The sequence below is a fragment of the Anomaloglossus baeobatrachus genome, chromosome 8 (genome assembly GCF_048569485.1).
Source record: "Anomaloglossus baeobatrachus isolate aAnoBae1 chromosome 8, aAnoBae1.hap1, whole genome shotgun sequence".
Taxonomy (NCBI): Eukaryota; Metazoa; Chordata; class Amphibia; order Anura; family Aromobatidae; genus Anomaloglossus; species Anomaloglossus baeobatrachus.
In genome coordinates, this window is record NC_134360.1 from 128,327,165 (window position 1) to 128,471,343 (window position 144,179).

The 144,179-nt window shown below is 49.1% G+C and overlaps 1 protein-coding gene across 1 annotated transcript in view; it reads right to left on the reverse strand.

Moving 5' to 3' along the window:
- Window positions 1–141,557: 141,557 nt before the first annotated feature.
- TMCO1 (transmembrane and coiled-coil domains 1) overlaps window positions 141,558–144,179 on the reverse strand; it is a 38,641-nt gene continuing 36,019 nt past the window's right edge. The window contains exon 5 of the mRNA XM_075322106.1: window positions 141,558–142,293. Within this exon, the coding sequence (XP_075178221.1) occupies window positions 142,195–142,293 (99 nt within the window). The 3' untranslated portion in view covers window positions 141,558–142,194. The remainder of the gene's footprint in view (window positions 142,294–144,179) is intronic.

Sequence of the window (144,179 nt, forward strand, 5' to 3'; positions counted from 1 at the left end):
AAATGAAGCGAGCAGGGAGCAAGAGCCAGCGTCTGGCAGCTGCGGTAAGCTGTAACCAGGGTAAACATCGGGTAACCAAGGGAAGACCTTTCCCTGGTTACCCGATATTTACCTTCGTTACCAGCATCCGCCGCTCTCGCTGCCAGTGCCGGCTCCCTGCTCTCTGCATATGTAGCTGCAGTACACATCGGGTAATTAACCCGATGTGTACTGTAGCTAGGAGTGCAGGGAGCCAGCGCTAAGCAGTGTGCGCGGCTCCCTGCTCTCATCGTCATTCATGAGATCTAGCTTCCTGTACCACTTTTTAGGGGGGGTGCATGGAATACCACTCTTGAACGCAAAACAGTGCGAACAAGTGGTCGGTTGGATGACAGATAGTGCTTCTATAAGGTATTCGAGCATCAACCTGTCTAAAGGTTCAGTCTCGCTAGACAACAGTCTGGACGACATAATCCTCACCCTAATCCTCTTTTCTCCCGCCATGGCGAGCCCAGAAGACAAGTGATCACATAGTCGTAGACGCCAAGAAGTTCTTTCATTTCCATTTGTTGATTCTGCCCTCTCACCCTTCACGTTTAAAGAGGGACTAGAAAGCCATGGAACCCATAGGGTGTAGGGGCGACATGACAGCCCGGAGGGTAGGGAGTTGATGGGGTTAAACAGTGTTGGTTCGTTTAGGAATGAGGAAAAGAAGGTGATTGGTTAGGGGGTGGAGTGTGGTGGAAGGAAAGGAGGGAGCTTTATGGTGTATATAATAGGAGGTGGGAGTCAATTACCTCCTTTTGTACTTCCTGGATGACAGCTTGGACGGGCTGGGGAACCTCCATCATGACATCCAGCCTGATGGATCCGAACATCGCAGATCTGCAGCTTGGACGGGCTGGGGAACCTCCATCATGATGTCCTGAGGAATCCTCGGATCTGGTCAGCATGGCGGTGCAGGGCGCCCAGGCAGTGCAGTCCCACACCCAGGCTGCCTGGGTGTCTCCTCGGCACCTTCCCCCCCCCCCCCCCCCTCTTTGCTGCAGTGCTGGCAGTTTCAGGACTCGCCGGGGTCTTTTGGGGAAGGTGGGGGTGAGGAGGACAACGTGAGAGCTTGCTGCGCCCGCTCTGGCTGTCGGGAGGAATCTCCTGCAGGGCCGCGACGGCCGAAAAGGGGGCGTGTCCAGCCCGGGGGCCTACTTCCGGTGTGAGGCCTCAGCCTGGATTTTTGAGCGATGCGGCCGATGGACAACACCCCCCCCTCCCTCCACGGGGGGGCCGGAGGACGGCTGCCTGCAGGGTCACCTCACCTGTGTGGCTGGATTATCGGGACCGGAGGACTGGGCGCAGCAGGCGGCGGCGAGGAGGAGACAGGAGTCGCCTGCAGGGTCACCTCACCTGTGTGGCTGGATTATTGGGACCAGAGGACTGGGCGCAGCAGGCGGCGGCGAGGAGGAGACAGGAGGCGCCTGCAGGGTCACCTCACCTGTGTGGCTGGATCATCTGGACCAGAGGACTGGGCGCAGCAGGTGGCGACGAGGAGGAGACAGGAGGCCTGCTGTCTATCCTGGAGCAGGCATTGGGACAAGGGTGCAGCTCTCATCAGAAGCGGCTTCCCCCAGGAGGGGAGCGCCCAGCATTGTGGAGGTGACAATCGGCCCAAACAGGGCATGTGGACACGGTGCTCCTGGCTTCAGGGGGTGAACCCGGCATTAGGTGCCTGCAGCTTGAGGGACTGTCCCGGGATCAGCGACAGACGACTGGCGAAAAAGACGGTGACGGCTGATCTGAGGGCATCCTCTGGAGGCAACCTGGCGCGGTAATCAATTTAAGTTTCAGCCTTTTTGTAGTGGTGGAGTGACAGTCGCTGTAGTGGAGTAGTGTCTGGAGATATGGGTAGCAGCTGGGGGGGTTTGGAGCATGTGGTTAGTTCGTAGGTCGGTTGGTGCCGTGGTCTGGGGTGTGGGTTCATGTTCTGGAGGCCAGGGGCAGAGTTACGGACGGGGTGGTCTCATGGCAGCGGGGCCGTGAGGGTGCAGGTGGTGTCAGGTCCGGTGGTTACAGTTGCAGGTTGGGGATGGCGAGGTTCGGCGTTTACCGCAGTTTAGGTGTTGTGAGACTTGGTTAAGGGGGCTGATGATTGCGGCACATGTGAGCGGGTGAGACGGCGCAGTTATTGAAGGTTTGCTGGGGTGTTTCATTATTAATCTTCTGATGCATGGTGGTTCTTATTGGATGAATTATGGTGGGTAAGGTAAAGGGGCGAGGGGTCCCGCGGTACGGTGTGCGAGGAGTTTTCAGGGGTTTTTTGTGAGTGATGTGTAGGTGCGGGGCCCCGGTATGGCGCGAGGGTTGCTGTGGATAAGTGAATAAAGGAGAGCGGAAATGTAGGAGAAGGTGAAGTGTTGGTTGCTGTAATGGGTTTATAGGTTTGCAACCGCATCAATGGTAACATGGGGTTAATTTGTGGCTAGTCAGCATGTTATCCCATTGTAGAAGTTGGTGCTGGGAGGAATGTTGAGTACAGCGTGACTGAATTGGTGTTAATGTAGGTGCTGGGCAGCTTTGGGCTGCTGTGGGTGAACTCGGTTAATCAGCAATGGTGGGCTGCGGACGGAATAATGGAGTTCTTCGGACAGCCGTGATTAAGGGTGGGGACTATGCGAGTTATGGTTTGGACTAGAGGATTGGGTACTTGTGGTGCATAGAGTGTAAGTCGGATAGCTTGGGGCCATCTGGTATTATTGGGTGTTTTGCATGGGTGGACTCCTGGCATCTGTGGGCTGGTGGAGTCTATTTTATATTCATATACAATTTAAAAAAAAAAAAGGAATTCTTGGCCCGGTGGTAGGTATGGGCATCTGGTTAAGGGTTTGCTTAGGGAGTCGTGGTGCTCCGGTCTCACGGCACGAAGGTATTTGGTTTGAAGGTGCAGTTGTGCGTTACGGGAAAATAGTGGTACGCCCCTCGGTGGTCGGCTTTGAGCGGATACTATGGTGTGGCCAAGGTTTTAATTTATCTTGTGGTGTAATATGAGAGCTCAAAGGGGGTTGCGTGTCACAAGGTTTTTCCTTGAGATCGAAAGGCCCGGACATGGTGTTTGGTAAAGTTGTGTCTCCTGATGCCCATAGTTGCATATGGAGTCAATCGGGCCAGTGGTGTGGCTGCAATTTTCCGGTGGGCATTGTAGTACAGGGAGCTTGTCGTGGTCCAGTTTGCGGAGGCAAGCGGACTATGCATTATGGTTGGAGGTGTTGTTGGGGACCTTGGGATCGAAGGTAATGCTTCAATATCTTCGCCTCAGTAAGGGGTACAGGGCGATGATTGCGGTTGTTTTGTTTTTTGAGGCCGTATTAATTTTGGGGTAGAGCGTAGTTCCGTTAGGCCGTGTGGGCCTCGTTGAAATTAAGTGGGCCTGATTTCAGATGAAGAAGGTCCATTAGTGTGGTAGTTGAGTATGTGGGAAGATTTTGGGATTTTCTGGGGAAGACAGCTCGAGCCTCTGTTGTTGTCAGAGGGTGTGATGGCGGAATAAATTGGTCAGGGGAGACCGGTAGTGATATTTGGCTCTGGGAAAGCTGCAAGGTCAGCTGTAGGGGAAATTTCAAGGCTATGGATTGCAGTCGTTTTACAGCGGGGTTTCACTTTAGCGGTTTCCTGGGAGAACTAGGTTTGGGGTGCGAAGTGACCCAGTAGCATAAGCAGTGTGAGTGTTATCCTGTTGTTGTATTTCAACCCCAGTGGTGGTTTAATTCAGCTGGAGACAGGAGGAGGACTGACTGTACAGGGTGACTGTACAGTGGTTCTTTGGTCGGTACTGGGGAGGACGATGGTACAGTCGGTACTGCATTTAATTGGTTATAATAAGGCCAGCGCGGCATGGTGTGGATTCCGGTATAGTTTGGGAGCTTGTGGCATGGTGGGCCTGAGTGGCCGTCAGAGGGACCCGGTGGCTCCTGCCACTAAGGATCAGGGGAGTGCGGTGCAGTAAGGTGGACTGGGTACGCTGGCTGGTGCATATATTGGATGCTCAGAGTTTAAGTGATGGATGGAAAGGTTTTAAAGGTTGATTTGGCTTGTTGTTGGGGGAGCAAGCGTTGGGTGTGTGGGGGTCCAGGCCACGCAAGGTGTCACGTGGCCTGTTCTGTGGCGGGGGTAGGTCTGGTCCAAAGGCGGTTTAACGGATAATGTTGTTTGATTGGAGAGTCACTTGTAGGATATAGTGGCTCCGGTTACAAGGATCTTGCAGGCATGGGTCCTGCAAGGTGGGGGGGTATTGATCCGTAGGTGATTCATACCTCATCTCCGGCCCGGTGTGTGTTGCGGCCAGGGATCATGTTTTGGTGGTGGAAGGTGGTTTCTGGACCGGGCCTACCCAGGGTTACGTATTGTATTACGTACTGTATTATTATTATTATGGTATTACCTATTGTTAAATGTTGGGGACGCCCGTTGGACGGCGCCCCCTTGTGTTAGTGTGTAAACAATAGGCAATAAAGGGCTGCTGTGGCCATATTTTACCAAGTCGCAAGCAGTGTCCGTGTATTATTGATACTGGGTAAGGGTAATTTGGGAATAATATAGGAATCAACGACCGGAAAATCCCTCCTGGAAATGTCAAGAAAGCCATGGAACCCATAGGGTGTAGGGGCGACATGACAGCCCGGAGGGTAGGGAGTTGATGGGGTTAAACAGTGTTGGTTCGTTTAGGAATGAGGAAAAGAAGGTGATTGGTTAGGGGGTGGAGTGTGGTGGAAGGAAAGGAGGGAGCTTTATGGTGTATATAATAGGAGGTGGGAGTCAATTACCTCCTTTTGCACTTCCTGGATGACAGCTTCCCACCCACCCTCCCTTCTATTGTGTATTGTTATTATTGGTGTGTTTATATGCATGGATAATTATTCAATTTTAAGAGCCATTACAACAAAAAAAAAAAAAATGAGAAAAGAAAGGATTGCAGAAAGTGTCGTTTATAAAATAAAAAAAAAAACAAAAAAAAAACGAAAGAAAAGAGATTTCTTTGTGGATTGTGATGTATATTGTCATTTGGGATTCTTGTAAGTGGGTGAATAAGATGGGGGTAATGTGGGAATATATGTATATGTATATGATGTGTATGATGTATATGTGTATGATCAGCATAAATAATGGGGATTATGTCCTTTGTCACAGCAGCGGGGGTAGGTCTGGTCCAGAGGAGCTCTAATTGTTACTGGTGTTTGGATGCAGAGCCACTGGGGAAGGTACAGTGGCTCCGGTTACTGGTGACCTGCAGGTACAAGGTTGTCTGCAGGGAGGAGGTATTGCTCCGTTGGTGATTAATGCCTTATATGCCTTATATATGGGTCAGGGTTGTTGCCAAGGATTATATATTAAGGAGTTGATGGTTGCCAGGGAGTCACAGGTGGCTATAGTGCCCCAGGTGATAGGTAATTGAAAGTACGGGTGTTTTTCGTTTGGGTAAGGGTAATACTCCTTTGGTGACTTTTACCTCATTTAAATATGAGACCATTGTTATGGTCAGTGATCCATTTTGGTGAAATGGTAATCGCAGGAGGAGTCACTGGTTGGGGTCATGGTTCTGGATCCAAGTGCAGTGCAAGCACGTGGTTCTGCAAGGCATAGGGGTTTTGATCCGTAGGTGATTAATACCTCTTATCTCTGGGCTAGTTGCAGCCGGGGATGTTGTTGGATTAAAGTCGCTAACGGGCTTTAAGGTTTTTGAGGTCACAGTTACTGTCATGCACATGGGGGATTGATCCGTAGGTGATTGATGCCTCATATCTCTGGGCTGGAGGTTGCAGCCGGGGATAATATTGAGTTGGAGGTAAAGAGGAATGTAAGGTTTTGAGACACGGTTGATACTTGATGCTTCTTGGGGGGGGTTTTAATCCGTAGGTGATTAATGCCCCCATCTCTGGGTCGGTGTGTTGCGGCCAGGGATCGTGTTTCTGACGGTTGTGTGATTGAAGGGTCACTTGTAGGATATAGTGGCTTTGGTTACAGGGATCTTGCAGGCATGGGGTCCTGCAAGGTTGGGGTATTGATCCGTAGGTGATTAATGCCTCGTATTTCTGGGTCGGTGTGTTGCGGCCAGGGATCGTGTTTCCTGACGGTTTGTGTGATTGAAGAGTCACTTGCGGAATACAGTGGCTTTGGTTACAGGGATCTTGCAGGCATGGGGTCCTGCAAGGTTGGGGTATTGATCCGTAGGTGATTAATGCCTCGTATCTCTGGGTCGGTGTGTTGCGGCCAGAGATTGTGTTCTGGTGGTGGAGTATGGCTTCTGGACCGGACTTATGGCGGGGGTAGGTCTGGTCCAGAGGCGGTTTAACGGATAATGTTGTTTGATTGGAGAGTCACTTGTAGGATATAGTGGCTCTGGTTACAAGGATCTTGCAGGCATGGGTCCTGCAAGGTGGGGGGTATTGATCCGTAGGTGATTCATACCTCATCTCCGGCCCGGTGTGTGTTGCGGCCAGGGATCATGTTTTGGTGGTGGAAGGTGGTTTCTGGACCGGGCCTACCCAGGGTTACGTATTGTATTACGTACTGTATTATTATTATTATGGTATTACCTATTGTTAAATGTTGGGGACGCCCGTTGGACGGCGCCCCCTTGTGTTAGTGTGTAAACAATAGGCAATAAAGGGCTGCTGTGGCCATATTTTACCAAGTCGCAAGCAGTGTCCGTGTATTATTGATACCGGGTAAGGGTAATTTGGGAATAATATAGGAATCAACGACCGGAAAATCCCTCCTGGAAATGTCATGAGGAAATCATGTGTAGTGATGCCCAAATATTTGAACAGCTACAGTCAGAAGAAGACGATGGTGGGGAACGGCAACAAGTAATGTTAAGTCAATAAGTCAGGAGGACCAGAGTGCGGAAGTGGAAGACTAGGTTGTGCACGTTAAAGTCACTGACCCAACATGGGAAGGTACCATGCAGAGCAACGACAGCAGTGCAGAAGGGGAGGGATCCGCAGCACTGCAATAGGCAGGAAGAGGCAGTGGAGTGGCCAGAGGGTGAAGTCATGCAAATGTTTTCTACAGCACCCACACAAAGCAAATTCCAGGCCCAGGGTTAGAGCTTCCCTAGTCTGGCGCTTATATAAAGAAAGTGCAGATGATAAAAAACCAATCATTTGCAACCTGTGCCATACCAAGATTAGCAGGGACTTGACCACTAGTGATGAGCGAGTATGCTTGTTACTACTCGGTACTCGCACGAGTATCAATGTACTCGGGCTACTCGGCGGGGACCGAGTAATCTCGCGATACTCGTGCTGTACTCGTGGTCTTCATGTTGGCGCTCTTTTTACAGCCATCCCTTATGCAGGGATTGGCTGGCAGACCACTGCAATGCCACAGCCCTGTTGTGGAATTGCAGTGATTGGCCAGCCCGCACAGCGTGACCGTGCCTTTAGCCCGACACTTCCCCGCTCGGCTACGGCCCCTCCCGCACTCCACTCCGCGTGTATATATATATGCACGCTTACACACACACGCACGTTTTTTTTTTTAATTTACAGTTTTATGGTTTCTACATGCTGCCGGGGGTCATTTCAGAATAATACTCGGGTCTCCCATAGGATAACATTGGGCTCGGTGCTCGGGCCGAGTACACGAGTATTTTGAGATGCTCGGCCCGAGCCTCGAGCTCCCGAGCATGTTAGTACTCGCTCATCACTATTGACCACATACCTCCCAACCGTCCCGGATTCTGCGGGACTTGCACGATTTATCAGGGCTGTCACGCACTCCCGCGGCTCACAGCTGATGTCCCGGCTCCTCCCCTCAGTGGAGTGAATAAATTAAATTAAATTATCATCGGCTCTGGATTTTCGGGGCGGCCGGGACTCGAACTCGTGGAGCTGTGAATCATTGTTTCAAAGGCAGCAGCTCTAACCACTGAGCTACTGCCTCTATTGAAAGCAATAGGGGAGACACCAGAAGTATGTTATTCAGCTGCAAAGATGGAGGGATGAATGGAGGGATAGAGGGATGAAAGGTGGAATAGAGGGAGGGATGGATGAATGGAGGGATAGAGGGATGAAAGGAGGGATAGAGGGAGGGATGGATGGATGATAGAGGGATGAATGGAGGGATAGAGGGATGAAAGGAGGGATAGAGGGAGGGATGGATGAATGATAGAGGGATGAATAGAGGGATGAATGGAGGGATAGAAGGAGGGATGAATGGAGGGATAGAGGGATGAAAAGAGGGATAGAGGGAGGGATGGATGGATGATAGAGGGATGAATGGAGGGATAGAGGGATGAAAGGAGAGATAGAGGGAGGGATGGATGAATGATAGAGGGATGAATAGAGGGATGAATGGAGGGATAGAAGGAGGGATGAATGGAGGGATAGAGGGATGGATGGATGGATGATAGAGGGATGAATGGAGGGATAGAGGGAGGGATGGATGATAGAGGGATGAAAGGAGGGATAGAGGGATGGATGGATGATAGAGGGATGAATGGAGGGATGAATGGAGGGATAGAGGGAGGGATGGATGCATGGATGATAGAGGGATGAATGGAGGGATAGAGGGAGGGATGGATGATAGAGGGATGAATGGAGGGATAGAGGGAGGGATGAATGGAGGGATAGAGGCAGGGATGGATGGATGATAGAGGGATGAATGGAGGGATGAATGGAGGGATAGAGGGAGGGATGGATGGATGATAGAGGGATGAATGGAGGGATAGAGGGAGGGATGGATGGATGATAGAGGGATGAATGGAGGGATGAATGGAGGGATAGAGGGAGGGATGGATGCATGGATGATAGAGGGATGAATGGAGGGATAGAGGGATGAATGGAGGGATAGAGGGAGGGATGGATGGATGATAGAGGGATGAATGGAGGGATAGAGGGAGGGATGAATGGAGGGATAGAGGGAGGGATGGATGGATGATAGAGGGATGAATGGAGGGATGAATGGAGGGATAGAGGGAGGGATGGGTGGATGATAGAGGGATGAATGGAGGGATGAATGGAGGGATAGAGGGAGGGATGGATGCATGGATGATAGAGGGATGAATGGAGGGATAGAGGGATGAATGGAGGGATAGAGGGAGGGATGGAGGGAGGGATGGATGGATGATAGAGGGATGAATGGAGGGATAGAGGGAGGGATGAATGGAGGGATAGAGGGAGGGATGGATGGATGATAGAGGGATGAATGGAGGGATGAATGGAGGGATAGAGGGAGGGATGGGTGGATGAATGGAGGGATAGGGGGAGGGTTAGAGGGATGAATGGAGGGATGAATGGAGAGATGAATGGAGAGATAGAGGGAGGGATGGATGATAGTGGGATGGATGGATGATAGAGGGATGGATGATAGAGGGATATATAGATACACGACAGATAATAGATAGAGATAGAATCATAGATAGATAGAATCATAGATAGATAGAATCATAGATAGATAGAGAGATAGAATCATAGATAGATAGATAGATAGATAGAGGGATAGAGATAGATAGATAGATAGATAGATAGATAAATACTGTATCTCAATGTTGGTGAAAGAGTCAGATTCATTTGTTCCCATAAAACTACTATAAAGAAATGAGGAAAAAAATACAAATACAATTTTTATTTTTTTTTTTTTTTTTTTTATCTTCACCACCTTGGATTCAAACCAGCAACGTTCAAAACTTGTGTCCAGCAACCTCCTGGCTTTCCTAGCTGCTCTAGCTGTTGAGCCACTAGGGTTGATGATGTCAGAGGGAGGATTTCACATAAATGAATCTACAATGCAGCCATCTCTATGTCCTGTATTCTAGAGGGAGAGGAAAAGAGGATTTTTTTTCTTCTAATAAAGTTACTAAAAATAATAAAAAAAAAATAGAATAATGTAATTTTATTGCACTTTTTTATAAAATAATAAACATCACAAATCAGCAAATAACATGGACATATTTGGTGTCCCTGTAATCGTAATGACCTGAACAACACAGCGATCAGGATTATTTATGGGGATCGGTAAATGGCGGGAAAAAAAAGGCGCAATTTATTATTTTTCTTTATTAAAACCCATAAAAAATGTAATAAAAATGGATCACTGAGGCCGTGTTCACACATAGCGTAAATGCTGCATTTTTTTCTGCAGGTGTCCGCGCCACGAGTGCAATAACAATGTTCTCTGATTATTGCGTGTTTGCGGTATTTTTTATACATTGTCCCCCTTATTTGATACATATTTGTTGCTGATGTGAATCCTGAAGCTTATAAAGAAAGAAACACCAAATCCGCACCGTTCAGCAGCGTCTTTCCACGCACCAGATTTCAGGACGTCTCATCCACTTTGCTTGGACAATTAGTCCATATTCACATGTAGTGTAAATGCTGCATTTTTTTCTGCTGTTTCTTTGCACATTTATTCTGCTGTGTTTAATTGTCCAAGTAAGGTGTATGTGGTTCCATGAAAAGACACCGCTGAATTCTGCGGTTTTCGGGGGGGGGGGGTTCTCTGGAGGTTTCTATGTGGAGCTTAAAAAATGCAGGAAAAAGCTTCTCTGTACGGATAAGGCTGCACATCAAACTTAGATAATAGTATAATGCCTCAAGCATATGGACAAATATTGGAATATACAATGAAAAATGCTACTTGCTAATTTGAACATGTGAATAATGAATTGCATACCTGCCATGAATATTAGGAAAAAGGAGATATTTAGCAATCGCATTGATCAATGTAACTGAGCCCCAAGGCCTCGTCAAGGCATATCTCTATATTTGTCCATATGCTTGAGGCATTATACTATTATCTAAGTTTGATGTGCAGCCTTATCCGTATATAGTATGTAATTTTTGGCTTGCACTCATAATATATATATTAGTGCTCACTTCAGTTATCCTATTCAGTTATATGTAGTTTTTTTCTGAATGTGAACACAGCTCCGCCCCTTTCGGCCATGTTTTTTCCATCTCCTATATAAGAAAGTCCTTAGTTACCCCTCTCCACCCATAGCAGTTTTTAATTGCAATGAGATGACACACAGTTAGGGTCACAGAGCTAGGGACCCCAATATAGAGATATGCCTTGACGATGTGCAGCCTTATCCGTATATAGTATGTAATTTTTGGCTTGCACTCATAATATATATATTAGTGCTCACTTCAGTTATCCTATTCAGTGTTATCCAGGTGTGACGCCCTCGACTAGCCAGGTAGTCACAGTTAGAGCCCCGCACAACACCTGTCCCTTAAAAAGGTGTCATCAGCCAACCATTAAACTCTAGTCACCCCTCTTTTAGCTTGATGGACACACCAGGGGGAGGAGCCAGGTGGTTGGCCATGCCCACTGAGGAGTTCAGAGGGCGAGAGGCGGGAGTACAGTCAGATCAGAAGAGAGCAGTTGAGGAGTGGAGTAGAGTGAAAGCAGGCCTGTGTAGCAGTTCTCCAGCAATCTGACAGGTGCCAGGGTAGGAGCCCTGGTACCTCTGGCAAGGAGGCAAGCAGTTGCCTCAGCCTGCAGGAGCCGGGAAGATGGCTCGGTGGAACCGTGGTGGAACCGGGACAGGGTAGTGGCCCGCCGGTACCGACCCGGGGAACCGAATCGGAAACCGGAGCACAAAGAGGGGTACTCAGACCCTGAAACGAGGTCCAGAAGCCACTGGACCGAGTTAATTAACTGATTGCGGTCTGGACTATAGGTCCTTTCCCACCCAAAGTCCTGACTGAAGAGAACAGCCCAATGAGGGGGATAGCAACCACCGCACAGGCAGAGAGATCCCACGGGCCAGCGTCTGCGAGTAAAAGGGCTCTCCCGACATACACAAAGCCGGGGAGCGGACTCCCATCGCTGAAGCGCAGGCAGTCCACAGCTACACCACACGGTGCAGGAGAAAGGCAGAGACCACCAACCGGGTGGGGGACCAGACGCAGCCGGCTGAGGGCACCGACCACCATCGACTTGGTTAACCAGAGACTTCTGTGTGTTTCTAATCGTGAGTACAACAGTGCCCTCCGGCAGCGTACCTCCCTGCACCGCCCAACCAAACTACAACTCCCAACGGGTCCCTGGGCCACCATCCTTGCCCACGGAGGGGTTAACAACTTGCTGCATAACATCTCCCCCGGGTGTCCCGCAATAGCAGCGGTGGTGTCCACCTTCACCACAACCCGTGGGTGGTGTCACGAACTCAAATACGGCTCCAGCCGTACACCTACATCCCCTAAACCGCCAGCCCCCCTTTCAGATCGAAGTGGACCACGGGGCCCCCAGGTCAGGAGATGCTCGAGCCACCCACCAGCGAGCCCGGATCCGAGCGGCTCGGTCGCAGCCGAGCCTGGGGCGGTACACCGGACATACACCGGGAAAGACCACCTCCGGAACGCCACCTTCCGGGTGCGGGGCCCAACATACCAAGGCCAGTTGGGGCTTCATATGCGAGCCAGGCCTGGAGGCCGAAATCTTTGGCTCCCGGAGAGATGTGGCCCCTCACCTGCCTGTTGGCCACCCGGATCGAGACCTGAAGCCTGGAGAAATGGTCTCGTACACCCGGCACTGCGGAGAGAGGGGGTGGTTCGCCCTCGACGTGAGGAAGTGGGTGAAGATGGGTGCCCAGCTGCACATCCATCCCGCTCCGCCATCTCCAGAAGGAGTTTAAGGTAGCAGAAGCCTGGCTGCCCCAGTTGTCCGAGTCCCCGTTGGGACCGCTAATTGTTTGAAAAATGTCTGATGTTTGAAAAGTTTTAAAAATGGACCACGGCCGTGAACTGGCAGGCCAACCCAAAAGCTATTGGGCCTTGTAAATAATCCCTGACCACCCCTCTCATCCCGCCGCAGTCTCTGGAGAGGCTGATTGGAGGAAGGGCCTGCGGTAGAGTAGGCCGAGGCCCAGTCACCATAGAGACCAGTGACTACCCTCCAGGTCAGGGGTCCACGGACTTGGTGCCCGTGACAAAAGACTACCGGGTAAGGAACTTTTTAACCGGCCCGTGTGGGCAACACCCGGACCTGTTCCTGGACATAGACAAGGGATGCGCACCAGTGCTTAGCGGTGGCACCAGGGTGCAGGTTGTTTTGGTTGGTGGTGCGGTGAGAAGTGGCCCGGTCCGTCCCGTCCTGGTTTAGTTGTTTAACAATTAAGAAAAGTGCCTCCCGTAAGGGAAGAAAAGAAGAATTGTACAAATGTTATTATCCTTGTTATCCATGTTTTTTATCTTTTCAGTTGCTGTTAAATAAATGTTGGTGGTCGGACAGCCCGCGAACAGTCTGTATTAAACCAAGGGGGAATGTGACGCCCTGGCAAAACCAGGTAGTCACACATAGGCCCCCGCTTAACACCTTCTCTCACCTAGGTTACATACAGCTGACCTGAAACCCTAGCCACCCCCCTCAGGGCAAGACAGGCACACCAGTGGGCGGAACCAGGCAGTTAGGAAACACCCACCTAGGGGTCTAGACAGCTCGGGGCGGGAAAACCAATAGATGAGTTAACGTTCAAGGGCAAGTTGGAGGTGCCAAGTTGACAGGTGCCAGGGTCGTAGCCCTTACACCTTTGCTAGGTGGCAGATGGTGGTCTCCGTCAGCAGTAGACAGGAAGACGACTCGGCAGATCCGAAGTGGACCGGGACAGGGTTGGAGCCCGCCGATACCGACACCGGAGACCCGACCGGAAACCGTGCACAGAGGGGGTACGCAGACCCTGAAGCCAGGACCGGAACCAACGGCCTAGCTAATCAACCGATTGAGGGCAGGATTATAGGTCCTGTCCCAACCAAAGTCCCAAAAGCAGACAACCACTCACAGAGAGGGATAGGGCAACCGCCAGGGCCCGATAGCGTCAGCGGGCACGGCTCCTCAGGTACACAACAAGCCGGGAGTGGACTCCCGTGTTCCATACCGGGAAGTCCAACACAAGCAAAAACAGTGCAGAGGGAAAAGACGGCGACCACCAGCCCGGGTGGGGAACCAGAGTACAACCGGCCGCGGCGGCTGGTTACCAGCACCTTGGTTTACCAAAAGACTTGTGTGATTTATTGAACTGTGAGTAACCAAGCATCCCCTGGTACGTCCAGACACGCAGGTCCCTGCCATCGCCATCCCATGCACAGAGCCACTGGGCCCAGGGGCAACCATCCCTACCCATGGAGGGGTTAACATCCAGCTGCCATTACATCTCCCCCGGGGTGTCCCACAACAGCAGCAGTTGTGCCACTTTTCACCACACACCGTGGATGGCGTCACAAACTGAGTACGGCCCAGCCCGTACAACTATGTCCCCCCGGGTCCGGAGGATCCCTCGAGCCACACAGCGGGTCCGGATCCGAGCAGCCCGGCTGCTACAGGCATGGGCGCGGCACACCCCCAGTGTGCATTCTGGAGAAGGCAGTAGGAGAACTTGGTGACAAAGGCCAGAGGCCATAGACTCCAACAGGGGCATCTATTGTGCAGGGGTCAGTGGTACACTCCAGTAGAGACGGTGGTAACTCTTCCTCAGGCGGGATGGAATGCACAAAATGCACCGGATGAGATAGAGGTGCATGTGGGTCCCGCCGAATCCTTGCGGAACAACTGGATTGCAGGTGCCCAGATTGTCCACACCCATAACATCTCCTCTCTGTGATCCCCCCAAAGCGTGGTCAGAACTGTTGGGGCCCAGGATTGGGAGCCGTGGTTGTCATCGGCCTACAGCTGGTTGGAGGGGCAGATATAACTGGAGAAGGACGGGGAGCAGGAGCAGGCTGTGTCTTATTGTCCAGAAGCCCCCTCCATTGCCGTCGGATAGTAAGGGCCTCATCAGCCAGGGCTGCAGCTCCATCCAATTTGCACGGCGTGCACTCTCTGACTCATTCCCGTATTTCTGAGGGACACTTGTAAAGAAATTGTTCTATAAAAAATACCTGTATAACGTCTTCCACAGTGAAGGCGTCTTCCGCTTCCAGCCATCTCCGTCATGCCTGGCACATCTTATGAGCATACATTCTAAACGATCCCCCCGTGGTGCATGGGAAGTCTCGGAACTGTGCCCTATGTGAGTCTGGGGTGATGGCATGGTAATCCAAGATAGTCCGCTTTACAATGTTGTAATCCCGGTTCTGCTGTGAGTAAATGGTGCGATAAGCCTCTGGCAGGCTTCCATTCAGGAGTCCCACTAACAAACGCACCCAGCCAAAGTGGGAATCTCCATCATGACACACTGCTGCTCAAAGTCCTTGAAGAACCCTTCCACATCTCCGGAAGCCTCATCAAATAATTTGAAGTTTGCCCGGGTAATCCGTACAGGCTCCCAGATCGCTGGGTTTACACTACAACTCACAATACTCCCTCTGTCGGACTCCATTGCTTCTTGTCTCCTCTGTGCTCAGCGAGCAGCCTGATCATTATATATTCCTAAGATACACCGGGGCCAAGAGCTGCCATCTCTTCTTCGAACCACACCACCCACTGGCTGTTTGGGGCAGGGATGCCCGGCCCCAGTGTTTGTCCATCAGACATCTGGGAGGAGGTGGACTGGCTCTCACCCACAAGTAGATCAATTAAGGCTTCTTTACTCAGTCCCTGGTAGGTCATGCCAAGATCTTTGGCTTTCTCCTTTAGACTGTATGCGGTCCAGTTTCTGTACTCACTCTGTTGGTGGATCTCCATTAGGCTGCGCTCTGTTGATGCCACTGCTGCCACCAGTTGTGACGGGGTTCTTCTCCCATATCACACAATCAACAGAGCGAGAGATGGCGGTACAATCCAAAGAGCATTCATTCCAAGCAAATCAAATAGTCCATAACATAATCCATAAAACAGAGGGTAAAATTGTCCAGTAGTGGCAGAAATGTCCCTGTCTCTCTGAGAAGTCCCAGCTTCTCTCAGAGGATCAATCCTTCTTCCTTCAAGTCTCAAACAGACTGACTGCCCCAGGTAAGCAAAAAGGTCTCTAGGCCCACCTCCCCCCACACCCAGGGACAGAAGCGCCTCAAGAGGCTATAACCTTGCACTATAGGGGGTGATTACTTACAAACAATACAATGTACACAGAAGCAGTACAAATAAGACAATGAACAAAGCTTGAAATAGGAATCTGTACAGCAAGATATACCTCCCCTCATATCCCACCATCACAACCATCATGTGTGATAATGGCCGTGACCTGGTGTTGGCGCTGAAGCTTGGAAAACTTGCACATGCACCTTGCCTGGCCCACATGCACCTTGCCTGGCCCACATGCTCAACGTAGTGATTCAGCGGTTTCTGAAAACCCACCCAGGTTTGTCTGAGCTACTTCTGAAGGTACACTGAATCTGTGCCCATTTACATAAGTCAATTCCAGCTACCACTGGTCTGGCAATGCTGCAACAGTGCTTGCAAGAGCCAGCTCACCAACTGCTGTGCGACATGCCCACCATCTGGCGCTCCATATTACGCATGTTGGCAAGGCTTGGTGAGCAGCAGGCGCAGTAGTTGAATACTTGCTACAACATGCATGTCAGTATTCTGGTCAGCCTCCAAACATAAGAACCGACGAGTAGGCATGGATGTCTGACATCTATGAGATTCTATAAAACTTTCAAGAATGGACCAAGATAGTAAGTTGCGATGAGGCCATAATCATCATAACAATCCCGCTTCTGTGTCTACTCAAATAATTGGTTCTCACAATTAAATAGGAAGATTTGCATGTGGACCGGGTAGAGATGGAAGAAGAAAATATACACGGTGATACTATCCTACCCAGCTTCATCTCACCTTGTCCTTGCAGATTGGGTGATAATGAGGAGGAGGAGACTGAGGAGGAGAAGTAACAGGAGATGGTTGCCTGCGCGACAGAGGGTACTACCCTCACCAGCTTCATTCAGTCTGTTCAGAGTGGAAGGGCAGAAGAAGAGGATGAGGAGAACAGGGAGGAAGAGGAGATAGAGAGTCTTCTTCCTGGTGAGGAGTCTGGAACACATGACTGACATTATGTCCCCCTTCCTTCCCTGTGACCCTCACATTATAAGCATTTTCCCAAACACTGGTTGATTACTGATTGTTCACACTCCTTTGCTACAAGAAAAAGTTTAATTTCTCCTTTCTGCTGAGGAGAGGGCTAGTAGAAAGATGGAATACCAGAAGGTCCCAGTCAAACAATTACAAAAAATTTCCATCTGACAACGCTGACAGCAGAGGTCATAGTTCTTTGGGCAGCCAATGAGGGGAAATGAGGGGGAAACACACCAGGTCCAACAGAAGTAGGGGAACACTATCAAAGGTCTGGAACAGTTTCACTAGATCTTCCCAGTGCCCTGGCCTTGATGCGCAGGGAAGTCTGATGAGGAGGGAAAACTTTTTAAGACGGTGAAGGAGTACCTAGCTGACCATACTACTGTTCTATATGATTCTTCTTACAACTATTGAGTATCCAAGCTGGAGACGTGGCATTAACTGTCCCTCCATGCCTTAGAGGTGCTGGCCTGCCCTGCCGCTAGCATTTTGTCAGGGCAGGTTTTTAGTGCTGACGGGGACATAACAACTGATAGGTGCATCTGACTATCAATTGAAAATGGTGACAGGCTGACTCTTATCAAAATGAATGAGGCCTGGATTTTCCATGACTTCTCAACTCCACTGCATGACAGTGTGGCGCCCTGGACAAGCCAGGACGTCATGGAGGCTACACCAACACACCCCACACCCCGGTTAGGCACACCAGTCACACAAAAATCCTTGTTGCCTCCCTCCAGGGGCTGATGTTCATACCAGGTGGGGCGGAGCCAGGCGGTTGGCTCCGCCCATCGAGGAGTTCACAGTCCTGGAGGCGGGAAAAGGGTTCAGTTGAGTTTTGGAGTTCAAGTTTGACAGTTGAGAAAGTGGTAGTGGAGCTGCAGACTGACCGTGTCCGGGTACGTGGCCCGGGCACATACAGCAAAGTTGGCAGACGGTGGTGACAGTCTGCAGGCGAGGCCGATTGACGCACAACCATGAGGACAGGGGTCGGGTGATGGCCCACCGGTACCGGAGCGGGGAGCGAAGAAACGCCAGCACCACGCGGCAGGGCCTATGGACCCCGACCAGGCTTGGAGTCGCCGTAAACCGGTCAAATCCATTAGCGATGGGAACCTCCGGGGTTCCTCAGCAACCAAAGACCCGACTGAAGGCAACCGCTCAACCGTGAAGGGAAATACAGCTACCGCCAAGGCTAGAGTTCCCAGGGCCAGAGCCTGCGGGCAAATGGAGCTCCTCTAGCAACTATACCGCTGGGGAGCGGGCTACCGGTGGGAAGCCATCGGGGCCACAACACACCGAAGGTGCAGGGAGAGACAGTCACCACCAACCTACCGGGAGTGACCGCCGCAGCCGTCTGTGGGACCCGTCCATCCAGCCGTTTGTTTGACCAGAGACTCCATGTAAATTACTGGCTGAGTGAGTACCACCATGTCGCCTGGCACTGCGCTGCCCATGCGACCCTGCACCTCCCCAGCTCCCACCATCCACCTTCCAACCCACAACACCGGGCCCCGGGACCACCAAACCCCCCTACCCACGGAGGGGAGAGAACCATCTCAGCTGCTCCCTGTCATCGCTCCCGGGATCCCCATCCAGAGCAACGGTGGTGTCCCAACCTCACCACAAACCGTGGGTGGCGTCACGGAAAATATCCCTAAAACAAACCACCCTTTTTCACTCACGGGCGAGGAGCGCCGCTCGAGTCCCCGGATCCGGCCCACCGCTCGAGCCACTGAGCAGCAGCAGCAGCAGCCAGACCCGAGCCGCGAGCGAATGGTCGAGCAGCGCACCCCCCGCCCACGACAACTTGGCGTCACGAACAGGATCTTACCGTTCTACCGCCTGGTAGAGGTGCGCCTTGTGTCCCGCCGGAGGTGTCCGGCCGAAAATTTGCAGAGTCCGCCATATTGGGCGCGAAAGGTCCCCCGAGCGTCTTCCCGAGCAGTGGAGGCGCGAAAGCCGAAGCTCCGCCTCTGAAGAGGAGGTGCCAGACAAAAACCAAGGGGGCACGGAACCAAGATGTCTGCACCCGACGGAGCCGCTGGAGGAGCAGTGGACGCCGCCGTGGTAGTGCCTGTGGACGAAAACGGGCCTAGCAGCGCTCCGGTCGCAGGAGCGGCGGGGGCCGCGGCTCCCTCCCTTGCCCAGGTGATACCGTTCTCCTTGCCCTATGTGCCCAGTGCTGCCTGGCTGCCGCAGTACGATGGGAAACCTGACACTCTGCAGGTTTTCCGAAAGAGACTTAGCCCACTCTTAGAACTGTACTCCTTGACTGATAAGCAGCATGCAGTGGTAGTGCTGGGGCAACTAACCGGCGTGGCTGAGCAGGAGACATAGACTTGGGCCGAGGGAGACCGGTCCTCCATGGCCGCTATCTTCGAGAAGCTACAGATTGCCTTTGAGACTCGCACCGGAGCTGACCTGCGAATGCAGTTTTACCAATGCCGACAGCGGCCTACTGACAGTATTAGAGATTACGCCCTGCGTCTGCAAGCTTCTCTGCGGACGCTGAAGCGGGTGGATACCATCAGTGATGCCGACAGTAACAAAATGTTGGTAGAGCAATTCGTGCAAGGGATGAAGTCCCCGGAAGACCGCAAACAACTTAGGCTGTGGGCCTTGGAGCACCCTGATGTGGACTTTGCCGTGTTGAAAGAACGAGCCATTAAAGCTCTGCAGCCCCTGGCATCCGATGTCTCTGCAGCAGTCCCATGGCCGGCTGAAACAACCCCCATCATGGTAGCCCCTTCTCCCCCAGCTTCTGCAGTACCTATAAGTCCTGGTGGAGTGGTAGAGGAGCTGGCTGCTCAAGTCCGTCGTATGGATGGGGACCTCGCCAAGATCCTCGCCGCACTTCACCCTCCACCGAGACCCAGGCCCCTGGGGGGAGTACAACTCGCCGATCGGCTAGAGGATGTCCCCTGGATGCAACGGAGGAGGGCTACTGATCCACGGTATGGACCTCCAATTTGCTACAAGTGCAGCAAGCCCGGCCACTACTCCCGGCAGTGTCCGTTAAACGAGCAACCCCTGGGGCCAAGGTCCAATCCTCAGGAGTAGAACCCAGCGGCCCCCCCAATTGGCGAGACCGGTTCATTGGGGCCCGCCCCATCATCCCTCTGGCCGTGGACGGCGTTCCACTGATGGCGCTCCTGGACACTGGATCTCAGGTAACCACAATCCCATATACACTGTATCAACGCTACTGGGGGGATGATGAACTTGCCCCTCCAGATGGCAGCATGACATTGATTGCCGCTGATGGCCTCCCCTTGACCCAAGTGGGGTACAAATGTGTGGCTATGACTGTGGGGCGGACCGAGCTGCAACATCAAGGGATGATTGTGATTATGAATGCTCCCAGTGACCATGATCCAAAGGTAGTGCTAGGAACGAATGTAATGGAACACTGTATGAGTGAGGTGCTGACCCTACTACAACAACTAGCCGCCACTGCAGCAGGAGGCCGACAGAGGGCTGTGCAACGGGAAATTCGGGCCTTGATGTATCGACAACAAGTGAACTCTACAGGGGGAGAGATTGGTGGAGTGAGAGTGATGGATGTGGCCCCTTTAGTTGTGCCTCCCAGGAGTGAAATGATGATCTGGTGTAGGGCAGCAGTAGGCCCTCAGGGGCGTGATTACCCAGCCATGGTTGAGCCCATGCCCTCCGAACACTGGCCTACTGTAATGGCTGCCTAGGGGGTGGTAGATGTTAAGAAAGGGAGAGTGCCCGTGAGGGTGTTAAATTGTGGGGAGGAAGAAGTTAGACTCCACCGGTACGCTACCCTTGCCAAGCTGCTCACCCTAGACCCCCACGCCATCCAAGAGGCAGTTGCCCCCTGTGAGACTGTGACCGGGGTTATCTATGACGGCCGGTATGTCTCGCCCCGGTTGTGCTCACTCCATGATAGAAAGTAAATCCACTATAGGGTTAATGCTGTTTCCCTACAGGCTGAAGGAAGGGTTAAATAGAATCAGGAACAAGGGCAGGTGTGCCGGGTGTGAGGGAGTGAACAGAACTCCCTGAGTTTTCTGCTGGAGAGGCACATGTATTGTGTTATGGACTTTTGTTTGGACATTAAAACCGTGTGCTGTGAACCTTAATGCCTGGATCCCGTGTCTTCTGCTGCGCAGCCGACCGTGCTACCTCACACATGGTGGAGAATCGGCGGGCATGACAGCCGGTGAGGTGTAGCATCCATCCCTGGTGACCCAGCTGCGCATGTCCTGGATTCGAGCGGCTATACTACAGCCCAAACCCGGCAACGCCATGGAGGACATACTAAAGCATTTGGCTCAGGCTAATGCACAGCAGCAACAGGCTAATGCACAGCAACAACAGGCTAATGCACAGCAACAACAGACCAATGCACACCTGCTCCAATCCTTGCAAGTGCAGGAAAAAAAATTCCAAGAACAGATGGATCAGGCCAATGCACGTCAGCAGCAAGCCTTGCAATTACAGGAAAAAAGGCACCAAGAACAGATGGTTCTCCTGGCCAAGTCGATCCGTGCCGGACCGGCAGCAACAACCCCGGGACCGGGTGACGACGGCAGCGTCCGGAAAGCGGTGAGACAAGCGTTGCAAAAGATGACCCCGGGTGATGATGTGGAAGCGTTCCTGGCGGTGTTTGAGCGGGTGGCCGAGCGGGAAAAACTGCCGACCCCGCAGTGGGCTGAGGTATTGTCACCCTATCTGACGGGGGAACCCCAAAAAGCGTACCTGGACCTCTGTACCGAGGACGCCATTGACTATGTGACCCTGAAAGCCGAAATACTGGCTCGGTTGGGGGTGAATACCTATGTACGGGCTCAGCGGGTAAATCAGTGGTTCTTTGAGGAAGCTAAACCCGTACGCTCCCAGGCCTATGACTTGTTGCATCTTGTAAAAAAGTGGTTGCAGCCTGACACTCTGAGCCCGGCGCAAATGGTGGAAAGGGTAGTAGTGGATCGTTTTGTGCGCACTTTACCCGTCACAGTTCAACGGTGGGTCGGACAGGGTGACCCGAGTACCCTGGACCAATTAGTGTCCCTGGTAGAGCGGCATGTGGCTACGCAGGACTTGATACGGGACACTGAGACTTTGCGTACCGCCCGTCGGTCCGGCCCCTCCAAGCCTAGGGCCAAGGACCCACCGCTGACAACGGTGCAGGAGTCCCCTACCGTCCCGTCTGAGGCCACGGCCGCCATTCCTGAGGTCCGGAAGGTTCTGTACCCTAAACGACAACCCGTCAAGGGGGTTTCCGTCCCCATTAGATGTTGGCGGTGCCAGCGGGTGGGACATATGGAAGCCCAGTGTCCACTCACCACGGAGCCCATGGATTGTGGGGTTACCCGGCGGGGTTCAATGTATGCTCAGGTGGTGTGTACCGCTGACCTGGTCTCCCCAGAGACGGAGCCCCACTTGTGCCAAATACAGGTGAATGGATGTCCGGTTACAGGATTGTTGGATCCCGGAAGCTTAGTGACCCTTGTGCGATCCACCTTGAGGGCTAAAGTAAAGGCCACAGGACGTACTGTGGGGGTGGTTTGCATACATGGGGACCGCCGCGACTATCCCACGGGGATTGTCACCATCACAGCACCTTGCGGTCAGGTGCAACATGAGGTGGGACTTCTTAACACTCTTCCTTATGACGTGATCCTAGGAAGGGATCTGCCCTATTTTTGGACTTTATGGAGGGGACCCCCTAAGTCCCCTCAGATATTGGTTGGTCCGGGACCTGAGCCCTACAATCCTGAATCCGGGACACCTGCCGTAGGGGTCACCATGATAGGGACAGAGTGTGAACCCGGTAGGTCGCCCCTAGAGGTATTGGCAGGAGAGGCTGAGACGGTCGAGCCCATCCCGGAGTTGGAGGCGTCCCCGGATACGTTTGGGACAGCCCAACTCCAGGACCCTACGTTGATACATGCTCGGAGTCGGGTGACAGTAGTTGACGGGGTGGCACAGCTGCCCGGTGCCCAGGTAAGGTACCCCCATTTCGCTCTTAAGCAGGATTTACTCTACCGGGTAGATGAAATACGGGGCGTGGGGGTAGAACAGTTGGTGGTGCCCCAGCCGCATCGCCGGTGGGTCCTCGACTTGGCTCATAAACACCTGATGAGTGGCCACCTAGGGGTCAAGAAAACGCAGGAGCGAATATTGCAAAGGTTCTATTGGCCCGGGGTCTTTGGGGAGGTAAAACGGTTCTGCGAAACCTGCCCGGAGTGTCAGCTTACTGCACCCCTGACCCATTTTCACAGTCCGTTGGTACCGTTACCCATTATAGAAGTCCCTTTTGAACGGATAGGGATGGATCTGGTGGGGCCCCTCATAAAGTCCGCTCGAGGGCACCAACACATTCTAGTGATCGTTGACTATGCCACCCGGTATCCCGAGGCGATACCTCTCAGACATACTGCAGCAAAGCTTATAGCTCGGGAGTTGTTTGCTGTGTTCTGCCGGGTGGGGTTGCCCAAGGAGATCCTTACGGATCAGGGGACCCCGTTCATGTCTAAAGTGACCAAAGAGCTATGCCGGCTACTCCAGATCAAGCAGTTGCGTACGTCTGTGTATCATCCTCAAACGGACGGTTTAGTCGAGCGTTTCAATAAAACCCTGAAAACCATGCTAAGAAGGGTGATCTCAAAAGACGGGAAAGATTGGGATATGATGCTTCCCTATTTGATGTTTGCCATACGAGAGGTGCCACAGGCATCCACGGGGTTTTCGCCTTTTGAATTGTTATACGGGCGACATCCCCGGGGATTGTTGGACCTGGCAAAGGAAACATGGGAGCAAGAGCCCACCCCCCATAAAAGTGTGATCGAACACATTTTAGGTATGCAGAACCGCATAAGCGCGGTCATGCCAATTGTGAAGGAGCATTTACAGGAGGCTCAGGCCGCGCAAAGCGGCCGCTACAATAGACAAGCCACCGTGCGGACCTTTAAACCCGGGGATCGGGTGTTGGTATTAATCCCCACGGCGGAGAGTAAATTCCTGGCTCAGTGGCAAGGCCCCTACGAGATAAAGGAAAGAGTAGGGGTGGTTAACTATAAAGTATTGCAGCCCGGTAGGCGGAAACCTAAACAAATATACCATGTCAACCTATTAAAACCTTGGCAGGAACGGGAAAGCCTGATGGCTGTTTTTTCCCCACCTCCCTCCTCTTCGGGTCGTTCACATCTGGCTCCAGCGACCTCCGGAGAGGACGAACTGGAAGTAAGGATTGGAGAAGCCCTCACCAAGCAACAGAGGCGAGAGGCCAGACGGTTGGTTCAGCAGAACCCCGATGTCTTCTCCGAGCTGCCCGGTAGGACCAGTCTGATACGACACGATATTGTCACCGAGCCCCACCTGAAGGTACGCCTGAAGTCATACCGGGTACCGGAGGCTCGACGACAAGCCATATCGGAGGAAGTAAAGACAATGTTACGCCTGGGGGTCATCGAAAAATCCCGGAGTGAATGGGCTAGTCCGATTGTCCTAATACCAAAACCCGATGGCTCCTTAAGGTTCTGCAATGACTTTAGGAGATTGAACGAAATATCCAAGTTCGATCTCTACCCCATGCCCCGGGTGGATGAGCTGATTGATAGGCTGGGACAGGCGCGATATTTTACCACGCTCGACCTGACCAAGGGGTACTGGCAGGTGCCACTAACGGAGTCCGCCAAGGAGAAAACCGCTTTTGTTACGCCGGAGGGTCTCTTCCACTATGTTGTCTTGCCTTTTGGGTTACATGGCGCTCCGGCCACATTCCAGAGGTTGATGGACTTAGTGCTGGAACCCCACCAGGCGTATGCATCAGCGTACCTGGATGACATCATTATTTACAGCTCCGATTGGCAGACCCACTTGGAACAGGTACAAGCGGTGGTGGACGCGCTTCGAACAGCCGGATTAACCGCCAATCCCAAGAAATGTGCATTGGGACTCACGGAAGCCCGCTACTTGGGCTACGTGATAGGCCAAAGAGTGATCAAGCCCCAAATTAACAAGGTTGAGGCGATCCAGAAGTGGCCTAGACCCCTGACCACGAAGCAGGTTAGGGCCTTCCTGGGTATCGTGGGGTACTACAGGAGGTTTGTAAAGGATTTTGCGGGACTATCAGCCCCCTTGACGGACCTTCTCAAAGGCAAGAAGTCCGTCATGGTGCGCTGGACTCCGCAGGCCGAGGACTCCTTCCGGGCCCTGAAGGAGGTCCTGTGCGGACAGCCCGTTCTGGTCAACCCTGATTTCCGGAAGGAGTTCATAGTACAGACTGACGCCTCAGAGGTCGGCCTGGGGGCAGTGCTGTCTCAGGTGGTTCAGGGGGAGGAACACCCCGTCACCTTCTTGAGTAGGAAGCTCACCCCTCCCGAGCGGAATTATAGCGTAGTGGAGAAGGAGTGCCTGGCGATCAAGTGGGCCTTGGAGTCCCTACGCTATTACCTGCTGGGACGGCAGTTTCGCTTGGTGACGGATCACTCTCCACTGGTCTGCATGAGGTCCGCCAAGGAACGGAATGCCCGGGTTACCCGGTGGTTCCTTTCTCTGCAGAACTTCCGGTTTACGGTTGAACACCGGGCCGGTAGGTTGCAGGGCAACGCCGATGCCTTGTCCCGCGGCCCGTGTTTGATGGCTGGAGTTCAACCCCGCACGCTTGAACTGAGGGGGGGGGTATGTGAGACTGTGACCGGGGTTATCTATGACGGCCGGTATGTCTCGCCCCGGTTGTGCTCACTCCATGATAGAAAGTAAATCCACTATAGGGTTAATGCTGTTTCCCTACAGGCTGAAGGAAGGGTTAAATAGAATCAGGAACAAGGGCAGGTGTGCCGGGTGTGAGGGAGTGAACAGAACTCCCTGAGTTTTCTGCTGGAGAGGCACATGTATTGTGTTATGGACTTTTGTTTGAACATTAAAACCGTGTGCTGTGAACCTTAATGCCTGGATCCCGTGTCTTCTGCTGCGCAGCCGACCGTGCTACCTCACACCCCCCTTTCGCCAGTCACCACACGTCCCCTGAGCGGTTAGAAGAATGGTGCCAGGAGTTACACGTAGGCACTGATGACACTCCTACACACCACAGGGATGGGGTATACCGGGTAGTACAGGAGTACGAGCAAGTTTTTAGTAAACACCCGCTAGACTTTGGGCGGATTAGAGGGGTCCAACACTACATCCCCACCGGCAAGCACCCCCCTATTAAGGAGAGGTATAGGCCTATGCCCCCCGCACACTATCAACGCGCCAAAGACATGTTGAAGAACATGAAAGAGGCAGGGGTCATTTGGGATAGCTGCAGTCCCTGGGCGGCTCCGTTGGTGCTGGTCAAGAAAAAGGATGGCACCATGATAATGTGTGTGGATTACCAGAAGATCAACCAGATAACGCATAAAGATGCCTATCCCCTGCCCCGTATTGAAGAATCGCTAGCCGCGTTGAGAACTGCTAACTATTTCTCTACCCTTGACCTCACCAGCGGGTACTGGCAAGTGGCTGTGGCACCCGAAGACCGTGAGAAGACCACCTTCGCTACTCCCATGGGACTCTGTGAGTTCAACAGCATGCCGTTCGGGCTGTGTAACGCCCCTGGAACCTTCCAGCGACTAATGGAGTGCTGTCTGGGGCATCTGAATTTCGAGACTGTCTTGCTGTATCTGGACGACGTAATCGTGTACTCGCAGATGAAGCCCACCTGGAACACCTGGCTGAGGTGTTCGCGTCCCTTGCCAAGTATGGGATGAAACTGAAGCCCTCCAAATGTCACTTGTTGAAGCCCAAGGTGCAGTACCTCGGACATGTGGTGGGCGCGGAAGGCGTCGCCCCGGACCCAGAGAAGATCTCTGCCATACAAGACTGGCCGAGACCGACCACGGTGAGGGAGGTGAGACAGTTCCTGGGTCTGGTGGGTTACTACCGCCGCTTCATTAAGGGGTACACGAAAATGGCAGCCCCCATGCAAGACCTCCTTGTGGGACAGACCAAGGGTGGTAGATCCCCTGGGACCCCGTTGGTGTGGGAAGAAAAACATGAAGAGTCCTTCCGCCAGCTGAAGATGGCTGTGAGCGGGGAGGAGATCCTAGCGTACCCCGACTATAGCCTTCCATTCATCCTTTACACCGATGCCAGCAATGTGGGCTTGGGGGCGGTATTGTCCCAGGTCCAAGAAGGTAAAGAGAAGGTGGTTGCTTATGCCAGTCGCAAACTCCGGCCTATGGAAAGGAACCCTGAGAACTACAGCTCCTTCAAGCTTGAACTCTTAGCATTGGTGTGGGCTATCACCGAGCGGTTCCGCCACTACCTGGCAGCAGCCAAGTTCACCGCTTACACGGACAATAACCCCTTGACCCATCTGGATACCGCTAAGCTGGGTGCCTTGGAGCAGCGGTGGGTGGCCAGGCTGGCTAATTACGACTTCACTATCAAGTACCGGGCCGGCCGCGCGAATGCTAATGCTGATGCCCTCTCCTGGATGCCCCACCTTTCGGAAGATGGGCCGAGTGACGACGACCTTGAAGAGATCGAGTTGCCTGCGTTTCACCGGCCGCCGGTCGAGAAGGTGCGTGTCCATCAACAACAGGTGAACCTAGACCCGCTGCCTGGTCAGAGTTGGCAAGAAGCCCAAGACCAGGCACCCGCTGTCCGTCTGGTCAAGACCCTGATGGAACAGGGCTCTGCTGGAATAGATCCTGCAGCCCCTACCGAGGCTCAACGCCTATGGCGGGAACGAACCCGGCTGTATCTGCATCAAGGGAAATTGTATCGGGAGCTGATCAACCCGAAGACCCATGAGAAGGTTCGCCAGCTGGTGGTTTCCCAGGCTAGTGTGCCCACTGTTCTACAGGCATACCATGACGGTGCCGGGCACTTCGGGTGGAAGAAGCTAGAGATGCTGTTGAGGGAGCGATTCTATTGGAGTGGGATGCGGGAATCTGTGGAGGCCTGGTGCCGAGAATGTGGTCCCTGCACGCTGAGAAGAAGGGACGAAGCCAGCCAGAAGGCCCCGTTACGCCCGATAATTACACATCAGCCGTTGAAGCTGGTCGCCCTCGACCATGTGAAGCTTACCCCTAGCCGGAGTGGGTACACCTACGCTCTCACCATAGTGGACCACTATTCGAGATTCCTGGTGGTGATCCCCGTCAAGGACCTGACCGGCCGTACCGCTGCTAGAGCCTTTCAAGCGTATTTCAGCCGCCGGCATGGGTATCCTGAGAGGGTGCTCACCGACCAGGGCCCGGCTTTCGAAGCAGAGGTGTTTCAGGAATTCTGCCAACTGTACGGCTGCAAGAAAATCTGGACCACCCCTTACCATGTCCAGACCAATGGCATGTGTGAAAAGATGAACCATTTGGTCCTGGGTCTCCTCAAAACACTACCGCTGGAGGAGCGAAACTTGTGGCCAGAGAAGCTACCCGACCTTGTCGACATGTACAACAACATCCATTCCAGTTCTACGAAGTGCACGCCGGCATACCTGATGAGAGCTCGGCCAGGCCGACTGCCAGTGGACCTAGAGATGGGTCTGGAGGCCCCAGAAGCACTCCCTTTGACTGCAGGATGGGATGCTCGGCGAAGGGCACAATACCAACAAGTCCAGGACTATGTGGAGAAGAACTTGTGTCAGAGTCGGAGGCAGCAGGAGCAGTGCTTCAACAAGAAGGCGCCTGCCGGTTCCTTTCAGCCCGGGGATGTGGTCCTGAAGCGAAAGCGATGGGCCCATAAGCTGGACGATCAATGGGAAAAGACCCCGTATGTGATACAACCCACCGAATGGGAGAATGGGAAGGCCTACCAGATCAGCCGTGACCAGGGGAAGACTGTGGCCACGGTTTCCCGAGACCATTTGAAGAAGTGTCCTCCACCATTAATGACAACCACTGAAGCCCCAGCTACCGAACCGACTGAGGAAAAAGAGGAAGTGGTAATCCACACCGTGATGGGCGACTTTCCGGCCAATTGGCCTACACAGAACGGCGCAGTGATTCTTCCAGTGATACTGTTCCCACAACCCGTGGAGGAAAAAGAGATGGAAGTAGCCGTTACTGACCCAGCGCCCAGGGATGTGCCTGTACCCAGCTCCCCTATGCCTCTGCCTGCCCCACACGATAGCCGGGGGGAAGAACTGACTGTGTCCTCCACCTCATTGCCTACCACCACAGACATTGGGCCACGTAGGTCCACACGTCCCAACCTAGGTCGACCCCCGCTTAGGTATAGGGAAACTGCCATTTAGGGGTGTGTTTTGTGCATGTTTGAAAGTTGTTGTTAGAAAAGAATGATAAGGAAATGAAAGTAACCAACCGAACAGTAACCTGATTGACTTTCGTGATTGAACCGGCAGTTTCCGGCAACTGGTCCCCGTAGGGACTTTCTGCAACCGTTGCGTGGGGAACTTCTTACGGACAAGCCCGTGAACTTGCAGGGCAACCACAAACTCAGTGGCTTGTAAATATGTTGGCAATACCGTTACCGCCTCCGGAGAGGCTGATTTGGAGGATGGGCCTGGAGGAATGGATGGCCCAGGCCCGCCACTACCGTAACCGGTGGAGATCCTCCGGGGGGTTCAGGGGGTCCCCATGGATGTGGGTCCCCTGAAAGAGACCGTACCCACTCGGGCAATCTGGTTCTGGACTGGGGCAAGGGGTGCTGCCCATTTTCTTAGGGGCAGCATCAGGGCCAGGTTGTTTGGGCGGGGGGAGAGCGGAAGCCGTACCGTTTTAATAAAAAATGTTTTATAACGTTTAAGTACTGTACTTCCCGTTATGGGAGGTTTGAAGAAATGCTTATGATTGTGATTGCACATGTTTAACCATTTTCTATTTTTCCTAGTTGTGAAAATAAAACCGGTGATGGACGGGCAGCCCGTGGACGGTCTGCGTTTAACCAAGGGGGAATGTGGCACCCTGGACAAGCCAGGACGTCACGGAGGCAACACCAACACACCCCACACCCCGGATAGGCACACCAGTCACACAAAAATCCTTGTTGCCTCCCTCCAGGGGCTGATGTCCACACCAGGTGGGGCGGAGCCAGGCGGTTGGCTCCGCCCATCGAGGAGTTCACAGTCCTGGAGGCGGGAAAAGGGTTCAGTTGAGTTTTGGAGTTCAAGTTTGACAGTTGAGAAAGTGGTATTGGAGCTGCAGACTGACCGTGTCCGGGTACGTGGCCCGGGCACAGACAGCAAGGTTGGCAGACGGTGGTGACCGTCTGCAGACGAGGCAGATTGACGCACAACCGTGAGGACCGGGGTCGGGCGGTGGCCCGCCGGTACCGGAGTGGGGAGCGAAGAAACGCCAGCACCACGCGGCAGGGCCTACGGACCCCGACCAGGCTTGGAGTCGCCGTTAAACCGGTCAAATCCGTTAGCGACAGGAACCTCCGGGGTTCCTCAGCAACCTAAGACTCGACTAAAGGCAACCGCTCAACCATGAAGGGAAATACAGCTACCACCAAGGCTAGAGTTCCCAGGGCCAGAGCCTGCGGGCAAAAGGAGCTCCTCTAGCAACCATACCGCTGGGGAGCGGGCTACCGGTGGGAAGCCATCGGGGCCACAACACACCGAAGGTGCAGGGAGAGACAGTCACCGCCAACCTACCAGGAGTGACCGCCGCAGCCGTCTGTGGGACCCGTCCATCCAACCGTTTGTTTGACCAGAGACTCCATGTAAATTACTGGCTGAGTGAGTACCACTGTGTCGCCTGGCACTGCGCTGCCCCTGCGACCCTGCACCTCCCTAGCTCCCACCATCCACCTTCCAACCCACAACATCGGGCCCCGGGACCACCAAACCCCCCTACCCACGGAGGGGAGAGAACCATCTCAGCTGCTCCCTATCATCGCTCCCGGGATCCCCGTCCAGAGCAGCGGTGGTGTCCCAACCTCACCACAAACTGTGGGTGGCGTCACGGACAATATCCCTAAAACAAACCACCCTTTTTCACTCACGGGTGAGGAGCGCCGCTCGAGTCCCCGGATCCGGCCCACCGCTCGAGCCACCGAGCAGCAGCAGCAGCCAGACCCGAGCCGCGAGTGAGCGGTCGAGCAGCGCACCCCCCGCCCGCGACAACAGCAACAGAACCTAAAGCTTTTAAATGTTCATTTATTTTTGTTTTACTCCCATGCACCCCTTCCCACCCAAAAATGGGTTTACAATTCATGTTTTCCTCTTTTTCTTGTCCTCCTCATTCACCATATCCACAGGATCATCTTGCGGCCCTTGCTCAAAAATTTTAGAGGGTCATAAAGCAGCCCCTGCTCCAAATTTTTAGAGAGTCATCAGTTGGTCCTCATTGCAGATTTTAAGAGGGTAAACAGGCAGGGGTCTCTTAAAATGTTTAGAGAATGATCATGGGCCCTTCCTCGAAATTTTAAGAGGGTAATCTGTGGCCCTCACGCATAATTTTAAGAGGGTCATCATGCAACCATCACTCTTAATTTTTCTAGGGTGTTTATGATGCTCTCCTTCATATTATTTTTACTCTGTGTGTGAGGCCTACCTGTACATTTCTCTTATGTATATAGATATTTACCCCCCAGGGGTAAATATTTTTTAACCCTTTGCAGTTAGTGCATCAATTTTACAAATATAGGTGTCTTACACCCTAAAAATGGGAAAAAATGTTTTCTGAGGCCCTCCTCTACATGTCTTCCAGGGTGTATTGCAGTCCCTGCTTCTCATTTTTGGCAGCCCTTGCACTTGTATAGGTGCACAGTGCATAGGCTATGAGTCTAGGAATTCCACTACCTAACAATTTAACAGAATGTATTTGAGGCCCTCCTTTATGTCTAATAGAGGGTGTATTGAGATAACTCTCTCTTCTAATTTGTGTCAGTTCTTGCATTGTCCGCATAAGCTTTGTGAGTTTCAGAGTCCTTCCTTTATAAATGAAACTGGTTGTGTCTGACAAACTCACACACCACATGCCCAGATAAAGTAGCAAAATGTCAAAAATCTACTGGTGACTACTGTGACGCCCTGGACTAGCCAGGTAGTCACATGCATACCAACACACACACCCCCACCCTAGGCAGATACACCAGCCAAACCAAAAACCCTTGTTGGCTCCCTCCAGGGTCTGATGTCCACACCAGGTGGGGCGGAGTCAGGCGGTTGGCCCCACCCACCGAGGAGTTCACAGGCCTGGAGGCAGGAAAAGTGTCAGATTAGTCTTGGAGGTGAAAGTGAGAGGAGTAAACACTTGGGTGTCTGGGTAGGAGCCCAGACACTGACAGCAAGGTTGGCAGACGGTGGTGGCCGTCTGCAGGAGTTAGTGGAAGTCCGCAGAGCCGTAAGGACCGGGGTCGGGCGTCAGCCCGCCGGTACCGGACTGGGGAACGGAGTGAAGCTAAGCACATAGGCAGGGCCATCGGACCCCGACCAGGCTTGGAGCCGCCGTCAATAGTCAAATCCGAATGTGACAGGAACCCCAGGGGTTTCCCAACTACCAAGTCCTGATTAAAGGCAACCGTCTACCCAGAGAGGATATACAGCCACCGCCACAGGCTAGAGATCCAAGGGCCAGTGCCTGCGGGCAAAACGGGCTCCTACGGCACCTATACGCCGGGGAGCGGACTACCGGTGGGCAACCACAGGAGTCAAGAACATTTTCAAAGGTGCAGGGAAAGACAGCCACCATCAGCCGTCCGGGGAGAGCACAACAACAACACTGCAGCCGGCTGCGGGACCCATCCATCCGGCCGTTTTGGTTTACCAGAGACTTTGTCAGTGATTGTCTGAGTGAGTACACCAGTGTCGTCCGGCACCGCGCCGCGCAGTCCCTGCACCCCAGCCATCCAGCCTCCCCGTTACACCATCGGGCCCCGGGATCACCAACCCCTGCCCACGGAGGGGACAACATCTCAGCTGCTTCCTACCATTTATCCCGGGATCCCCGTCACCAGCAGCTGTGGTGCCATCATCACCACGTCCCGTGGGTGGCGTCACGAACAATCTCCCTAAACATACCATCCCCTTTTCACTCACGGGTGAGGAGTGCTGCTCGAGTCCCCGGGTCCCGGTCCACCGTTTGAGCCACCGAGCAGCAGCAGCAGCCCCGGACCCGAGCGTGGCGAGCGCGTCCCCTCCGCCCGCAACACTACCAGTAGGTGTAGTTTTATTTCCCCCTCTACTATGTCATCTACTTTAGTCATAGGCGATGGGGAAATATGATGCAAGATGGCCCAAATATTAACGGGTGGAGGAGGCAATTTTTTCGCAATATTTTGTCTTATATAAAAGTCGTTATACAGGAAAGAATGTTTTCTAACATTTTTTACTGTAACATCCATTTTATCTTCGACTTTGTATGTTTTATTGTCAGTGCATAAAATTGAAGCAGCACTCTCACAACCTTGTTCCCAGCTGAGACCTTGGAGTCAAAGATGCATCCATCCATCTTCCCCTTGCTGCTCCCATTCCTTTTGAGCACTGCTTCCATCAATTTCACTGAAACTCATGCCTCCCCAGCCCTCCTGGGTGGTCTTCTTGGAAAAATGCTTTAGTTTCTCATAGTTCCATTATACTTGGTACTCGAGTCGAGCCTGTCCAAGCGTCTGACCTGCTCGATTTGAATACCGAGCACTAACGCATTTTAGTGCTAGCTCATCACTAGAGATAAGTGGAAGTTTGGTTTGGCGCGTGCAGCTGAACTTTAGATAAACTTTGGTTTGGAGCCAGCCATAAACAGATCATTTCCGGGGAGGGTGGGCTTTGTTTTTCCATTTTTTCTTTTTTTGTGCGTTCTATATCCGATCACAATGTTTTTAACCCCAGTGCGAGTTGTTCGAACATTGCTGGGCTGAGCAAAGCGATGTTCGCATGAGTGGTTTTCATACATAATGCACCCAAAATCCGGCCCAAAACCCTGTTTTTTTGTAAAATCTGTGTTTGGTACAAACACCGAACCTTGGGTTCACTCAACTCTGCTCATCACTAATAGAGATGAACAAACCCGAACTGCAAAGTTCGGGCTTCGTACCACACAGCCATGTCCAGGTCTCGGACTTGAACACGGACTTAAAAAAAAGTCGGTGTCCGAGTTCAGAGTTCAGATACTGTTTGTATGCTAATGTCGCGGGCGGGGGGTGCGCTGCTCGACCGCGCTTGCGGCTCGGGTCCGGCTGCTGCTGCTGCTGCTCGGTGGCTCGAGCGGTGGGCCGGATCCGGGGACTCGAGCGGCGCTCCTCGCCCGTGAGTGAAAGGGGTTGGTTTGGTTTGGGGATTGAGTTCATGACGCCACCCATGGGTCGTGGTGAGGTTGGGGCACCACCGCTGCTGGTGACGGGGATCCCGGGAGCGTTGTTAGGGAGCAGCTGGAATGTTTTCCCCCTCCATGGGTAGTCGTTGGTGGTCCCGGGGCCCGGTAAGGGGTGAAGGGAGGGATGCAGGGCAGGTGAGGTGCAGGATCGCGGGGGCAGTGCAGTGCCGGATGGCACGGTGGTACTCACTCAGTCAAGGATGAACACAGAGTCTCTGGTAAAACAAACGGCTGGATGGACGGGTCCCGCAGCCGGTTGCTGTGGTTACTCCCGGACGGTTGGTGATGGCTGCCTTTCCCTGCACCGTTGTGTGTCTTCGGTCCCGATGGCTTCCCATCGGTAACCCTCTCCCCAGCGTATAGATGCCGGAGGAGCCCTTTTGCCCGCAGGCTCTGGCCCTGGGAGCTCTAGCTCTGGCGGTAGCTTTATCTCCCTGTACAGTTTGGACGGTTGCCTTCAATCGGGTCTTTGATGCTTGGAAACCCCGGAGATTCCCTTCACTAACGGATTTAACCAGTTTCACGGCGACTTGCAGCCTGGTCGGGGTCCGCAGGCCCTGCCGGTTTGGTGCTGGCTTCTCTTCGCTCCCCGGTTCGGTACCGGTGGGCCACCGCCCAACCCCGGCCCTACGGTTCCGCGTCGATAGGCCTCTCCTGCAGACGGCCACTACCGTCTGCCAACCTTGCTGTATGTGCCCGGGCCACGTACCCGGACACGGTCAGTCTGCTCCTCAACTACCACTTCCCTCAAACTGAACTGTTCCTTTTTCCCGGAGGGAGGCAACAAGGATTTGTGTGCGGCTGTGTGCCTAACCGGGGTGTGGTGTGTGTTGTTGCAGTACCTGTGACGTCCTGGCTTGTCCAGGGCGCCACACTAATAGAGTTTGTTAAAAGACTGCAGTTCAGTGCAGTCAATAAACAAACTTGATTGCATGCTGAATTTGCCTGTACCCTGCTGTGAACAATAAAGATGAAGAAACAAATACATTGGTTTCCTCCTATTTTTGATAACCAGAGCAGGTAAAACAGACAGTTACAGGTTGCAACCCTTAGTTGTCTGCTTTTTTTTGGCCCTGACAAATATGGCTTTTATGGGCAGCGTCTTTCCACTTAGTGTCAGTGGCCCAGCTGTGAATCTGAACAAAATTCTTTTGCTGACCGACCAACCTGCAGAAGTCTACGTAGCTTGGACTCAGCAAGGGACACTTGGTCCAGGTCATCATAAATGAGACCCAGGGACACAAAAACTTGTCTACCAACTGAAGGGACAGAAAATTGGTTGGAAGAGAAAAGGCCCAGGACAGGGGATCCCCTTGCAGGAATGAGACAACAATCCCTACCCGCGGTTCCTCACTCTCAGTCTTTCAAAAAACCACTAATTTGTCGCTCTCCCAAGAAAACCTGTCTAGGAGGGTAATCTTAGGTACTGGTTCAGTCTGGCTGCGAGCCGGAACCAGCAGACCCCCAATCTGCTGAAGCTGCTGCACAGATCCATCACTTCCAGAGATAAACTCTGCAGCTGTTGTGCAAGAGCCACAACTAGATCCATATTTAAATCCTGAAACAAATTAGGCTGGCTATGATGCAATGCCGGGAATAAGAGGACTCCCGGCAAGTGACGAAACACAAAGAGAACACCAGGAAAACAATATAACGGCGGGCCCTGGTACTGGGGTGAGGGGAGTGGGGTCACTTCCTAACACTCACCTGAGGCTGATCCCTGCACTCTCTAAATGCCTAAGATGGGTCCTTCCCTCTGTGCTCCTTCACATACCGAGACACTTGTTGGTCCTGATCTCAGTCTGACTAGTGTGAAGGCCAGTCTCGCCATTACGATAAAACATGAGGAAGGTTAGACAAACAGGGGAAAGACACAACAGAACACAACTACTCCAGCAGGAAGCTTCTCAGCTGCAACAGAAATGACACCTCACCTCCTCCAGAGCCAGGCTCCTTCAAAGTGGACAGTATGGTATAAACTATAGTCGGTATAGGAGAGAGTGAAGAGTAAGGGGTACTTTGCACACTACGACATCGCAGGTGCGATGTCGGTGGGGTCAGATTGAAAATGACGCACATCTGGCATCGCAGGCGACATCGCAGTGTGTAAAGCCCAGATGATACGATTAACGAGCACAAAAGCGTCGTAATCGTACCATCGGTGTAGCGTCGGCGTAATCCATAATTACGCTGACGCGACGGTCCAATGTTGTTCCTCGTTCCTGCGGCAGCACACATCGCTGTGTGTGGAGCCACAGGAGCGAGGAACATCTCCTACCTGCGTCACTGCGTCTAACGCCGGCTCTGCGGAAGAAAGGAGGGGGGCAGGATGTTTACATCCCGCTCATCTCCACCCCTTCGCTCCTATTAGCCGCCTGCCGTGTGACGTCGCAGTGACGCCATACGACCCGCCCCCCTTAATAAGGAGGCGGGTTGCCGGCCAGAGCGACGTTCCACGACAGGTGAGTCCATGTGAAGTTGCCGTAGCGATAATATTCGCTACAGCAGATATCACAAGGATATCGCTGCTGCGACAGGGGCGGGGACTATCCACTGCGACATCGCAGCATCGGCTTGCAATGTCGCAATGTGCAAAGCCTGCCTAAGTTTAAATAGTGGATGGGCGTGGTTGCAGCTGAGATTAACAGCTACAAGTTTATTTCAACAGGGTAAGAAGATAAAACTTTAACTCCTTGAGCAACAAATGGAATTAAATACATTTCTACTCAGGAAAAGTGATGAGCGGATTTTAAAATGGATCTGAAATCAACTAAATGCTGTGAATTCCTAATCCCAGATGGCCCCAGATGTCTCAGCAGGGCATGACACACTTGTGACAGGTACGTACGCAATTTCTTTCTCGTGGTGACGTCATTGAGCTACCGCTCATGAGAAATCCTGGGCTTCCACTGGCTAGCAGTGACCTATGGAGCAATGTTCTGAGAATGTTTTCAGAATGCAGCTCCGTAGGAATCGATGGGCGTTGTGGGACATTACACCATTGGATTACAGCAGAACTTCCAGGATTTCTTTTGAATTAATAAATTGGTGAATGAGGAACTGTGGATGAGTCTTTCTTCACCAATTGGTTTTCATTGGAACAATGAGGAATTTGTTTATTCAATAATTGGTGAGCTAGGGAGTCTGGGGAAGTATTTATTTAATTAAACTATTTTTTCCTTGAATGTGTGTTTTTTAACTCTATACATACCAAGTTAGTAAAGGGGGTGCCTGATAGGCGCCTATTCATTACTAACCCCTGGGCTTGGTGCCAGTTGTCAACTCACAGCTGATATCAACCCCAAAAGTATTACCTCGATTGCCATTGCACCAGGGCAATTGGGAAGAGCAGGGTAAAGTATCAGAATTGGCGCATCTAATGGATGCTCCACTTCTGGAACAGCTTTGGGCTACTACTTTTAAGTTGGGGGGGCCAAATAACAATTGTCGCTCCCAGCCTGATAATACCAGCCCCAGCTGTCTGCTTTATCGTTGCTAATTATCAAATAAAAAGGGGGACCCTACACGATTTTTTTAAAATTGTTTAACCCCTTCATGACCTTGGACATATGCATACATCCTGGCTGGGAAGGAATTCCTGACCAAGGACATATAGGTACGTCCTGGTGATAATGAAGGCACAAGAAGTGTGCCCGGCGCCATCGCTGCCAGTGATTTGGATTTCCTGACAGCCGAGCCTTGGCTTTCACAGCCAAGGATGATCCCTGCACTGTCCCTGGCTGTTTAACCCCTAAATGCCGTGATCAATATTGATCGCAGCATTTAGGGTATTGGGAGAGAGATATCGCTCCCTCTCCCCTCCTATCGGTACCCCAGTGATGTAATGATGAGAGCCCAATTGTTATCATAGTGACTCAAAGTTATCATGATCACCTCCAGGTCACCAAGCTACGAGCAGCCTCAGGGATCATGCCTGCAGCATGATCCCTAAAGATTCTGACAGCTGCATTATATTGCAATAATCGAGAATTGCAATGCTATACAGCTGCAATCAGAGCAGTGAAAGGTAATGTCACATATAGAGACTAAGTAAAAATAAAAAAAGTAAAAAGAAATGTAAACACTTTTTTTTTTAAAGAAAAAGCATAAAATACAGAACAGAAATAAAAATCCAGTAAATAGTTATATTTATGTAAAAAAAAAATCTACACATATTTGGTATTGTCACATCCATAACAAACCAATCTATAAAATTGTCACACTAGTTAACCCCTTCAGTGAACACCGTAAGAAATATAATAAAAATCATAGCAAAAATTATGTTTTTTCATCATACAGCTAACAAAAAAGTGGAATACAACGCGATCAAAAAGTCATAAATAAAAATGGTACCGCTGCAAACGTCATCTTGTCCCACAGCTTTCAGAATGCAGCAATTCAAAAAATGTTTTTTTTCTTTACCATATTTTTTATGGTGTAAAAGCTGCAAAACATAAACAAATTTTATAATTGTGGTATCACTGTAATCATACTAACCTGAAGGATAGATCTGTCTTATCAATTTTACCACAACATCAACCTCATAAAAAAAAATCCTGAATTGCTTCTTCTTCTTGACTCATAATAAAAATTCCAACGTATCCTCCAAAAAAGACTTCAATGACTCTGTAGGCAGAAAAATATAAAAAGCTATAGCTCAAAATTCTAGCAATCCCAAAAAAGCTTTATTTTGTTAAAAAGCATTTTTAGTGTGATAATAACCAAAACTAAAAAAACTATATAAACTTGGTATTGCTTTAATTCTACTGACTTGAGGAATTGAGGTACCTTATCACTTATACCGCAAGATAAATAAATAAAGCTAATTCGTATATTACGCAGTTATCCTGCACTCTACGCTGAGTGTTTACTTTAGTGAATTTGAAAAATTTGGAGTTAAAGCAACATTTTTGTGGTTAAAAATGTATTTTTCATCTTCCTGGTTCAACGTTTTAAAATTCTGTGAAGTATTTGGGGGTTCAAAGTGCTCACCAAATATCTAGATAAGTTCATTGAGAGGTCTAGTTTCCAATATGGGGTCACGTGTGGGAGAGCTTCACTGTGTAGGCACCTCAGAATCTTTGCCAAACCATGCCAACTGAATATGAACTCAACTATAGTGCTTCTTCACTTTGTACTGTGCCTCAAAAGTAGTTTTATACCACATATGGGAAATTGACGTACTCGGGATAAATTGTACAATGAATTGTACAGTGCATTATCTCATTTTATCTTAGTAAAAATGAAATATTTGGGGTTAAAGCAACATTTTTGTGGTAAAATATATTTTTGTATTTTCAAGGCTCTTCAAGGCATTATAATATTCTGTGAGGCACCTGGGGGTTCAAGGTGCTCACCAATCATCTAGATACATTTCTTGAAGGGTTTAGTTTCCAAAATGAGGTCACTGGTGGGGGAGCTACACTATTTCACCAGTTCAGGGGCACTACAAACGCGACATGGCATCCACTAATGATTCCAGCCAATTTGGAGTTCAAAAGGTCTTCTCTTCTGAGCCCAAACAGTTGCTTTCCACCACATATGAGGTATCAGCATACTCAGGAGAAATTGCACAACAAACTGTATGGTGCATTTTCTCGCTGGAGAAAATAAAAGTTTTGGGGTTAAACCAATATTTCTAAGATAAAAAAAAATATTTTCATGGCTCAACATTATAAAATTCTGTGAAGCACCTAGGAGTTTAAGGTGCTCTTTAAATATTTAAATAAATTCCTTGAGGGGTCTAGATTCCAAAATGGGGTCACTTGTAGAGCTCCACTGTTTAGGCACCTCAGGGATTCTCTAAATGCAACATGGCATCCACTATATATTTCAGACAATTGTGCCCTTTAACATTTAAATGGCACTCCTTCCCTTCCAAGCTCTGCTGTACACCCAACCAGTAAATTTCCACAACATGTGGGGTATCGGCATACTAAAAAGAAATTTCACAACAAATTGTATGATGGATTTTCTCTTGTTACTCTTGTGAAAATGCAAACTTTAGTGCTAAAGTAACATATTTGTGGGAAAAAGTAACATTTCCATTTTTTTCCATTCTCATGGTTCTGGGTCTTGGGTTAAATCTGGGTACTGAACCAATCTTTTAAATAAAGTCTAGCTGAACCCGAATATCCACAGGTTTTCTCATCTCTAATCACTAATATACAGCAGTAATTACAGACACTCAATAATATTTTAAAAGATAACTTTTGACAATATCTAATTAGGTTTAAGAAAATAAGCCTCTAGTAAGTGAGGTGCAACATAGTTGTTTGTGCTTGTTATGGAAACATCTTGTTGTGCCATCGAGTGTCCCATAATTTACGTATAACTTGATAAGATGGACCAGCATCAGCTCCTGATCACATCTAGGACGTTCTAAACTTTTTCTGTTCCGCATATTATCTTTCAGTTTCCAGAGGCTGCTCAGGATGAGACTTGTGCATCAGGCTTCAACCTCAGCTATCAGTTATTGTATGACCAGAAGGAAAAGCGGTTTTAATGTGGTACATTTTCCTAAATATAACTTTATAGAGAACAAATTTGATGTCAGCAAACACATTGTCTAAAATAAGCCTTCATTAGCAGCAATGAACTCAAAAGCGGAGGGAATATTCCCCCAGATTATGTGGTCACTATGAGGCTAGAAGCTATCATCCTACATTACTTAAGAAGTTGTTAAAAAAAAAAAAAGAATAGGGCCCACACACTTTTAGTATTAAATGAGTGTACAGGTGCACAAGTCCATTACGTGGCCAATATACAGACACTATCTGTAGTACCCGGCGTTACCCGAGATAGTAACTGTCTCTCTCCCAGTCTCTGTCTGTCTCCCTCTCTGTTTGGCTCCCTCTCTGTCTGTCTCCTTCTTTGTCTCTCTATCGTTTTCTCTGTCTGTCTCTTTCCCTGTCTGCAGTGCTTTTTTTGTAAAAAAATATTTGCTTGCACGCATCTCTGAGGCGAGGAGCGGGGAGGAAGGGGGTGGGATCTGGGGGTGCTGCCAGGCGCGCTGCCGGCCGACATTGCGTAGCGGGGCTGCGGCAGGGTGTGCCGGTGCCAGTGGAGAGAGTGGACGATCATGTGAGCACAAGTATGAGATTTGTACACTTCTGGCCACATTCTGATTTGATGCATCCAGCCTCAGTCAATTCATTTTCATTGAGCATGTCTGTTCAGCACGTGACCACATCTATGTAAATCGCATACTTGCAGCTTCATAACCTCCCACTGTCACCGCCGGCACCAGAGAATCCTGACAGCGGGTGTCGCAGGCGGCGGGGCGCTGCGCTCACCACTCTTGGGTCCGGCGCTGCTGCTGCTGCTGCTCGGTGGCTCGAGCGGTGGGCCGGATCCGGGGACTCGAGCGGCGCTCCTCGCCCGTGAGTGAAAGGGGTAGTTTGGTTTGGGGATTTGGTCCGTGACGCCACCCACGGGTTGTGGTGAGGTTGGGCACCACCGCTGCTATTGACGGGGATCCCGGGAGTGATGGCAGGGAGCAGCTGGGATGTTTCTCTCCCCTCCGTGGGTAAGGGGGTTGGTGGTCCCGGGGCCCGGTGAGGTGACGGGGAGGCAGGGTTGGCAAGGTGCAGAGTCACTCGGACTGCGCAGCGCGGTGCCGGATGGCACGGTAGTACTCACTCAGCCACAAATGGATGCAAAGTCTCTGGTAAACCAAACGGCTGGATGGACGGGTCCCGCAACCGGCTGCTGTGGTTTCTCCCAGACGGTTGGTGGTGGCTGCCTTTCCCTGCACCTCTTGTGTATATTCGGTCCCGATGGCTTCCCACCGGTAACCCGCTCCCTAGCGTGTATATGTGCCGGAGGAGCCCTTTTGCCTGCATGCTCTGGCCCTTAGAACTCTAGCTGTGGCGGTAGCTGTATTTCCTTTTGCTGGTTGGACGGTTGCCTTCAATCGGGTCTTGGCTGTTAGAAAACCCCTGGGGTTCTGGTCAGTGACGGATTTGACCTATTTAACGGCGACTCCAAGCCTGGTCGGGGTCCGCAGGCCCTGCCGGTTTGTGCTGGCTTCACTTCGCTCCCCGGTTCGGTACCGGCGGGCCACCGCCCGACCCCGGTCCTACGGTTCCGCGTCGATCTGCCTCTCCTGCAGACGGCCACCACCGTCTGCCAACCTTGCTCTTGTGACCGGGCCACACACCCGGACACGGTCAGTTTGCTCCTCGCCTACCACTTCACTCCTTTCACTTCCACCTTCCTAACTGCACTCTCTTCCTTTTCCCGCCTTCAGGATTGTGAACTCCTCAGTGGGTGGGGCCAACCGCCTGGCTCCACCCCACCTGGTGTGGACATCAGCCCCTGGAGGGAGGCAACAAGGATTTTGTGTGTGGCTGATGTGCCTGTCTCGGGGTGGGGGTGCATGTTGTAGTACCTGTGACGACCTGGCTAGTCCAGGGCGCCACACGTGCAGTGTGCACACTGTGAGAATTCAGAAGGCTGAAGTCACAATGACACACAGAGTGACTGCAGACTCATCACAAATTTGGACAACCCCTTTAATGCTCCTAACAATATAAATAAAAACATAGTAACCCTTAACGTGTCAGACGGCACAAGACTTTATTAAAGAGATTGTCCACTACTTTAACATGAATGACCTTTCCTTAGGATAGGTCACCAATGTCTGACTGGTCAGGGTCCGGCACCTAGCAACCCCACCAATTCCCTACTCTAGGGGCCGGTGGTGGCAGGTGGCCGGAAGTGCTCAGTTCTGGATCTGCTCCATCTTCAGATAGTAGCAGCAGTCTCCTATTAAAATCAATGAGGCGGATGTGCAGTACCCGGCCGCAGACACCATCAGAGAACGGAGCAGATCCAGAAATAAGCATTTCCGGACACCTGCACCATAATCAGCTGATCAGTGGGGGTCATATTGCGCTCACATCAGAAGCAATGCGCAAGTGGGACCAAGGCCTAATGATAAGACATAGTCAGTATCACAAATAAACATTTACATTCAGGTACCTTATAGATGATGTTGTCTCTAGTCATTTCTTTCTATTCTTCATCTTGTCCTGACGCCATGATGATTTTTCACATTCACATCTCGTCTCTGCAGATATCCATCTTCTCCGGTCTTCTGTAACACATCCCAACACGATGCACCTAAAATAGCAGAATGATTATAATACTTCTACTTAAAAATATCTGCCCTACGCAGTGCCCCAGAATAATGGCCTCTCACAGTATTCTCTGCACAAAATATGACCCACACACTGTCCCTCTTATGGTACATGCCCTCCATATTCCCTCTTTCCAAACTGAGCCTACTGTTTACAGTGTCCTTTACACTGTGTCCCCTTATACTGCACCATCTTTATACTGTGCCCTCATCACACTCCCCCTCCTTGTTATAACCTCACACTGTCCTCCCTTTCTGCCCCCTCTCCATACCACCCCCTCCACTACCCAGTCTTTATTCTGTGCCCCTCACATTCTTCTCATCCCTTCCTGTCTCCTCACTACCTCCTGAGTGTCCATCTACTTTTCCACCTCACTCCCCATCCAGCCCACTTGCTCCTCATACCATGTCACTCTTTACTCTGTGTCCTCAAAATTTCTTTCCAGTTCGCTCCACATCTTCTCTGTCCCCATGCATGAAACCTCATCCTCTCTGTCTCCATGCATCACCCCTTATCCTCTCTGTCCCCATGCATGAAACCTCAACCTCTCTCTCCCCATACATCACCCCTCATCCTCTCTCTCCCCATACATGAAACCTCATCCTCTCTCTCCCCATACATGAAACCTCATCCTCTCTCTCCCCATACATGAAACCTCATCCTCTCTCTCCCCATACATCACCCCTCATCATTTCTCTCCTCATGTATGAAACCTCATCCTCTCTCTCACCATACATCACCCCTTATCCTCTGTCCCCATGCATGAAACCTCATCCTCTCTCTCCCCATGCACCAACCCTCATCCTCTGTCCTCATGCATGAAACCTCATCATCTCTCTCCCCATACATCACCCCTAATCCTCTCTCCCCATGCATGAAACCTCATCCTCTCTCTCCCCATGAATGAAACCTCATCCTCTCTCCCCATACATCACCCCTCATCATTTCTCTCCCCATGCATGAAACCTCATCCTCACTCTCCCCATACTCTGTCCACAGATAGTTCCCTCCCCCATCCATACTGTGTATATATATATTGCCCCCTCCCCCAACCTCTGTCCCCCCCATAGTGTGTCCACAAATAGTTCCCTCCCCATCTCTCTCCCCCATACTGTTTCATAAATACTCCCCTCTTACCCCATAATGTTCCTCCGTCCGTGTCTTCTTCAGCTCCACAGTGGAGCACTTCTCAGCGTTTCTCTGCCGCCTCTGCACTGCGGCCCTGACTTCTGGGTCAGCAGTCTGATCAGCTGACCTGATCACATGACAGCCGTCGCGCTGACCTGGAAGTCAGCGCCGGCGTCACCGCTTTAATTGTCCTCGCGTCTGACAGATACCAGGACAATTGAGCAGTGGGAGCCATGCGCTGCAGCTTCTATGAGTGCGACTGTCAGCGTGACAGCTGCGCTCAGAGAATAGCGGCTCCCACCCGACAGACTTCCACACCGCCACATCAGGCAGCCCGACAGCGCCCCCTGGAGAAGCCTCTGGCTTGTGCCTTCGCTCCACATGGCTAATTTGTATAGTTTACAAATTAGCCATGTGGATAGAGCCAGAGGTACTCTTCAGATTTTCCGGTACGCCGTACCGTCGCGTACCACCGCAAAAAAAGCACTGCCTGTCTGTCTTTGTATCTGTGCCGCCCCCGTCTTGGCAGCCTGCCGCTGCTCGGGTCCGGGCCTTCCGGTGGGTGGCTCGAGGGTATCCGGACCCGGGGGATCCTGCGGACACTCCGAATTAATAGGGTTTGGGGGTGATGGATGTAGAACGTATATTACGGGCAGGGCCGTACTGGGTTTGTGACGCCACCCACAGTATGTGGTGAGTTTGGACACCACCGCTGCAGTTACGGGGCACCCAGGGGAGATGTTGTGCAGCAAGTTGTTAACCCCTCCGTGGGCAGGGATGGTGGCCCCGGGACCCGTTGGGGTTGGTGGTGCAGAGAGATGGGTTTCCACAGGATACTGGTGTACTCACTATTAAGAAAACACACGAGTCTCTGGTAAACCAAGGTGATGGTGGCCGGTGCCCGCAGCCGGCTTCGTTCTGGTTCCCCCACCCGGCTGGTGGTCTCTGTCTTTCTCCTGCACCTTTTATGTAATGGTGTACTACCTGTGCTTGCAACTTCAGGAGTCGGCTCCCGGCTGGATGTGGCCTAAGGAGCCCTTGCCCGCAGATGCTGGCCCGTGGGATCTCTGAGCCCTGGCGGTGGCCTGTTATCCCCCTCGGTGGGCTGTTGCCTTCAATCGGTACTTTGGGTGGGACAGGACCTCTAGTCCTGGCCGCAATCAGTTAATTAACCAGTTCCAGTCGCTTCTGGATCTAGCTTCAGGGTCTGAGTACCCCCCTGTGTGCTCCGGTTTCCGGGTCGGTTCCCAGGGTCGGTACCGGCGGGCCACTACCCTGTCCCGGTCCACCTCGGTTCCACCGAGCTGTCTTCCCGGCTCCTGCAGACAGAGACCACCATCTGCCTCCTAGCCAAAGGCACCAGGGCTCCTACCCTGGTACCTGTCAGTTTTCCTTCAGGCCTGAGACACAGGCCTGACCTCCACTCTCCTTGAACTCTACAACTGATCTAACTTTTCCCTGCCCCGGGCTGTCTAAAACTCCTAGGTGAGCGTCTTCCAACCGCCTGGTTCCGCCCCCTGGTGTGTCTATCAAGCCCTTAGGGAGTGACTAGGCTTTAAGGTTGGCTGATGTCACCTGTGAGGGAACGGGTGTTGTGTGGGGCCCTATTTGCGACTACCTGGCCCGGCCAGGGCGTCACATATCTCTTTCCTTTTCTGTCTCTATGTCTTTTCCTGTTTGTCTATCTCTTTTCCTGTCTGTCTTGCTACCTCTTTCCCTGCCTGTCTCTGTCTGTCTCTTTCCCTGCTTGTCTCTTTCCCTCTCTTTCCCTGTTTGTCTCTTTCCCTGTGTTCTTTGTCTGTGTGTCTGTTTCTTTGTCTATCTGTCTGTTTCTTTGTCTGTCTGTCTGTCTCTGCCTATCTCTCTCTGTCTGAATCTTTTCCAGTCTGTCTCTTTCCCAGTCTGTCTCTTTCCCTGTCTGTGTCTCTTTCCCTGTCTGTCTGTCTCTATTCCTGTCTGTCTGTCTCTATTCCTGTCTGTCGCTGTCTGCCTGTCTGCCTCTTTCCCTGGCTGCATTGTGACACTCCTATATTCCATTCAAGGGCGTGGCTGCGCATTCTTCTGAAGTTCTGACTGCATTGTGGCCCCCAGCTCCATTGCCTTTAATGGAGGTGTAGCACCCAGGGATATGGGATACTTGGTTCCGGGCAGTGAACATCTTGGGGATGTCACGATGGTGGCCGTTACCCGGTTCCGTGCCCTGGGCCCTTTTTGTAATTGGGATATTTACAGGGGATTTGTGAATAGAGTTAATTTGTGATGCCACTTGCGGTATTGCGGCTAAGTATAGGGAGCTGCCCCTGCAGAATGTCTCTACTGGGGCTGATGGTATTAGCAGATAGTATGGTAGTCCCTCCGCAAGTAGGGTATTGCCCCAGTGGGTGTATGGTGCGGTGGGCATCAGAAGAAGGAGTCCAGACAGTTATTCAGTGCAACTGGTTTACTCTCTGTAGATGTTAACTGGTTGCCCAAGGCTGGCTGGTTTCGCCTCCAGGTCCCCTTCGTCCCAGTGCCAGCCTGGTTCTCTGGTACCTTCTTCCCCTGTACCTGTCTCTGGTAAGTGGGTCCCCGTGATATAGAACACTGGGGGTCCCCGGTCTGTGGATTGTCCACTTCTGTCCGCCTGACGGTAGCGTGAACCCTGTGGGGTTGGAGTCTCTGTTCCTGTCCCTGGTTTTCCCTTTGCTACTGAGTCTTCGGATTCTTTAGAGTCAGCAAGGTCCTTGATGGTCCCCTTTAATGTGCAGGTGTTAACAGGTCAGCCTGAAGCTCTTTCCTGTCCTAGGGTCCTGTACACCGTCGGTGCATAGTTCTCCACCGTACTCCACCGGCAGCCACCTCTCCTGGGTACCAGGTCACCGTTAACCCGAGTCAGGACGTTGCTCAGTCAAACCTTTACACTTCTGCTGTCAACTTTCAACTGACTATCATCCACAGTCTGCCCCTCCCACCTGGTCAAATAGTGGACTGGAGTGGCTCCACCTCTAGGTGACCATCCATTGGTTCCACCCTAGCCAAGTACCATTGTATGGTGGAATGTTGGGGAAAACTGGGATTACCTGGGTTTGTGTTGTTACCGGCACTGGGGTTCTGGGTCCCTAAGGGCGTAGGCCCTGCATCCTGGTGGGGATGCAGAACCTTGTAACAGCCTGATGGTTTCAGGGGCGCTACAGAGGCAGGTTTTTTGGCGAATAACTGTAAAGCGGGGGTTAACCTTTCCCCTCAAAACATAGTCTATGACGTTCCCTGAGTCAAATGGAACATCTGTGCAAAATTTCATGATTGTACATGCGACGGTGCCAATTCCTTTAGCGGATTTACACACATACATATGTGATGCCCCTGGACTACTCAGGTCGTCACAGGGTACTGCACGTTCTTTCTCTTTAGTGCAGTATTCAAATCCCTCATGGTTCTGGCTCCCCATCTTACAGTGCTGCTTCCAACAGCAAATCAAATCCTAGATACACCCTGCACCACACCCACAAGACACACCAGTGGGCGGCTTGAGCGGAATAGGGTCGCCCACCTAGGGGTCAGGGAGGGGAGGTGAGGAGTGAAGTAGTGTAGTGAAGAAGTGTAGTAAGGTGGAGTAGCGAAGAGGAGGCTGGGAGTAGTGGCTCCCAGGAGAATCTGACTAGGTGGCAGACGGTGGTCTGGGCCTAGAGGAGTCGGACCCCCGGTCACAGGGGATTGAGGCTAGGTGCGGCCGAAGGCACGGCGGGGTACACGGACCCTAGGTCGGGGAGACGCTTCAATTAACTTGCGGAGAACGGAGCCTTTATGGACTGTTCCCACTAGCTGCAGAATTGGGGCACTAGTGCAATGAGGGGGATAGGGCCTTCCATACAAGCAACCCACTAAAATCCCAAGCGTGAGCCCTGAGAGCAGGCCCCCACACTTAGCCACAGTGGATAGCGGGGCCCGGCAAGTTCCAGACTACTGGGCCACTACTGTGAATTTAAACTTTGTGCCAGGAGGCAGGTCACGGATCACCAGGCAGCACTGCAGGGGCCGGGACCTGGACGAGCTCCCCTTTGAGAGGCAGCGGCACACAGAGACTTGGTTTACCCGGTTGTCAGTGTCTACTTATTGGCTGAGTGAGTACCTGAGTAATTTCCTCTTCACGGCACCCAGTTGCTTCATCCAGAGTCCCGGGGCCTACCCCTACCCGTGGAGGGCAACGAAACCTTGCTACCCCACTCCATCACCATTCTCCCAACAGCAGCGGCGGTACTCCCAGTTACCGCACACCACGGGTGGCGTCATGAACTACAACTCCCCTGTAAATATCCCCCTTTTACTTTAGAGTGTGGCCCCTAAGCCCTTGGGTCCGGAGACCCTCGAGCCACGAACAGACACTACTCCCGGATCCGAGCGGTTCAATCCGCTGCTGGGGCGGCACACATACACTCAGCTTTAAATATTAGATATACATACAGAATGCGGCAGCACACTGCGATTAATGAATACATGAATTAAAATACTTCACAAATGCCAAAAAGTAAGGTCCTCAATAAGAATTTTTTGATCTAAGTGTGCAAAAGCATTCCAAGCACGTGAAGGTGTGCCTAGATATGGATGGAACCTATCACTAGTGTTCTACCTCTCTATGAGCCAAACCAGGGCTCACCTGAATGGGAAAGTGAAAGAAAAGAAAGCATAACTTACAATTAAAACCTTGTCTGGGACAAATTTGCAAATAAGTGTGCTAGGGCTGGAATGGGCCACACTCCCCCTCCTCTACCACCCCCCACCCTTTCCCGATATGAACTATGAAAATATTTAGGCCAGCACACCTTTAACATTAAATTAATGTGCAAGTGTACAAATACGCTATGTGGCAGATATTCCAGCATATACAGATTATCATATAAGTAAGTACACCCCTCAAATGTTTGTACATTTCTTATTTATTTATTTTCATCTCACAACATTGAAGATAGGACACTATGATACAATGTAAAGTACTCAATGTACAACTTGTATTACGGTAAAAAAAAAAAAAAACAAAGAGAAAATTGCATGAAAAATACCCTGACTATAAATAAATAAATTGCAAGTGCTTAATAAACAGGGTACTTAGAATATACATTTTTGCAAAAAGGTAAGAAGCTGTCTCACCTCGTCACGGTGTACCCATCTGAGACAGTCCCTAGCCTACTGAAGTTAAAAACATTATCAATACCTGACTTGTGTCATGTCAAACTCCAATATGAATGGTGGCAAGTGGTCAGCTGTGTCCCAGATTAAATACACAGTGAAGTGAGACGCAATTAGTTGTTCAGTCTCAGTATTAGGAGGGCTGCACCCCCAACTTGCAAAAAAGCAAGATAACATACAAAAAACACAAAAAACCTGAGCTGAAACAATGTTCAGTAAACATGCAACATTAAGCATGTGAATTGCAGCCTTAAGCCTTAAGTTTACTGAACATTCATATTGGAGTTTGACATGACACAAGTCAGGTATGGATAATGTTTTTAACTTCAGTAGGTTAGGGACTGTCTCAGATGGGTACACCGTGACGAGGTGAGACAGCTTTTTACCTTTTTGCAAAAATGTATACACTAAGTACCCTGTTATTAAGCACTTGCAATTTATTTATTTATAGTCAGGGTATTTTTCATGCAATTTTCTCTTTGGTTTTTTTCTAGTCTTAAGGCTGCAATTCACATGCTTAATGTTGCATGTTTACTGAACATTGTTTCAGCTCAGGTTTTTTGTGTAACTTGTATTACGGTGTAAATTTGGTGCCTTCTAAATAACTCAACACACAGACGTTAATATCTAAATTGCGGCAAAAAAGTGAGTACACCCCATAAATGTAAAATGGTCAATTGGTGCTCATTTATCCATTCTCCTCCCTGGTGTTGTGACTCATTAGTATTACAAGGAATGGAGAGCAGGTGTGATGTGAATGGGGAGCAGAGGAGTTAAATTTGGTGCTAACACTCACAAACTCATATTTTTCATTGGAATTTGAAGAGGGCAGGTCATGGCAAAGAGGATCTGAAAAAATAATTGTTGTTCTACATAAAGATGGCCGAGGCTATAACCAGATTGCCAGCAACCTCAAACTAAACTATAGCATGGTGGTCAAGACCATACATCGGTTTAACAAGACAGGTTCCATAGTCGACCAAAGTTGAGTACACGAGCTCAGCATCATATACAGAGATTGTATTTTCAAAATAGATGTATGAGTGCTACTAACATTGCTGCATAGGTTAAATGGGTGGAGGGATTAGCCTGTCAGTGCTCAGACCAAACACAGCACACTCGTCCCAGAAGGAAGCCTCTTCTAAAGATGATGCACAAGAAAGGCTGCAAACAGTTTGCTGAAGACAAGTGTGACGCCCTGGCCAGGCCAGGTAGTCAAAGATAGGCCCCTGCACAACACCCGTTCCCTCACAGGTGACATCAGCCAACCTTAAAACCCTAGTCACCCCCTAAGGGCTTCATAAACACACCAGGGGGCGGAACCAGTCGGTTGGAAGACGTCCACCTAGGAGTTTTAGACAGCCCGGGGCGGGGAAAACAAGAGTTCAGTGTCAGCTCAGTTCAAGGAGAGAGGAAATCAGGCCTGTGTCTCAGGCCTGAAGGAAAACTGACAGGTACCAGGGTAGGAGCCCTGGTACCTTTGGCTAGGAGGCAGACGGCGGTCTCCATCTGCAGGAGCCAGGAAGACGGCTAGGTGGAACCGAGGTGGACCGGGACAGGGTAGTGGCCCGCCGATACTGACCCAGGGAACCGACTCGGAAAACGGAGCACACAGGGGGGTACTCAGACCCTGAAGCTAGGTCCAGAAGCGACTGGAACTGGTTAATTAACTGATTGCGGCCAGGACTAGAGGGTCTGTCCCACCCAAAGTCGCAATTGAAGGCAACAGCCCACCGAGTGGGATAACAGGCCACCGCTAGGGCTCAGAGATCCCATGGGCCAGGGTCTGCAGGCAAGGGCTCCTTAGGCCACATCCAGCCGGGAGCGGACTCCTGAAGTTGCAAGCACAGGCAGTCCACCATTACACAAAAGGTGCAGGAGAAAGACAGAGACCACCAGCCGGGTGGGGGAACCAGAACGCAGCCGGCTGCGGGCACCGACCACCATCACCTTGGTTTACCAGAGACTCGTGTGTTTTCTTAATAGTGAGTACAACAGTCCCCTGCGGTCGCCCATCTCCCTGAACCACCAACCCCAACGGGTCCCGGGGCCACCATCCCTGCCCACGGAGGGGTTAAAAACTTGCTGCACAACATCTCCCCCGGGTGCCCCATAACTGCAGCGGTGGTGTTCAAACTCACCACATTCCGTGGGTGGCATCACGAATCTAGTACAGCCCTGCCTGTACATATACATCCTACATCCACTATCCCCAAACCCTATTAATTCGGAGTGTCTGTGGGATCCCCCGAGTCCCGAGACCCTCGAGCCACCCACCGGAAGGCCCAGACCCGAGCAGCAGCAGGCTGCTGGCACTGGGGCAGCACACCCCGAAACTTTGCGTTACGAACAGGATACTTACCCATCCACTTACCTTGTAGAAGTGCACCTTGTATTGAAGTCAGCGGTGATACGTTGAAAAATTTTCAGAAAACGCCATCTTGCCGCCATCTTTTGGCATGAAGATTCCTGCCCAGGGTCTTCTTCCCCGCGAAAAGGGTGCGTAAGCTGAAGCCCCGCCCCCTGGGAACACGGCAGAAAAAAGCAAAGCCGGAAGTCGCAAAACGAAACTTGCCAGCCAGAAAGAGGAGTGCCAGAAAAAGAACAAGGGGGAGAAGCGGGAACATGTCCGCGTCAAACCCCGATGGCGAAGTGGCGCCGGCTGCTGGAGCGGTGGCGCCCACAAGTGAAGCAGTCAGTGAGGAAGATGCAGCTCTCGCTCCGGTCGCAGGAGCGGTGGACCCTTGGGCTCCGGTAATGACTCCCCGCGCAGCAGCTGGTGGTGACCCACCTGCCACAGGAGGGATGTCGGCTCCGGCAGTCCGCCTGGCCGCAACGGGAACGGAGCCTAGCTGGGAGACGGATGACAGCGGCTCCGAGGGTGATACGGAGTCCATCTCGGAGGACGAAGCCCCAACTGCCGCTGGGGGCATGATAACACCAATCTGTGGATACTGCAGACAGCTAGGGCACTTTGCCAGTGCGTGCCCTGAGAATGGCCGGTTTTAAATGAGCCTACCCATAAGTTTAAAAGTTTACAGTTGAAAAGTTTTAAGTTAAGGACTTGCTCCTTTAATACTGACTCCTGACCTTTGTTGAACGTCTCCACGTTCCCCAGGAGATGCCATCCTGCATACAGGGTGGAAGGAAAGGAGGATCTTGTCTGACTTGTTGAACGCCACTGCGGTCGGAGCCTCAGAGGGCGCCATCAGGGGTCGGAGACCCTGGTGGAGGGCAACAAGAAGTTGAGTTGGAATGAGGACAGTTCCGTTTACAGAGCCCGGTTTGGAGGAGCAATTTTAACCGCACTTCAGGCAGTGGAAGATGGGGTCTTTATGGACAGTGTCGCCCGTGGAAGATGGTGGCATTGAGAACCCGTGCTGACCTGTGGTGGACCGTGGGACAGTTGCCAGAGAAAGCTGTACCGACAGTGCCCAGGGTCTTCTTCCCCGCGAAGTGTGTAAATAGCCCTGGACCACCCTTTTCATCATGTCGCAGTCTCCGGAGAGGTTGGTTGGAGGAAGAGCCTACGGCAGAGAAGGCCGAGGTCCCATCATCATGACAACCGGTGACTACCCTCCGGGTCAGAGGTCCCCTGGATGTGGGGCCTCTGAGAGAGACTGCCAGGTAAGGAAGTTATTACCCGGCCGTATGGGCAACACCCGGACTCAAACCCGTTTCTTGAACTGCGGAAAAGGGGTGCGCACCAGTGCTTATCGGTTGCACCAGGGCTAAGTTTGCTTGGGTGGGTTAAGGTGAAAAGGACCCGGTCCCGTCTAGTCCCGGGTAATAAAAATGTTATGTAACATTTAAGTAACCCGCCTCCCGTAAGGGAAGAAAGCAAAAATATTCATGTTATGTAAATATGTTATTATAATTGTATATGTTTTAAAAATCCTTTCATCTTTTTGCAGTTACACAAAATAAACCGGTGGTGGTCGGACAGCCCGCGGACGGTCTGTTTTTAACCAAGGGGGAGTGTGACGCCCTGGCCGGGCAAGGTTGTCACAGATAGGCCCCTGCACAACACCTGTTCCCTCACAGGTGACATCAGCCAACCTTAAAACCCTAGTCACCCCCTAAGGGCTTCATAAACACACCAGGGGGCGGAACCAGTCGGTTGGAAGACGCCCACCTAGGAGTTTTAGACAGCCCAGGGCGGGGAAAACAAGAGTTCAGTGTCAGATCAGTTGTAAAGTTCATGGAGAGAGGAAATCAGGCCTGTGTCTCAGGCCTGAAGGAAAACTGACAGGTACCAGGGTAGGAGCCCTGGTGCCTTTGGCTAGGAGGCAGATGGTGGTCTCTGTCTGCAGGAGCCGGGAAGACAGCTCGGTGGAACCGAGGTGGTCCGGGACAGGGTAGTGGCCCGCCGGTACCGACCCTGGGAACCGACCCGGAAACCGGAGCACACAGGGGGGTACTCAGACCCTGAAGCTAGATCCAGAAGCGACTGGAACTGGTTAATTAACTGATTGCGGCCAGGACTAGAGGTCCTGTCCCACCCAAAGTCACGATTGAAGGCAACAGCCCACCGAGGGGGATAACAGGCCACCGCTAGGGCTCAGAGATCCCATGGGCCAGCGTCTGCAGGCAAGGGCTCCTTAGGCCACATCCAGCCGGGAGCGGACTCCTGAAGTTGCAAGCACTGGCAGTCCACCATTACATAAAAGGTGCAGGAGAAAGACAGAGACCACCAGCCGGGTGGGGGAACCAGAACGCAGCCGGCTGCGGGCACCGACCACCATCACCTTGGTTTACCAGAGACTCGTGTGTTTTCTTAATAGTGAGTACACCAGTACCCTGCGGTTGCCCATCTCCCTGCACCACCAACCCCAACGGGTCCCGGGGCCACCATCTTTGCCCACGGAGGGGTTAACAACTTGCTGCACAACATCTCCCCCGGGTACCCCATAACTGCAGCGGTGGTGTTCAAACTCACCACATACCGTGGGTGGCGTCACGAACCTAGTACGGCCCTGCCCGTACATATACGTCCTACATCCACTACCCCCAAACCCTATTAATTCGGAGAGTCCGTGGGATCCCCCGAGTCCCGAGACCCTCGAGACACCCACCGGAAGGCCCAGACCCGAGCAGCAGCAGGCTGCTGGCACTGGGGCAGCACACCCCAAAACTTTGCGTTACAAACAGGATACTTACCCATCCACTTACCTTGTGGAAGTGCACCTTGTATTGAAGTCAGCGGTGATACGTTGAAAAATTTTCAGAAAACGCCATCTTGCCGCCATCTTTTGGCGTGAAGATTCCTGCCCAGGGTCTACTTCCCCGCGAAAAGGGAGCAAAAGCTGAAGCCCCGCCCCCTGGGAACACGGCCGAAAAGCAAAGCCGGAAGTCGCAAAACGAAACTTGCCGGCCAGATAGAGGAGTGCCAGAAAAAGACCAAGGGGGAGAAGAGGGAAGATGTCCCCATCAAACCCCGACGGGGAAGTGGCGCCGGCCGCTGGAGCGGTGGCGCCCACAAGTGAAGCAGTCAGTGAGGAAGATGCAGCTCCCGCTCCGGTCGCAGGAGCGGTGGACCCTTGGGCTCCTGTAATGATTCCCCGCGCAGCAACTGGTGATGACCCACCTGCGACAGGAGGGATGTCGGCTCCGGCAGTCCGCCTGGCCGCAACGGGAATGGCGCCTAGCTGGGAGACGGATGACAGCGGCTCCGAGGGTGATATGAAGTCCATCTCGGAGGACGAAGCCCCGACTGCCGCTGGGGTTATGATAATACCAATCTGTGGATACTGCAGACAGCTAGGGCACTTTGCCAGTGCGTGCCCTGAGAATAGCCGGTTTTAAATCAGCCTACCCACAAGTTTAAAACTTTACAGTTGAAAAGTTTTAAGTTAAGGACTTGCTCCTTTAATACTGACTCCTGACCTTTGTTGAACATCTCCAAGTTCCCCGGGAGATGCCATCCTGCATACAGGGTGGAAGGAAAGGAGGATATTGTCTGACTTGTTGAACGCCACTGCGGTCGGAGCCTCAGAGGGCGCCATCAGGGGTCGGAGCCCCTGGTGGAGGACAACAAGAAGTTGAGTTGGAGTGAGGACAGTTCCGTTTAGGGAGCCCGGTTTGGAGGAGCAATCGTATCCGCACTGCAGGCAGTGGAAGATGGGGTCTTTATGGACAGTGTCGCCCGTGGAAGATGGTGGCATTGGGGACCCGTGCTGCCCTGTGGTGGACCATGGGACAGTTGCCAGAGAAAGATGTACCGACAGTGAGTTAAGTGTGTAAATTGCCCCGGACCACCCTTTTCATCATGCCGCAGTCTCCGGAGAGGCTGGTTGGAGGAAGAGCCTGCGGCAGAGTAGGCCGAGGTCCCATCACCATGACAACCGGTGACTACAATCCGGGTCAGAGGTCCCCTGGACGTGGGGCCTCTGAGAGAGACTGCCGGGTAAGGAACTTATTACCCGGCCCGTATGGGCAACACCCGGACTCAAACCTGTTTCTTGGACTGCGGAAAAGAGGTGCGCACCAGTGCTTAGCGGTGGCACCAGGGCTAAGTTTGCTTGGGTGGGTTAAGGTGAAAAGAACCCGGTCCCGTCCAGTCCCGGTTAATAAAAATGTTATGCAACGTTTAAGTAACCCGCCTTCCGTAAGGGAAGAAAGCAAATATATTCATGTTATGTAAATATGTTATTATAATTGTATATGTTTTAAAAATCCTTTTATCTTTTTGCAGTTACACAAAATAAACCGGTGGTGGTCGGACAGCCCGCGGATGGTCTGTTTTTAACCAAGGGGGAGTGTGACGCCCTGGCCGGGCAAGATTGTCACAGATAGGCCCCTGCACAACACCTGTTCCCTCACAGGTGACATCAGCCAACCTTAAAACCCTAGTCACCCCCTACGGGCTTGATAGACACACCAGGGGGCGGAACCAGTCGGTTGGAAGACGCCCACCTAGGAGGTTTAGACAGCCCGGGGCGGGGAAAACAAGAGTTCAGTGTCAGATCAGTTGTAGAGTTCAAGGATAGAGGAGGTCAGGCCTGTGTCTCAGGCCTGAAGGAAAACTGACAGGTACCAGGGTAGGAGCCCTGGTGCCTTTGGCTAGTGGGCAGACGGCGGTCTCCATCTGCAGGAGCCGGGAAGATGGCTAGGTGGAACCGAGGTGGACCGGGACAGGGTAGTGGCCCGCCGGTACCGACCCGGGGAACCGTCTCAGAAAACGGAGCACACAGGGGGGTACTCAGACCCTGAAGCTAGGTCCAGAAGCAACTGGAACTGGTTAATTAACTGATTGCGGCCAGGACTAGAGGTCCTGTCCCACCCAAAGTCCCAATTGAAGACAACAGCCCACAGAGGGGGATAACAGGCCACCGCCAGGGCTCAGAGATACCACGGGCCAGCGTCTGTGGGCAAGGGCTCCTTAGGTCACATCCAGCCGGTAGCGGACTCCTGAAGCTGCAAGCACAGGCAGGCCACCATTACACAAAAGGTGCAGGAGAAAGACAGAGACTACCAGCCGGGTGGGGGAACCAGAATGCAGCCGGCTGCGGGCACCAACCACCATCACCTTGGTTTACCAAAGACTCGGGTGTTTTCTTAATAGTGAGTACACCAGTACCCTGCGGTCGCCCATCTCCCTGCACCACCATCCCCAAGGGGTCCCGGGGCCACCATCCATGCCCACGGAGGGGTTAACAACTTGCTGCACAACATCTCCCCGATTGCCCCATAACTGCAGCGGTGGTGTTCAAACTCACCACATACCGTGGGTGGCGTCACTTACCTAGCATGGCCCTGCCCGTACATATACGTCCTACATCCACCACCCCCAAACCCTATTCATTCGCAGTGTCCGTGGGATCCCCCGAGTCCCGAGACCCTCGAGCCACCCACCGGAAGGCCCAGACCCGAGCAGCAGCAGGCTACCAGCACTCGGGCAGCACACCCCGAAACTTGGCGTTACGAACAGGATACTTACCCATCCACTTACCTTGTGGAAGTGCACCTTGTATTGAAGTCAGCGGTGATACGTTGAAAAATTTTCAGAAAACGCCATCTTGCCACCATCTTTTGGCGTGAAGATTCCTGCCCAGGGTCTTCTTCCCCGCGAAAAGGGAGCAAAAGCTGAAGCCCCGCCCCCTGGGAACACGGCCGAAAAGCAAAGCCGGAAGTCACAAAACGAAACTTGCCAGCCAGAAAGAGGAGTGCCAGAAAAAGACCAAGGGGGAGAAGAGGGAAGATGTCCGCGTCAAACCCCGACGACGAAGTGGCGCCGGCCGCTGGAGCGGTGGCGCCCACAAGTGAAGCAGTCGGTGAGGAAGATGCAGCTCCCGCTCCGGTTGCAGGAGCGGTGGACCCTTGGGCTCCTGTAATGACTCCCCGCACAGCAGGTGGCGGTGACCCACCTGCCACAGGAGGGATGTCGGCTCCGGCAGTCCGCTCGGCCACAACGGGAATGGCACCTAGCTGGGAGACGGATGATAGCGGCTCCGAGGGTGATACGGAGTCCATCTCGGAGGACGAAGCCCCGACTGCCGCTGGGGTTATGATAATACCAATCTGTGGATACTGCAGACAGCTAGGGCACTTTGCCAGTGCGTGCCCTGAGAATGGCCGGTTTTAAATGAGCCTACCCACAAGTTTAAAACTTTACAGTTTTACAGAAAAGTTTTAAGTTAAGGACTTGCTCCTTTAATACTGACTCCTGACCTTTGTTGAACATCTCCAAGTTCCCCGGGAGATGCCATCCTGCATACAGGGTGGAAGGAAAGGAGGATATTGTCTGACTTGTTGAACGCCACTGCGGTCGGAGCCTCAGAGGGCGCCATCAGGGGTCGGAGCCCCTGGTGGAGGACAACAAGAAGTTGAGTTGGAGTGAGGACAGTTCCGTTTAGGGAGCCCGGTTTGGAGGAGCAATCGTATCCGCACTGCAGGCAGTGGAAGACGGGGTCTTTATGGACAGTGTCGCCCGTGGAAGATGGTGGCATTGGGAACCCGTGCTGCCCTGTGGTGGACCATGGGACAGTTGCCAGAGAAAGCTGTACCGACAGTGAGTTAAGTGTGTAAATAGCCCCGGACCACCCTTTTCATCATGCCGCAGTCTCCGGAGAGGCTGGTTGGAGGAAGAGCCTGCGGCAGAGTAGGCCGAGGTCCCGTCACCATGACAACCGGTGACTACCCTCCGGGTCAGAGGTCCCCTGGACATGGGGCCTCTGAGAGAGACTGCCGGGTAAGGAACTTATTACCTGGCCCGTATGGGCAACACCCGGACTCAAACCCGTTTCCTGGACTGCGGAAAAGGGGTGCGCACCAGTGCTTAGCGGTGGCACCAGGGCTAAGTTTGCTTGGGTGGGTTAAGGTGAAAAGGACCCTGTCCCGTCCAGTCCCGGTTAATTAAAATGTTATGCAACGTTTAAGTAACCCGCCTCCCGTAAGGGAAGAAAGCTAAAATATTCATGTTATGTAAATATGTTATTATAATTTTATATGTTTTAAAAGTCCTTTTATCTTTTTGCAGTTACACAAAATAAACCGGTGGTGGTCGGACAGCCCGCGGACGGTCTGTTTTTAACCAAGGGGGAGTGTGACGCCCTGGCCGGGTAAAGGTAGTCACAGATAGGCCCCTGCACAACACCTGTTTCCTCACAGGTGACATCAGCCAACCTTAAAACCCTAGTCACCCCCTACGGGCTTGATAGACACACCAGGGGGCGGAACCAGTCAGTTGGAAGACGCCCACCTAGGAGTTTTAGACAGCCCGGGGCGGGGAAAACAAGAGTTCAGTGTCAGATCAGTTGTAGAGTTCAAGGAGAGAGGAGGTCAGGCCTGTGTCTTAGGCCTGAAGGAAAACTCACAGGTACCAGGGTAGTAGCCCTGGTACCTTTGGCTGGGAGGCAGACGGCGGTCTCCGTCTGCAGGAGCCGGGAAGACGGCTCGGTGGAACTGAGTTGGACCGGGACAGGGTAGTGACCCGCCGGTAGCGATCCGGGGAACCGACTCGGAAAACGGAGCACACAGTGGGTACTCAGACCCTGAAGCTAGGTCCAGAAGCGACTGGAGCTGGTTAATTAACTGATTGCGGCCCGAACTAGAGGTCCTGTCCCACCCAAAGTCCCAATTGAAGGCAACAGCCCACCGAGTGGGATAACAGGCCACTGCCAGGGCTCAGTGATCCCACGGTCCAGCATTTGCGGGCAAGGGCTCCTTAGGCCACATCCAGCCGGGAGCGGACTCCTGAAGTTGCAAGCACAGGCAGTCCACCATTACACAAAAGGTGCAGGAGCAAGACAGAGACCACCAGCCGGGTGGGGGAACCAGAACGCAGCCGGCTGCGGGCACTGGCCACCATCACCTTGGTTTACCAGAGACTCGTGTGTTTTCTTAATAGTGAGTACACCAGTACTCTGCGGTCGCCCATCTCCCTGCACCACCAACCCCAACGGGTCCCTTGGCCACCATCCATGTTCACAGAGGGGTTAACAACTTGCTGCACAACATCTCCTGCGGGTGCTCCGTAACTGCAGCGGTGGTGTTCAAACTCACCACATACCGTGGATGGCGTCACGAACCTAGTATGGCCCTGCCCGTACATATACGTCCTACATCCACCACCCCCAAACCCTATTCATTCAGAGTGTTCGCAGGATCCCCCGGGTCCGGAGACCCTCAAGCCACCCACCGGAAGGCCCGGACCCGAGCAGCGGCCGGCTGCCGGCACTGGGGCGGCACACAAGCAGACTAAGGACATGGATTGCTGGAACCATGGTCTATGGTCTGATGAGACGTAAGTAAATGTATATGTCTCGGGCGAGGGCACAGACCACGGCAGGTGGGCTGCTCGGGTTGCTCGGATCGGGATCGTGGCTGTGGCTCGAGTGACAGCCAGACCCGGGGCTCGTGCAGCAGCCCGTTGCCCCACAATTGAATAAAGGGGTTAATTACAGGGGAGAGTTTGTCAGTGACGCCACCCGTGGGTTGCGGTGATTGTTCGTAACACTGCCGCTGCCTTTGTATGGGCTGCCCGGGGCTGATGGTGCGGGGCAGCAGGATGGTATCCCCTCCACGGGTAGGGGAGGTGTAGTCCCGTGGCCCAGGTGTAGGTGGAGTGGAATGCTGGGGCGCAGTGTGCGGGGGTGGACCGGGTGATACCAGTGTACTCACTATTTGAATAAAGTCACACAGAGTCCAGGTAGCAAACCAAGTGCCGGATGCCGTTAGCCTCCGGATGGGTGTGCTCGGGCTCCGCACAACGGTAGACAGGACAGGGGCCCTTCCTCCTTCAGTTCTGTGTTGTTGTCTTGTGTGTTGACTAATGCGCATGAAACGGGGAAAGTCCGCTCCCGATATCCTTGCTGTGGGAGCTATCGCCCGCGAGATCTGACCCTTGGGATTTTTGCACGCACTTGCAGACGTCCTATCCTCGCGTTGGGCTTTCGTCTCTCTCCATCTGGGCTGCTAGTGGGACAAAACTTGGAATCTTGTCCCCTGCTGGTTGAATGGAAAGGTGCTTGAAGCTGTCACAATTTCAGCATAAATCCCTATCTAAAACTTAACATTTGATAATAAATATATAAAAACCAAAATATATTTAGATAAAACAGCCCAGTGCACAGAAGAGAGAGGGAAACCTAGTCCCTACAATATCCACTTCCTCCTGTGCCCTACCTAGCCGTGGAGGTTGGCACCCTAAAGATACGATTTGGCGCCCCCACTCACCGACGACTGTCACTACTATGACCCTGTGAACCCCTACAATCAAAGATAAAGTGCACTGCGCAATTATAAAGTGATATGTGCAATGTGCAAAAAAATGGGGTTCACAAAAACCTCCTCCAGATTCCGGAGATCACCAGTGTTCTCTAAGAGAACCTATACACATGCAGGGACAGTTGATTCCACTTAGCTTGTTTCTGCCTCATGCCTCAAGATCGTATTTGTGGATTCATACTGAATAACGAACCTAATGCGAGTCAATGGGAAACTCAAATATTTTTCTGGAGGACTCTTCCACAGAGGTTAGGCATGGCTGTAAAAATACTGCAATAAATGGAGAAGTGCTGAAACTGAATGGGAACAGCATGGGGAACATGCTTGGATGCATTTCTGACTCACAGCTGGTTTCTGGAAATAATTTTGACAGAGTGTTATCCCACTTTTTTTAAGGAGATATAAAATATGATATGATAGGATAATTAATAGCTTAAATAGATAGATATATGATAGATAGAAAAAATTGAAAGGATAGAAAGAACATATAGAATAGATAGAAAGAACATATAGAATAGATAATAAGAAAGAACATAGAGAACAGATAGAAAAAACAGAATATTAGAGGCTTGATAGAGGGATAGCTAGCTTGGACAGCTGTTTTTGAATTTTTGGCTGCAGCCCTAAGCTGTCTGCTGTACCTTGGCTTGTTATGAAAAATAGAGGGGATCCCACACTTTTTTTTAATTTGATTTATTTAAAAAAAAAATAAAATGAGGGGTGGGGTCCCCGGGGTGGGGTCCCTGGGGTGGGGTCCCTGGGGTGGGGTCCCCCCCCATTTTTCTAAAACCAGCCAAGGTGCAGGAGACAACTGGGGGCTAATATTATTAAGGTGGGATGGCCCATCGTTATTTGGCCCTTTCCAGCCTACCAATAGCAACCCACAGCCAACCCAGAAGTGGCGCATCCATAAGATGCTCCAATTCTGGCGCTAGACTCGGCTTCTCCTGATGCACTGGTGCACTGGCAATTGGGGTAATAAAGAGCTAATGGCAGCCCACAGCAGCCACTAAGTCCTAGATTAGTGATGGTCGTCGTCAATGAGACTCCGCCCCCATCACTACTCTGTAAGTGAAAGTAAATAAACACGAACACTGAAAAATCCTTTATCTAATATATAAAGCTGAGTATATGAGTGTATGTGTGTATGTATGTATGTGTGTATGCATGTATGTCCGCTAAAGGAAACCGCACCATCGCCTTTACAATCACGAAATTTTGCCCAGACGCCTCATGTGACTCAGGGAGCATCATAGACTATGTTTTGACAGGAAAATTTATCCCTGCGCTTTACAGTTACTCTCCAAAAACCCTGCCTCCATTAAAATCAATGGAGCTGGAAGCCACAGGTTATTATTAGCAGCTGTGATTGGTTTCTATAGGAACGAAAGACATTCATAGAATAACAAGCTTATGTGTGAGGTAATATGATATCGGTGGAGAAGGATAGAGACAGACAGACAAAGAGACAGAGGCAGACAGACACAGACAGGGAAAGAGACAGGCACAGAAATACAGGGAAAGAGACAGGCACAGACAGACAGGGAAAGAGACAGAGAGAGACAGACAGAGAAACAGACAAAGACAGACAGAGATAGAAAGAGACAGATGGGGAAAGAGACAGACAGAAACAGGCAGAGATGGGGAAAGAGACAGACAGAGAGACAGGGAAAGACAGACAGAGAAAGATACAGACGGGGAAAGAGACAGACCTGGAAAGAGACAGACCTGGAAAGAGACAGACCAGGAAAGAGACACAGATAAAGACAAAGAGAGACAGTCAGACAGGGAATGAGACAGGCAACAAAAGAGACAGACAGAGAGACAGACAAAGACAGATGGGGAAAGAGACAGACGGGAAAAAAGACAGACCTAGAAAAGAGACAGACCTGGAAAGAGACAGATGGGCAAAGAGACAGATGGTCAAAGATGGGCAAAGAGACAGACGGGCAAAGAGACAGACTGGCAAAGAGACAGACAGGCAGTCAGGGAAAGAGACAGACAGAGACAGGGAAAGAGACAGATGGGGAAAGAGACAGATGGGGAAAGAGACAGATAGGGAAAGAGACAGACGGGGAAAGAAACAGATGGGAAAGAGATAGACTGGGAAAGAGTGAGACAGGGAAAGAGCGAGACGGGGAAAGAGCAAAATGGGGAAAGAGCGAGACGGGGAAAGAGCGAGACGGGGAGAGAGTGAGATGTGTAAAGAGAGATACAGAGAAAGAGAGAGACTGGGAAAGTGACAGGCACAGACAGACAGGGAAAGAGACAGAGAGAGACAGAATAACAGACAGAGAAACAGACATAGAGACAGAGATAGACAGAGACAGACGGTGAAAGAAACAGATGGAGAAAGAGACAGATGAGGAAAGAGACAGACGGGGAAAGAGAGAGACCTGGAAAGAGACAGACCTGGAAAGAGACAGAACTGGAAAGAGACAGACCTGGAAAGAGACAAACAAGGAAAGAGGAAGACAGGGAAAGAAACAAGCAGCAAAAGAGACAGACGGGGAAAGAGACAGACCTGGAAAAGTGACAGACCTGGAAAGAGACAGATCTGGGAAAGAGACAGGCTTGGGAAAGAAACAGGCCTGGGAAAGAGACAGACCTGGGAAAGAGACAGACCTGGAAAGAGACAAATGGGCAAAGAGACAGACGGGTAAAGAGACAGATGGGCAAAGAGCCAGACAGCCAGACAGGGCAAGAGACAGACAGAGAGATGGGGAAAGAGACAGACGGGCAAAGAGAGAGACGGGCAAAGAGAGAGACGGGGAAAGAGCGAGACGGGGAAAGAGAGAGATGGGGAAAGAGACAGAGAGAGACAGATAGAGAGAGACAGACAGAGATAGAGACAGACATACACAAACAGACACACACAGAATTAGAGAGAGAAAGAGAGACTGATACAGAGACAGACAGAGAGATAGACAAAGACAAAGACAGACACACAGAGACGGAGAGGGAAAGAGACAGAGACAGACAGAGACAAACAGAAAGAGACTGGGAGAGAGATAGAGACAGTTACTTTCCCGGGCAATGCCCAGGTACTACAACTAGTTTAGAATAAAATACAAAAAACACCCTCTTTCACCCCTTTATTAACCCCAACCGACCCTGCAGGTCCGAAGTAATCCTCACGAGGTCTCACGGCGATTCAGCTCAGCTACATCCCTGTCCTGTCAAAGCAAGCACCATAGAGCATGACTGCCCACTGACAGCAGACAGAAACAGAGCCCCGCAATGAGAGTGAACTCAGGCAGTAGTGTGGGGACCACAGTTGTGACAACAGAGGTTCACCCAAGTTCATTCTCATCGTGTGACTCTGTGTCACTGCCTCATTTGCGGTCACAGGTGAAGGACTCCAGCTGTGACTGGAAATCCTCTGAGTGATTGTTGTTGTGAATGTCATCCGAGGGGGTGTTGGTTTGGAGTTCCTTCTGGTGGTCAGGACAAGAGGTGAAGCTGACTGTGACTCAAAAGGTGTGGGAGTTATTTGGAAGTTTGGGAAGCCCAATTGCAGATTAGCCTGGGCTATATAGAAGGCAAGTGTCTACTGGCTTGGGCCGGTGATAGATGTTTATTCCTCAGTCTCTGAATTGGCTTGGAGTTTGTCCTTCCATTTATCCTGTGCCTGAACCATTCCAGATAAGTTGCAAGTTATTTCCTTTATTGCCTGATCTATACCTAAGGGTGTTTGTATTTCATTTAATTTTGCTTAAAGTCTGCTTTCTTGTAGGAGAGGAATTGTCTTTCTGGTTTGATGAGCATGGGGGTCCCCCCTCTGCAAGTCCCACTGCATGGAAAGGGAGATTCTCCCTGTTCTACTTGATTATTTGCATTTTTGTATTTCTTTTGGGGTTTTTTTTGGTATTTTGTTTCTCCCATTATTTACAAGAGTACCTGATATAGTAGGGTAGAGACCAAGTGGTCTCAGGGGTTTTTTTATATCAGGAGATTGGTATTTTTCCGCAGGGATTTTCACTGACCGCAATCAGTTTTCTGTCCTGTTCTGTTCTATCTAGGTAGTCAGGCCTCGCCTTTGCTAATCTACATTTCCTATCTGTGTATTGTGTTTTCTTACATCACCGTTGGCTTTAAATGTTGGGGGCTTGCTATTTCTTTGGGGACTACTCTGAGGCAAGATAGGTTTCCTCATTTCTCTCTGTGAGGCGTAGTAAGTATCTCTGGCTGCGACGAGGCATCTAGGTGTGTTTAGAAATGCTCTACGGCTACTTCTAGTGTTGTCCAATAAATAGGGGATTACAGTCAGTTCAGGTTCCAACTACTCTTGCATTTTTCTGCTGATGGGATTTTTGTGATCGTCCACGGTGACCAGATCATAACAGTATCACCGGCCACACATAAACAGCTACTCAAAAGAAGGACATTTTTTTTTCTTTATTCTATATATTTTTTTCCTCTTATTTGTGGGTTCCGTGGAAGATCTTCTTCTGGTATGGATACAAAACAGTGGGCTGAGCATGTTGAGCATCTCTCCTCTGAGTTTCAGGCAATATCAGCTTATCTTAGACAGACACCTGTTTTAGAACCTAAAATTCCTGTTCCAGAATTGTTCTCAGAGGATAGGTCTAAATTCCTAAACTTTAAAAATAATTGTAAATTATTTTTTGCCTTAAGACCTAAGTCCTCAGGAAGTCCTATGGAGCAGGTTAGGATTGTAATCTCCTTGTTGTGCGTTGACCCTCAGGACTGGGCCTTTTCTTTGGCTCCTGATGATCCGATTCTTGCTACTGTGGATTCCTTTTTTCAGGCCTTGGGATTGTTGTATGATGAACCCAATGTGATTGATCAAGCTGAGAAGGCCTTTTTGGCTTTGATCCAAGGTCAGGATTCCGCTGAAATTTTTTGTCAGAAATTCAGAAAGTAGGCGGTCCTTACAAAATGGAATGATGATGCACTTGCGGCACTTTTTCGGAAGGGTCTCACGTATACAGTGAAGGATGTTATGGTGGGATTTCCTATCCCTTCTAGTCTTGATGCCTCTATGACTTTAGCCATTCAAATTGAAGACGTTTACGCGAGCGAGAAACGATACATGCTGATGTATTGCTTACGGAACAGTCTTCAGAGCCTATGCAGTGTGATAGGGTTCTCTCTAATACTGAGCGGCAGGGTTTTAGACGGAAGAACAAGTTGTGTTTCTATTGTGGGGACGCGTCTCACACTATTTCTGTCTGCCCTAAATGGGAAAAAAGATTTGCTCGTTCGTTTACTGTGGGTACTGTGCAACCTAAAATCCGTTTGTCCATCTCTTTGATTTGCTCTTTATCCTCATTTTCGGCTGTGGCCTTTTTTGATTAAGGGGCCGCTCTGAACTTGATGAATTTTGGGTTTGCTAAGAATTGTGGTTTTCCTCTGGTACCTTTGCAAACGCCTATTCCTTTAGGGGGAATTAATGCTACTTCCCTAGTTGAAAACAAACCCCAGTTTTGGACTCAGGTAACTAGGAAGGTTGCTCCAGCTCATCAGGAGGTTTGTAAATTTTTGGTACTACACAACTTGCATGATATTTTGGTACTGAAATTCACTTAGCTGCAGACCCATAATCCAGTTCTAGATTGGAAATCCTTGTCTGTGGTTAGTTGGGGTTGACAATGTGTGCATAATGATCTTTCTGTGTTGTCTATTTCTTCTCAGCCACACTATGTACCTGAATGTTTGTCAGATTTCCTTGATGTGTTTAATGAGACTGGTTCTGATTCCTTGCCTCCTCACAGGGAGTGTGATTGTGCCATTGACTTAGTGCCAGGTTGCAAATTTCCTAAGGGACGGATTTTTAATCTATCTATGCCCGAACATGATGCTATGAGAACCTATATTAAGGAGTCATTGGAAAAAGGTCATATTAGACCATCCTCGTCACCTTTGTGTGCCGTTTTTTTCTGTGTCCAAGAAGGATGGGTCGATGAGACCTTGTATTGACTATCGTCTCCTTAATAAAATCACCGTTAAATATCAGTATCCATTACCCCTGATGTCGGATCTGTTTTCCAGAGTAAAGGGGGCTAAGTGGTTTACGAAACTTGATCCTAAGGGGGCGTAGAATCTCATTCGAATTCAGGAGGGTGATTAATGGAAGACGGCCTTTAATACCCCTGAGGGGCATTTTGAGTACCTAGTGATGCCTTTTGGACTCACTAATGCCCCCTCCGTCTTTTAGTCATCCATGAATGATATTTTTCGGGACCTGATTGGCAAATTTCTGATTGTCTATTTGGATGATATTTTGATTTTTTTCTGATACTGAAAGAAAATGCATTGTATGTTAAGGGATCGAAATGTCTCTTTGGCGTGCAAAGAATTTTCTTTTTGGGGTTTATTTTGTCTCTGGCTTCTATTGAAATGGATCCAATCAAGGTTGAGGCCATTCATGACTGGGTTCAGCCAACTTCTTTGAAATCCCTTCAAAAATGTTTGGGCTTTGCTAATTTCTACCGTAAATTTATAGGCAATTTCTCTAGTGTTGTTAAGCCTTTGACTAAAAAGGGAGCTGACGTTGAGAATTGGACTCCAGAGGCAATTATGGCCTTCCAGGAGCTTAAAAAGAGCTTCACTTCTGCCCCAGTACTGCAGCAACCTGATGTTTCTCTTCCGTTTCAAGTGGAGATAGATGCTTCAGAGAGTGGCGCAGGAGCTGTTTTCTCTCAAAGAGATCCTAGAACTTCCAAGCTGAAGCCTTGTGCCTACTTCTCTTGGACGTTTTCTCCATCCGAACGAAATTATGATGTGGGTAATCAAGAATTATTGGCTATGAAGTGTGTTTTTGAAGAATGGAGACACTGGCTCTAGGGGACGAGACATCAAGTTGTGGTGCTTACCGATCATAGGAATCTGACCTACCTTGAATCTGCCAAGAGACTGAATCCTAGGCAGGCTAGGTGGGCTCTATTTTTTACATGTTTCAATTTTGTGGTCTCTTTTCTTCCGGGCACCAAAAATATTAAAGCCGCCCTCTCTCGAATTGGCTGGTCATCCTGGGATTTTTCGTACCAGGGATCTTGTGAGTAGGTCTTTTTGGTGACCTTCTTTATCTCGGATGCCAGGTGTTTTGTGCAATCTTGTGGGATTTGTTCCAGATCCAAGCCTTGTTGTTCACGTTTTAGTGGGTTGTTGTTGCCATTGCCTGTGCCTAAGAGACCTTGGACTCATATCGCCATGGATTTTATTTCGGATCTTCCTGTATCTAAGAGGATGACGGTTATTTGGGTTATTTGTGATAGATTCTCTAAGATGGTTCATTTGGTACCATTGCTGAAGTTGCCGTCTTCTTCAGAGTTTGTGCCGTTGTTTTTTCAACAGGTGGTTCGTTTACATTGTATTCCTGAGAATATTGTGTAAGACAGAGGAGTTCAGTTTGTGTCCAGATTTTGGAGAGCATTCTGTTCTAAATTAGGAATTGAGCTGTCTTTTACTTCTGCTTATCATCCTCTGACCAATGATCAGACTGAAAGAGCAAATCAGACCCTGGAAACCTATTTGAGACGTTTTGTATCTGCAGATCAGGATGACTGGGTTTCTTTTTTGCCATTGGCACAGTTTGCTCTAAATAATAGGGCTAGCTATACTAGTTTGATGTCTCCTTTTTTCTGCAATTTTGGGTATCATCCTAGGTTCTCTTCAGGGCGGGTTGAGGCTTTGGCCGGTCCGGGAGTTGATTCTGTGGTGGAGAGAATGCAGCACATTTAGGGGAAAGTAGTGGACAAATTGTTTCAGTCCCAGGAGACCGTTCAAAGGTTTGCCAGCCAGCGTGGGACTGTTAGTCCCCGGTTGAAAGTGGGGGACATGGTTTGATTGTCCTCCAGGGATGTTCCTATGAGAGTTTCTTTTCCTAAATTTAAGCCAAGATTTATTGGACCCTATAAGATTTCATTAAGAGATCATTAATCCCGTATCTTTTTGTTTGGCTCTTCCTGAGTCATTAAAAATTCACAATGTTTTTCATAAGTCTTTGTTGAAGAAACGTGGAACCAGCAGTCCCTATGGCGGCGCCTCTAAACCCTGTGTTGGTAGAAGGAGATCTGGAGTATGAAGTTGAGAAAATTTTGGATTCCCATCTTAATAGATGAAAACTTCAGTACCTTTTTAAAGTGGAAGGGTTATGGTTAGGAGGACAATTCTTGGGTTTTTGCTTCCGACATTCATGCTGACAGATTGGTTTGTGCCTTCCATCATGCCCATCCTGACAGACCCAGTGGTTCTGGTGAGGGTTCGGTGACCCCTCCTCAAGGGTGGGTACTGTTGTGAATGTCATCCGAGGGGGTGATGGTTTGGTGCTCCCTCTGGTGGTCAGGACAGGAGGTGAAGCTGACTGTGACTCAAAAGGTGTGGGAGTTATTTGGGAAGCCCAATTGCAGATGAGCCTGGGCTATATAGAAGGGCAGTGTCTGCTGGCTGGGGCCGGTGATAGATGTTTATTCCTTAGTCTCTGAATTGGCTTGGAGTTTGTCCTACCATTTATCCTGTACCTGAACCATTCCAGATAAGTTGCAAGTTCTTTACTTTATTGCCTGATCTACACCTAAGGGTGTTTGTATTTAATTTAATTTTGCTCAAAGTCTGCTTTCTTGCAGGAGAGGAATTGTCTTTCTGTTTTGATGAGCATGGGGGTTCCCCCTCTGCAAGTTCCACTGAAAGGAAAGGGAGATTCTCCCTGTTCTACTTGATTATTTGCACTTTTGTATTTCTTGTGGGTTTTTTTGGTATTTTTCCACAGAGTTTTTCACTGACCGATATCAGTTTTCTGTCCTGTCCTGTTCTACCTAGGAAGTTGGGCCTCGCCTTTGCTAATCTATGTTTCCTATCTGTGTTTTCTTACATCACCGTTGCTTTATATGTAGGGTGTTTGCTATTCCTTTGGGGACTACTCTGTGGCAATATAGGTTTCCTCATTTCTATCTGTGAGACGTAGTAAGTTTCTCCGCCTGTGATGAGGCATCTAGGTGTGTTTAGGAACGCTCCACGGCTACTTCTAGTGTTTTCCGATAGATAAGGGATTGCTGTCAGCTCAGGTTCCAACTACTCTTGTGTTTTTCTGCTGATGGGATTTTTGTGATCATCCACAGTGACCAGATCATAACATATTGTGTTAGGTGTTGGGATGTTTCCCATCCCGAGGCTGAGCATAATGTTGGGTGTTGGGATGTTTCCCATCCCGGGGCTGGGTCTGGAGCATCTGTGAATCCAGCAGTCTTCCATTGAGGCTCAGCTGCTGGGACTGCTGCTCAGCTTCCCTGTCGATCCCGGCGCCTGGCCAGAGCCCGCAACGTTCAGGTGCTTGCTAAAGGTTCTGCTCCTGTGAACATAGTGAATGATGCGGTGCAGAAGAAGACTTTGTCTTCAAAAACTAAGTCCAGAATCTACGACAATGAGCATGTCCATTGCACGGCAGCTCCCAATTGGTGGTCCAGTGTCAGCAGACCTGATGACGTGTCCTCACCCATTTAGCCGGCGTGTGATATCACCGCTGACTGGGCATGATGTTTGGGAGCGTGGCTTATTTTATTTAAGGCTCATCCGGGAGCATGGCGGCGCATGCTGATCATTCTATATGTGGAGGTGTATTTGTGTGGACGCCCGCCATCTTGGCTCCCCGTGCTATCTCCCCTTAGTTGTTCCCGCAATTCTGCAGCTTGGTTCCAGCGAGAGGGTAACTATGCAATTAGACCAGGCTGCTTAGGAAGGTGTTGTGCTTACCACTACCTGATTACTGTGAGAGGGTTACTCCACACCTAGTTCAGGCAGCTTAGGCAGGTACTGTGCATACTGCAGTGTGGCTCCGGTGAGAGGGTTACTCGCAATTAGAGTAGACTGCTTAGCAGGTACCGCACACACCGAGACACGGATAGTGCGAGGGCTACTCCACTTTCTAGTGGGTCACCTAGGCAAGAACACTAGTTGTACGGTGTGCATTCACCTCCGCTTAGGTATTTTCCTGATAGCGTAGCCTCTGTGAAGCCAACAGAGGTTGCAATGACTTTTCTTTATTTTGCATAATCCCTGTGACGTTAACAGGGGTTACTACCGTATTTCCTCCTGTGAGGTGTAACACAGGTTGTGATAGGACTCTTCAGCTTGCATTTTGGTTGCTGAAATTCTGCCTAGCCCAGTGGGTTACTTAGCAGCAGCATTCCCCGCTGCACAGTGGACCCCGGGCTATATTTGCAAATTTCGTTATCAATTATTATTTGCAAATAGTCAGCCCTTAACAGACGGCATCACTGATCACGCTGCTAATTTCAGTCATTCGGGTGATTTGCTGTCAAAGGTGGAGGAATCCAGCTGTGGCAGCGGCTAACCTGAGTGCCGTCACCACTGATAGCGTGACTCTCACTTCAGTTGCTGCGTAGAGCTCACAGCAGGCAGTCTTGTTCTATGGTGCTCGCTGTGAGTGTCAGATGTAGCAGTGCTGGAAGCGTCGTGGGACCTCGTGTGGATTACGTCAGACCTGGAAGGTTGTGTTGGGGTTAATAAAGTGGTGAAAGAGGGTGGCTTTTTTGTCTTTTATTTCAAATAAAGAATTTTTTTGGTGTTCTGTGTTTATGTACTTTCACTTACAGATTATTGATGAGGGGATGTCTCATAGACACCTGCCATCACTAAGCTAGGACTTATTGGCAGCTATGTGCTGCCATTAACTCCTTATCACCCCGACTGCCAATGCACCAGGGCAATCGGATGAGCCAGGTAAAGTCCCGGGACTGTTGCATCTAATGGATGCAGCAATTCCAGGTGGCTGTTGGCTGATATTTATAGGCTGGGGGGCTCCCAATAACGTGGTTCTCCCCAGCCTGACAATACCAGCACCCAGATGTGAGGCTTTATTTTGTCTGGGTATCAAAATTGAGGGGGACTGCACATATACGTACATACGTACGATATAGACCCACCCACCGACAGCTGTAATTGGTTGCAGTCAGACAGCTGTCACTCAGCATGGGGGCTTGTCTTTCTACAACCAATCATAGGCGCCGGTGAGCAAGAGAAGCAGTGAATATAAAATGAGCTTTTATGAGCGGGTGAAGTGAATATGAAATGAGCCTAATGAGCGGCCGGCACTTTCAGAAGCAGGAGAGGCCGTGGGAGCAGTGTGACAGCACTGCAGCGCCAGTGATCGGTGAGTATGAAACAGAGAGAGACAGAGAAAATGGAAAAAAGTTGGTGACCTGCATTTTTGTTGTCAAAAATGCATTCAAAATGCAACCAGAACGCCATGCAAACCAACAGCTAATATTTTGGTTGCATTTTGAGACACCTCATTCATTTCAATGGGTGACTGTTACGTCACCACCGGAGTCCACTCCAGTAACTTCTGCTCTGATCACCAGGCGACGCTGTGTTCCTACCGTGGATAGTGCTGGTGATGGGACAGGAGGCAATGACAGAGACGCCGGTGGGCGCAGGCTTTGCTCATCCACTGGGATGGATTTCCTTGGGATCTGCAGTACCACTGGCTGACTGTAGGTGGCATGTGTCTTCCAGCTGAAGTTACCATCATTCAGCCACAACCAATGGGAAGACACCACACCCTTCTTAATTCCCCTTAGTTCTGATTTCCTGACCACCCTGTTCTGTTTAGTAATTCCTGTGTGCTGACTTCTGCGTGTTTTCTGACTACCTCCTGCCTGCTGTTTTTGTACCTCGCTGCCCGATCCAGATTTGACCTCCGCTTTGTGTTCTGTTTACGTCCTTGCCTGCCGATTCGGTCCCTGTTCTTCAATTCCTGGTTTGACCCTGCCTGACGACTACTCTCTTCGACTGCAGCCTTCCACAGGTAGTGATCTCTGGGGACCTGTGTAATTCCAAATCCCTGTATAGGGGTTAAAGGGTTTCAGGGTTCTAGGGGTCCTGCTTGGTGAGTGGCTTTCCTCTAGCCTGTCCATTACAGCCCATCTGAGTCTGTGGATCCAGGCAGGCGTTAGAGTGACAAAACGTGACCTAAACGTTATGAAGAAGTGACATGCTGCTTTATTTTAGGTAACGATTTAGACAACGATTTTGACAAATATTTGTCAAACAAAAAGCTGCTTAAAAAAAGCAAAGTGTGGATGGAATTTCTGATTTCTCATAGACTTTGCTGGGGAAGGAAAATGCATGCATTTTGTCTATGACACAGTGCAGTTTAAAACGCAACCAAAACAGAAGAAAAAACGCAACGTGCGCACATTGCCTTAGCCTATGTTCACATGTATGATTTTTGCTTTTGTTTTTATCATTGCTTTTAATCATGAAATAAATGTTCACTGGGAAATGGAATAGTAAAATTTTACTACCTTATCTGAGCATGTGGTATCTGTGACATGGTCAGACACCTCCTCTTTAATGTATGAATAGCTACTGTATACTAATCCACACTATACTAGATTGTAATTAGGACTGTTTGCTTGATTATTTTACTAGTAGGTGTAAAAATGCAGCCCAAAAATCTCTCACTTCAATGACACAAGCTCATCTTACACAAACTTCGGACACACTGCACACAAGATGGCAACTGTGGATCTCAGTTATTTATTTTTTCTTGTACTCCCCTTTCTCTTCCTCCTCCACCATATTCACAGAGTCATCATATGGCCCTCAACCATAATTTTTGGAGGGCCATCAGGTGGCCCTCACTCATACATTTGGGAGAGCCCTCTCTTATACATTTGGGAGGGTTCTTTCTCATACATTTGGTAGGGCTGCATGGCGGCTGAGTGTTTTGCACTGCAGTCTTTGGACACACTGCACACAACATGGCGTCTACAGGTCTTTTTTGGGGGAAGGGACAACCTAGCCCCTGTATTCACGGAGTTGTCATGTGGCTCTCAACCATAATTTTTGATGGCCCATCAGGCAGCCCTCGCTCATACATTTGGGAGGGCCCTCACTCTTAAAATTAGGAGGTCCCCCTCTCATATATTTAGAAGGGCACTCACTCTTACATTTGGAAGGGCACTCTCTCATACATGTCATGTGTCTAGGACAATAATAGAAAAGATATCAGGCGAAACTATGGAAGAAAAAGCGCAAATAGGGTCTTATCTGATAGACAGGTGGGTATAAAGAGTGAGACAGATACTCACCTGTTACGGTTGTGACAGGCAAAACTCCTATGAAGCAATTTAATGCATAAAAGTGGTCAGCCGCAGCCCCGATGTTACAATAGAAGACACAGAGTGGATGGAAGAGTCGGGCTTAATGCTGCACTAGAAAACCACAAATTCAGGAGATGAGATGAATTCCTTTCTTTATTTTTCACAGGTCAACGCGTTTCAAAGGCATCTCCGCCTTCTTCATCAGGATAAGAATCCGGTCTCTCTTTGTCCTGACGAAGAAGGCAGAGATGCCTTTGAAACGTGTTGACCTGTGAAAAATAAAGAAAGGAATTCATCTCAACTCCTGAATTTGTGGTTTTCTAGCGCAGCATTAAGCCCGACTCTTCCATCCACTCTGTGTCCAATAATAGAAAAGAGGCACTCCCAGATTAAAGTGAAAAACTTGCAAAATTTATTAAACATTCAGTCTTAGGGGGGCTTTACACGTTGCAACATCGCTTCCGAAATATCGTCGGGGTAACGTCGTTAGTGACGCACATCCGGCGCCGGTAACAACATCCCAACGTGTAAATCCTAGATGCACCGATAAACGATCGTAAAAACATCGAAAATCGGTGATCTGTGTAGTGTCATTCATTTTCATAATGTCGGGTCGACTGCAGGTACGATGTTGTTTGTCGCTCCTGCGGCAGCACACATCGCTGTGTGTAAACCCGCAGGAGCAACAAACATCTCCTTACTAGAGATGAGCGAACCGGTCCCGGTTCGGCTCGAGTTCGGTTCACCGAACGGAGGTCTCGTTCGAGTTCGGTTTGTCGAATGTTCGACGAACCGAACTCGAACTGCATAGGAAACAATGGCAGGCAATCACAAACACATAAAAACACCTAGAAAACACCCTCAAAGGTGTCCAAAAGGTGACAAACAACTCACAAAACAACACAAACACATGGGAAATAGACAAGGACATATACTCATGTGAAAACAAAAGAGCTGGACAAGGAAAAAGAGGAGGAGACACAGATATAGGCATGGCACGCCCTTCTAAAATCATGTAAAACACCGCAAGGTGACTCCAAGCGGAGTCTCCCTTTTTTCCAAAAATTGGGGCCCACACACACCCACCCATTCAGTGGCAGTACTTGTGCCCTAGTTGTACACTTCACAGCTAGATTTGCATCAAGCACATTCAAAAATACGCCATACTTAACCGTCCCCAGGATGACACCGGGGTAGGTAGCAAAGTCTTTCCTGATCCCAGCTCTGTTCATCTTGGATCATTTTTAAAAACAATGTAAGCAAGGGTTACTCCAAGCGGAGTCTCCCTTTTTTTCCAAAAATTGTGCCCCACACACACCCACCCATTCAGTGGCAGAACTTGTGCCCTAGTTGTACACTTCACAGCTAGATTTGCATCAAGGACATTCAAAAATACGCCATACTTAACCGTCCCCAGGATGACACCGGGGTAGGTAGCAAAGTCTTTCCTGATCCCAGCTCTGTTCATCTTGGATCATTTTTAAAAACAATGTAAGCAAGGGTTACTCCAAGCGGAGTCTCCCTTTTTTTCCAAAAATTGTGCCCCACACACACCCACCCATTCAGTGGCAGAACTTGTGCCCTAGTTGTACACTTCACAGCTAGATTTGCATCAAGGACATTCAAAAATACGCCATACTTAACCGTCCCCAGGATGACACCGGGGTAGGTAGCAAAGTCTTTGCTGAACCATGACTTGTTCATCTTGGCTCCTTTTAAAAAACACAGCAAGCAAGGGTTACTCCAAGTGGAGTCTCCCTTTTTTCAAAAAATTGGGCCACACACACACCCACCCATTCAGTGGCAGAACTTGTGCCCTAGTTGTACACTTCACAGCTAGATTTGCATCAAGGACATTCAAAAATACGCCATACTTAACCGTCCCCAGGATGACACCGGGGTAGGTAGCAAAGTCTTTCCTGATCCCAGCTCTGTTCATCTTGGATCATTTTTAAAAACAATGTAAGCAAGGGTTACTCCAAGCGGAGTCTCCCTTTTTTTCCAAAAATTGTGCCCCACACACACCCACCCCTTCAGTGGCAGCACTTGTGCCCTAGTTGCAAACAGGATGTTTTGATTTGCATCAAGCACATTCCAAATCCACAAGCATTTACTCTCCCCAGGATGACACAGGGGTAGTAAATTCCTTGTGGATCCATGACTTGTTCATTTTGATGAACGTTAGTCTGTCCACATTGTCACTGGACAGACGCGTGCGCTTATCTGTCAGCACACACCCAGCAGCACTGAAGACACATTCAGAGACAACGCTGGCAGCTGGACACGACAAAATCTCCAAAGCGTAAGTGGAGAGCTCTGGCCATTTTTCAATATTTGAAGCCCAAAATGAGCAAGGCTCCATTTGCTAAGTCATGGCATCAATGTTCATTTGGAGATACTCCTGTATCATCCTCTCCAGCCGTTGACTATGTGTCAGACTTGTTGTCTCTGGTGGCCTTGCAAAGGAGGGTCTAAAAAAATTATGAAAAGATTCAATAAAATTGCTGTTACCAGCACCAGATACGGTGCTACTGGTACGGGTAGACTGTTGGAGATGACGAGACCGTCCCATGTTTGTCAAGTTACAACTGGGAGATTCACTCCCTGCACCTGCATGGTTGTTTGGTGGAAAAGCCGAGCTAAGATCGAGTAACAGCTTCTGCTGATACTCCTGCATACGTGCGTCCCTTTCTATGGCTGGAATTATGTCACAAAATTTGGACTTGTACCGGGGATCTAATAGTGTGGAAAGCCAGTAGTCATCATCACTTCTAATTTTGACAATACGAGGGTCATGTTGGAGGTAGTGCAGCAAGAAGGCGCTCATGTGTCTTGCGCAGCCATGCGGAACAAGTCCACGCTGTGTTTGTGGCATAGAGGTGCTAACCGTTCTTTCTTCCTGTGACATCTCCCCCCAACCTCTTTCAACTAAAATTTGACCAAGGTCTCCCTTATCCGCTGAGTCTTCCATATCCATGGACAGTTCGTCCTCCATTTCTTCATGTTCTCCTGCACCTTCCTCAACATTTCGCCTGCTACCATGCGCCCTTGTTGATCCCTGTCCCCCATGGTCCCATACCTGCCGTGTTGGTGATGATGAACGTCTGGACCTTGGTGATGTTGTTGAGTCTTGCGCATATGAATCCTCCTGTAGTTCCTCCCCTTCCTGTTGTCCCACCCCCTGACTCCGAATAGTGTTTAGCGTGTGCTCCAGCATGTAAATGACTGGAATTGTCATGCTGATAATGGCATTGTCAGCGCTAAACATATTCGTCGCCATGTCGAAACTGTGCAGAAGGGTGCATAGGTCCTTGATCTGAGACCACTCAGGGTGATCTGCCCCACCTCTGCATCTCGCTGGCCCAGGCTATACGTCATGACGTATTGCACCAGTGCTCGGCGGTGCTGCCACAGTCACTGTAATATGTGGAGAGTCGAATTCCAGCGTGTCGCCACATCGCATTTCAGGCGATGAACCGGCAGGCCGAAAGACTTCTGGAGCGATGCAAGTCGCTCAGCTCGTGCGGTTGAACGGCGGAAGTGAGCAGACCGTTTTCGTGCCCTGTTCAGAAGGCCATCTAGGCCGGGATAGTGTGTTAAAAATTGCTGGACAACAAGGTTCTACACGTGAGCCATACAAGGCACGTGTGTCACCTTGCCCAGGCGAAGGGCCGCACCCAGGTTTGCAGCATTGTCGCACACGGCCTTACCAGGCTGCAGGTTGAGTGGAGACAACCATTTATTAAACTCGGACCGCAGAGCTGACCACAACTCCTCAGCTGTGTGACTCCTATTCCCAAGACATGTTAAGCAAAAAAACCGCCTGATGTAGTTGTGCTCTGCTGCCAGCATAGTAATGAGGGGTGCGTGATTCCTTCTGCGCAGTGAGAACGCTGGTGGCCTGACCAGGCAGGCTTGGGGCGGAGGTGGAGGACCCAGATAAGGTGGAGGAGGCAGAAGCAGTGGCAGAACTTGGACAGACAGAGGATTGACACACAAGTCGTGGGGACGGCAAGACTTGTGCAGCAGACCCTTCACCATCTATCACCATAGTTACCCAGTGCCCAGTCAGCGACATGTAACGTCCCGGTCCATGCTTACTGGTCCAAGTATCGGTGGTGAAATGCACCCGTTCACACACAGAGTTTCTCAAGGAAGCGGTGATGTTGTGTGCGACATGCTGGTGTAGCGCGGGCACACCTTTCTTAGAGAAGTAGTGGCGACTGGGCATCTGGTACTGGGGCACAGCGACAGACATAAGGTCTCTAAAATCCTGTGTGTCCACCAGGCGGAAAGGCAGCATTTCGGTAGCCAAAAGCTTACAGAGGGATAAAGTCAACCTCTTAGCTTTGTCATGGGTCGCAGGAAATGGCCTTTTATTTGTCCACATCTGAGGGACATAGATCTGGCTGCTGTGTGTAGACGGTGTTGAGTAGGGTGTCCCTGGAAAAATGCAGGTTTGTGAGGAAAGTGCAGGCGGAGACATGATGTTGCCTTCATCCAACATTGGTGCTATCGATGTCTGAGATAGCTGTACACACACACTTGTTTCTCCTTCCAAACCAACTGACGACCTACCAAGCAAACTGCCTGTTGCGGTTACAGTGGTGGAAGTTGTGCGTGGAAAACCAGGTGTGACAGCTGTCCCACAGTCCTAGAAGATGAAGAGCGCGCGGATGCACTGAAAGGGGCAGGCGGTGGATGGTTCGCTCCGCTAGGCCGCATTGCAGCACGGTGAGCTTCCCACTGGGACATATGATATTTATTCATGTGACGATTCATGGAAGAAGTTGTCAAACTGCTGAAATTTTGCCCTCTACTAACAGAATCACGACAAATTTTACAGATCACATAATTTGGGCGATCTTTTGCTATGTCAAAAAAGGACCAGGCTAGGCAAGGCTTAGAGGGCATCCGACCAGCTGAGCCCCCCCGACTAGTGCTCAGAGGCAGAGTGGTGGCTGAGGATGCAGTTGTAGACGTGCTACCAGTGCTCCGACTCTGTCCAGGAAGGCGCAAGGTAACTTCGTCGTCGGTTGCATCCTCCTCCACCGCCTCTGTTGACCTCCTCGAGTGCCTGACTGTGGGTTGACAGTAGGTTGGATCTAGAACTTCCTCATCAATTGTTGTGTTTGCACTCCCCTCACCCTCAGACCGAGCCTCTTCTTGCCCTGACCGAATATTTAAGTTGTCATCCCAATCTGGTATCTGCGTCTCATCATCATCAGTATGTTCCTCATTGTCTATAACAACAGGTGTTACAGTTTGTGAAAAAGGGTCAACATTATGCTCAGAAACTTGGTCCTCACGGCCTGAATCAGAGTCACAAAGGTTCTGGGCATAACTGCAGACCATTTCCTGGTCTGTACTCACTGTAGCTTGGGAGCAGACCTCTGATTCCCAGGCTATAGTGTGACTGAACAGCTCTGCAGACTCAGCCATCTCAGTTCCACCATACTGTGCAGGGCGGATGGAGACTTCAGAGCTGGGAGAAAGCAAGTTTGATTGGGATGACAAGTCAGAGGACTGGTGTTTTTTTGAAGCGGTAGTTGAGGTGGCGGAGAGGGCACTTGTTGGACCACTTGAGATCCATTCAAGCATTTTCCTTTTTTGGCCATCATCTACCTTTGTTCCAGTTGTTCGTGTCCGTAAAAAAGGGAGCACATCGGATTGTCCACGGTAAGTAGTAGACATTTTACTTTTGCTGGTAGATGGTCTATCTTCAGCAGATGTTAATGGAGCTTTGCCACCTTCCCCACGGACAAACCCTTTTTTTCCTTTTCCAACACGCCTCTTCCCCTTTCCACCAGCATCTGTCATTTTGCCACTCATTTTGATTGCGACAAGATTGTGCACTTAAAATGTGGTAGTAAAAATTGAGAGGTGATGTAGATTGCAGCGGTGGTCTAGCTTTATTAACAGCTGAATAAACAACAATAATTATCCCTGACAATGCAACTACGGCCCTTAAACTGGCAGCATAAATTGCTAGTATAATAGCTTTGTAACAATGAGCTTGGATGTTCAATGCAGACGTGCTGCAAATATCTTTGCAGTAGTGGGACAATATAGAAGTCCAACAGCCACTTTTAGGATGCCACTAAGTTCACTCAGTGTTTGCTAGTTTAATGGCTTAGTAACAATGAGTTTGAGTGTGCAAGGCAGGCAGACGTGCTACAAATATCTTTGCACTAGTGGGACAATACAGAAGTCCAACAGCCACGTTTAGGATGCCACTAAGTTCACTCAGTGTTTGCTAGTATAATGGCTTAGTAACAATGAGTTTGAGTGTGCAATGCAGGCAGACGTGCTGCAAATATCTTTGCACTAGTGGGACAATACAGAAGTCCAACAGCCACGTTTAGGATGCCACTAAGTTCACTCAGTGTTTGCTAGTATAATGGCTTAGTAACAATGAGTTTGAGTGTGCAATGCAGGCAGACGTGCTGCAAATATCTTTGCACTAGTGGGACAATACAGAAGTCCAACAGCCACGTTCAGGATGCCACTAAGCTCACTCAGTGTTTGCTAGTATAATGGCTTAGTAACAATGAGTTTGAGTGTGCAATGCAGGCAGACGTGCTGCAAATATCTTTGCACTAGTGGGACAATACAGAAGTCCAACAGCCATGTTTAGGATGCCACTAAGTTCACTCAGTGTTTGCTAGTATAATGGCTTAGTAACAATGAGTTTGAGTGTGCAATGCAGGCAGACGTGCTGCAAATATCTTTGCACTAGTGGGACAATACAGAAGTCCAACAGCCACGTTTAGGATGCCACTAAGTTCACTCAGTGTTTGCTAGTATAATGGCTTAGTAACAATGAGTTTGAGTGTGCAAAGGGCAGGAGGGTACAGTGGCAGGGTTGTGGGTCTCTGGGTAGAGGAAAGGAAGCCTGCCTTTCTATCCCTCCTAATGGGGAAATGCAGCGAGGAAATCCCTGACCTTAGCTACACAGATGCTGTCATCTTGTATAGCTGTTAAACTCTGTTTTCACGGACCTGTCACCTATGGCTCTGACCCTGCCGGTATTAGCCCTTAAAAGGACTGATAGAAACTTCTATCCCTATTCTGTATAGCGCTGTGTATGGAGCGTACACAGCAGTATCGGAGATAGGAGCTGCACCAGCTGTGACTGACACCAAGGACGCAGAAAGCAGATAATGGCGTGCTGGAGGAAAATGTCCGTTTTTATACTGCAGGGACATGTGACATGGACATCCTATCACACATGCCGTTGCTTCTCTGGCTAAAAGTCCACTTAGCTGTGTGTGTGTCTGGGATTGGCTGACATGCTGGCCCGCCCCACTACACGCGCGCGCTTAGGGAAGGAAGACAAGGAAAAAAAAAAAATGGCAATCGCCATTATCCATACAGCAGTGATCTGAATGCGCTGTTCCCGCACACTATACACTGAAATTTCATAATAGTGTGAGTCACAGAGTGACTTACACTATTACAGCGGAAAGCCAGCTAGTAATTACCTGGTCTTTTTGCTGCTAGAACCGTTCTCGAACGCATCTAAAACTATCGAGCTTTAGCAAAAAGCTCGAGTTCTAGTTCGATCTAGAACAGCCCCCAAAATCACTCGAGCCGCGAACTGGAGAACCTCGAACCGCGAACCGCGCTCAACTCTACTCCTTACCTGCGTCCCGACAGCAATGCGGAAAGGAGAAGGTGGGCGGGATGTTATGTCCCGCTCATCTCCGCCCCTCCGCTTCTATTGGCCTGCCGATTAGTGACGTCGCGGTGACGTCGCTGTGACGCCAAACGCACCTCCCCTTGAAAGAGGGATTGTTTGGCAGTCACAGCGACGTCGACGAGCAGGTATGTGTGTGTGAAGCTGCCGTAGCGATAATGTTCACTATGGCAGCAATCAGAACATATCGCATGTGCGACGGGGGCGGGTACTATTGTGCTGGGCATCGCTAGCCGGTGCTAGCGATGTCGCAACGTGTAAAGTACCCCTTAGTGCAGTGTTCCCCAACTCCAGTCCTCAAGGCCCACCAACAGTGAAGGTTTTTGGGATTTCCTTAGTATTGCACAGGTGATAAGTTAATTACCTGCCCAGGTGATGATTCCAACAGCAGTACAATGTTAAGGAAATCTTGAAAACATGCACTGTTGGTGGGCCTTGAGGACTGGAGTTGGGGAACCCTGCCTTAGTGTATCAGACGTTTTGGCCCAGAACATGGCCTTTGTCAATGACCAACAAATAAGCTATACCTTCAAACCATAGAAATTCCTTGAGTAGGGAACATGTGCAAAGCGCTATTAAATATGCGCTTGTGAGATAAGGCTCTATTGAAAGCGATATCCACCACTCTGTATTTATAAAGCACTAGATATGTGCTGCAAGATAAGCCTCTATTGAAAGCGGTATCCACCGCTATGTATTTGTAAAGCGCTAGTGAGTTGGCACCATCAGTATGGGATCTATGAATCAGCGGTATCCATCGCTAGCACAGTGGATACCCTTTTCAATAGAGCCTTAGCTCACAAGCGCATATCTAAAAGTGCTTTGCACATGTTCCCTACTCTAGGAATTTCTATGGTTTGAAGGTATAACTCATTTGTTGGTCATTGACAAAGGCCATGTTCTGGGCCAAAACGTCTGATACACTAAGGGTGGCTTTACACGCTGCGACATCGCTAGCCGATGCTAGCGATGGCGAGCGTGATAGCACCCGCCCCTATGGTTATTTCGATATGTGGCGATGCTGCCGTAGCAAACATTATCGCTTCGGCAGCGTCACACGTACTTACCTGCTCGGCGACGACGCTGTGACCGGCGAACTGCCTCCTTTCTAAGGGGGCGATTCGCTCGGCATCACAGCGACGTCACGAAGCGGCCGCCCAATCAAAGCGGAGGGGTGGAGATGAGCGGGACGAACATCCCGCCCACCTTCTTCCTTCCTCATTGCTGGCGTGTGGCAGGTAAGGAGAGGTTCCTCGTTCCTGCGGCATCACACGTAGCGATGTGTGCTGCCGCAGGGATGAGGAACAACTTCGCCCCAGCGACAGCAGCGATAATTGGGAGAGGACCCCCATGTCAATGAGGAGCGATTTTGGACGTTTTTGCAACGATCCAAAATCGCTCCTAGGAGTCACACACAACGAGATCGCTGCAGCGGCCGGATCTGCGTCACAAAATCTGTGACCCCAACGAGATCGCTGTAGCGATCTCACAGCGTGTAAAGCCCGCTTAAGGGGTACTTTGCACACTACGACATCGCAAGCCGATGCTTGCGATGCCAAGCGATAGTCCCTGCCCCCGTCGCAGCAGCGATATCCTGTGATAGCTGCCGTAGCGAACATTATCGCTACGGCAGCTTCACATGCACTCATCTGCCCTGTGACGTTGCTCTGGCCAGCGACTCGCCTCCTTCCTAAGGGGGCGGGTTGTGTGGCGTCACAGCGACGTCACACGGCAGGCGGCCAATAGAAGCAGAGGGACGGAGATAAGCGGGATGTAAACATCCCGCCCACCTCCGTCCTTCCGCATAGCCGGCGTGAGCCACGGTGACGCAGGTAAGCTGATATTCCTCGCTCCTGCGGCTTCTCACACAGCGATGTGTGCTGCCGCAGGGGAACAAGGAACAACATCGTACCGTCGCTGCATCTACATTATAGAAATGTCAGACACTACACCGATGATACGATTACGACGCTTTTGCGCTCGTTAATCGTATCATAAAGGATTTACACACTACGATATCGACAGCGACGCCGGATGTGCGTCACTTTCGATTTGACCCCACCGACATCACACCTGCGATATCGTAGTGTGCAAAGTACCCCTAAGACTGAATGTTTAATAAATTTTCAAGTTTTTCACTTTAATCTGGGAGTGCCTCTTTTCTATTAATATTCTACATGGTGTGGAAACCTATGAGAGCACCCCAGCTACGATTTTTATGGTGGAAGTGCCTTATGTCATACAATCTAGATCATATATTTTCACTCCTCCCCCGTCTGTGATTGGTTACAGTCAGACGCGCCCCCACGCAGAGTGACAGCTGTCTCACTGCAACAAATCACAGCCGCCGGTGGGCGGGTCTATATCGTACAGTACAATAAATAAATAAATAATTTAAAAAAAAAACAAGCCCCCAATTTTGATAGTCAGCCAAGATAAAACAGACAGCTGGGGGTTGGTATTCTCCCCCTTGGGAGGACACATAATATTGCTCCCTCAGGGTAAGAATAGTAACCGGCAGCCGCCCCACATTTGGCGCATCCATTACATGCGCCATATCTGGCATTTTTCCTGGCTCATCCCAATTACCCTGATGCGGTGGCAAGTGGGGTAATAAGGGGTTAATGACAGGTGTTAATTGACACCTGTCATTAAGAGCTGGATTGGTAATATTTAGGTTTCGATGAGACCTCCATATTACCAATCCTGTAATTATTTAGTTAATAAAACACACACAGAGATAAAAGTCCTTTATTTAAAAATAAACACACAGACACCCTCTTTAACCCATTTATTAACCCCATACATACCTAGCTTCAACGTAAATCCACAACCGAGGTCCAACGCCGGCTCTGTTGTATCCAGTCCTCGTACTGAGTGGTGACATGAAGCTGCCGCTCAGAGCGAGAACTAGCACAGAATGACGGCTCTGAAGTCCGCTGTTATCGGAACAATGATGTCAGAGCTGTCATTCTGCGGCTCGGCGTCACCCTGCCAGTGCTAAACTATGTCGGGCAGCGATAACGTCATTGCTCAGATAACAGCGGTACTTTCACACTTGTGTTAGTCGCAATCCGCCGCTTTGGAAAACTGCGCAATCCGTTAACGGCTTGCGCTGTTTCCCATAGACTTGTATGGACGACGGATTGTGACTAACATGTCTGCGTTGCATCCGCCGTGTGACGGATCAGTTGTGGAATGACTGACCATCGGGCAGCAGGAACGCAGCATGTAGCGTTTTTTGAGCGGCGGAATCCCTTTTTTTTATTATTATTTATTATTTATTTATTATTTTTTTAGCAATTGGCTGATCGCCCGGCGGCCGGCTTTTGAGAGCGATCAGCTGATCGGCCTTTGAGAGCGATCAGCTGATTGCTCAGCGGCCGGCTTTTGAATGCGATCAGCTGATTGCCCAGCGGCCAGCTTTTGAGAGCGATCAACTGATCGGCTTTTGAGAGCAATCGGCTGATCGCCCGGCGGCCGTCTTTTGAGAGCGATCAGCTTATCAGCTTTAGAGAGCGATCAGCTGATTGCCCAGTGGCCGGCTTTTGAAAGTGATCAGCTGATTGCCCAGCGGCCAGCTTTTAAGAGCAATCAGCTGATCAACTTTTGAGAGAAATTAGCTGATCGCCCGGCGGTCGGCTTTTGAGAGAGATCAGATGATCGGCTTTTGAGAGCGATCAGCTGATCACCCGGCGGCCGGCCACCAGGTGATTAGCTAATCGTTCACAATAGCCTGCCGACGGTAAAACAGTAAAAAAAAACAACGGATCGTTGTTTTGCAGCAGTCACAGCAGTTGTGCCACTATCTGCAACGCATCCGTTGCATCAGTCACATATCTGATTGTGGCGGATGCCGCACAACGCAAGTGTGAAAGTACCCTAAAAAGACAGCGGCCTTTACCCACCCGGCTTTTAAACAATCATGCATCCACTTCAGCCTTTTACTGAGCCCCCAGACCGCTTTGTAGGGTCCAGCAGACAATTACTCGCATTTCCCATTCACTTGCATTGGACTTGCTACTTGTAACGGGCACCCGAGTATTACGACCTACTCGTTACGAGTATAGCGAGTCCGAGTATTTCACTACTCGCTCATCCCTACTAGCTATGAATAAACCCCTCCATTGGAGATACCACAGATGGAGTCTAAAAAGATGCAATAGATCGCATGTGGCACTTCCAATATATCCAGCCTCGATAAGGTCGGTCTTGAGAGATTATTTTAATAAAAAATATATATGTGTGTATATAATAAAACAACGAGTTTTGGCTCTATTAATACAGCCTTCTTCAGGTTAAAAACATGTAAAATCATGAATAATGTGCACCCAAGGCTATACCAAAGTCCACGTTTGGAATCTCAACAAGTCTTTTTATCCTGTACTTTCCATCCTGAGGGAGGAGATTGCAAGTTCATTTACCGTATTTTTCGCTTTTATAAGATGCACCGGATTATAAGACGCACCCCAAATTTAGACATAAAAAAGGTAAAAAAATAAAAATGGGGTCCGTCTTAGACAGGCACACGGCTGCCGCCCTCACACAGGCCCTTCAAGAGATCGAGCTGCCACCGTTCCATCATCGTGGAGTCAACCAGTGCCAGCAATCACACACCAGCCACCAAGAAGTGATCCTGAATCCGCTACCTCATTACAACTGGCGGGAGACTCAAGAGAATGATCCAGCGGTTGGTTGGTAAAGAAACTGATCACTCAACCTGGCGCCAGCCTTGATTCAGAAGCCCCGGCTGAGGCACAGCACCTGTGGAGAGAGAAGGGTCGATTGTTTATCCACCAAGATAAACTTTACAGGAGCATCACCAACCCGAAGACGCTTGAGAAGGTGTGGCAGGTGATTGTGCCACAGAAGGATGCTAGGATAGTGCTAGAAGCCTATCACAATGGCGCAGGCCACTTTGGTTGGAAGAAGTTGGAGGCACTCCTTAAGGAAAGATTCTATGGGGTGGGCATGAGAGCTGCCCTGGAGAAGTGGTGTAGAGACTGCGGCCCCTGCAACCTCAGAAGAAAAGACCATCACAGTCAGAGAGCACCGCTCCAGCCGATCCAAACCAAACAACCCCTGGAATTAGTGGCCCTGGACCATGTAAAGTTGGCGCCCAGCAGACAAGGCTATACCTATGCCCTCACCATGGTTGATCATTACTCCAGGTTCCTGGTGGTAGTACCAGTCAAGGACCTGGCAGGCCAGACTGCAGCCAGAACTTTCCAAGCCTATTTCTGCAGACCACATGGCTACCCAGACCAAGTGCTCACTGACCAGGGCTCGGCCTTTGAAGCTGAGGTGTTCCGGGAGTTTTGTAACCTTTATGGCTGCAAGAAGATCCGGACCACACCCTACCATCCTCAGACCAATGGCATGTGCGAGAAGATGAATCACATTGTTCTCGACCTCCTGAAGACTTTACCACTAGAAGAAAGATGTCAGTGGCCCGAGAAGCTGCCTGACCTGGTGGACATGTTTAACAATATCCCTGTGAGTTCCACGAACTGCACACCGGCATATCTGATAAGGGCCAGACCTGGAAGACTGCCAGTGGATCTGGAAATGGGAATTGAGACCCTCGAAAACCCTCTACAAGGTGCCGACTGGGATTCCACCCACCAGGCCCAGTACAAGAGAGTACAAGAGTGTGTGGAGCGAAGCTTTGACCCAGCAGCGGGAGAGGCAAGAAAAAGCCTACAATCAAAATGCACCTGCTGCTCCTTTGACGCCTGGAGAAGTGATCCTCAAGAGAAAGAGGAGAAAACACAAACTTGATAACCACTGGGAAGCAGAACCCTACACCGTGTTACTGTCGACACTTAACCATGAGAAGACATGCCTCATCAGCAAAGATGGAGGAAAGACGACAGCTGTGGTATCCAGAGACCACCTTAAGAGGGGCCCTGAACAGCTAAGAATTCCTGAGAAAGTCCCCAACTCTTCGCCAGTTGAAGAACAAAGAGAGAAGATGATCCACATTGTGCTGGGTGATTTCCCTGCAAGTTGGCCTCAATACAATGGAGCCGTTGTAATCCCAGTGATCACCTTCCCTCAACCCAGAGAAAAAGTTAGAGGACCAGAAGAGCCTGTTCACAGCCTAGAAGAGTCGGGTGTAGCCGAACCAGAAGACCATGCACTGGTATCAGCACCCAGTACACCCATCATTCACATTGAGACACATACACTGGGTGGGAGGGCACGACCTCAGACAGGTGACAGCGTAGTACCGCGTAGGTCAAACCGCAGCAACCTAGGTCAGCTTCCAATACGGTATAGAAAAAGTATAGTTTAAAAAGACGCAAATCAATTTAGAAAGTTAATTTAACCAGTATAGTTTAAAATGTTTTTATGAAAGTTAGTAACATTCAAGAAATTGTGCCCGTAAGAACTTTTTCATGGACTTTTTAAATATTCTTAAGCACCTGGTTACGTGCACTTTATATATGGACCATAGGCTATGAACTGGCTATAGCCACAAACTCTCGCAGTGTAAAAAGTTACCTCAGAGGTACCAACCCCAGAGTCTGCCTGTTGAGGGGCCTGGCTCTGCACCACCAAGGGGGCACGCCGGTTTATGGGGCCTGCTCTCCAACACAAAGAAGCAGAATGTTCTAGCCCCCAGCCGCCTCAGAACTGCCCCCCCGAGAACTGTCAACCCTATTGCCCCTTCTCATCGTGCAGCTCTCATTCTCCTCCCATACCAATTTGGTAATATAAATATTAATCCTAAAAAAAGTATTGATCATCAAAACACGATTTTTTGTCCATATCCATCATTTTTTCACTTTATTAAGTACACGCAATTTTTCATTATACACATTCATATAAATGTATGCATACATCTTTTGTGTATCCATACGTTTTTACGTTTATTTCCCCTATTGATTTATAGAGATATATATATTTTTTCATTTTTGTGCCTCAATCATCGCATCTCATTTCAATTTTTTCCATTTTTTTCACTTTTTTCACTTCTTTCCTTCTTTTCCCCCCTTTTTTCTTCTCTCCTTTATCCCCCTCTCCTCCCACCCCTTTCCTTCTTCTTGTTTCTTCTTTTCCTTTTTTCCTTCTTCCTTTTTTCTTTCCTTTTTTCTTTTTTCTTTTCTTTCTTCCCCTTTTTTTCTTTCCTTTTTTTTCTTCCCTTTTTTTCCTCTGTCAATACTTTGAACTTTATTCACTCCTCCACGTGCCTATGAGTCACGAGGAGGCTGATGACGCAATCAGTGGATACGTGGCTTTTTTCCAATACATATATGAGAGCCTGTAGCCTCCTTTTCGCAATAGTATTCTCTGCATTTTGTCCTGAGGAAGAGGACGGATATGTCCTTGAAACGCGTAGACCTGTGAAAATAAAGAAAAGAGATTTACTAACTTCATCTGGACTCCTGTGGTTTGGCGCGGTATTTAAACCTGCTGCTTTTCTCCTGTTGTCTGAAATCACTCCGTTTTTGCGGGACTGCTGCCTTCCACGTTACTTTCATGCTGTCAAAGGGGTTGTGACTGGCACAACCGCATCAGGTGAGTGTTCCTGTTATACATTCACCTCCCATTGTTATACCGGGTAAGACCCTATTTGCGCCTTTCTTCCCACAGTTTTTTTCGCTTTCTGGATATCGGGATTGGATCTTTACACCATTCTCCTCGTGGGATTCGGGCAGCAGAGGGCCCCGTACGTCTGATTCAAGTAACACACCATGGATTACTTTAACAACCGGCTTTCCTCCAGAGAAAGATTAATACTGCAAACTGTTGGGTCTTTGGATAACCGCGATCCAGGATTAGATCCTGCAACACCGCTTTCCTTTTCAGAAGAGGACACCTCTTCCATGAGGAAGCTTTTGCACCATTTAGAAGATGCCCTCAAAGAGGAGCTACATTTCAACCTGGATGCCAGATTTTTATCCATTTACATGGATGAAAACTTGTGCCCTAGAGGACTTAATATCCATCGAATCTCCCCTTACCCCCAGGATACCTCTTTCTCCGCAGAATAGGATGGACTGTTTTACACCTGCATGCAAGGTATGCTTAAATGTTTACACACAAAAAGAACATGCATTGCAGATGTTTCCACCCAACTCATCAATGATCTTTATGAGGACCTCACACGGTTCAATCTGCACCCTGAATATAGAAATCTGAATTCTAGTATCAACACACGCCTTGGTCAACTAGAACATGATACCATTATCAGAAAGTCCAAAAAACTACAAAGAGACAGACTTGATAAACTACACAAGTCTAATATTGTTTCCTCCAATAATTCCTCGACTCTTCCAGCCAGGGGTGATAGGCGATTTAGCTCCACTTCCTATAGGAATTTTTCTAACAGTAAATATCGAATAAACAGAAATAAACCTGACAAAATCCTTGTACCCACTAACAGCAAGGAGAGTATTCCATTCCCCATGTCCCTTGTCAGGCCCCAAATACAGAGGTCTCAGTCCCACCAAATCGTATGCCCGATAAAATTGATCTTCTGGCAGATGAGGTTTTCTCTCTGGCCCATACAGAAGCATGTTCCAAAACCAAAGAAGCGATCACATACCATCCACCTAACCTTGCCGCTGTTCTGAACACAAACCTTAATACCACCTCCTGCCCAGTTAACTCTGAAAATACCCGCCAGCAATTAGCTTCAATCAGATTACAGATAGAGGAAATCAAAAAGAAAAGAGCACTGTTAGATGCAGCATCCCATGTGTCACCATCTATACTGACGACTCACCTACTCACAACAGCGATATTACGGATCTGATGGATCTCTCTGTCCATGATGATCCCCAACCGAGTTGTTCCAATCTGGTCAGTGTACCTGACCCTCCCCCCATCGGGGAGATTATCACTTTGGACAATTCCAACAAAGTCACCCCTTTGGTTCCTTTTTTGCCCCCAGCCAAAAGCCCCAATCTCATCACAAATTTTCTGGTACCAAGACCTTCAACAAGAAAAAGAAAAAATCCTACAGAGGGACTAGAGCAGGAATTAAGCACAAACAAAAAGGAAAAAATGAAAATTTAAATCCTTCTGATCCACCACCCACTAATAACATATATAACCTCTCTAGTCACCCGCTCTAGAAAAGTGAAATCAGCTTACTAAATAAAGGTCTTTCCTTTTGCCCCTCTAAAAGGTGTAACGAATTTGACGTTTTTTGGACGTCCAGAATTATGTCCGTAAATTGACATTAAAGAGGCATTTTTTAATAAAAGGTAATGACATCCAGTCTGCCTCTGAACCCAGTCCTTTCCTCCATACCTCATGTAAAGCCAGATCCAAATTCTACCCCCTTGAGAACAAAGGCCACCACATTAAAACCTTCAGCGATCTGGTTCTAACGGATCTCAAAACGGTCATGAACACCAAAGGAAGCCTGCAATACAATCTCACTAAAGATGAGAAATCAGCTTTAGCCGACCTTAAAGATAATCGGGGCATCATCATCCGAGCAGCTGACAAAGGAGGGGGCATTGTCATTCAAAACAGAAATGACTATCTGGCAGAAGCACACGGAATACTGTCGGATCCCATCTACTATGAAGTAGTCAACAGCAGCAAATATGATATAGCGATCCAGGCCTACCATGATTTAATACAAAAAGCAGTAATGCAGAATATCCTTAATACCCAAGAGAAAAAATTCCTCCAAATAAAAAATCCTAACATGGCCTTCTTTTATCACTCACCCAAAATCCATAAAAATCTCATAAACCCCCCTGGGAGGCCGATAATATCAGGCATTAATTCCCTTAGTGCTAATCTGGCCGCTTATTTGGACCAACTTATGCAGCCATATGTACATAATTTAGACAGTTATCTGAGAGATTCCACCCACCTCATCAATTCCCTGTACAATATTGAATGGGAAGAGTCCTTTCTATTTCTCACCATAGATGTGTCAGCATTATATTCCAACATAGCGCATCACCTTGGTCTACTATTTTTATCCCTGTTTCTTGAAAATGATGGTAATATTCCGCTTGCCCAGAAAAATTTCATACTAGAAGCAATGGAATTTGTACTAAACAACAATTTCTTCACTTTTGAAGATAAACTCTATCATCAGTAACTTGGCACAGCAATGGGCTCTAGAGCAGCATGTGCTTACGCTAATCTCTTCATGGGAATTTTTGAGCAATTATATATCCAGAACAGCACTTTCGAGGGTGACATAATCCTGTATAAACGTTACATAGACGATTTGTTCATTATTTGGGACAATAAGCACTGCAACATCGACTCTTTTTTACAACATCTGGACCAGAACAACTGGGGTCTTGATTTCACCTCCTCCTATCACGAGTCTGAAATCAATTTCCTGGATCTCACTATCTTCCATTCCGATAATAAAATATTGACTAAAACATATTTCAAGCAAGTGGATGCCAATGGATACATCCACTACAGCAGTGAGCATTACACTAAATGGCTGAAAAATATTCCAGCTAATCAATATAAACGTATCAGGAAAAATTGTTCCCGTCTGGATGATTTTAACAATCAGGTGAAAATCCTCAGGGATCGTTTTTTGGAAAATAAATATCCCAAAACCCTTATCCAAAAAGCATATCACAATTCTGACATTCTGGAACAAAAGGACTTGATTACACCGAAAATCCCCATCACCCCTGTCCTTATAAATAATGAGAGTCCCTTTAATCTCAATTTCCTGACCACTTACAATAGCGACAATATTAAAATCAGGAATATTTTCACCAAGCATTGGAGTATATTGCTGAATGATCCTTTCCTAAAGACCATTCTCCCCCCCATCACGGGCATCACATTCAGAAGAGCCCCTAGCATAAAGAATGTTCTAGCCCCCAGCCGCCTCAGAACTGCCCCCCCGAGAACTGTCAACCCTATTGCCCCTTCAGGGTCTTATCGATGCGGTTCAAGAAATTGCCTATGCTGCAAAACTATTTGCCATAAACGCACGAGCTTCAGGTCCTCAAATGGGACAGAAGATTTTCCAATTAAAACTCATCTCACCTGTCAATCTAATTTGTGATATATCTCATTGACTGTAAATGTGGCAAACAGTACATAGGTAGGACATGTCAAGCTCTTCATAACTGCCTGAACTCACACAGGCATAACATCAGGATTGGCTACATGCTCCATGGACTTTCTAAACACTGCACTTTGTCCCACAACAAGACCATGGCTTTTACTATTACGCCCATTGAGCAAATCCCTCCTAATAGTCCCAACAGAATGGATGTTCTCAACAAAAAAGAATCCTTCTGGATACATAAACTGGATACATTGAAGCCAATGGGCTTGAATTTGATAACTGACTTGTCGTTCTAGTTTTTATTGTAAAAAATTATTTAGCGGACTTTTAACATTATATATATATATATATATATATATATATATATATATATTTCATCATCATTTATGTTCCTTATGCTTTTATATCATGTAATTTTATATATATTCTTATATATATTTTTTTATTTTTTTATTATACATTTGTCATTTATATGCCTTGTTGTGTACCTTTGGCCCAATTAATGCACACCTTTCACTTATGCACACGCATTTTATCTTATTCTATTCTGTTCATTCATACATGAATATACATATATACATCCCTTTCGCACAGTCCCCCACATCCACATGTGTTTATACCCTTTTTATACAGATATATTTTTTACATATATATTTTTTTATACTTATATATATTCTCAAATATATACTTATGAATTCATAAGTAGAGATGAGCGAACCGGTCCCTGTTCGGCTCGAGGTCGGTTCGCCGAACGGAGGTCCCGTTCGAGTTCGGTTCGTCGAACGTTCGACGAACCGAACTCGAACCGCATAGGAAACAATGGCAGGCATTCACAAACACATAAAAACACATAGAAAACACCCTCAAAGGTGTCCAAAAGGTGACAAACAACTCACAACACAACACAAACACATGAGAAAGTGACAAGGACATATACTCATGTGAAAACAAAAGAGCAGGACAAGGAAAAAGAGGAGGAGACACAGATATAGGCATGGCACGCCCTTCTAAAATCATGTAAAACACCGCAAGGTGACTCCAAGCGGAGTCTTCCTTTTTTCCAAAAATTGGGCCACACACACACCCACCCATTCAGTGGCAGCAGTTGTGCCCCAGTTGTACAATTCACAGCTAGGTTTGCATCAAGCACATTCAAAAATACGCCATAATTAACCGTCCCCAGGATGACACCAGGGTAGGTAGCAAAGTCTTTCCTGATCCCAGCTCTGTTCATCTTGGCTCCTTTTAAAAAACACAGCAAGCAAGGGTTACTCCAAGCGGAGTCTCCCTTTTTTCAAAAAATTGGGCCCCACACACACCCACCCCTTCAGTGGCAGCAGTTGTGCCCCAGTTGTACAATTCACAGCTAGGTTTGCATCAAGCACAATCAAAAATACGCCATAATTAAACGTCCCCAGGATGACACCAGGGTAGGTAGCAAAGTCTTTCCTGATCCCAGCTCTGTTCATCTTGGCTTCTTTTAAAAACAATGTAAGCAAGGGTTACTCCAAGCGGAGTCTCCCTTTTTTTCCAAAAATTGGGCCCCACACACACCCACCCCTTCAGTGGCAGCAGTTGTGCCCCAGTTGTACACTTCACAGCTAGATTTGCATCAAGCACATTCAAAAATACGCCATAATTAACCGTCCCCAGGATGACACCAGGGTAGGTAGCAAAGTCTTTCCTGATCCCAGCTCTGTTCATCTTGGCTTCTTTTAAAAACAATGTAAGCAAGGGTTACTCCAAGCGGAGTCTCCCTTTTTTTCCAAAAATTGGGCCCCACACACACCCACCCCTTCAGTGGCAGCAGTTGTGCCCCAGTTGTACACTTCACAGCTAGATTTGCATCAAGCACATTCAAAAATACGCCATAATTAACCGTCCCCAGGATGACACCAGGGTAGGTAGCAAAGTCTTTCCTGATCCCAGCTCTGTTCATCTTGGCTCCTTTTAAAAAACACAGCAAGCAAGGGTTACTAAAAGCGGAGTCTCCCTTTTTTCCAAAAATTGGGCCCCACACACACCCATCCCTTCAGTGGCAGCAGTTGTGCCCCAGTTGTACAATTCACAGCTAGGTTTGCATCAAGCACATTCAAAAATACGCCATAATTAACCGTCCCCAGGATGACACCAGGGTAGGTAGCAAAGTCTTTCCTGATCCCAGCTCTGTTCATCTTGGCTTCTTTTAAAAACAATGTAAGCAAGGGTTACTCCAAGCGGAGTCTCCCTTTTTTCAAAAAATTGGGCCCCACACACACCCACCCCTTCAGTGGCAGCAGTTGTGCCCCAGTTGTACACTTCACAGCTAGATTTGCATCAAGCACATTCAAAAATACGCCATAATTAACCGTCTCCAGGATGACACCAGGGTAGGTAGCAAAGTCTTTCCTTATCCCAGCTCTGTTCATCTTGGCTTCTTTTAAAAACAATGTAAGCAAGGGTTACTCCAAGCGAAGTCTCCCTTTTTTCCAAAAATTGGGCCCCACACACACCCACCCCTTCAGTGGCAGCAGTTGTGCCCCAGTTGTACACTTCACAGCTAGATTTGCATCAAGCACATTCAAAAATACGCCATAATTAACCGTCCCCAGGATGACACCAGGGTAGGTAGCAAAGTCTTTCCTGATCCCAGCTCTGTTCATCTTGGCTCCTTTTAAAAAACACAGCAAGCAAGGGTTACTCCAAGCGGAGTCTCCCTTTTTTCAAAAAATTGGGCCCCACACACACCCACCCCTTCAGTGGCAGCAGTTGTGCCCCAGTTGTACACTTCACAGCTAGATTTGCATCAAGCACATTCAAAATACGCCATAATTAACCGTCCCCAGGATGACACCAGGGTAGGTAGCAAAGTCTTTCCTGATCCCAGCTCTGTTCATCTTGGCTTCTTTTAAAAAACACAGCAAGCAAGGGTTACTCCAAGCGGAGTCTCCCTTTTTTCCAAAAATTGGGCCCCACACACCCACCCCTTCAGTGGCAGCAGTTGTGCCCCAGTTGTACAATTCACAGCTAGGTTTGCATCAAGCACATTCAAAAATACGCCATAATTAACCGTCCCCAGGATGACACCAGGGTAGGTAGCAAAGTCTTTCCTGATCCGAGCTCTGTTCATCTTGGCTCCTTTTAAAAAACACAGCAAGCAAGGGTTACTCCAAGCGGAGTCTCCCTTTTTTCAAAAAATTGGGCCCCACACACACCCACCCCTTCAGTGGCAGCAGTTGTGCCCCAGTTGTACACTTCACAGCTAGATTTGCATCAAGGACATTCAAAAATACGCCATAATTAACCGTCGCCAGGATGACACCAGGGTAGGTAGCAAAGTCTTTCCTGATCCCAGCTCTGTTCATCTTGGCTTCTTTTAAAAACAATGTAAGCAAGGGTTACTCCAAGCGGAGTCTCCCTTTTTTCAAAAAATTGGGCCCCACACACACCCACCCCTTCAGTGGCAGCAGTTGTGCCCCAGTTGTACACTTCACAGCTAGATTTGCATCAAGGACATTCAAAAATACGCCATAATTAACCGTCCCCAGGATGACACCAGGGTAGGTAGCAAAGTCTTTCCTGATCCCAGCTCTGTTCATCTTGGCTTCTTTTAAAAACAATGTAAGCAAGGGTTACTCCAAGCGGAGTCTCCCTTTTTTCCAAAAATTGGGCCCCACACACACCCACCCCTTCAGTGGCAGCACTTGTGCCCTAGTTGCAAACAGGATGTTTTGATTTGCATCAAGCACATTCCAAATCCACAAGCATTTACTCTCCCCAGGATGACACAGGGGTAGTAAATTCCTTCTGGATCCATGACTTGTTCATTTTGATGAACGTCAGTCTGTCCACATTGTCACTGGACAGACGTGTGCGCTTACCTGTCAGCACACACCCAGCAGCACTGAAGACACGTTCAGAGACAACGCTGGCAGCTGGACACGACAAAATCTCCAAGGCGTAACTGGAGAGCTCTGGCAATTTTTCTAGATTTGAAGCCCAAAAGGAGCAAGGCTCCATTTGCAAAGTCATGGCATCGATGTTCATTTGGAGATACTCCTGGGAGATTCACTCCATGCACCTGCACGGTTGTTTGGTGGAAAAGCCGAGCTAAGATCGAGTAACAGCTTCTGCTGATACTCCTGCATAAGTGCGTCCCTTTCTATGGCTGGAATTATGTCACAAAATTTGGACTTGTACCGGGGATCTAATAGTGTGGAAAGCCAGTAGTCATCATCACTTCTAATTTTGACAATACGAGGGTCATGTTGGAGGTAGTGCAACAAGAAGGCACTCATGTGTCTTGCGCAGCCATGCGGACCAAGTCCACGCTGTGTTTGTGGCATAGAGGTGCTAACCGTTCTTTCTTCCTCTGACATCTCCCCCCAACCTCTTTCAACTGAAATTTGACCAAGGTCTCCCTCATCTGCTGAGTCTTCCATGTCCATGGACAGTTCGTCCTCCATTTCTTCATGTTCTCCTGCACCTTCCTCAACATCTCGCCTGCTACCATGCGCCCTTGTTGATCCCTGTCCCCCATGGTCCCATGCCTGGCGCCTTGGTGATGATGAACGTCTAGACCTTGGTGATGTTGTTGTGTCTTGCGCATATGAATCCTCCTGTAGTTCATCCGCTTCCTGTTGTCCCACCCCCTGACTCCGAATAGTGTTTAGCGTGTGCTCCAGCATGTTAATGACTGGAATCGTCATGCTGATAATGGCATTGTCAGCGCTAAACATATTCGTCGCCATGTCGAAACTGTGCAGAAGGGTGCATAGGTCCTTGATCTGAGACCACTCAGGGTGATCTGCCCCACCTCTGCATCTCGCTGGCCCAGGCTATACGTCATGACGTATTGCACCAGTGCTCGGCGGTGCTGCCACAGTCACTGTAACATGTGGAGAGTTGAATTCCAGCGTGTCGCCACATCGCATTTCAGGCGATGAACCGGCAGGCCGAAAGACTTCTGGAGCGATGCAAGTCGCTCAGCTGCAGCGCTTGAACGGCGGAAGTGAGCAGACAGTTTTCGTGCCCTGTTCAGAAGGCCATCTAGGCCGGGATAGTGTGTTAAAAATTGCTGGACGACAAGGTTCAACACGTGAGCCATACAAGGTACGTGTGTCACCTTGCCCAGGCGAAGGGCCGCACCCAGGTTTGCAGCATTGTCGCACACGGCCTTACCAGGCTGCAGGTTGAGTGGAGACAACCATTTATTAAACTCGGACCGCAGAGCTGACCACAACTCCTCAGCTGTGTGACTCTTATTCCCAAGACATGTCAAACTAAAGACCGCCTGATGCCGTTGTGCTCTGCTGCCAGCATAGTAATGAGGGGTGCGTGATTCCTTCTGCGCAGTGAGAACGCTGGTGGCCTGACCAGGCAGGCTTGGGGCGGAGGTGGAGGACCCAGATGAGGTGGAGAATGCAGAAGCAGTGGCGGAACTTGGACAGACAGAGGATTGACACACAAGTCGTGGGGACGGCAAGACTTGTGCAGCAGACTCTTCACCATCTATCACCATAGTTACCCAGTGCCCAGTCAGCGACATGTAACGTCCCTGTCCATGCTTACTCGTCCAAGTATCGGTGGTGAAATGCACCCGTTGACACACAGAGTTTCTCAAGGAAGCGGTGATGCTGTGTGCGACATGCTGGTGTAGCGCGGGCACACCTTTCTTAGAGAAGTAGTGGCGACTAGGCACCTGGTACTGGGGCACAGCGACAGACATAAGGTCTCTAAAATCCTGTGTGTCCACTAGGCGGAAAGGCAGCATTTCGGTAGCCAACAGCTTACAGAGGGATAGAGTCAACCTCTTAGCTTTGTCATGGGTCGCAGGAAGTGGCCTTTTATTTGACCACATCTGAGGGACAGAGATCTGGCTGCTGTGTGTAGACGGTGTTGAGTAGGGTGTCCCTGGAAAAATGTAGGTTTGTGAGGAAAGTGCAGGCGGAGACATGATGTTGCCTTCATCCAACGTTGGTGCTATCGATGTCTGAGAGAGCTGTACACACTCACTTGTTTCCCCTTCCAAACCAACTGACGACCTACCAAGCAAACTGCCTGTTGCGGTTACAGTGGTGGAAGTTGTGGGTGGAAAAACAGGTGTGACAGCTGTCCCCACAGTCCTAGAAGATGAAGAGCGCGCGGATGCACTGGAAGGGGCAGGCGGTGGATGGTTCGCTCCGCTAGGCCGCATTGCAGCATGGTGAGCTGCCCACCGGGACATATGATATTTATTCATGTGACGATTCATGGAAGAAGTTGTCAAACTGCTGAGGTTTTGACCTCTACTAAGAGAACCATGACAAATTTTACAGATCACATAATTTGGGCGATCTTTTTCTATGTCAAAAAAGGACCAGGCTAGGCAAGGCTTAGAGGCCATGCGACCTGTTGATCCACCCCGAATAATGCTCAGAGGCAGAGTGGTGGCTGAGGATGCAGTTGTAGACGTGCTACCAGAGCTCCGACAATGTCAAGGAAGGCGCAAGGTAACTTCGTCATCAGTTGCATCCTCCTCCACCACCTCTGTTGACCTCCTCGAGTGCCTGACTGTGGGTTGACAGTAGGTGGGATCTAGAACTTCATCATCAATTGTTGTGTTTGCACTCCCCTCCCCCTCAGACCGAGCCTCTTCTTGCCCTGACCGAATATTTAAGTTGTCATCCCAATCGGGTATCTGCGTCTCATCTTCATCAGTATGTTCCTCATTGTCTATAACCACAGGTGTTACAGTTTGTGACAAAGGGTCTACATTATGCTCAGAAACTTGGTCCTCATGGCCTGAATCAGAGTCACAAAGGTTCTGGGCATCACTGCAGACCATTTCCTGCTCTGTACTCACTGTAGCTTGGGAGCAGACCTCTGATTCCCAGGCTATAGTGTGACTAAACAGCTCTGCAGACTCAGCCATCTCAGTTCCACCATACTGTGCAGGGCTGATGGAGACTTCAGAGCTGGGAGAAAGCAAGTTTGATTGGGATGACAGCTCAGAGGACTGGTGTTTTTTGGATGCGGTACTTGAAGTGGCTGAGAGGGCACTTGTTGGACCACTTGAGATCCATTCAAGCATTTTCCTTTTTTGGCCATCATCTACCTTTGTTCCTGTTGTTCGTGTACGTAAAAAAGGGAGCACATCGGATTGTCCACGGTAAGTAGTAGACATCTTACTTTTGCTGGTAGATGGTCTCTCTTCAGCAGATGATAATGGAGCTTTGCCACCTTCCCCAAGGACAAACCCTTTTTTTTCTTTTCCACCACGCCTCTTCCCCTTTCCACCAGCATCTGTCATTTTGCCACTCATGTTGATTGCGACAAGATTGTGCACTTAAAATGTGGTAGTAAAAATTAAGAGGTGGTGTAGATTTCAGCGGTGGTCTAGCTTTATTAACAGCAGAATAATAAAGAATAAATATCCCTGACAATGCAACTACGGCCCTTAAACTGGCAGCATCAATTGCTAGTATAATGGCTTAGTTATTATGAGTTGGAGTGTGCAATGCAGGCAGAGGTGCTGCAAATATCTTTGCACTAGTGGGACTATAGCAAAGTCCAATAGCCACGTTTAGGATGCCACTAGGTACACTGAGTGTTTGCTAGTATAATGGCTTAGTTATAATGAGTTGGAGTGTGCAATGCAGGCAGAGGTGCTGCAAATGTCTTTGCACTAGTGTGACTAGACAAAAGTCCAATAGCCACGTTTAGGATGCCACTAGGTACACTGAGTGTTTGCTAGTATAATGGCTTAGTTATAATGAGTTGGAGTGTGCAATGCAGGTAGAGGTGCTGCAAATGTCTTTGCACTAGTGTGACTAGACAAAACTCCAATAGCCACGTTTAGGATGCCACTAGGTACACTGAGTGTTTGCTAGTATAATGGCTTAGTTATAATGAGTTGGAGTGTGCAATGCAGGCAGAGGTGCTGCAAATATCTTTGCACTAGTGGGACTATAGCAAAGTCCAATAGCCACGTTTAGGATGCCACTAGGTACACTGAGTGTTTGCTAGTATAATGGCTTAGTTATAACGAGTTGGAGTGTGCAATGCAGGTAGAGGTGCTGCAAATGTCTTTGCACTAGTGTGACTAGACAAAAGTCCAATAGCCACGTTTAGGATGCCACTAGGTACACTGAGTGTTTGCTAGTATAATGGCTTAGTTATAATGAGTTGGAGTGTGCAATGCAGGCAGAGGTGCTGCAAATATCTTTGCACTAGTGGGACTATAGCAAAGTCCAATAGCCACGTTTAGGATGCCACTAGGTACACTGAGTGTTTGCTAGTATAATGGCTTAGTTATAATGAGTTGGAGTGTGCAATGCAGGTAGAGGTGCTGCAAATGTCTTTGCACTAGTGTGACTAGACAAAAGTTCAATAGCCACGTTTAGGATGCCACTAGGTACACTGAGTGTTTGCTAGTATAATGGCTTAGTTATAATGAGTTGGAGTGTGCAATGCAGGTAGAGGTGCTGCAAATGTCTTTGCACTAGTGTGACTAGACAAAAGTCCAATAGCCACGTTTAGGATGCGACTAGGTACACTGAGTGTTTGCTAGTATAATGGCTTAGTTATAATGAGTTGGAGTGTGCAATGCAGGTAGAGGTGCTGCAAATGTCTTTGCACTAGTGTGACTAGACAAAAGTCCAATAGCCACGTTTAGGATGCCACTAGGTACACTGAGTGTTTGCAAGTGTTTGCCAGTATAATGGCTTAGTTATAATGAGTTGGAGTGTGCAATGCAGGCAGAGGTGCTGCAAATATCTTTGCACTAGTGGGACTATAGCAAAGTCCAATAGCCACGTTTAGGATGCCACTAGGTACACTGAGTGTTTGCTAGTATAATGGCTTAGTTATAATGAGTTGGAGTGTGCAATGCAGGTAGAGGTGCTGCAAATGTCTTTGCACTAGTGTGACTAGACAAAAGTCCAATAGCCACGTTTAGGATGCCACTAGGTACACTGAGTGTTTGCTAGTATAATGGCTTAGTTATAATGAGTTGGAGTGTGCAATGCAGGCAGAGGTGCTGCAAATATCTTTGCACTAGTGGGACTATAGCAAAGTCCAATAGTCACGTTTAGGATGCCACTAGGTACACTGAGTGTTTGCTAGTATAATGGCTTAGTTATAATGAGTTGGAGTGTGCAATGCAGGCAGAGGTGCTGCAAATATCTTTGCACTAGTGGGACTATAGCAAAGTCCAATAGCCACGTTTAGGATGCCACTAGGTACACTGAGTGTTTGCTAGTATAATGGCTTAGTTATAATGAGTTGGAGTGTGCAATGCTGGTAGAGGTGCTGCAAATGTCTTTGCACTAGTGTGACTAGACAAAAGTCCAATAGCCACGTTTAGGATGCCACTAGGTACACTGAGTGTTTGCTAGTATAATGGCTTAGTTATAATGAGTTGGAGTGTGCAATGCAGGTAGAGGTGCTGCAAATGTCTTTGCACTAGTGTGACTAGACAACAGTCCAATAGCCACGCTTAGGATGCCACTAGGTACACTGAGTGTTTGCTAGTATAATGGCTTAGTTATAATGAGTTGGAGTGTGCAATGCAGGTAGAGGTGCTGCAAATGTCTTTGCACTAGTGGGACTAGACAAAAGTCCAATAGCCACGTTTAGGATGCCACTAGGTACACTGAGTGTTTGCTAGTATAATGGCTTAGTTATAATGAGTTGGAGTGTGCAATGCAGGCAGAGGTGCTGCAAATATCTTTGCACTAGTGGGACTATAGCAAAGTCCAATAGCCATGTTTAGGATGCCACTAGGTACACTGAGTGTTTGCTAGTATAATGGCTTAGTTATAATGAGTTGGAGTGTGCAATGCAGGTAGAGGTGCTGCAAATGTCTTTGCACTAGTGTGACTAGACAAAAGTTCAATAGCCACGTTTAGGATGCCACTAGGTACACTGAGTGTTTGCTAGTATAATGGCTTAGTTATAATGAGTTGGAGTGTGCAATGCAGGTAGAGGTGCTGCAAATGTCTTTGCACTAGTGTGACTAGACAAAAGTCCAATAGCCACGTTTAGGATGCCACTAGGTACACTGAGTGTTTTCTAGTATAATGGCTTAGTTATAATGAGTTGGAGTGTGCAATGCAGGTAGAGGTGCTGCAAATGTCTTTGCACTAGTGGGACTAGACAAAAGTCCAATAGCCACGTTTAGGATGCCACTAGTTACACTGAGTGTTTGCTAGTATAATGGCTTAGTTATAATGAGTTGGAGTGTGCAATGCAGGCAGAGGTGCTGCAAATATCTTTGCACTAGTGGGACTATAGCAAAGTCCAATAGCCACGTTTAGGATGCCACTAGGTACACTGAGTGTTTGCTAGTATAATGGCTTAGTTATAATGAGTTGGAGTGTGCAATGCAGGCAGAGGTGCTGCAAATATCTTTGCACTAGTGGGACTATAGCAAAGTCCAATAGCCACGTTTAGGATGCCACTAGGTACACTGAGTGTTTGCTAGTATAATGGCTTAGTTATAATGAGTTGGAGTGTGCAATGCAGGCAGAGGTGCTGCAAATGTCTTTGCACTAGTGTGACTAGACAAAAGTCCAATAGCCACGTTTAGGATGCCACTAGGTACACTGAGTGTTTGCTAGTATAATGGCTTAGTTATAATGAGTTGGAGTGTGCAATGCAGGTAGAGGTGCTGCAAATGTCTTTGCACTAGTGTGACTAGACAAAACTCCAATAGCCACGTTTAGGATGCCACTAGGTACACTGAGTGTTTGCTAGTATAATGGCTTAGTTATAATGAGTTGGAGTGTGCAATGCAGGCAGAGGTGCTGCAAATATCTTTGCACTAGTGGGACTATAGCAAAGTCCAATAGCCACGTTTAGGATGCCACTAGGTACACTGAGTGTTTGCTAGTATAATGGCTTAGTTATAACGAGTTGGAGTGTGCAATGCAGGTAGAGGTGCTGCAAATGTCTTTGCACTAGTGTGACTAGACAAAAGTCCAATAGCCACGTTTAGGATGCCACTAGGTACACTGAGTGTTTGCTAGTATAATGGCTTAGTTATAATGAGTTGGAGTGTGCAATGCAGGCAGAGGTGCTGCAAATATCTTTGCACTAGTGGGACTATAGCAAAGTCCAATAGCCACGTTTAGGATGCCACTAGGTACACTGAGTGTTTGCTAGTATAATGGCTTAGTTATAATGAGTTGGAGTGTGCAATGCAGGTAGAGGTGCTGCAAATGTCTTTGCACTAGTGTGACTAGACAAAAGTTCAATAGCCACGTTTAGGATGCCACTAGGTACACTGAGTGTTTGCTAGTATAATGGCTTAGTTATAATGAGTTGGAGTGTGCAATGCAGGTAGAGGTGCTGCAAATGTCTTTGCACTAGTGTGACTAGACAAAAGTCCAATAGCCACGTTTAGGATGCGACTAGGTACACTGAGTGTTTGCTAGTATAATGGCTTAGTTATAATGAGTTGGAGTGTGCAATGCAGGTAGAGGTGCTGCAAATGTCTTTGCACTAGTGTGACTAGACAAAAGTCCAATAGCCACGTTTAGGATGCCACTAGGTACACTGAGTGTTTGCAAGTGTTTGCCAGTATAATGGCTTAGTTATAATGAGTTGGAGTGTGCAATGCAGGCAGAGGTGCTGCAAATATCTTTGCACTAGTGGGACTATAGCAAAGTCCAATAGCCACGTTTAGGATGCCACTAGGTACACTGAGTGTTTGCTAGTATAATGGCTTAGTTATAATGAGTTGGAGTGTGCAATGCAGGTAGAGGTGCTGCAAATGTCTTTGCACTAGTGTGACTAGACAAAAGTCCAATAGCCACGTTTAGGATGCCACTAGGTACACTGAGTGTTTGCTAGTATAATGGCTTAGTTATAATGAGTTGGAGTGTGCAATGCAGGCAGAGGTGCTGCAAATATCTTTGCACTAGTGGGACTATAGCAAAGTCCAATAGTCACGTTTAGGATGCCACTAGGTACACTGAGTGTTTGCTAGTATAATGGCTTAGTTATAATGAGTTGGAGTGTGCAATGCAGGCAGAGGTGCTGCAAATATCTTTGCACTAGTGGGACTATAGCAAAGTCCAATAGCCACGTTTAGGATGCCACTAGGTACACTGAGTGTTTGCTAGTATAATGGCTTAGTTATAATGAGTTGGAGTGTGCAATGCAGGTAGAGGTGCTGCAAATGTCTTTGCACTAGTGTGACTAGACAAAAGTCCAATAGCCACGTTTAGAATGCCACTAGGTACACTGAGTGTTTGCTAGTATAATGGCTTAGTTATAATGAGTTGGAGTGTGCAATGCTGGTAGAGGTGCTGCAAATGTCTTTGCACTAGTGTGACTAGACAAAAGTCCAATAGCCACGTTTAGGATGCCACTAGGTACACTGAGTGTTTGCTAGTATAATGGCTTAGTTATAATGAGTTGGAGTGTGCAATGCAGGTAGAGGTGCTGCAAATGTCTTTGCACTAGTGTGACTAGACAACAGTCCAATAGCCACGCTTAGGATGCCACTAGGTACACTGAGTGTTTGCTAGTATAATGGCTTAGTTATAATGAGTTGGAGTGTGCAATGCAGGTAGAGGTGCTGCAAATGTCTTTGCACTAGTGGGACTAGACAAAAGTCCAATAGCCACGTTTAGGATGCCACTAGGTACACTGAGTGTTTGCTAGTATAATGGCTTAGTTATAATGAGTTGGAGTGTGCAATGCAGGCAGAGGTGCTGCAAATATCTTTGCACTAGTGGGACTATAGCAAAGTCCAATAGCCATGTTTAGGATGCCACTAGGTACACTGAGTGTTTGCTAGTATAATGGCTTAGTTATAATGAGTTGGAGTGTGCAATGCAGGTAGAGGTGCTGCAAATGTCTTTGCACTAGTGTGACTAGACAAAAGTTCAATAGCCACGTTTAGGATGCCACTAGGTACACTGAGTGTTTGCTAGTATAATGGCTTAGTTATAATGAGTTGGAGTGTGCAATGCAGGTAGAGGTGCTGCAAATGTCTTTGCACTAGTGTGACTAGACAAAAGTCCAATAGCCACGTTTAGGATGCCACTAGGTACACTGAGTGTTTTCTAGTATAATGGCTTAGTTATAATGAGTTGGAGTGTGCAATGCAGGTAGAGGTGCTGCAAATGTCTTTGCACTAGTGGGACTAGACAAAAGTCCAATAGCCACGTTTAGGATGCCACTAGTTACACTGAGTGTTTGCTAGTATAATGGCTTAGTTATAATGAGTTGGAGTGTGCAATGCAGGCAGAGGTGCTGCAAATATCTTTGCACTAGTGGGACTATAGCAAAGTCCAATAGCCACGTTTAGGATGCCACTAGGTACACTGAGTGTTTGCTAGTATAATGGCTTAGTTATAATGAGTTGGAGTGTGCAATGCAGGCAGAGGTGCTGCAAATATCTTTGCACTAGTGGGACTATAGCAAAGTCCAATAGCCACGTTTAGGATGCCACTAGGTACACTGAGTGTTTGCTAGTATAATGGCTTAGTTATAATGAGTTGGAGTGTGCAATGCAGGCAGAGGTGCTGCAAATATCTTTGCACTAGTGGGACTATAGCAAAGTCCAATAGCCACGTTTAGGATGCCACTAGGTACACTGAGTGTTTGCTAGTATAATGGCTTAGTTATAATGAGTTGGAGTGTGCAATGCAGGCAGAGGTGCTGCAAATGTCTTTGCACTAGTGTGACTAGACAAAAGTCCAATAGCCACGTTTAGGATGCCACTAGGTACACTGAGTGTTTTCTAGTATAATGGCTTAGTTATAATGAGTTGGAGTGTGCAATGCAGGTAGAGGTGCTGCAAATGTCTTTGCACTAGTGGGACTAGACAAAAGTCCAATAGCCACGTTTAGGATGCCACTAGTTACACTGAGTGTTTGCTAGTATAATGGCTTAGTTATAATGAGTTGGAGTGTGCAATGCAGGCAGAGGTGCTGCAAATATCTTTGCACTAGTGGGACTATAGCAAAGTCCAATAGCCACGTTTAGGATGCCACTAGGTACACTGAGTGTTTGCTAGTATAATGGCTTAGTTATAATGAGTTGGAGTGTGCAATGCAGGCAGAGGTGCTGCAAATATCTTTGCACTAGTGGGACTATAGCAAAGTCCAATAGCCACGTTTAGGATGCCACTAGGTACACTGAGTGTTTGCTAGTATAATGGCTTAGTTATAATGAGTTGGAGTGTGCAATGCAGGCAGAGGTGCTGCAAATATCTTTGCACTAGTGGGACTATAGCAAAGTCCAATAGCCACGTTTAGGATGCCACTAGGTACACTGAGTGTTTGCTAGTATAATGGCTTAGTTATAATGAGTTGGAGTGTGCAATGCAGGCAGAGGTGCTGCAAATGTCTTTGCACTAGTGTGACTAGACAAAAGTCCAATAGCCACGTTTAGGATGCCACTAGGTACACTGAGTGTTTGCTAGTATAATGGCTTAGTTATAATGAGTTGGAGTGTGCAATGCAGGTAGAGGTGCTGCAAATGTCTTTGCACTAGTGTGACTAGACAAAACTCCAATAGCCACGTTTAGGATGCCACTAGGTACACTGAGTGTTTGCTAGTATAATGGCTTAGTTATAATGAGTTGGAGTGTGCAATGCAGGCAGAGGTGCTGCAAATATCTTTGCACTAGTGGGACTATAGCAAAGTCCAATAGCCACGTTTAGGATGCCACTAGGTACACTGAGTGTTTGCTAGTATAATGGCTTAGTTATAATGAGTTGGAGTGTGCAATGCAGGCAGAGGTGCTGCAAATATCTTTGCACTAGTGGGACTATAGCAAAGTCCAATAGCCACGTTTAGGATGCCACTAGGTACACTGAGTGTTTGCTAGTATAATGGCTTAGTTATAATGAGTTGGAGTGTGCAATGCAGGCAGAGGTGCTGCAAATGTCTTTGCACTAGTGGGACTAGACAAAAGTCCAATAGCCACGTTTAGGATGCCACTAGGTACACTGAGTGTTTGCTAGTATAATGGCTTAGTTATAATGAGTTGGAGTGTGCAATGCAGGTAGAGGTGCTGCAAATGTCTTTGCACTAGTGTGACTAGACAAAAGTCCAATAGCCACGTTTAGGATGCCACTAGGTACACTGAGTGTTTGCTAGTATAATGGCTTAGTTATAATGAGTTGGAGTGTGCAATGCAGGTAGAGGTGCTGCAAATGTCTTTGCACTAGTGTGACTAGACAACAGTCCAATAGCCACGCTTAGGATGCCACTAGGTACACTGAGTGTTTGCTAGTATAATGGCTTAGTTATAATGAGTTGGAGTGTGCAATGCAGGTAGAGGTGCTGCAAATGTCTTTGCACTAGTGGGACTAGACAAAAGTCCAATAGCCACGTTTAGGATGCCACTAGGTACACTGAGTGTTTGCTAGTATAATGGCTTAGTTATAATGAGTTGGAGTGTGCAATGCAGGTAGAGGTGCTGCAAATGTCTTTGCACTAGTGTGACTAGACAAAAGTTCAATAGCCACGTTTAGGATGCCACCAAGTACACTGAGTGTTTGCTAGTATAATGGCTTAGTTATAATGAGTTGGAGTGTGCAATGCAGGTAGAGGTGCTGCAAATGTCTTTGCACTAGTGTGACTAGACAAAAGTCCAATAGCCACGTTTAGGATGCCACTAGGTACACTGAGTGTTTGCTAGTATAATGGCTTAGTTATAATGAGTTGGAGTGTGCAATGCAGGCAGAGGTGCTGCAAATATCTTTGCACTAGTGGGACTATAGCAAAGTCCAATAGCCACGTTTAGGATGCCACTAGGTACACTGAGTGTTTGCTAGTATAATGGCTTAGTTATAATGAGTTGGAGTGTGCAATGCAGGCAGAGGTGCTGCAAATATCTTTGCACTAGTGGGACTATAGCAAAGTCCAATAGCCACGTTTAGGATGCCACTAGGTACACTGAGTGTTTGCTAGTATAATGGCTTAGTTATAATGAGTTGGAGTGGGCAATGCAGGCAGAGGTGCTGCAAATATCTTTGCACTAGTGGGACTATAGCAAAGTCCAATAGCCACGTTTAGGATGCCACTAGGTACACTGAGTGTTTGCTAGTATAATGGCTTAGTTATAATGAGTTGGAGTGTGCAATGCAGGTAGAGGTGCTGCAAATGTCTTTGCACTAGTGTGACTAGACAAAAGTCCAATAGCCACGTTTAGGATGCCACTAGGTACACTGAGTGTTTGCTAGTATAATGGCTTAGTTATAATGAGTTGGAGTGTGAAATGCAGGTAGAGGTGCTGCAAATGTCTTTGCACTAGTGTGACTAGACAAAAGTCCAATAGCCACGTTTAGGATGCCACTAGGTACACTGAGTGTTTGCTAGTATAATGGCTTAGTTATAATGAGTTGGAGTGTGCAATGCAGGTAGAGGTGCTGCAAATGTCTTTGCACTAGTGTGACTAGACAACAGTCCAATAGCCACGCTTAGGATGCCACTAGGTACACTGAGTGTTTGCTAGTATAATGGCTTAGTTATAATGAGTTGGAGTGTGCAATGCAGGTAGAGGTGCTGCAAATGTCTTTGCACTAGTGGGACTAGACAAAAGTCCAATAGCCACGTTTAGGATGCCACTAGGTTCACTGAGTGTTTGCTAGTATAATGGCTTAGTTATAATGAGTTGGAGTGTGCAATGCAGGCAGAGGTGCTGCAAATATCTTTGCACTAGTGGGACTATAGCAAAGTCCAATAGCCACGTTTAGGATGCCACTAGGTACACTGAGTGTTTGCTAGTATAATGGCTTAGTTATAATGAGTTGGAGTGTGCAATGCAGGTAGAGGTGCTGCAAATGTCTTTTCACTAGTGTGACTAGACAAAAGTCCAATAGCCACGTTTAGGATGCCACTAGGTACACTGAGTGTTTGCTAGTATAATGGCTTAGTTATAATGAGTTGGAGTGTGCAATGCAGGTAGAGGTGCTGCAAATGTCTTTGCACTAGTGTGACTAGACAAAAGTCCAATAGCCACGTTTAGGATGCCACTAGGTACACTGAGTGTTTGCTAGTATAATGGCTTAGTTATAATGAGTTGGAGTGTGCAATGCAGGCAGAGGTTCTGCAAATATCTTTGCACTAGTGGGACTATAGCAAAGTCCAATAGCCACGTTTAGGATGCCACTAGGTACACTGAGTGTTTGCTAGTATAATGGCTTAGTTATAATGAGTTGGAGTGTGCAATGCAGGTAGAGGTGCTGCAAATGTCTTTGCACTAGTGTGACTAGACAAAAGTCCAATAGCCACGTTTAGGATGCCACTAGGTACACTGAGTGTTTGCTAGTATAATGGCTTAGTTATAATGAGTTGTAGTGTGCAATGCAGGCAGAGGTGCTGCAAATGTCTTTGCACTAGTGTGACTAGACAAAAGTCCAATAGCCACGTTTAGGATGCCACTAGGTACACTGAGTGTTTGCTAGTATAATGGCTTAGTTATAATGAGTTGGAGTGTGCAATGCAGGCAGAGGTGCTGCAAATATCTTTGCACTAGTGGGACTATAGCAAAGTCCAATAGCCACGTTTAGGATGCCACTAGGTACACTGAGTGTTTGCTAGTATAATGGCTTAGTTATAATGAGTTGGAGTGTGCAATGCAGGCAGAGGTGCTGCAAATATCTTTGCACTAGTGGGACTATAGCAAAGTCCAATAGCCACGTTTAGGATGCCACTAGGTACACTGAGTGTTTGCTAGTATAATGGCTTAGTTATAATGAGTTGGAGTGTGCAATGCAGGCAGAGGTCCTGCAAATATCTTTGCACTAGTGGGACTATAGCAAAGTCCAATAGCCACGTTTAGGATGCCACTAGGTACACTGAGTGTTTGCTAGTATATTGGCTTAGTTATAATGAGTTGGAGTGTGCAGAGGACAGGAGGGTACAGTGCCAGGATTGTGGGGCTCTGGGTAGAGGAATGGAAGCCTGCCTTTCTATTCCCTCCTAATAGGGAAATGCAGGGAGGAAATCCCTGACCTTAGCTACACAGACGCTGTCTCTGTTTTCAGGACCTGTCACCTATGGCTCTGACCCTGCCGGTACGAGACCTTAAAAGGACTGATGGAAAGTGCTATCCCTATGCTGTCCAGCGCTGTGTATGGAGCGCATACAGCAGTATCGGCGATAGGACAAAGGACGGAGCTGCGCCAGTGATGTCTGACACCAAGGACGCAGAAGAGATAATGGCGTCCGGACGGCCAGATACTCGTTTTTATAATGCAGGGACATGTGACATGGACATCCTATCACACATGCCGTTGCTTCTCTGGCTAAAAGTCCACTTAGCTGTGTGTGTGTCTGGGATTGGCTGACATGCTGGCCCTCCCCACTACACGCGCGCGCTTAGGGAAGGAAGACAAGGAAAAAAAAAAATGGCGATCGCCATTATACAAACAGGAGTGATCTGAAGGCGCTGTTCACGCACACTATACACTGAAATGTCATAATAGTGTGAGTCACAGAGTGACTTACACTATTACAGCGGAAAGCCACCTAGGAATTAGCTGTTTTTTTGCTGCTAGAACCGTTCTCGAACGTTTCTAGAACTATCGAGCTTTTGCAAAAAGCTCGAGTTCTAGTTCGATCTAGAACAGACCCCAAAATCACTCGAGCCTAGAACTGGAGAGCCTCGAACCTCGAACCGCGCTCAACTCTATTCATAAGGTCACCCTTTGTCTAGAGCCCCTTTCACTACTTTTCATACTAGTCTGCCAGCAATATATAATTTCCCTTTCTTTTTGGTTAACCATTACATGTACATATGCGCATATTTTCTTTTTTATGATTTCCACCACATTGATTAAATTTTAATTCCCTTTCCCTTTTTTTATAGTAATAATAAAAATTATTTTTTTATATATTTATATATCTCACATTTCTCCAGGTCTTTTTTGATGCTCCCTCAAACATTTTTGTTCTATACTTTTTGCAGGGATCCCACTAATTTAGCGAACGCATATTTTCCCTCCTGACTCAGAGTCCTGTTCCCATTTATACAACTTCCCTGGTCTCTTCTCCCTTTGGTCCCACATGTATTTTTCTCTCATTTCACATCAATTTTCTTTGGTGTGAAAACTTCCTCCAAACTATTCTTTATACCTACTCCTGTTTCCTCTCATCATACCACTATCTCAGTCCCTAGCCGCTGATCGCGGTTATCATCTACACGGCTTCTACCTTCCCCTTTTTTTCTTTTTTTCCTTCCCGCGCAAGCGCAATGCTTTTTTTCCCACGGTATCAACCTTTAGTCACCTTTTCGCGCAGGCGCCCACCGCTTTTTCTTCTCCACACGCTCTCACCTTATTTCACCTTTCGCGCAGGCGCACATCACACTTTCCCACGCTGTCAACCTCCATTCACTCCCCCAGCGGGTTGACATCGCTCCCGCTCTTTTCTTTTCTAAATGTTTCCATCGCAGAGCAGCTGGGGAAGCAATGTCACTGCGTTTTCAGCACAAAAACGCGGTAAAAAACGCCGCTAAAAACGCGGCAAAAACGCCTAGTGCGCACAAGGCCTAATGGTGGTGTATGTGCTATGTAATATACCGCCCATAGTGAGCTATGTCTATAGAGAGTAATACTGCCACCTTGTGGTCATAACCTGGTAGTGCAACTTATATAGCTGTTTATAATGTATTGGTGATGAATTTTCTGTGGCCAAGAAACTTTCTTGCAGCACTTAATTGAGCAATTTATATATTTAACATTGCATTTTGTGCATGTCTTATTATATTAATATTTCTTTTTGTCATATGAAGTTGTCTTGTAACAGCACCTAGCATTTTACAGGATAGTTCTTATGCCCAGTATTGTATTGTATGCATATTTACTGGTCACTTAATTTTTACTCACCTTACTACCTTGTTATATGGAGAATTTATGAAGCTTGTTCTTCGACTTGAACAGTGTTAAGCGGGCTTTACACACTACAATATATCAAACGATATGTTGTTGGGGTCACGTCGTAAGAAAAAACAATTAGAAGTGCACAGCCATAGTTTATACGGTAAATTTATCAGTAATAGTGGGGGGGGGGGTGCACCTGTCAACCAAAACCAACTATATCAATCACAAGAAAAGCGCTTGACCAAAAGGCACTCACTCCAAAATTAGATTATAATACGATTTTTATTTATGTATCAAAAAGTTTAAAAACACACATACAAAATACAACACAGTGCAGACTTTTTAAAAAACACCAAGGACAATAATAATGAGACCCAATCCAGAATAAGTCCTCTCAAAGATAAATATTGTACCAGAATCACCATAGATAGTTCAAAATGTATAACAATACAGATAATGAATCAGAGATATAACCATCTTATAAATAAGTATACGTTGAGACAGACATTTTATCTTTCAAGCAGCATTGTGACCAAATAGTCAGAGCAGCAACTGCAATACCTCATAGGCAGAAAATCCCTATCATGGTGATTCCCTATCTGAAAATAGAGGTGGAGGACCTGGGCCAACTATCTATGGTGATTCTGGTACAATATTTATCTTTGAGAGGACTTATTCTGGATTGGGTCTCATTATTATTGTCCTTGGTGTTTTTTAATAAGTCTGCACTGTGTTGTATTTTGTATGTGTGTTTTTAAACTTTTTGATACATAAATAAAAATCGTATTATAATCTAATTTTGGAGTGAGTGCCTTTTGGTCAAGCGCTTTTCTTGTGATTGATGGGGTCACGTCGTAAGTGATGCACATCCGGCCTCGTTTGACATATCGTAGCGTGTGACAGCTACGAGCGAGTGTGAATGAGCAAAAATACTCACCTTATCGTTGCTCGTTGACACGTCACTCATTTTCCATAAATCGAATGTCTGGTTCTTCATTGTTCCCGAGGCAGCACACGTCGCTCCGTGTGACACCCGGGGAAGAATGAACACAGCTTACCTGCGTCCCGCCAGCAATGCGGAACGAAGTAGGTGGGCGGGATGTTTACGTCCCGCTCATCTCCGCCCCTCCACTTCTATTGGCCGGCCGCTGTGTGATGTCGCTGTGACGCCGAACGTCCCTCCTCCTTCAGGAAGAGGATGTTTGCCGCCCATAGCGAGGTCGTTTGGAAGGTAAGTACGTGTGACGGTGGATTACGACTTTGTGCGACACGGGCAAGAAATTGCCCGTGCTGCACAAACGATGTGGGTGGGTGCGATCACAAATGCGATCGCACGAGATATCAGCGCATTAAAGCAGGCTTTATACTTGACGGTCTGGCGGACAATATCTGTACATTTCCTCAGGTCCCTTTTTTTAGTTATTTCTGTACTTTTTTATTCTATACATTTTTTCTTGATAGCACTAAAATTATTTTATCCCAAATTTTGGTTCCTTTTCTTAGAGGATGTATTATCTGCTCATCTTGTTTAATTGTTAGTGATAAAGATAACCTTGGAGGAGTTGAAGGAAATAGGCAAATAACAGTGGGTCTCAACAATGTTGGCATAGAGTGTTTAAAGCCCACCAGAAGAAGTGAATCTATGAGCCTTCACTACAACTACATGCAGATACCTGTTAGGTATTATCTGTTTAGGAAGATTTTCGACTGTAAAATATAGATGCTTTCTGCACATGTAGTGACACGCCCAGTTCCAGGACCTTGGGGGTAATCATTACCGGGCCGGACTAGTCCGGTGATCCGTGACCCTGGCGGTGTCTTTCACTAATAAAGGAATATACTTTTACTTTACTTGGTAACCAGTGAGGAAGTCTGGGAGACTGGCACAGGTGGTGATGATGGTGGCCCGAACAGCCTGGAAGCAGTCAGAGAAGCCTCCCTGGACAGATGGGTGTAAGGCCTACCTGCTACACTCTTTCCTAGTTATCAGGGCCCCCGCTGCGTCAGCTAGGCTGAAGCCCTCTCTTCTGTCACTTTTGGTACTTCTCTCACCTGTTTGGCAGGCTGCATGGGCCGTCGCAGGTACCGCTTTGCTCACAGCTGATCCCGGTCCCTAATCTGCGGTTTTGCCTTCAGGTGGTCTGTGGAGGCCAGGAGACTTGTAATCCTCCTGTCCTCCAGATTTAGCTACCGGGGCTCGAGTACCCAAGCAGCCAAGGACTCCGGTGTCCAGTTTCTAGCGTACCCTTCTGGGGTGAGCTGGCTTAGTTCCACTTCACAGAGTATTCCTCCTTTTTGCCTCTTTGTCAGACTCCGTTCCCCTAGGCCGAACTTCTCTCAGCTCCCCGACCTCAGGAAAAACAGGTCTGCTCTCCTCAAACTCCTGGCTCCAACTCCTCTCTCTCCAACGTTCAACTCTCAACTGTCACTCCTCTAACTCCTCCCCAGGTCAGAGCTTCTGGGAAGCTCCCCAGAACACCAGGTTTAGAGCTCCCTCTGCTGGCCCGGAGTAGGAACTGTGTTGAATGTAGGTACTCACTAAGCCTGGTAGCAAGCGAGGGGTTCCTTGGTCAGTATTAACCCCTCTGTGGGGGCAACACTACTGTGACAACCAGGCCACTGGGGTGCCACATTCGCCCTTAGTTAAAATCAGTACTCCTGGACTGAGGAAACATAAATAAAACATAATGTTATAACTCTTTCATCCCTTTTTTGGGAGACAGCATCACTTAAACGTTACAAACAATTACAAAGTTTTATGAGTCTAGTGTGGTCCCGGAACCAGGTGTCCATCACACCGCTCCTTTAACAACAGAGTCATGTGGGACATGCCACCAACAAATCCCCAACGTAGGCTCTGGGCTGGCAACAGAGTATTTCTTTATCACTTTCTTCTGCCAGCCAGACGGGTTTTTGTTCTGTGGTATATCAAAGCACACTAACCGGTTGCTAATGTCGCGGGCGGCGGGGCGCTGCGCTCGACATGCTCGGGTCCGGCGCTGCTGCTGTTGCTGCTCGGTGGCTCGAGCGGTGGGCCGGATCCGGGGACTCGAGCGGAGCTTCTCGCCCGTGAGTGAAAGGGGTAGTTTGGTTTGGGGATTTAGTCCGTGACGCCACCCACAGGTCATGGTGAGGTTGGGGCATCACCGCTGCTATTGACGGGGATCCCAGGAGCGATGGCAGGGAGCAGCTGGGATGTTTCTCTCCCCTCTGTGGGTAGGGGGTTTGTGGTCCCGGGGCCCGGTGAGGTGACGGGGAGGCAGGGTTGGCAAGGTGCAGGGTCGCTTGGACTGCGCAGCGCGATGCCGGATGGCACGGTAGTACTCACTCAGCCACAAATGGATGCAAAGTCTCTGGTAAACCAAACGGCTGGATGGACGGGTCCCGCAGCCGGCTGCTGTGGTTTCTCCCGGACGGTTGGTGGTGGCTGCCTTTCCCTGCACCTTTTGTGTATGTTCGGCCGGATGGCTTCCCACCGGTAACCCGCTCCCCAGCCTGTATATGTGCCGGAGGAGCCCTTTTGCCTGCAGGCTCTGGCCCTGGGAACTCTAGCTGTGGCGGTAGCTGTATTTCCCTTTTGCTGTTTGGACGGTTGCCTTCAATCGGGTCTTGGCTGTAAGGAAACCCCTGGGGTTCCGGTCACTAACGGATTTGACCTATTTAACGGCGACTCCAAGCCTGGTCGGGGTCCGCAGGTCCTGCCGGTTTGTGCTGGCTTCACTTCGCTCCCCGGTTCGGTACCGGCGGGCCACCGCCCGTCCCCGGTCCTACGGTTCCGCGTTAATCTGCCTCTCCTGCAGACGGCCACCACCGTCTGCCAACCTTGCTCTTGGTGCCCGGCCCACGTACCCGGACACGGTCAGTTTGCTCCTCTACTATCACTTTACTCCTCTCCTGACTCCGGGGTGGGGGTGTTGTAGTCCCTGTGATGACCTGGCTAGTCCAGGGCGCCACATTCCCCCTTGGTTAAATGCAGACCGTCCGCGGGCTGCCCGTCCATCACCGGTTTTATTTTTCAACTGTAAAAGATATAAAACATATGAAAACATTCAACAAAAGCATAATTATGAATCTTCCCTTAACGTAAGGCACGTTACTTTAACGTTACAAACACATTTTTTTAATAACGGTCGGCTTCCGCTCTCCCACCCAAGCAACCTGGCCCTGATGCTGCCCCTAAGAAAATGGGCAGCACCCCTTGACCCCAGTCCAGATCCAGGCTGCCCGCGCGGGGACGGGTACGGTGTCTCACACCCGGCTGTCACTTCAGGGGACCCCACGTCCATGGGGGACCCCTGACCCCCGGAGGATCGCCACCAGTTGCGGTAGTGGCGGGCCTGGGCCATCTTTTTCCTCCAGGCCCATCCTTCAAATCAGCCTCTCCGGAGGCGGCAACGGAAACATGCCCAACCTATTTAGAATTCCACCAGTTTGTGGGTGCCCTGCTAATTCTCAGGCATGTCCATAAGCAGTTCCTTATGCAATGGTACAAAGGGTCCCTACGGGGACTACTTGCTGGCAACGGCCGGATCAATCACAGTCGACATTCAGGTGAAAACTTCGGTTTGATTAATTTTCATTTATTCGAACACTTATGTACACAGTCAACACGTTGCACCCCTAAATGTCGGTCTCTCTATACCTAAGCGGGGGTCGGCCTAGGTTGGAGCGCGTGGACCTTCGGGGCCCAATGTCAGTGGTGAGAGGCAGTGGGGCAGAGGAAATAACTGGTTCCTCTTCCCGTCTATCGTGTGGGGCAGGCGGAGACATAGGGGAGCTGGATACAGGTGCATCCCTGGGCACTGGTTCGTTAGCGGCGACTTCCATCTCTTTTTCCTCCACGGATTGTGGGAACAGTATCACTGGAAGAATCACTGCGCCGTTCTGCGTAGGCCAATCTGCCGGGAAATCGCCCATCATGGTGTGGATTACCTCTTTTTCTTTCTCCCCAGCCAGTCTGGGGGCCGGGACTTCAGTCGCCAACCTTAACGGTGGTGGGCACCTCTTCAGGTGGTCCCTGGAAACCGTAACTAGCGTCTTCCCCTGGTCACGACTGATCTGGTAAGCCTTCCCATTCTCCCATTCAGTGAGTTGTATAACATACGGGGTCCTCTCCCATTGATCATCCAGCTTATGGGTTCTTCTCTTTCGCTTCAGTACTACATCTCCAGGCTGAAAGGGACCTGCAGGAGCCTTCCTGTTGAAACACTGCTCCTGCTGTCCCCGGCTCTGGCACAAGTTCTTTTCTACGTATTCTTGGACCTGTCGGTACTGCCCCCTTCACCGAGTGTCCCATCCAGCAGTCGAAGGGAGGTCTTCTGGGGCTTCCAAACCCATTTCTAGGTATACTGGCAGCCGACCGGGCTGAGCTCTCATCAGGTACGCCGGTGTACATTTGGTAGAGCTGGAAGGGATGTTATTGTACATATCGACCAGGTCAGGTAGCTTTTCTGGCCACAGGTTCCGCTCTTCTAGCGGTAGTGTCTTGAGGAGACCCAGGACCAGATGGTTCATTTTCTCACACATACCATTGGTCTGGGCATGGTAAGGCGTGGTCCGAATTTTCTTGCAGCCGTACAACTGGCAGAATTCTTGAAACACCTCCGCTTCGAAAGCCGGGCCCCGGTCGGTAAGCACCCTCTTCGGGTACCCGTGCGGTCGACAGAAATAGGCCTGGAATGCTCTAGCGGCGGTACGGTTGGTCAGGTCCTTGACTGGGACAACCACCATGAATCTTGAATAGTGGTCTACTATGGTCAGGGCGTAGGTGTACCCACTTCGGCTAGGGGTGAGCTTCACGTGGTCGAGGGCGACCAACTCCAGCGGCTGATGCGTAATGATTGGGCACAAAGGGGCCTTCTGGCTGGCCTCGTCCCTTCTTCTCAGTGCACAGGGACCACATTCTCGGCACCAGGCCTCCACAGACTCTCGCATCCCACTCCAATAGAATCGCTCCATCAACAGCATCTCCAGCTTCTTCCACCCAAAGTGCCCGGCACCATCATGGTATGCCTGTAGGACAGTGGGCACGTTAGTCTGGGGAATCACGAGCTGGCGAACCTTCTCGTGGGTCTTTGGGTTGATCAATTCCCGATACAGCTTCCCCTGGTGCAGGTACAGCCGGACTCGTTCCCGCCACAGTCGTTGGGCCTCGACAGGGGCGGCAGGGTCTATCCCGGCAGAGCCTTGTTCCACCACAGTCTTGACCAAGCAGACAGCAGGTGCCTGGTCCTGGGCTTCTTGCCACCCCTGGCTGGGCAGCGGATCTAAGTTCACTTGTTATTGATGGACATGCAACTTCACGGCTAGCGGCCGGTGGAACGCAGGCAACTTGATTTCTTTGAGGTCATCATCATCCGGCCCTTCTCCCAACAGGTGGGGCATCCGGGAGAGTGCGTCTGCATTAGCATTTTTACGGCCGGCTCGGTACTTGATGGTGAAGTCATAATTAGCCAACCTGGCCACCCATCGCTGCTCCAATGCACCCAGCTTAGCTGTATCACATGGGTTAGCGGGTTATTGTCCGAATAAGCGGTGAACTTGGTTGCCGCTAGGTAATGGCCGAATCGCTCGGTGATGGCCCACACCAGTGCTAAGAGCTCAAGCTTGAAAAAGCTGTAGTTCTCAGGGTTCCTTTCTGTAGGTCGGAGTTTCCGGCTAGCATAAGCGATCACCTTCTCCCTTCCGTCTTGGACCTGGGATAAGACTGCCCCCAAGCCCACATTGCTGGCATCGGTGTAGAGGATGAATGGGAGACTGTAGTCGAGGTATGTCAGGATTTCTTCCCCGGTCAAGTAGTAGGAATAAAGCTGGGCTCAACCGTTATGTATGGGAGGTGCTTGAGGGAGAAGTCTACAGATACTGTGATCAATCCTAAGAACTCAATCAGACAAAAATGATGCAAATAAAAGATTTTTATTTTTGGATTATAAGCAAAAAGAAAAGAAAATGCCACTACCGATAGAGCAAAGCCAAGCCAATGTTTTGGCCTATATTAGGCCACTGAATCGGCTAGTTTTTCAGGTGATTACATAGCTGGGCACAGGAGGTGTGGGAGGGAGACTATGGAGTGTGTTGGAGAGGGCGGGTATTCATCGCACTATACCTGCCCACTTAGCAGCAGGGTGGCAACATGCTGTTCACTGATTTGCATGTCAACATGGTCCTGCCCCTGTTGACATGAAATGACCGGAAGCAGGAATATGACGGCAGGAGTGGTCACATGACCACTCTGAGCCGGGGGAGAGGGGCTGACAGCAGGGCAGGTAAGTGGTCACTATCTACTTACCTGCCCCAATGTAGCCCAATAGGGAAACGTACCGCCCTGAGAGGGGCCCGATAGAGCGGCCTCCAACATACCGATCCCGCCAGTCCGCTGGGCCATGGGGGTCTACTCCTGAGGATTGGCCCTTGGCCCCAGGGGTTGCCCGTTTAATGGACAGCAACGAGCATAATGGCCAGGCTGATTACACCAGTAGCATACCGGCGGCCCATACCGAGGGTCGTTGCATCCATGGGACATCCTCGGGGCAGTCGGCGAGCTGGATTGTTTCCCGGGACTTGGCTCTCTGCGGAAGCTTGAGGGCGGCGACCACCCGGGCAAGATCCTCATGCATGCATTGCACCTTATCAGCCAGTTCATCCCTTGCCCCTGTGGGTGCAGCCGGGGTCGGTAAGGACAGCAGTGGGGGTAATACTGCTACAGGGGCGGTGGCGGCCGGCCAAGGGGCCGCGTCCGGGGGGTTAATCTCCAGGGGCTGCAGGGCCTTAATTGACCACTCTTTTACTACTGCAAAGTCTAGATCGGGGTGCTCAAGAGTCCACAACCGCAGCTGCTTGCGTTCTTCGGCAGATCCCAGGCCCTGTAGGAACTGCTCCACCAACATCTTGTTGCTGTCGGCCTCACTGATGGTATCTACCCGCTTCAGAGTGCGGAGGGCCGTCTGTAGACGCAAGGCGTAGTCCCTGATGCTGTCCGCTGACTGCTGCTGGCAGTGGTAGCATTGCATCCGGAGCTCCACTGCTGTGCGAGTTTCAAAGGCGGCCTGGAGTTTTTCGAAGATGGTGGTCACAGAGGCCCGGTCCGCGTCAACCCAGGTCTCCGTCTCCTGCTCAGCCGCCCCAGTCAGCTGCCCTAAGACTACCACCGCACGCTGCTTGCCAGTCATGGCATACAGGTCGAGAACTGAGCACATCTTTTTCCGGAAAGCCTGCAGTGTATCAGGCTTCCCGTCGTACTGGGGTAGCCAGGTTGCACCGGGCACATAGGGCAGGGAGATCGGCATTACCTGGGCGACCGCCGGACCCGCGGCCTCCGCTGCTCATGCGTCCTGCGCAGGGACGACCGCATCCCCGCCGTCGGGCGCCGCTGCTCCAGAGGCCGGCGCCATCCCATCGTCGCCACTGGGTGCCGACATGTTCTCGCCGCTTTCCCCCTTGGTTTTCTCTTAGCACTCATCCTTCGGGGGCGGAGCTCCGCTGTTCGCGCCTTCTTTGCTCGGGGAAGTCGACTCGAGCGGGAAATTTTCGCGCCAAGATGGCGGGGCTTCAACTTTTTCGGCAGGATGCCGCTGATGGAAACTTCTAAGGCACACTTTCCACAGGTAAGTGGACTGTCCGAATCCTGTTCGTGACACCAGAAAGAGTATACGTGTACCGCCCTGAGAGGGGCCCGGCCGCTTCCTCCGCTTGCTCGGGCCGAGCCGCTTGAGGTCCGGGCTCGGGTTGTCGGTGGCACGAGCGCCTCCGGACAGGGGGCCACGTCACTCTTGTTAAGGGAAGTAGGTGGTGGGAGGATGGTGGTCGTGTAATGGGTCGTGACGCCACCCACGGTTCGTGGTGACGGGATAAACACCACCACTGCGGCTGAAGTAGTGGCGGGCTCGTCCGGGATCGGTGTTGCGGCCACAGCCAAGATGTTAGCCCCTCCGTGGGTAGGCGCGGTGTGACCCGGGGCCCGGTGGGGGACTGTAGGAGTGATGGTGGTTGTTGTAGTCGGGGTGCAGGGCGCCACGCCACGGTGTAGTGTGTTGTGCCCGGATGGCACTGGTGTACTCACGATTAATGCACACTGAGTCACTGGTAAACCAAAATTCGGTAGTGGTCAGTCCCCGCGGCCGGCTGCTGTTGTCCTCTGTGGGGTTGATGGTGGCCCCTTTTCCCGTGCACCTCTGGATGTGTGTGTTTCGGATCCCCCTGCTTCAGCAGTGGTAGCCCGCTCCCCGGCATTGAGCTGCCGGAGGAGCCCTCGGTTGCCCGCAGGCGCTGGCCCGTCGGGTGTTTGGCCCTTGGCAGTGGCGCTCACCCGGTCTCGGTGGGCTTTTGCCTTCTTTCGGGACTTGGTTGTGGATGAACCCCTGAGGTCCGGCCAGCAATCAGTCAATTTGCCTATACTCAGTGGCTTCTAAGCTAGGACGGGGTCTGAGTACCCTTCTTCTGTTTGGTGCTCCGGTACACGTTTGGCTCCCCGGTTCGGGACCGGCGGGTTCCAACCCAAGCCCGGGCCGTACGGTTCCGCCGGTTGCTGCACCGGTACTCCTACAGACGGCCACCACCGTCTGCCTGCCTGACGTTTTCCAAGGTGCCCAGGCTCCTACCCAGGTCCCTGACAGTTGCTCTTCTACCACTTCCCCCTCTCTCTAAAACTCTTCTCAACTCTTTGAACTTCCTGCCCCAGGACAGTAGTCTCCTCGGTGGGCATGTCTTTCTGCCTGACTCCGCCCACCTGGTGTGCTCTACTCGCCCTGGGGGAGGCATCGGGTCTCCCTATCGGGTGACATTTGTGTGACCTCACAGGGGATGGAGGTGTATGTGTATGTGGCTGATGTTATTACCCGTGACCCTGGGGTCCAGGGTGTCACATACCCCCTTGGTTGAATGCAGACCGTCCGCGGGCTGCCCGACCAACTCCGGTTTATTTTTATTTTTCAAACTGTAAAACGGGAAAGAAAAATGGGAAAACACTTACAATTATAATAACATTTGTACAAACTATGGTTACTGCTTATCTTCCCTTAACGGGAGGCATTTTACTTTAACGTTTCAAACTTTATTAAACGGGAATGGATCCATGTCCTTCCGCCTTTCCCACCCAATCAACCTAGCCTTGATGCTGCGCCTAAGAAACGGGCAGCACCCCTTTTCCCCAGTCCGGAAACAGGAACACTGTAGGTCTCCCAGGCGGGAATGGGTACAGTGCAGCGCACCCGGCAGTTGTTAAAGGGCTCCCCGGGGGATGGTCACCGGTCCCGGTGGTGACCGGACCCCAGCCTGCTCTGCTGCGGGTCCTACCTCCAATCTGCCTTTCCGGAGGCCAACGGAACGGGAAGGCATGATAAAGGGGCATGACACGGCAATATTTACAAGCCCAAAAGTTTTTGGGTGGCCGGTAAGTCCACGGCCTTGTCCATGAGCAGTCACTCACGCAACAGGAGTTTTAAACATCACACAAGTCCCAACGGGGACGGGTCCTTTTTAGCTAATCAGGTGAGTGTCTCATTCATTGGTTACTGGTTCATTCAACTTATATACACAATCAAGTCTCGCACCCCTAAACGGTAGTTTCCCTGTACCTAAGCGGGGGCCTACCTAGGTTGGGGCGGGTGGATCGTCTCAGTACTGGGGTGTCAGTGGAAGGTAACGGAAGAGCGGGGATAATAGGTCCCTCGTCCCGGGTGTCAAGCGGAGTAGGTAGAGGCCTAGGGGGACTGGGGGTAGGTGCATCCTTGGGCACTGGCTGTGCTGGTTCTCTGGCGGGTGTTTCCGTCTCCACTTCTTCCGCAGGTTGCGGGAACATTATCACGGGAACAATCACCGCACCATTCTGCATGGGCCAGTCTGCTGGAAAATCTCCCATATCGGTATGGATCACCTCTTTCTTCATTGCTGTGTCACGGGGCAAGGGAACTGGGGCCTCTTCTACGAACTTCAGGGCATCTGGGCACTTCTTCTCTGGAAACGGTAGCCGTGGTTCTCCCCTGGTCGTGAATGATCAGGTAGGTTTTCTTGTTCTCCCAACTGGTGGGCTGTACAACATACGGGGTCCTCTCCCACTGATCGTCATGCTTATGGGTTCTGCGTTTACGTTTCAGCACCACATCTCCTGGTTCGAAGGGAGTAGCCAGAGCTTGTTGGTTAAAGCGCTGTTCCTGCTTCTCCCGGCTCTGATGCAGGTTCCTCTCCACATACTCCTGGATCCGCCGGTACTGTACTTGGCGTTTGGCATCCCAGCTGGCGGTGGAAGGCAGGGCTTCGGGCGCTTCCAAGCCCATCTCTAGGTCTACCGGCAGTTGCCCGGGTCGGGCCCTCATCAGGTATGCCGGGGTGCACTTGGTGGAACTACAGGGTATGTTGTTGTACATATCCACCAAATCGGGCAGCTTCTCTGGCCACAAGTTCCGCTCTTCCAGGGGCAATGTTTTGAGGAGGTTCAGGACCAGATGGTTCATTTTCTCACACATCCCATTGGTCTGGGCATGGTAGGGGTGGTCCGGATTTTCTTGCACCCGTACAAATGGCAGAACTCTTGAAACACTTCTGCTTCAAAGGCTGGACACCGATCCGTAAGCACCTTTTCCGGGTAGCCATGGGGCCGGCAGAAGTAGGCTTTAAAGGCCCTGGCAGCGGTGCGGCCAGTCAGATCTTTCACCGGGACAACCACCATGAATCTGGAGTAGTGGTCCACGATGGTTAAGGTGTAGGTGTCCCCGTTTTGGCTGGGCGCAAGCTTGACATGGTCTAAGGCAACCAGCGGCTGGTGGGTGACAATCGGCTGCAGCGGGGCCTTTTGGCTAGCTTCATCCCGCCTTCTCAGCGTACAACGGCCGCACTCTCAACACCATGCCTCTACGGACTCCCGCATCCCACTCCAGTAGAACCGCTCTCGTAACAGCATCTCCAGCTTCTTCCAACCAAAGTGCCCAGCGCCATCATGATAAGCCCGAAGGACCTTGGGTACACAATCCTAAGGCACCACCACCTGACGAACTTTCTCGTGGGTCTTCGGGTCAATCAATTCCCGATACAACTTCTGCTGGTGCAGGCACAAGCGGTCCCTCTCTTTCCACAGTCGCTGGGCCTTGGAAGGGGCCACTGAGTCCATACAGCGCACGCCTTGGGCTAGTAGGGTCTTGACCAGTCGGACCGCAGGCACCTGGTTTTGGACTTCTCGCCACTCCTGGCTGGGCAGCGGGTCGAGGTTCACCTGCTGCTGGGCCACACAGGGCTTTTCCTCCTGTGGCCGATAAAATGCAGGCAGCTCTATTTCTTCCAGGCGGTCCTCTTCCGCCCCCTCGTCCGATAGATGCGGCATCCTGGATAGGGCGTCTGCGTTGGTGTTCTTGCGCCCGTCCCAGTACTTGACGGTGAAGTCGTAGTTGGACAGCCGAGCCATCCACCTTTGCTCGAGGGCGCCCAGCTTGGCCGTGTCCAAGTGCGCTAATGGGTTATTATCCGTATAGGCGGTGAATTTTGCTGCAGCCAGGTAGTGCTTGAACGTTTCGGTTATTGCCCACACCAGGGCCAGGAACTCCAGTTTGAAGGAGCTGTAGTTCTCGGGGTTCCGCTTGGTTGGTCGAAGGCCCACATTGCTGGCGTCCGTGTACAACACGAAGGGGAGGCCGTAGTTGGGATAGGCTAGGATCTCTTCTCCTGTCAACGCCTACTTCAGCTGCCGAAAGGACTCTTCCTGCTGCTCACCCCACACAAACGTGGTCCCAGGTGGTCTACCAGCCTTGGTCTGTCCCACGAGGAGGTCTTGCATCGGGGAAGCCATTTTCGTGTACCCCTTGATGAAGCGGCGGTAGTAGCCCACCAGGCCCAAGAACTGTCGTACCTCTCTCACCTTGGTTGGGCGGGGCCATTCTTGGATGGCTGTGATCTTCTCCAAGTCTTGGGCTACACCCTCAGCACTCACTACATGCCTGAGATACTGCACTTTGGGCTTCAGCAGGTGGCATTTGGACGGCTTCAACTTCATCCCGTATTTAGCCAGGGCCGCAAACACTTCCGCCAGGTGCTCTAGATGGGCTTCATACGTTCTGGAGTATACGATCACATCGTCCAGATACAGCAGGACTGTCTCAAAGTTAAGATTACCAAGACAACACTCCATCAACCTCTGGAAGGTCCCCGGGGCATTACACAGCCCGAACGGCATGCTGTTGAATTCGCAGAGTCCCATTGGGGTAGTAAACGTGGTTTTTTCACAGTCCTCCGGCGCAACGGCCACCTGCCAGTAGCCACTGGTGAGATCAAGAGTGGAGAAATAGTTAGCGGTTTTTAACGCAGCCAGAGACTCTTCGATGCGAGGGAGACGATAGGCATCCTTATGTGTAATCTGGTTGATTTTGCGGTAGTCCACGCACATCCTCATGGTGCCGTCCTTCTTTTTCACTAGCACCAGTGGGGATGCCCAAGGGACTACAACTATCCCGAATGACCCGCGCCTCCTTCATGTTGTGCAGCATATCTTTAGTGCACTGATAATGTGCTGGGGGAATTGGCCTATACCTCTCCTTAATGGGCGGGTGTGTGCCTGTAGGGATATGGTGTTGAACCCCTTAATCCTCCCGAAGTCTTGTGCATGTTTGCTAAAAACTTGCCCGTACTCCTGAACAACCCGGTACACCCCTTCTTTATAATGTGCTGGGTAGATTCGGTGCCAATATGTAGCTCCTGGCACCAGGCCTTTGGTTGTAAGGGTGAGGTAGTGTGGCTAGTGTCAGGTGCAGGGGCAGTAGGAGCGGTCTTGTGGATGGCGTGGGTGTCTACGGTGAACAGCTTAGCTATGGTGGCGTAGCGGGGGAGCCTAACCTCGTCCTCTCCACAGTTCAGCATTCTCACTGGCACTCTCCCCTTCTTGATGTCAATCACCCCTCTGGCGGCCATCACAGTGGGCCAGTGCTCCAAGGGCAAGGGCTCCACCATCGCTGGGTAATCTCGTCCCTGGGGGCCGACTGCTGCTCTGTACCAGATCATCATTTCGCTCCTGGTCGGCACCACCAGGGGTGCCACATCCATCACCCGCACACCACCAATCTCTCCACCCATCAGGTTCACTTGCTGCCGCTGCAGGAGGGCCCAGATCTCGCGCTGGAGGGCCCTCTGCCAGCTCCCTGCTGCCGTGGCGGACAACTCCTGCAGCAAGCTTAGCACCTCACCCATGCAGTGCTCCATCACATTTGTCCCTAGCACTATCTTCGGGTTGCAGTCGCTAGACTCATGCAGTACTACAATCATTCCCTGGCGCTTCAGCTCAGTCCTCCCCACAGTCAGGGTGACTTCCTTAAGCCCCACTTGCATCATAGGGAGTCCATCAGCTGCAACAACAGTCATGCTACCATCAGGAGGGCTAAGTTCACTATCACCCCAGTACCGCTGGTACAACGTATAGGGCATGGTCGTTACCTGCGATCCAGTGTCCAGTAAGGCTGCGGTCGGGACCCCATCCACCGCCACCGAGATGATAGGGCGGCCTCCAACATACCGATCCTGCCAGTCCGCCGGGCCATGGGGGTCTACTCCTGAGGATTGGCCCTTGGCCCCAGGGGTTGCCCGTTTAATGGACAGCGACGAGCATAATGGCCAGGCTGATTACACCAGTAGCATACCGGCGGCCCATACCGAGGGTCATTGGCTCTCCGCCGCTGCATCCACGGGACATCCTCGGGGCGGTCGGTGAGCTGGATTGTTTCCCAGGGCTTGGCTCTCGGCGGAAGCTTGAGGGCTGCGACCACCCGGGCAAGATCCTCATGCATGCATTGCACCTTATCAGCCAGTTCATCCCTTGCCCCTGTGGGTGCAGCCGGGGTCGGTAAGGACAGCAGTGGGGGTAATACTGCTACAGGGGCGGTGGCGGCCGGCCAAGGGGCCGCGTCCGGGGGGTTAATCTCCAGGGGCTGCAGGGCCTTAATTGACCGCTCTTTTACTACTGCAAAGTCTAGATCGGGGTGCTCAAGAGTCCACAACCGCAGCTGCTTGCGTTCTTCGGCAGATCCCAGGCCCTGTAGGAACTGCTCCACCAAAATCTTGTTGCTGTCGGCCTCGCTGATGGTATCTACCCGCTTCAGAGTGCGGAGGGCCGTCTGTAGACGCAAGGCGTAGTCCCTGATGCTGTCCGCTGACTGCTGCTGGCAGTGGTAGCATTGCATCCGGAGCTCCACTGCTGTGCGAGTTTCAAAGGCGGCCTGGAGTTTTTCGAAGATGGTGGTCACAGAGGCCCGGTCCGCGTCAACTCAGGTCTCCGTCTCCTGCTCAGCCGCCCCAGTCAGCTGCCCTAAGACTACCACCGCACGCTGCTTGCCAGTCATGGCATACAGGTCGAGAACTGAGCACATCTTTTTCCGGAAAGCCTGCAGTGTATCAGGCTTCCCGTCGTACTGGGGTAGCTAGGTTGCACCGGGCACATAGGGCAGGGAGATCGGCATTACCTGGGCGACCGCCGGACCCGCGGCCTCCGCTGCTCGTGCGTCCTGCGCAGGGACGACCGCATCCCCGCCGTCGGGCGCCGCTGCTCCAGAGGCCGGCGCCATCCCATCGTCGCCACTGGGTGCCGACATGTTCTCGCCGCTTTCCCCCTTGGTTTTCTCTTAGCACTCATCCTTCGTGGGCGAAGCTTCGCTGTTCGCGCCTTCTTTGCTCGGGGAAGACGAGAGAAACACCACCGCTGCGGCTGAAGTAGTGGCGGGCTCGTCCGGGATCGGTGTTGTGGCCGCAGCCGAGATGTTAGCCCCTCCGTGGTGGCGCGGTGTGTCCCAGGGCCCGGTGGGGGACTGTAGGAGTGATGGTGGTTGTTGTAGTCGGGGTGCAGGGCACCGTGCCGCGGTGTAGTGTGTCGTGCCTGGATGGCACTGGTGTACTCACGATTAATGCACACTGAGTCACTGGTAAACCAAAGTTCGGTAGTGGTCGGTCCCCGCGGCCGGCTCCTGTTGTCCCCTGTGGGGTTGATGGTGGCCCCTTTTCCCGTGCACCTCTGGATGTTTGTGTTTCGGCTCCCCCTGCTTCAGCAGTGGTAGCACTCTCCCCGGTGTTGAGCTGCCGGAGGAGCCCTCGGTTGCCCGCAGGCGCTGGCCCATCAGGTGTTTGGCCCTTGGCGGTGGCGCTCACCCGGTCTCGGTGGGCTTTTGCCTTCTTTCGGGACTTGGTTGTGGATGAACCCCTGAGGTCCGGCCAGCAATCAGTCAATTTGCCTATACTCAGTGGCTTCTAAGCTAGGACGGCGTCTGAGTACCCTTCTTCTCTTTGGTGCTCCGGTACACGTTTGGCTCCCCGGTTCGGGACCGGCGGGTTCCAATCCAAGCCCAGTCCGTACGGTTCCGCCGGTTGCTGTACCGGTACTCCTACAGACGGCCACCACCGTCTGCCTGCCTGACGTTTTCCAAGGTGCCCAGGCTCCTACCCGGGTCCCTGACAGTTGCTCTTCTACCACTTCCCTCTCTCTCTAAAACTCTTCTCAACTCTTTGAACTTCCTGCCCCAGGACAGTAGTCTCCTCGGTGGGCGTGTCTTTCCGCCTGACTCCGCCCACCTGGTGTGCTCTACTCGCCCTGAGGGAGGCATCAGGTCTCCCTATCGGGTGACGTGTGTGACCTCACAGGGGATGGGGGTGTATGTGTATGTGGCTGATGTTATTACTTGTGACCCCTGGGGTCCAGGGCATCACAGAAAGAACAAAAAAAAGGCAAAATAAGCCGGATAACCCCTTTAAGCTTTGATATTTATGAGTCTTTTGGGTTGACTGAGAACATAGTTGTTGATCAATAATAAAACAATCCTCTAAAATACATCTTGCCTAATAATTCTACACACGGTGTAATTCTGTTTCTAAGAACCCTCCATGACAGCACCACAGGAGGATGACTCCCTGCTCTAATAGGGACAGGAAACATAAAGAGGTTAAAAGGCCCCTCCCCACCATTCATCTCCAGTGTCTTTTTCCAAGTACCACACCGGTATGAATGCGCAATTGTTTCTTATTTAGGAAATTAGGGTAAATAATGTAAAGTAACGGAGGGAATATCCGTGCTGTCGTGGATGGTTCTTAGAAACAGAATTAACGGTAAGAATAATTCTATTTTCTCCAATTACCCTCTGCAACAGCAAAACAGGAGCAATACCAACTAAATGCTTAGGGGGACAATAGCTTGGAGTACTTTTCGACTAAATGCTAAGTCAGTTCTAATCTATAATGTTTAGTGAACGTATGGACCGAGGACCAGGTGGCGATTCTCCAGTTCTGTTCAATTGAGGCGTTAGCGCTTTCAGCCCAGGACACGGATACTGATCTGGTTGAGTGGGCCTTAAGGTTGCCAAGAGGTAGCAGATTTTTGTTTACATATGTGGAGCATATAGTTCTTCTGATCCAGTTGGCGATAGTGCTTTTGGATGTTTTCTTGCCCTTGTTCTGGCCTAATATCTGAACAAAAAGATTTTCTTTCTTCCTAAAGGACTTTGTCCGTTGAAGATATTGTACCACTGTTCTGCACACGTCAAGGAAATGAAACTCAGCCTTTTTTCATCAGATGGGTTCTGGCAGAATGAGGGCAGAATAATATCCTGAGACATATGAAAGTGTACCGTCCCACGGCCTCGGCTGCGACCGCCGAGCCGCTCGGGTCCGGGCTCGCGTGTGTCACGTCGCTCTGCAAGGGTGTAGTGGCGGTGCACGCAGGGGTTGTGGGGTGGTTGTGTTGTAAAGTTCGTGACGCCACCCATGGGTTGTGGTGATGGTGGGCACCACCGCTGCGGTGAAGGTTCGGGGACTCCCGGGAGCGGTGTAGGGGAGCAGGTAGGTGTTGACCCCTCCGTGGGTAGGGAATGTTGGTCCCGGGGCTCGATGGGTGAGAGGCCGGGGTGCAGGGCGCAGTGTGGCGGTGCCGCGCGATGCAGTGTCTGAGGGCACTGGTGTACTCACTCCGATACAAGACACTGGAGGCGCTGGTAAACCAAATGGGGTGATGAACGGGGCCCGCAGCCGGCTGCAGTTTCTCCAGATAGATTGGTAATGTCCGCCTTTCTCCTGCACCTGTGTGTGATCTTGGCTACCGTGCCTGGGCACTGGTAGCCCGCTCCCCGGCGTATATGTGTCATAGGAGCCCGTTTGCCCGCAGACGCTGGCCCTTGGATCTCTGGCCTCTGGCGGTGGCTTCTATCCGGACGGGTTGGGCTGTTGCTTTCAATCGGGACTTAGGTGGGAATAAACCCCTGAGGTCCAGACCGCAATCAGTTGATTTGACTATGGTGGTGGCTTATAGCCTAGTTCGGGGTCTGAGTACCCTGCCTGGTGCTCCGGTATCCAGTTGGCTCCCCGGTTCGGTTCCGGCGGGCCACTACCCTGTCCCGGTCCTTTACGGTTCCGCCGGTCGTATTCCTGGTCTCCTGCAGGCAGCCACTACCGTCTGCCTGCCTGACTGATCTGGGGTCCTAGGCTCCAACCCAGGCCCCATGCTGAACTGTGCTCCTTACTCTCCCAACTGTTCCCCTAATTTACTTGTATTTTCCTGACTCAGGCCAGCAGACTCCTCGGGGGGTGTCTTTCCACCTGACTCCGCCCACCTGGTGTGCCTGTCTAACTCTGAGGGAGGCAATCAGGTCTTTTGGTTGACTGATGGTACCTTACTGGAGTGGGGGTGTATGTGGTGTGTGTAGTGACCTGTGACCCCTGGGGTGTCCAGGGCGTCACAAAAGTCCAAGACTACCTTAGGTAGAAATGAAGGGTCTAGGCAAAGGATAATCCTATCATCTAGGATCCTCAGGTATGGTTCCCTGGGGATAGGGCCTGAAGTTCGCCCGCTCTTCTGGCTGTATTATTGCCACTAAAGAGGCTGTTTTCCATGATAGTGTCTCCAGGCTTGTAGAGGCAATGGGTTCAAATGGAGGAAATGTTAGCCCATTGAGGACAATATTTAGATCCCAGGAGGGAACTGAGATGGATTGCCTAGGATGTAGTCCGGCAGCTGCTGCCATGATTCTTTTGATCCAATGATGACCTGCAAGATCTAGATCAAAGAATGATCCAAGCGCTGAAATTTGAACTTTAAAGGTATTTGGTTTTAGGCCCTTTTCCAGTCCACTCTCGAGGAAAACCAGAATCTGGGCCACAGTAGGGTGAAAGGGGTCTGGAGGGTTCGATTTAAACCATGTTGTAAAGACTCTTCAAATCTTGCCATATTTGGCGTTGGTAACTGGCTTTTTGCTCATCTTGAGTATGTTGATGACACTATCCGAAAGTCTTGTAGACTTTAGAATCACGGCTTCAGCAGCCTGGCAGATAGATTTAGTTTCTGTGGGTTGATATGATGGATCGGTCCTTGATGCAGGAGGTTGATGATCTGCGGTAACATCAGGCGACCTTCCTGGGCTAGGCTTGTTAGAGCGTCGTACCAGCTTCTGTTGGGTCACAGCGGTGCTACTAGGATGGTAGTGACCTTGTCAGATCTGATTTTTTGTAGAGTTCGTGCTAAAACCGGAATTGGTGGGAACACATTGGCGAGGCTGAAGGGCCAGGGTTGAGCAAAGGCGTCTACTGCCAAGCATCGGTCTTTAGGGTTCAGAGAAAAATATTGGTTTAGCTTTGCATTGTACTGATTTGCAAAAAAGTCCACTTCTGGGAGACCCCATTGTTTGACTAGATTATGGAAGGTCTCGTCGTTTAGGTTTCACTGGCCTGGATGTACATCCGTCCACCTGGACATTGACCATGCCTTTTAGGTGAAAAGCTGACAGGAAGAGGAGATGTTGCTCTGTCCAAGAAAAGATTCTGGCTTAGGTCATTTTTAAGGTTTCGTATCTTGTACCTCCCTGGTGATGCAGGTGAGCCACGGTTGTCATGTTGTCTGAGTAGATCCTTACATGTTTCCTTTGGATTAGGGAGACTGTGTCTTTTAGAGCCTCTTCCACTGCTTTTAGCTCCCTGAAATTGGATGACCTGAGGCTGGTTTGTTGTGTACTGGTTCCTTGGAAGGATGTCTGGGCTACTACTACTGCAAACCTCTCTTGTTGGCATCTGTTGTTACCATGACCAGAGGAATTTGGTTCCAGCATACTCCCCTCCTCAGATGTTTTAGTATTACCACCAAGTGAAAGAAACTTTCACGTGGCTAGGTAGAGAAATTCTCTTCAGCGTTTTTGGGGACCTGTCCCACGAAGAAAGGATATGGGTCTGCAAGATTCTTGTGTGGGATTGTGCCTATGCTACTGATGGGATGCTTGACATCATTGAACCAAGCACCGACATTGCTGATCTGAGGGAAGTTGTTCTTAGGTCTCATAACACGGCTACTTTGGCTTTTACTTCCTGCTGTCTGTCCTCTGGAAGGAAAGATTTTTGTCTTCCAGAGTCTAGAACGCCTAAGAATTTCCTCCTTGTGTAGGGGTATAGTTCTGACTTCCCGGACGTTCAGGGAATCTAGGACACACAGGGTTGTCCTGATGTGGTTTTTGAGTATGGTAGGTGATGGCGCAATGATCAGGAGATCGTCTAAATATGAGACAATGCAAATGTTTAACTTTCTACGGTGAGATATTCCTTCTGCCATGATTTTGAACACCCTGCGAGCTGAGGATACTCCAAAGGGGAGGACATCGTACTGGAAGTGTAGTACGTGTCTGTTCTGTAAGATTGCGAACCTTAGGAATCTTTTGTACGATGGGTGGATATTTTCGTCATAGTAGGCATCTTGTAGATCAATTGTGGTCATCACATAGTCTTGTCCGATTAGGGGAATTGTGGGTTTTATTGACACCATTTTGAATTTCCTGTAAACGACATCGTTGTTTAGAGGTTTCAGGTTCAGTATTACCCTGTTGGAACCGTTGTTTTTTTTTTTTTTTACCATAAATAGGTATGAATAATGACCCTGTTCCATTGGTGGGACTGGGGATATTACGCCCAAGGTCTGATGCTCCAGAAGGCTGGACAGGAGCTGGTTTCACAATTCCTGAGTTGGAAGGGTGGCTACTCTCAGCCACTGTGAGAGATAGGATGATAATTCTATCTTTAACCTTTCCTTGATGACGTCGAGAACCCAAGGGCTTGAAGATTTTTATGCCACTGGAAGAGAAATCGCTGGATTTGTCCTCCTACCGGGCTGGTGTCACTTTTTATTGTGGGGTTGGTTGCAGGAGAGAAAAAAATATTTCTTCCCCTGCCACTTTTAGGGTAGCTCCAGCGCTCTGTTTTACCTTTCCCTTTGTATTGCGGTGGTTGGTTTTGTGGGGGACAAAACATTTTTTTCCTCGGGTCTTTTTGTTTGGGCAAGGATTTTTTTTTATCCGCTGCCTTTTCTAGTAAATCATCCAGTACAGAACCAAATACATGTTTTCCCTGGAAGGGGATTGAGCACAATTTACTTTTTGAGGGGAAATCCCCACTCCATAATTTATGCCATAGCGCACTTCTGGTTGCGTTGGATAACACAGAGGCTTTGGCTGCTACCCTGACTGATTCAGCCGATGAGTCTGCCAGGAAGCCAGTGGCTTTCTGAAGAGGGAGAAAGGCTAGAAGGTCTTATCTAGGAGTACCCCCTGCTAGGTGATCCTCCAGTTGGTCTAACCAGTGGGCCATGTACCTGGCTACACAGGTGGAGGCTATATTGTTTTTTAGTACTACCTGTAGACGATGTTTCCCATAATTTCCTAAGGGGACTTTCCATTTTACGGTCCAAGGGGTCTCTAAGTTGGGAAGAGTCCTCCATTGGTAGCGTGGTTTTCATTGCTACCTTTACGACCTGGACGTCTACTCTCGGGAAGTCTGTCTGGAAGCCTTCTCATCAAAGGGAAATCTTCCTTTGAGTTCTATCGGTATTGTTAAGCGTTTTTCTGGGAATTCCCAATCCTGAAGGATCAGATTTTGGATGTTCTCATGTACCGGAAAAAACATTGTCTTTTTAGCTCTGAGACCCCATCCTGGACGAACTTGACGGTCTCTTCCTCCTCTACCCCCATTATGTTCCTTACTGCCCCTAATAACTCGTCCATGTCCTCGGATAAAAAGTAGTACTTTTTCCTATCAAGGTGGAGTTCCAGGGCTTAGGCTGACTTGTCTTCCTCAAACGGCCCCTCTGATAAGGAGGCTGGATATTCCAAGGAAAAGACCGATAAATGACCAAAAAGTAACAATGGCTAACTCCTTATCCATAACACCTACAGAACATATATAGAGTTCAAAGCCAAAAACAACAATTTTGCTTAAAAATATATATATTTTTATTGAGAACAATCAAAAAAAAGTAAGCAGATATTAATACATTAAGAAAATATTTAGGGGATAAGCTAACATTCCTCTAAGACATACCAACAACATAATAAATACATGTGTATACCAGATATGCTAAAAAATGCAAAAAACAAGGAAGAATATTTACTCAAAATTTTAATTGAAGTAAAAAATTCCAGAGAAGTTTATAGAATTCACCACTAGAGGTCACTATTGTGCAAACAAATAATACAATTCGTCCTTAAGGTTTGTTTAAAAAAAAAAAAATAATAAATATATATCTATATAGTTATATTTATGCTAGTGCAAATAAGTAATAATAAAACCATAAATAGATTAATTGATACTTAAATATATTTATTGCACAGCCCAGAGAAATAGATGTTAGTTATTGCACAACCCCAAAGGATATCAAGATGAAATATAAGGACCAAGAAATTTGTTAGATTATGAACCAGAATACTGCACAAACCCTATAGAAAAATCTAATAAGGATAGCATTATGATTAAGTGGATATAGCACTGTCCGAAATTAATGATTAGCCGATAACCAAAAAGTCTGCTGCTTATTGCACATACCCATTATTGACAATATCATATGAGTGACCAAACAAGGTATTTTGGCAAAAAAAAACTTTTTTTTTTTAACAAATTCAGACAAGAAAGGGATAATTAAACATAAAAAAGGGCCTAACAGAATTCTACTTACACAGGAGTGCAACAGACACACGGAATAGCAGAGCAGTAAGTTATCTGCGATGCACAAGACAGCCAGAAGGGACCAGTGTAAGGCTGAAAAATACTGTGTAGGGATAGTATGTGCCAAGGACAGTACCTGTTTCGCCGGGGGCTTCTTCGTGAGGGTGGATATGGGTGTAATAAGCAGAAGACTTTTTGGTTATCTGCTAAACATTAATTTCTTCGGACAGTGCAATATCCACTTAATCATAGTGCTATCCTTATTAGATTTTTCTATAGGGTTTGTGCAATATTCCGGTTCATAATCTAACCAATTTCTTGGTCCTTATATATCACCTTGATATCCTTTGGATTTGTGCAATAACTAAGATCTATTTTTCTGGGCTGTGCAATATATATATACAGTCATATGAAAATGTTTGGGCACCTGTATTAATGTTAACCTTTTTTCTTTATAACAATTTGGGTTTTTGCAACAGCTATTTCAGTTTCATATATCTAATAACTAATGCGCTCAGTAATATTTCTGGATTGAAATGAGGTTTATTGTACTAACAGAAAATGTGCAATCGCCATTTAAACAAAATTTGACAGGTGCAAAAGTATGGGCACCTCAACATAAAAGTGACATTAATATTTTGTAGATCCTGCTTTTGCAAAAATAACAGCCTCTAGTCGCTTCCTGTAGCTTTTAATGAGTTCCTGGATCCTGGATGAAGGTATATTTGATCATTCCTGTTTACAAAACAATTCCAGTTCAGTTAAGTTTGATGGTCGCCGAGCATGGACAGCACGCTTCAAATCATCTCACAGATGTTCAATGATATTCAGGTCTGGGGACTGGGATGGCCATTCCAGAACATTGTAATTGTTCCTCTGCATGAATGCCTGAGTAGATTTGGAGCGGTGTTTTGGATCATTGTCTTGCTGAAATATCCATCCCCTGCGTAACTTCAACTCCATCACTGATTCTTGTACATTATTGTCAAGAATCTGCTGATACTGAGTTGAATCCATGTGACCCTCAACTTTAACAAGATTCCCGGTGCCGGCATTGGCCACACAGCCCCAAAGCATGATGGAACCTCCACCAAATTTTACTGTGGGTAGCAAGTGCTTTTCTTGGAATGCCGTGTTTTTTTTTTCCTCCATGCATAACGCCTTTTTGTATGACCAAACAACTCAATCTTTGTTTCATCAGTCCACAGGACCTTCTTCCAAAATGTAACTGGCTTGTCCAAATGTGCTTTTGCATACCTCAGGCGACTCTGTTTGTGGCGTGCTTGCAGAAACGGCTTATTTCGCATCACTCTCCCATACAGCTTATCCTTGTGCAAAGTGCGCTGTATTGTTGACCGATGCATATTGACACCATCTGCAGCAAGATGATGCTGCAGGTCTTTGGAGGTGGTCGGTGGATTGTCCTTGACTGTTCTCACCATTCTTCTTCTCTGCCTTTCTGATATTTTTCTTGGCCTGCCACTTCTGGGCTTAACAAGAACTGTACCTGTGTTCTTCCATTTTCTTACTATGTTCCTCACAGTGGAAACTGACAGTTTAAATCTCTGAGACAACTTTTTGTATCCTTCCCCTGAACAACTGTGTTGCATCTTTGTTTTCAGATCATTTGAGAATTGTTTTGAGGAGCCCATGATGCCACTCTTCATAGGAGATTCAGATAGAACAACTTGCAAGTGGCCACCTTAAATACCTTTTCTCATGATTGGATACATCTGCCTATGAAGTTCAAAGCTCAATGAGGTTAAAAAACCAATTTAGTGCTTCAGTAAGTCAGTAAAAAGTAGTTAGGAGTGTTCCAATCAAGAAATTGATAAGGGTGCCCATACTTTTGCACCTGTCAAATTTTGTTTAAATGCGGATTGCACATTTTCTGTTAGTACAATAAACCTCATTTCAATCCAGAAATATTACTGAGTCCATCAGTTAATAGCTGTTGCAAAAACCCAAATTGTTATAAAGAAAAAAGATTAACATTAATAGGGGTGCCCAAACTTTTTCATATGACTGTATATATTATATATAAAAAATGTATATCAATTAATATTCTATTTATGGTTATTACTTATTTGCACTAGCATAAATATATCTATATTTATTTTTTTTTCAAACAAACCTTAGGGACTAATTGTATTTTTTTTTTTTTTAAACAATAGTGACCTCTAGTGGTGAAATCTATAAACTTCTATTTCTGGAATTTTTTGCTTCAGTAATGATTTTGAGTGAATATTCTTTGTCTTTTTGCAATTTTTAGCATATCTGGTATATACACGTATTTATTATATTGATGGTATGTTGTAGAGGAATGTTCTTAGCTTATCCGTTAAATATGTTAATGTATTAATATCTGCTTACTTTTTTAAAGTGTTCTAAAAAAAAAAAAAAAATATATAGATTTTTTAATCAAAATTGTTGTTTTTGGCTATGAAATGGATATTCCAAGGAGTCCGATTCCTCTACTAGGTGTCTCTTCTGCTTTTTAGGTGTAGGGGCAGTGGGGTGGTGGTAGGGATTGGGATAAGGATGCTAAGGAAGCTCATACTTCCTAAGGTACAAGCTCTTTAATTTCTCCAAAGACGGCTGTTCCTCCTTGGTAACTTTATCTGTGCATGGTTGGCAGAGTCTTTTCTTATATATAGAAGAGAGCCTCCTAGTACCGATGAAACATTTTAGGCTTGTGGTTTTCTCCTTTTTAGGTGCGGGCAATTTGTCCCCTTAAGGAGGGGGAGAACATAGGATACTCCGATACCTGCCCCAAGAAACGAGAAACCCACATTATACACAGGCACACGAGAACAGAAGCATGTGAGAGCAGCCACACCCCCAGCACAGGACTCACTGTGCCGGGATTTACACTGGGCTCCACAGATGCAGAGCAGGAAGACTGTTCACCCTCCATAATAAAGAGTTTATGGTCCAACCTGGAGGTGTCTTCTGGCCGGGTACTTATGGATAAGTGCCGGGTCCCCAGCATGGCATCACCTGGATGCTGGCTCCTTCCCCTGCGGGGGAGGGGTGTCATAGTGGGTGGGCCTGGATTGGTGTGCAGCCAAACTGCTGCCCTTAGACTGTGGCGTGCGCATCATATTGGAACCCAACCGGAGTGGCTAGCAATGCCACCTCCAGAGCACGCAACATACAGTGAGGCCCTGTGCATTCCAGCCTAAGACGCACCGTTCACACGTGTTCTCCTGCATGGAATGCAACCGGAAGTGACAACCGCAGTCACTTCCAGCATGTGCTTCACACAGAGGGAGGGAGAGACGCGAAGCTCAGGGAGACCACAGTCTTGTACACCGCTCCGCTTTACCCGGAGGCGCAGTCCCGAGTCGTGCGAGATGGGAGCAGCTACAGAGGAGGCAGAGCCACGACCTCAGCTGCCGGGCTTAGTATGCAAATAAGGGGGAAACTTCGATTGCCAGCCACAGAGCACCATAGAGCTGAGAGGCAGGGAGGGGCCTTTTAACCTCTGTGTTTCCTGTCCCTATTAGGGCAGGGAGTCATCCTCCTGTGGTGCTGTCGTGGATGGTGATTGGAGAAAAAGGCAATTTTTTATTTTCACAGCCCAATGTTTCACAGAACTGTGAATCATTTATAGGCGGTGTTCTGTTTTGGTATGTCATTGCCTTTTCAAATGTATTCCACCAAGAACGGCGCTTCAAAAATCAAGTGCCACTCCTTCCCTTCCGAGCACTACCATGTGCACAGACAGTAATGACATGGAGTGTCATCATACTCAGGAGACATTGCATAACAAAATATGCAATCCAATTTCTACTATTCTTTAGAAAATTTTAAATTTGGGTCTAAAGCAACATTTCTGTGGAAATTTTTTCTTCAAACATTTTTTTCACTTCTCAATGTTTTAAAATTCTGTGGAGCACATTTGGGTTCAAGATGTTTATCTCAGGGTGTTGAATTCCATAATGGGTTTAGTTTACAAAATGGGATCAGTTGTGGGAGATTTATGTTTTGATACCTCAGCAAACACGACATGGTGTATGCAATCTATTCCAGCCAAAATTGTGCTGCACACCAAAGTTCAAATAGCGCTCTCTCTTCTGAGCCCCGACGAGTACCAAACAGTAGTTTCTGACCACATATGGGGTATCAAGTTCAGGTGAAATTGCACAATTAAATGTATGGTGCATTTTCTCCTGTTACCCTTTGTGAGAATGAAAAATGTAGGGCTAAAAGCAACATGGTTGTGGATAAATAACACATTTTTCATTTTTTTGTTTCTGCTGGGTTTTTATTCCAGTGAAACACCTGAAGGTTTAAACCTTCTTGAATGTGATTTAGAAAACTTTGAAAAGTGAAGGTTTTTTTACATATAGGACTCAAAAAGTCACTTCAATTGATAAGTGGGTATGAAAGTTTTGTAACTTGTGGGAAAAATGAAAAATTGTTGCTAAACTTAACCCTTTTAACAAAAAAAAGTTTAAAAAATGATGCTGAAGTAAAGTAGACATATGGAAAGTTCGTTATTTTGAGTGCCATGACTGTTTTAAAAGCAGAGAAAATATAAAGTTTAAAAATTAAAGTGAATTTTTAAAAATGTATCAAATTTCAATTTTTTTACATTAATAAAACACAAATATCCAACTACATTTACCACTAATACGAAGCACAATATCTCACAAAAATATCAATCACTGGGATATGATGAAGCATTTCACTACAAAGATGGTCAGAATTTGGCCCCATCAGGAAGGTGCAAACGGATTTTGGTTCTAAGGGGTTAAGAATCTGTTGTCGAAGCTTCTGCTTAAGGGTGCTTTCACACATCCGGTTTTGGCTGTGCGGCACAATCCGGCGTTTTGCAGAAAAAACGCAAGGTTTTTTTTTTTGCCGCCGGTTGTGTTTTTTCCGCATAGACTTTCATTAGCGCCGGATTGTGCCACATGGCCTTGCGTTCCGTCCGTTTTTTGCCGGATGCGGCATATTTAGCCCATGCGGCGGCCGGATGGAACATTGCCTGGCATGTTTTTTTGTCTGGCGAAAAAAAACCGCATCGCGCCGCATCCAGCCAATGCGGCGCAATTTCCAATGCAAGCCTATGGACACCGGATGCGGCGTCCTGCGGCAAAAAACACGTCCAGCGGCCGGATGCAGTTTTTTTGCACTGCACATGCTCAGTATCAAGCCGCATCCGTGAAAAACCAGATGGGCCGCATGGAAAAATTATGCAACGGATCCGTTTTTTTCGACGCATCCGTTGCATAGGTTTTTGAGCCGGATTGAGCCGCACTGCTCAAACCGGATGTGTGAAAGCAGCCTAAAGGGTACTTTACATGCTGCGACATCGCTAGCGATCTCGTTAGCGATGTGAAATTCTAGATCGCAAGTGCGATCTTTTGAGATCGAACATAGGTCATTTTACGCATGTGCGATCTCGAAAGATCGCACTTGCGATTTAGAATTTCACATCGCTAATGAGATCGCTAGCGATGTCGCAGCATGTAAAGTAGCCTTTAGTCATTCAGAATGAATATGTAATGTATCACACTTCACAAAACATTTGTTGTCACTATTTGATTTGTGCTGACAAACTGCATTTTCAAATGAACAGCGTTGCAAGAAAAACCCGTTTAGTGATAATAGAAGCGTACTTGCTTTTCGCGATGCTTCCTCTGTGCAACAAAACAGAGAAAAATGATTCAAGAAGCCTTTTCCGTACTTCGAAAAAATGGCAAAAAATTTATTTCAAAATGTATTGTGTGCACCTGACCTGAACCACACATCAATGAAAAACTATATTAACGAAAGGGTACAGAAAAGTGGTGCAAGGAGGATCACAAAGTAAAGCCAATTTCTTTTTCCCCCAATAAATTAATGTTTAATCAGATCTAACAATTCAATTATAGAAATTTGCTCTTTCAGGATGAAATTCTAAGTAAATGTAACAAAATACTGTTAGTCATTGTAAATTTGAACCCGCCTCAGTCTTTGTCCCTAACGCAGTTGCTAAAAGTAACTATCTACAGTTCATGAGTAACTAAACACACATTTTCAGATGCATTACTTGATACACGATTTTTCATAACTTTTTTTTTTAATTAAACATCCCTGATTTTTATTCTAGATTTTGCTTATTTGTATAAAGTGTTGCTCCCGACCTTATACATATTTTATTTTACAATAGATTACATTTTCTGTAAAACATTTGTTCATTTTTCCAGTGGAAAAAAAAAAAAACACATGAAAGTTTTCACGAGTTTAGTCTTTAGAAATGACATGAAGTGAAGTCAATGGCTTTAACACTTGGGGTCCACCAGCGGCAGCAGCGATTGTCTATTCCAATTATTCCAGTTCCACTAGGAGAATTTTCCAGCTTGTGGAGGGGGTCCCAAGAATCCCCCAGCCTGCTTGGTAGCAGCCCGTGAGGGTGCAAGTCCCAGCATCTTCTGGATATTCTGCAAAAACAGAAAGAGTTTGATGTTACTTTTCCAAATTATCCCACAATTTGCTTAAAGGGAACCTGTCATCTAGAATATGCGTTCTGAGCCATCAGCAGGCGCATGTGTTCCCTAATTACACCTCCCTACCCATCCCTGTGTTATAAAATTGTATAATATGAAAGTAATAAACTTATTACCTTCATATTTCGTATGTAAATAGCAGGGAATATGGTCACAGGGGCGGAGCCTTGCCCTGCATACTTTCCATGGTATCACGCCCCTGTGGGCGTGACACCATGGAGTCACATGAGCGACGTCACCGTCGCTCATTCTATCCTGCGGCCGTTTACACTTACTATTGCCGCAGGCTTCTCTTCCGGGTTCTCCTTGTCAGTTTCAGACGCGCACTGCGCATCTCAAGCCGGCGCGTGAACACCTGGAAACGAAGCCTGCCACAATGCGCGCAGGATAGAATGAGCGACGGGGACGTTGCTCATGTGACTCCATGGTATCACGCCCACAGGGGCGTGATACCACGGAAAGTATGCAGGGCAAGGCTCCGCCCCTGTGACCATATTCCCTGCTATTTACATACGAAATATGAAGGTAATAAAACGTTTTTTATTACTTTCATATTATACAATTTTATAACACAGGGATGGGTAGGGAGGTGTAATTAGGGCACACATGCGTCTGCTGATAGCTCAGAATTCATATTTTAGGTGACAGGTTCCCTTTAACTGAAAACCTTGAGATGTACAGTTAGCGCTCACTATGCAGATCACAGGCTGCTTCAATGAGAAGATGGGAGCATTTCTGACTTCACAAGAGCAAAAGAAGAAAAACATTTATTTTGCCTTCAGTGATAAGTGATGACATGAAGGCATGAGATAAAGCAAACATACTAGGCAAGAGTAAAGTAAAATCTGCAGATGTAGAATATCGGGAAATACTACGTCTTCTGAAGTATAGAATACACAAGAAGCCTAATGGGTCCTGTACATACAGCTAGTGCCTAAAATGAACACAGGATAGAGGACATTAAGAAACCACACCTAATTTTGCATTCCCACAGTCTGGGCCACTAAACACAGGAAGTCACAAGCCCAGACACAGGATTTACGCGCTTCCCTGGGAAAGGAACAGGACAACACATGAAGCATCCTTAGCTGAAGGAAAGTGTAAGAAATCTGAGGATGAGTTCCCAGTCTTCATCACTATCTGTTAAAGTGACAGTTATCCCCATCAGTTTCAGCAGTTTTTCTCGATGCAGAAAAAAGAAAGATCTGTCTATACATATATAATGAAGGTTTTTCAAGCCTATCCAAGTGAGTCAGTGAAATACGGAGAGCACACGGATGGCACGCACGTGTCCAATTTTTTATCATGGACCTGTAGATTTGTATTTGCTAGTTTGATCATCGGAAGCATGGATCAAAATTGAACATACTCTGATGTGATGCAGACCATTCAGTCCACAAACATATGTGAACAGCACCACAGACTACAAGAGGCACAAGCTCTATCCGAGGAAAACAATGGTAGGGCTCGTATGTGAAAAACTGAAGTCCTAAGGCTATGTTCACACAGGGCATTTTTTTTTTTTACATGTTTTTTTGCCTTGGTTTTATACAAATCCATGCTAATAAAACTCTGCCTTCACAGTCCCAGCAAAGCCTGAGATTCCTGAAAACACACACACACCTTTTTCCTTATGGTTTTATCAACCACCTTAGCTTTTCCTCAGTTTTTGAAAAAAGAAAAAAAAAAAATGAACATCAATCCTTTTCAGTTTTTGATGCGTTTTTTTCACCCATACAAATCAATGAGGAAGTGCATAATCGCGGCAAAAAAAACCTGCAGCAAAACAGACAATTTCCTGTGGTTTCACTGCAGAAAAA